The 144,179-nt window shown below is 37.1% G+C and overlaps 3 protein-coding genes across 6 annotated transcripts in view; 1 reads left to right on the forward strand and 2 right to left on the reverse strand.

The window, feature by feature from the left end:
- Positions 1 to 5,816: 5,816 nt before the first annotated feature.
- HS2ST1 (heparan sulfate 2-O-sulfotransferase 1) lies at positions 5,817 to 83,207 on the reverse strand. The gene is made up of 7 exons (XM_058842776.1): positions 82,871 to 83,207; positions 23,112 to 23,350; positions 16,940 to 17,025; positions 13,231 to 13,369; positions 9,669 to 9,766; positions 8,462 to 8,619; positions 5,817 to 6,623 (listed from the first exon to the last, which is right to left on the reverse strand). Exons 1-7 carry the CDS (start codon positions 82,992 to 82,994, stop codon positions 6,397 to 6,399), a joined length of 1,071 nt encoding a protein of 356 aa, XP_058698759.1. The 5' UTR covers positions 82,995 to 83,207; the 3' UTR covers positions 5,817 to 6,396.
- Positions 83,208 to 83,674: 467 nt separating this feature from the next.
- SELENOF (selenoprotein F) lies at positions 83,675 to 107,684 on the forward strand. The gene is made up of 5 exons (XM_058843002.1): positions 83,675 to 83,935; positions 86,885 to 87,052; positions 97,948 to 98,011; positions 105,014 to 105,063; positions 106,688 to 107,684. The coding sequence occupies exons 1-5, from the start codon at positions 83,867 to 83,869 to the stop codon at positions 106,817 to 106,819; spliced, it is 483 nt and encodes a 160-aa protein (XP_058698985.1). The 5' UTR covers positions 83,675 to 83,866; the 3' UTR covers positions 106,820 to 107,684.
- A 16,746-nt stretch (positions 107,685 to 124,430) lies between these two features.
- SH3GLB1 (SH3 domain containing GRB2 like, endophilin B1) overlaps positions 124,431 to 144,179 on the reverse strand; it is a 22,860-nt gene continuing 3,111 nt past the window's right edge. For 3 of the 4 annotated variants that reach the window (XM_058842773.1, XM_058842769.1, XM_058842771.1), the window contains 9 exons: positions 144,023 to 144,164; positions 141,345 to 141,473; positions 139,553 to 139,686; positions 139,071 to 139,163; positions 135,562 to 135,585; positions 131,605 to 131,694; positions 131,033 to 131,133; positions 125,880 to 126,111; positions 124,431 to 124,903 (listed from right to left, as the gene is read on the reverse strand). In XM_058842773.1, coding sequence (XP_058698756.1) covers positions 124,796 to 124,903; positions 125,880 to 126,111; positions 131,033 to 131,133; positions 131,605 to 131,694; positions 135,562 to 135,585; positions 139,071 to 139,163; positions 139,553 to 139,686; positions 141,345 to 141,473; positions 144,023 to 144,059 — 948 coding nt within the window. In that variant the 5' untranslated portion in view covers positions 144,060 to 144,164 and the 3' untranslated portion in view covers positions 124,431 to 124,795. The remainder of the gene's footprint in view (positions 124,904 to 125,879; positions 126,112 to 131,032; positions 131,134 to 131,604; positions 131,695 to 135,561; positions 135,586 to 139,070; positions 139,164 to 139,552; positions 139,687 to 141,344; positions 141,474 to 144,022; positions 144,165 to 144,179) is intronic. The other variant, XM_058842770.1, reaches the window with a different exon arrangement.

The following is a 144,179-nucleotide window of genomic DNA, read 5'->3' on the forward strand; positions in this document are numbered from 1 at the left end:
AATTCTAAATAAAGGAGATTAAGGATTCCAAATTCTATTCTGTGCTAAAAACAGCCATCAATAATTGTCAAGACTATAATAGTGCCTTTAGGCTCTCTAGGCCATTATTCTCTTCAGTAGCTTTTCTCTTTTTTTGGTAAAGAGACAGTTTATAATATTTTCCAGTAACTGCTGCATCAGAGTTTTGGTACAGTTAGTACATTCAAATTATCATACCAAATTAGGTATGTTTCTCTTTCAAAACAGAACAAGTTTTTTTGTTATTAATACTGAAACTCTTTGAAGTAACACATGCATGTATACAGGACAGTACTGAATAATTTCTTAAAACATCAGAGGAATGCAATACCTGTATACTTGAATTATAACCACAATTCCCATGAATTTTAACCTATTTTTTTCCCGTATTTTAATTTTTTTGAATAGGAAGATTATCCTCTGTGCAATCATTTTGACAGTCATTTATTACGAAAGTTTAATGTCTGTTTGTAGCAAATGTGAGAATGGATTCAGGATCGACCTTGTAAGTGTGTAGAAAATGGGCAGGGAATGTTTATCACAGTATTTTCCACTTTTATGAGGATGCAGTTGGTTATTATGACAAGGTGAAAGGTCTCAATGCCTTCATTTTTAGGCCACAGGTGTTCTTTGTAGAGGTTTTTTTTTTAATAAAGAGTATTATTAGTCCTTTAAATTAGCTCTTATTGAAAGTTACCACATCTGTGTTATGTGGTAATGAAGCTGGGGGAGGAGGTCATAGCAGGGGACTTGTGCTTGAAGAAAACATCTGGGTATTGCTTTGACATTCACTAGCAACTTCTTTTATTTTATTAAAAAAGTAAGGAAATTATACTGAAATCAACTGCAAGATGCAAACAATAAATGAAATGAAAATACAGGATCTAAAAAATAAAAGGTTGGAACAAGAAACACCTTTCCCTTCTCTTGCTCCCCTCCCATGAATTCCAACTGCTGAGATTAATTACATGGGCAAATGGCAGCATCGGTTAAAAAACAGCTCTACCAATACCTACCACATACACTACAGTCTTTCTATCTTTCAGAGGAGGAGCTACTGTTTTAAATAAAGCTTTTTGCTGTATTGCACCCTTTTTTGGCTGTCATTCTATTTACTACATCATTTCAGAGACAGGTATAGTGACCTTAGGAAGTCCTCTAGATAGGCATTTTTTTCCTCCACTTCCCCCAGCTGATAAAAGCAGAGACTTTGCTTCCTGTGCACAATTACACCTATCTGTCACAGGAACAAGGAAAACAAAATTTTATTTTCAACAAAAGGAGGATTTAAAAGCCATCAAAATCCTCAAGTGGAAGTTGCTGACTAATTGCATGATGATTCTTAATTGTCAAGGCTGACAACTACATGTTTAGGAACTACTGCATTAAGAAAGTCGGCAGGGTCAGATGACGTTCAGCTCCATGGCACACACAGCCAAGGATGTTTATAGGGCAGTGGTTATAGTATGCCTCAGAAACCTTAAAGAGCAGCATACCCATGCTCACTGTATTTTCTTGTTCTAAGTCCTCGCTTACAAATGCAAATGACATTTCCAGTCTACTTAAGTTCTTACACCACTCTCAGCCCTGCAGTAACTGAGGGTGTTCCTGTACCACAGCAAGTGGTCATTTGTTTCCTCAAGGAGGGAAGCACAGAGGTATCAATCCACTGTTTTAATGCCAGTTTTCTGTTCTTACAAATCTTGGCTTTAATATTAAGAACTTTTCATTGACACCTTCGGAACAGTGTATAACCCCTGCAAACTTTTATCTGGTCACAAAGCCCATCCAAGTTCTAAGGGCCTCTAAATATATTTGGTTATAGCTGAAATTATTACAGACGAGCTACAGTCCAGCTTGTCTCTCCCCTCTAAAATCACAATCGCTGCCAACAAAGTTCACAATACTGTATAACAATATGCTCCAGAAAAAAAACTTTCAATGTGAATGTGACATGCAAATATTAAGACAGGACACCAGACTTCTTTTTTTTTCCCCTTCCCAATGGGTGTTTTATTTTATAGCATTTGCATTAGGTAATCAACTGAAACACTTAAACAACAGAAAGCTGGCAGCACAGTGAGGAAGAATGGAGATCATTTCTCAAACAGCCGTGACAAAATTGTTTCAAGTTGGAATAGTATTGCACAAATGAATCAATTTACTGAGGGTGAGTGGGAGCAAGCATCTTCAACATGGATTGTGAGGAAAAAAGGCACTATTTAGCTGTGTGTGTGTTTAAAAAGAAAAAGGTCATGAAGCACAATCCATGTTTTTCAAAATTACATTCAGTACTGCTTTAGAAATGCTCACAAACCTGTCTCTTTTGCAGAAGCTATGGAAAGCTGCTGATGTAAGTATCAGACAGTACAAGTGTACAAACATTTATAATTATGCTCCAGAAAAGTCTCAGGAAGAGAGGCTCTTTCTATAAATACTGCTGCAAAGGTTACACAGTTGCATAGGCTTACAGTAAAGGAAGCATCCATCCAACTAAGCAGCCTTAAACTTTAAGTTTAATCTCTAGTAGTCATAAAATACGCTCTAATTTTGAAGAGCTAGATTGGCAGTGCATTTGAATCAGGCTTTTTTTCCATTGTCTGCTTAAGCAGCACAGTTCAGACAGTATCATCCACACGCCTTTTTCTCACATATGCCTTTAGCAACGCTAGGTAAACTTAATGGAAACTTTTAACAGAAGTGTGAAAGAAAATAACTGAATTTTTCCCAATGTAAGATAGAATTACTCTGAGAACATCAAAAAGCAAAAGTTTATTCCTGTAATGTAAAAATAGCTAGGTATCTTCAGAAAAACTAAATACCCAAAAAAGGCATTTCAAATGACCAGGATTGGCTGGTTCTCCATCTCCTACATTGTATAGCTATAAATTTTAATGTGTGTTTGAAAATGAAGCTATGATCAGCATAACAATAAAAAAAAGACTGCTAGAAAATCCACCCAGAACAAGCAGGAATGTGCACAGAGGACATTCTGCACCCTAGCCTTGGGTCTGCTTATAGATGCACTAACAAAATAGAAGTGAAATTCTTGTTGCATGGCTGCAGAATTATTAAGGGAAGGAGCGAAAACCGCTGTTGCTCTCCCACCAGCACTGCCCAGAGTATCACAAGGGCCCCAGGCATGCTGTGGGTACTGCTGTGTACTCACCAGCACAGCAGGACCTCATGCCTCATGCTGACATCAAGAGTTTCAACAGGGCTAGAGGTTTGCACCAAATCTGGGAGGTACTTTTGTACAGAAAGTACAGAACAGTGTAACAAATCTACTCTCAACTATATGTAGATATATGAGCATTTCAGCACCTTTCAAATGAACTTAGCCCTGCAAAAAGCCAATCTCATTCCTCTAGGAGAGTACAGTGACTTCAGTTAAAAGATCTGTGTTCAGGAGGCTGCATAGTAGTTTACTGATCATACAACCTGCAAAAACAAAAATTCACATATTGCTGCTTTCCTCTCTAAGTTATTAAGGGAAAATACATTAGATAAATCATTTTTATATACCGTAAAATATTTTTAATGGCAATAACTCGGATTGTTTCTATTTCCAAACAGAAGATGAATAGAACAGATTATTAGAAATCTGTAAAGCTCTTTTCCTAAACTGTCTTTTAGGAAATCCAGATCGTTCTAAATTCAAATTATTCCAAGTTCACAGTCGTCTTTAATGGTTGCACTAGATATAAAAGTAGACGGTCTTGGTTCTTCCTGTGTTCTACAGATGATCACATTTTGTGAGTACATCTGGAATGAGTACCGCTCCAATTGTTACTAACATTTCTAAAAAATATTCCTAAAATTCTTGTCTCAACCTTGACAGTTCACAGCAAAGAACAGGAAGTGATATCTGATTAAATAAAATGTTTTATCTTACATGAACTATGAAAAATATATTGCTCTTTTAAAAGTAAAAAAAAATTGCATTGTTCTATTGGTTTTGTTATTGGAGACTCGTAATTAAGAAATTTTAAATCCTGGAAAAAAAGAATCATAGCTTTCAAAACTGCTTACAGAATAAAGAAGCTTCTGTAGACCCTACTGAAATCAGTAGAAGTTTTGTCTATTGTTTTCTTGTCAATAGAGAAGCATTTGTCTACATACCTATATCATTACATAGATGAATATTTTCCTTTTCACTTAGCAAGCTCTTCAGCTCTCTTAGAGGTGCTCTGCTGAAAATTCTGAAGGAGATTCAAGAAGGTAAACTAATCTGAATTATTCTGAAAGAGAACCACATTGTAAAAAAAATCTACTATAAAACTATCACTGAGTGGAAATCTTTCCTGTGATTATAAATATTTAATTTTTTTTTAAAAAGTGACTGCTTTTCAATGAAAACTTTTAGATCTCCATTTACTACTTTTTGTGTTTGACTCCTCAGTTCCTTTCATGAGCTAGGAAACATGTCTTCATGTGTGACCTAACACATCCTATATCCAAACATGTTGGCATTATTATTGATGGCAACAGACAAGAACTAGAACAGGAAGGCTTATGCATGGTTCATGCTATATAAATGGTAACTTATGAGAAGGAACTTCCCTGATTATTTGGGAAGAACAAAGAGAGATCTATTTTAAAGTCAGAACGGAAAAATCTAAGAAAACAAAGAAACTGCAAGATGTACTTGATAGTCTCCCGTTATCCTCTCTGTAATTGGGCTGTTGCTTTTGGCTGCAGACATCCAGTTCACAGACCATTTTTCATTTCCTTTGTTTTCATTACAAGAACAAGCTGGTTAAAGAAACTCCACTCAGTAATTTTAAACTAAACCTTCAGCATCATACTGTAGGAACTTAAACCTTTCCCACCATTCCTTTCTTTATCTCCTCAGTGCCTTCCCAATCAAATCCTGTGAAAAGCACTTTTAGGAAAAGGCAGGTGGAAGTTGTGTAAATTTTCATATCTTTAAGAAAATTCAATACGAAAACTTCTCGCAGTGCTCCATGGCCATTTGCTATAATGCAGTGGCCTCAAACATCTGTTCTCAAATTTCAATTTACTTAATCTGCCAGGTGTTTCACATTGTTAATAATGGTAACTCACAAATTTACAACAGTCACGTAAGGCAGTTACATAAATACAATTATGTCAATCAAGTTCACTGCATCTTTCCCAACCAGACCGCATATGATATTTTTCTTCTTGCTCTCTTATCCTAATAAATGGATGAAGACTACATTTCTGTAAAGAGAATCCCTGGAAAATATTCTGGTATTGAAGTCAGAGAGGTCACTGAAGTGCGTTTCAGCAATGTCCAACAGTTAACTCAACCAGGAAGTAGATGTGATGTTTTTCACTTCACACATAACAGAATCGGTGCAAAAAACCCCACTTTAAACTAGTTACTTTTGGTCCAAATACATAAAATAAGCAGTATTTACAGCATTTTACTCCTTTTGTAAATGCAATGCTTTAAAACACGTTATAAAGCACCTCAGTAAAAATATTCTACAGATAAAAGTATTGAAGTAGTAGGAAAACCCTAGCCATACCACAGCTCACTAATAGAGTCATAATATGGATTCACCAATACCTCAGTTTACAATTATTACAAAGAATCCATGGAGAAACTTACTGAATTTACAATTTTTATACCACTGTGTAAGGATCAACTAGAACTGCAGACAATACCAAATTTCTTTGTAGTTTTCCCAACCTCAGTCAGTGGTGGTGGTGATTAAACAAAACAAAACAAAACAACCCCAAACCCCACTGTTCTGATTCTTTAGCTTTTTACAATCTTAATATGAAAATGACATTTTAACACTAATGAGTAGTTGTAATTTTTTAATAAAACCACATATATAAATATGGGCAATTCCAGCAGCAGCAGCATTTCTCAGCAGAACATGATTAACCATCCCAATTAATATCACGTGACATGATTCTCAAAAACAAAGCACAGATGTCAACCAGTTATCAGGACTACTCATACTGTATACAACCAAAATTTCCATGTCGAAAGCTGGGGAAAATGATTTCGTCTTCACAGAAGTATAAATGAAAATAAATTGCTCTGAAAATTAAAAAGAGCATCAACAAAAGTGTTTTTTTGATTGTTTATATTTTCAAATAGAACTGCCATGTATTAATTGCTCCAAATTACCGTGTAGATTTCTTCAGGTTAAGGATATTGATTCCCACTGAAAGTATTAGTTAGATAAAAGAAATGAAGCCTTTGCTTCTGGATTACCAACACAGCTATATCCAAAGCCCTGGAGGTGATCCACAACCCACTTTTCTCGTGTAAAGAAATGTCTTGGAGGTCTACAAGCAATCTAGTTTCCATGGCTGAAGACTAAGATGATGATGTGACCAAAGATTTAGGTCCATAAATCTAACAGTATAGCATTCTTAGTTTGATTTAGGGTAAATCTTTTCATAGAAAAAGTTTTGAGCCAGAATATACAATTCTCCATCTTTTTCCCGAACTGCATGTGCTCTGACAAACTGAAATTGCTCCAGTGCAAATTCATAGAACTCATTCTCCATTTTCCAGATTTCAGACTGCTGTAGCTTGGCAATAGTTTCTTTTGTGGGAAGTTTTTTCTCAGTTGTTTTCCTAAGATGCGACTTCTTTCCTAAATGCAAAATAAAGCAATAACTTCACTTTCAAGTTCACCCGCTCAAAAAATGTTTACAGTCCTTTGTTATTTACAGAGTTTTTAGATTCTCAGTGTGTTGATAAACTGCATCAGAAGGAGCAGGCTTTAATCCAAAATTTATTAACATAACATGTAGAGTTGGAAAACTGCAGCCCATCTCACTAAATGTTTATGAATCTTGCATCCATTCTTTCAATTCCTCCTGTTTGCTCTAATAAACTCAGGAAATGAACATTCACTTAAGGAATAAGATTACTCCATATAACCTACATGGAGCAAAACTAGTGTTTCAATTATTTAGATGTTAATCTGGTATCAACTGTTAAGAATTTTAGGGACTGCAGGAGAGACTTCTTTCATAGAACCAAAGAAACATTTAGGTTGGAAAAAACATTTAGGGTCATTGAGTCCAACCACAAACCTAACACTGTCCCAGTCAGCCATGTCCCTGAATGCCACACCTACACATCTTTTAAATATCTCCACCACTTCTTTACATCTTTTAAATACCTCCAGAGAAGGTTATATTCATCTCAGACTATGAAAACCCCACTGTTCTGGTGTAGCTCTCTGTAGCTCTCCATAAAAGAGAAAAAAAGTCTTGTTTTCATGTGATTTCAATTGTCTATTTCTTATCAAAATATAATCTCTACTAATAGCATGTAAACAATTATTCTCCCATCTAAATAGGATACTATAGTCTTATCATAAATGATACATATGCCAGATCCCTGCTGCACAGTTTCTAAGACAAAGATGACCAAAATGATGACCAGATTTTCCCCAAGGAGTGCTGCTGCTTTGTAATTAACTTGTTAATACTACATATCTAGGCTCAGTACACCAGATCCCTTTCTCGCTCTATTTGCAGAAAGAAGTCCTGCTAAGATAGATCTTTTCTTCATCATAAATCGCATGGCCAGCTCCTAGAAACTGAGCTACTTGTTGTAGCTAGGAGTGCAGGAAGATAAACATCTACTTGGGTCTCTGCATCCCTCAGGCTTTATTGCCCAGCCAACCAGGCTGCACTGAGCACAGTTAATTCCAGCAGGGCTTCTGAGGAAATGGAAATCTGCCACATCAGCCACTTTATGAAACTGAAGCCACTGCAAAAACCTTAAAAAAATATTCTGTTACAAACACATCACAATGTAACATGCTGTATACCTACACATTTGCATTTACCCCAGACTTAAATATTTACAGTTAGTTTAAGGTGGCAAGATACTTGGACTAGCACCTCCCTGGAGAGAGAGAAGGAGAGAGAGGAGAGAGAGAAGGAGAGAGAGAAGGAGAGAGAGAAGGAGAGAGAGAAGGAGAGAGAGAAGGAGAGAGAGAAGGAGAGAGAGAAGGAGAGAGAGAAGGAGAGAGAGAAGGAGAGAGAGAAGGAGAGAGAGAAGGAGAGAGAGAAGGAGAGAGAGAAGGAGAGAGAGAAGGAGAGAGAGAAGGAGAGAGAGAAGGAGAGAGAGAAGGAGAGAGAGAAGGAGAGAGAGAAGGAGAGAAGGAGAGAAGGAGAGAAGGAGAGAAGGAGAGAAGGAGAGAAGGAGAGAAAGAGAGAAAGAGAGAAAGAGAGAAAGAGAGAAAGAGAGAAAGAGAGAGAGAAAGAATGAACAAAAGAATGAAAGAAAGAACGAAAGAACGAACGAAAACTGAGAATCTTCAAAAAAAGAGTTTTTCCTTTATGTAGGAGCATGATCCAGCTGAGAGACAAATCTGGCAGAGACTCAAAGCTATTCATCTAGATCTAAAGAATTCACACTTAAAAAAGGTAGTAAGTAGATGAAAAGATCCGTGGAAATCAACTATTTAAATACCTGTCCTGTATAGTTCTGTGGCACCCCTGAAGAACCGGGGCAAAGCTGCCTCCAATAACATGATAAAGTCTTCAAGCTCTTCAGTAACTCCCACAAGGAAGTATTCATTAATCAGATTGTATTTGGCTTGTTCCAAAGCCCATCTGCTTCCCACATTCCTAAAATGACAGAGAACAATTATAGCAAATTCTGATGTCAGCCAACAATCCTTGGTCCCTAGATAGAGATTACTTCACAACAGGACATTTGTATAGGAAAGGCAAGACTTAGTCCAAGTTATAACCATCCTAACTTCATTTCCCTTTCCAGTTTCTCTCATCTGTGTTCTTACCTAAAAATGTGAGTCCTCTACTTATAAAAGAGTCTCAACAAAAATATGCGGCATATGTGTGTGTGTGTGTGTGTATGCTTAATGCCTCTATTCAAGAAAATTTTTCAAGGATTTACACTGTCTCTATATTAATACCGTCTCCACTTTCACACTAGATACCAGAAATCTGGCAAGAACACACCTTCCCTTTTGCACCTTTCTCTGCTTCTCCGCATGGCCAGAGAGTAGATAGGTCTGAGCAACAGGCACTGACAGAGAAGCTCCCAAGTGGCCATTTACTTTGCTTGTGTTTGAATGAACAGTACCTTTGACAAATAATTGCCCTTGATACCACTCAGAATCGTTCAAATAATCTATGGGGGTTTTTTTGCTGAAGAGCTTTTTAAAGTCTTTGTCATTATTATACAATATGTTGTATCGATAGATGGACACCATTTGATTTTGTTTCTGCTAAGTAGCATTGACTACTGGATATCTGGTAAAGGTTTAAAAAGATAAATTTATCCTTATCACAATTATTGTGTACTCCCCAGGAACTTTAGGAGCTTGAACTAAAATATCTCCATTCCAAAAGGATACTGTAGTCTGACATAAGAGAAAAATGTCATGACTCTAAATCTGCAAAAATTATTTTTAAAACTGAAAACATATGTTTTCCCTCATAGCACTAGTGATACAGTATTTTAACATACTGCTAGTTTAAAGAACTTTAAAACTGTTTCAGCAAATCCATTTTCAACAGAAAACACATTACTCAAGTATCCACTGCTTCACGCTGCCTCACATTTTTATCAACTGGACTACATATTGAAATTTGTTAAAGTTTAGATTTCAGCACTGATGTACTTGACAAACAAGCTACATTTATTTCCCTACCAGCATTCTGAGCTGTGGCCACAGAAGAATGGAATTTGAAGCCAAAGTTTCTCTGGAGCACAGTCGGAACCTCCAGCTGCCACACACTCATCAAAGGTCTGCAACAAAGACGAAAATGAGCTGAGCTTTAAAATCTCATACATGTATCAAACATCTCAAACTGGTTAGTTGCTAAATGTGGTGGGGACAGAAAAACACATATATGATGCTCTAGAAAAAAAGTAAATTCAAGCCTTGCTTTCACAGTGTTATTAGGATGATCTATTGTCTCAACTAAACAGGACTTGGACAGTCTTTTATGGTTACAACTAATGAACAATTGATCTTACCTGATACACTGATATACCTTTGATATAACTTTAGCAAAGGCTATTTGTCAAAACTAGCAAAAACAGTCAATAAGTGTTAGCATAATTGTTTTCCCCTATAAAAGAAGTCACTAAAGATACAGCATCAAATGCCATCTGGAATTGTGTGATCTGCAACAGCTGGATGTTTATAACACAGAACATTGTGCATGTTTTAGATTAAACAAGGTTCTATTACATTTTAATTATGACAAATAACTTCCATTTCAGAGACTAATTTTGTTTTGGCAATCAGAAGAACTGAAGTTTTTCAGGGCATAACAGAATATCCCATACAATATTGCTCTCTACATGGATATACAGCTGTAGTAACAGAGTTTCAACTGCAGTAACATAGGAATGACAAGGAACATAGGAATTACAACAGGAACTCCATTAGTACTGTAAGGAATTTGTAAGTGCTTTACTGTGTCACCATAAAGGAAGTATTTATGATATTTCTAATCAAGATATAAGGTTTGTATCTAGGATATATTAAAAAAAAAAAACCAACAGATAACAGACAACTTTTGAGACTGCTTCTTCAGTATAATTACAAGTTTCTGTTCAAAGCAACTATGTAAAAACACATTTGTTTAATTACTTGTAGTGAAAAACAAGAACAACATAATTTGCTTCTATTTTGAGGTGAAGTTTATGAGATAATTTAAAAAAATTACTGATCCTATGCCAAAGTAGGGAGTAAACTGTGGTGCCCTGGTTCACATTGAACTCTGAGTTTAGAATAGCTTGTACATGTTGCACATCATAGATAAAAACACAGCTTAAGCAGGAAAACAAGACATTGGTATGCATTCCCTAGCATAGTTCTCTAGAGAAATTCTGCACTGATCTATTGTTAAATGTACCTCCTAAATTATGAATGCTTATACTAAAAATGAACTGGCATCTGTGTAAAGAAAGATTTCTGTGCTTATACCTGCAGGTTATTTTACAGTTAATAAGCAAAAGGAAGCAAGCCATTTTCTAAGTAGGCTGAAATAGGACAGACTTCCTTCCACACTTCCTCTTATGCACCTACCTTGGCTGCTCCATCCAGAGATTTTATTATAAAATAACCTTGCCTCTACAGACTGTGCATTTAGAGCCAAGCTATCTATGACTGGAAGCACAGGGATACAGAAATCAACCTAGTTAAAAATTCTTCTGTATAAATGCTGTGCTATGGACTAGGAGGGGACAAGAGTATAAAGTGCATTGAGATTCGTTTCCACTGATAAAACAACTGACTTCCAATAGAAGTATTTTCTGACCTTCCCTACTTTTCATTTGAAGAGCTTTTCATGAATCTACTGTAACACATACTAGAATAAAGACAATGCAATTGGCTCAATCCATTTCTGAGCTTACTGAATTTTAGAACTAATGTATACAAAACTTACATAGTCTATATATGGACAGCTCCCCAGGGACACTTTGGAAAAATAGTACTACCTGATTTAAATGAAAGAAGCTAGAAGTTTGATATAGTAAATCAATTTCACTTCAAATGAACTTGAAATGCTTAAATCAGAAGATGATTTAACAGAATTTAACAGAACATGTTAAATCTGTATAACAACTAAGTCTCTCAGACCTAAATAAAGTGGTATCATAGCAACAAAATGAAAAAAGCATCTTCAATAGAAAAACATAAAATAAATAATGCAATGCATTGCAAGCATTATAAACAGGAATGCATTTGACCTTTTTCCCAGCAAATCAAAGCTTAGAGTGCAGTCTATCAAGCAGCAACACTAAGAATTTCTGGCACGTTTTCCAGTGACTACCTAAACCACGTTATTTGGATTATAATTCAAAATTAAAATAAACACTGTTAAATTTCACTCATTTTAGTAAGTTTTATGTCCTCGAACAGCTCAGACTTGGCAGCATGCTCAGGTTTCCAAGTGACTGACCTCCAGCTGGAAAGAGAAAGACAGGCTACAAAAGATGAGATCCTATCTCTCTTTTCAAAATTGCCTTTATGATATCATATTGTATCACCTGTTCATCTGTTTAGCTAGTTCTAAAAAGACAAATTTTAAGCTTAATTTCAATTTATTCTTGAAGCTTTCCTCTTCCTATGCTGCTGTGCTGCAGGATGCCTGGGCAAACTGAAATGCAGTAGCTGAAGATGGCGCTAAATCCTAAATAACAGAGGAGCAGTTAGTTCCCAACTGGAAAGAAAAGAGGAGTGGTCTGTTCCCAATATTTAAAAAGCACTATTTAGATGGGAGCAGCACACAAAATGATTACTCCCATTTATTAGTTGTTATGGCGTTTATAGACTAAGCTGTATTTAGTGTGATTTTTGGTTATTTTTTCAATGTCTCTTGGTACCCAAGCAGCACTTATCAACAAATTAAATTATCAACATAACAGAAAAACAGCATCAGCTTAAGAAAATATTGTCACTGAAACTGTATAAAGTGCTCGGCCCTGTAAAGTACAAAAACTCATTACATTTTGTAGGATTCCACAAAGCTACAGCTTTGTAAGCCGTACATTTAATACCCTGCTTTTCTTCCAAATACTAGAAAAATTCAAACCAACATGGACAAAAAACATCATACTGCAAAGCATGACAGTGGATGTATAGATTCTTTCTGGAACAAATCCATTATGAAACCTGAATGATGTTGCCATCCTGAAACTGTATTAGTAGTCGATGTTTGAATGTGCTAACCTGAACTTATCTTCAGCCACCTAAGACACAAGGAGGAAGTACAGAAATTTATGTATCATGCTTCACAGTTTCCAAAAAGACACTGAAATGTTTCCATTTAAAAAAAAAATAGAATAAACTGGGTTGCTAATTATATGAAAATAAACAACAAAGCCAAAGCATCAGCAGTTCTACAGCTTTTGGTGAAAAAATGTGTCTCAGTCTTCAACAAGAAGAGATGTAGCCTTCTTACATAGGAGGATAAGCCAAATTTGATAATTATAATTCTGGACCTAATAACAATTAAAAAATATTTCATTTAATTTTTTTAATAAATTGCAACATATGGTGAATTTATAAGGGTACAAAGAACCTACTAATGTCATGTTCTGCTCCAGTATGGACAGGAAATGTAGAATATAACTTACAAAGCCACCATTACCACCAAGGCTGATAAAAGAACAAGTTGGCTTTTATCAGGGCATTTAAAAAATTGTTTTCACATTAATTTTATTAAGTTAAGCATATATTGTTGGGTGTACTTTACCTTTTTATCCCCCTGTTTTCGCCTCCGTAGCCCTGGTCTGTAATCATCTCCAAAGCGCAGAAAGTAATAATAAGAAACTAGGCGTTCTATAGGATCTCTTATGACATTTATGTAAATTGGTTTCTTTTTAACACCAAATCTAAAGTAAAAGAGGAAAAAAACATCTTTCAATGGACAAATCAAAGCTTCTCATCTAATATATAAAAGCCTGTCTTTATTGCTACAACTGAAATCTATACACAGAATATATGATAGTGAGAGGAAGTTTAATGATCGCTTCTTTTCATCCTCATATCCAGTGCGTTACATGGATGGGAAAGTAAGTTCAATTTCAGTCTGCCTAGGATTATGATTTTAAGGATTTATTATTAAAGAAACAAACAAAACAGATATATTGTCACACAAATAGGTACTAAACATGTTTACACAACCATCCTGACTCTAGACATGCCTTAACCAGTTTAGCAGCCATGTACATGTTTATAATTAGTACAAGAAGTTTGATGTTGAGTTCCTGCCTTGCGAACTGGGCTTTGCAATGCTATGAGTGGTTTTCCTGGCAGGTCTCCAGTTGTCAGAGATATTAACAGCAGGAAGGCAGAGCTCAGAGCCCATCCATTGCCTGGGTTGAATGCATACAGCTATGCTTATTAAATATAAGTCTAAGATGGTATCTATAACCATATTAAGTTCTCTATTGAAAGATATTAAATTTTCCCTTAGACATTTACCCTTCGCAAATTCTGATGTACTCCAGTACAAACAGAAGCCTCATGAAATGAGGTGGTTAGCTCATGTGACAGAGGAGAAAAATTTAAACCACCAAACTGTTTTGTGCAAATGCTACATTTCAAAACCATCTATGTTTAAGTCAGCTTTTACAATACATTTCTCAGTTTTATTTTCTTTTCCATTTGAGAAGTGCTGTGGCAAATAATTATGGTATCCAAATATTAAAGAGTTTATATCACAATGGAAATTGCAAGTGTGTCAAGTGCCCTAAAGTAAAGCTAGAAGCTGGGAAAAAAAGATCTCTTCTGTTCCTATGCAAACCGGGAAAGCGTTCTACATCGAAAGAGGGCCATTCATGCCTCCTAGCTTGGCTAAAACAGAGTACTCATAGTTTTAAGATGCAGTACTATGATTTTTAAAGGGGTACATTTTACTACCAGATACTATGCATATGAGAAACATTAAGTTGAAAAGCTGAAGAACAGAAATTTAGCAAAAGCAGCAGAAAGGAGGAAGTTAGGAAAAAACCCAATTAACAGGCATTGCTTTTGCCAAAAACCAGCACTACAGACAGAGAAATTGTTAAAGGCAACAGAAAGAGCAATTGATTCTCCAGTGCTGCCAGTAGAGTACCAATGAGTCAGACTGAAGCACTCAAAGGCCGAATTGCTGACATCTGTCTGCATGCCAGCTCTGACTTCCCAGAGCCTGCAGTGTAGAGGGTGTGAATGTTTCAACCATTCTGATGTGAAGTCCATGCCTCGACTACACCCTCTTTAAGGTCCACTGAAATGCATGAGACATGCACCTGTCCCCTTCCACAGATGACTGCAAATGCTGAGGAAGCCGTAACAAACCATTTTGTAACAAACTATTTCCATACAGCAGCAGACTCAACCAATGAACAGCACATATCCGCGAGTTAAATGAAAATTACATTTTCATTTACAAGAAATGCTTGTGCTGGATTGTACAATCACCTGCATTTGCACACCAGCTTGCAGAACTAGTTTCAGTTACAGTAACATAAACCTACTAGTAACATAAGTTATTACTGTAACTTTACTAATAATGATAATGAATTGGCAATTGCATTGTCAAAGAACTTTTTTCCCAACTATTTACCAGAGAAAATGGGGAAAAAGAATGGATAAGAAATTTTAAAAGACAAAAAGAAAAGGGAAAAAATTTAAAATTTTATTACTGTAATTTCTACATGGATGGATTACAATAACCTGTCCTCAATACTCTGAGTTATCAATGGAATATGGTACTTTAATTTTCAGCATATTTTAAGAGGTACTTCTGATATTTGACAGTGGACCTAAGTCTGATGTCTATGTATATGGAAGCATTGACTCTTCTGAAATATTTTACACTTAACTACAAGAATGTTCATTATAAGAACATACCTCACAGCCTTAAAGGTGTGGGCCTTGCCAAGCACAACCAGCGTACTCAAGATATTATTTTAATAATGAAAACCCAAAGTATGAGAAAGCAAGCTGTTGTAGGGAAAAAAAAAAAATCACTCAGGTGAAAGGATAACAAACAACAAAGACAAGGATAACACAGTCCCGGAAGGAAGATGCAGATGAAAGAAATCTGTGAAATTGCTTAGATGCTTTCTAGATGTAAAATATTTTAATTCTGGGAGTTCCAGTATCTGAAAATGTTTTCAGCTTTATGAACTAATGTATAAAATAACATTCAGCTTTGCTGCACCAGAAAGCTGTTACTCAGTTCAAGCATTTATTCATGTTGAAGCATTTTAATTTTAAAAAGGCAGAGAAAAAAAACCTAATGGACTTTGATATATTTTATTTGATTGACTGATCTGTAAGTAACTTCTTTTGCCTGTTACTTTTTGTAAACTTGGTGCCACTGGTCGTTTTCAGCTACTACTGTAGCTTTTAGCCTTTTCTGATAACATACTGTATTGGGAATCTGCACAAGCCTTGCCTCCCCATCTCATTCTTTGTAATAAAAAGTTCAAATTAAAAATCAGTGTACATGACAGAATGAGAAATTAAGCAGAATGACTAAACAAAAGGAATTATTACATACAAAAAAGAATTTATATAAATACTTCAATGCACAGAAACAAAAATGCAGAGTGAGTCAGCAAGTAGCAGTAACTATCATTTGTACAGTCAAATGCACTGAGATCTGAAAATTCCACTTCCAATTTTATATCATTTTCCACATGCTCCAAGTGCAAGATGAAGCACTGCCTAGTAAGCATCTTAAGCAAAACTGACTTGTCAGTTCAAGGGGAGGTTTCCTAAGACTGAGCTACTGAGGATCACAGCTTTAGATCCAGAAGCAAAAATAAGACAAGAAAAGAAACATATGAAGGTGGGAATAAAGATATGATCCTGAACCTTTGAAGTCAATGGGAGGATTTTTATGATATTTTATTTAATTTTAGAAGTAGCAGCATTTAACTCCACAAGAATTACTTCAATGCTTTTTTCTAGCAAGTCAAACTATTATAGACCAGAAAACTACTTCAAAATATAACTTTTCATATTTTTGATAAAGTACAAAGGGATACTAAGGTAGAGAAGAATTACATAACTTAAGAGGCAGGTGGTGTTACTCTTTATATGAAGCATTTTTGAGAACAAGTATGTTAAACTTCCCCAAATGGGAAGCCAATCCTAAAACAGAACTGCCAATGTTTCAGAGGAAAGCCATGATTTTCAGAAAAACAAGCTTGGAATTTAGACAAGGAATACCAATCCCAGTATATAAACTTTTTTTTTTTCTTTTTTTTTTTTTTTTTAAATGAGACTCGGCTACATTTTATCATGCAAGAGGACAAGAGAAATGGGTGACGATCAAGCCCAAACGCCGGCCGTCTGGGAAGGCCGGCGGGAGGCTCTGAGCAAGCTGCAGGTGCCGGGCTCCGGGCGCTAGAGGGCGCCGGCAGCCCGGCCGGAGCCCCGCCGCAGGTACCGCCGCGGGAACGTACTTGGCGAAGTCCAGGTACGATATATGGCCATGGTAAAATCCTGGCTTCATCTCCTTCCAGGAAGTCACATTCTTCACAAATCGGACCTGTGAAAGTGGGCAACAAAAAGTGTTTCTGTACGGCTCATCACATTTCTCCATACACGGGGTTTCCTGGCTTTTAGTTGTATAATGAGTTAGATAAAAAAAGTCTATTTTGAATATTATCAAAAAATTTGTGCCACCTAAAATAGACTTTCCTGAAGCATACAGATGACCGATTTTAGATCATCAAATTTAATGATCAGAAACTAAACAAAAGCAGAATACAGCAATCAGAAGGACAGTTCAAGGAAAGCTACCACAAAAACATCAAGACAAACATTTATATTTTTGTCAGTCCATTTTATTTGTAATTGTAAAGGAACGTAGAATTCTTTCAGTAAAAATGCAAGTACATATTTGATGGCATTGTCAATGCTCCGTATTCAGTCCCTCAAATAAAAGTGTACCAGATTTACAGCATGTTCTTAGACCTTTTTTACTGGGATGTATGAAATTAATCTGATGGTTCATTTGCTCCTCCATCCCAAAATGCACAAGTAATCCAGAAATGTTATAAATGCATGTAATGGAAATCAGATCTATAGTTTGCTATTTTGAATAGTCACCTTAAGCCTAACATTTCAGTGAAACTTTCATGCTAAAGCATGAAGTAGCCCTTGAATGAGAGCTGATAGAGCAGTTATTGGCAAACTTCACAAAAATAGGAATAGCTTTACATTTCAAAGAACAAAATAAGACACATGCCCCAAACCAGAGTGTGATCAAATTAAGTGGGACATGCAAATCCTGATAGAGCTTGGCTTTACTAGATGAACAGAATATTTTAACATCAAAGCATGTAACTGAAAGTTATTTCAAAACTAGTGAATTGGATAATAACGAGAAGATGATAAATTTGCACTGCCTGAGCTGTCTGACAAAGATACGCCATTTCTGAGGCTGTGAATTAAAAGATAGTGTTCTCTATACATCTGCAATATCTTTTCTGTTATACAGAGAAACAGATAACCACAAAGATTCTGAGGTGAGACAAGAGAGACAAAAAAGTTTGAGAGCTCAAGACAACACAAACTAATATTCTGTAAGTTCAAGTGGATCGAGAGTGTCCTGAAGCATAATATTTACCAGTTGAAGATTTTAAGAGGTAAGACTGGCCTGCTGATTCTTCAATTGTGCAAAACTCATGGTCTACAATTTAAGAGGCTGGTAACCTGTACTTATTTCTTTAAACACTGACTCTTGGACTCTCAGATAACAGAAATTTAAATTACCTTTTAGTAACAGGCAACATTAATTTTTTTCAGTGTACAAGTTTCACAGTCTGTGGCATTACAAAATTTAAAGCATAAATTGCACATGAAAATGGTGGCAAATCAAGCTGAAAAGCACTGCACAATGTTACACAACGGTGTTTCATAAACTGCATTGGCCTTCTGTCTGGTTTTGTCCATAGCACAAACTGATAATATGGGACTTTGAATCTAGTTGAACTACCTTAACTGCTACTGAAATAAACCACACTTCCATTAACTGTATCTTTTCAAGGTTAATGACCAGATATTTTCAGTGTAGAGCCTCAGCTATAAATATTTCTTTACCTGGCAAAGTTATTTCCTAAATACAAAATATAAATCACCTTTCATTCCTTCACCCACAAACCCCAAATTGTCATGGTTGGTTGATACAACTCTGCAAGTAAACCAGTTATGCTATTTAGGCTGTGCAGTGCAGCCAACATATTAAAGTGTGAGCTTTTTGGAATCTCACATTATCTAGATTTCAATTTCTAACAGACTAGGACTAGACATAAGGTAATGTTAAGTACAAAATCCCAAGGTTTTTGTTTTAGATGCCCATGCCAGCATCTGGCATCAAATCATAGATTTTTCAGTAAGTTAGAAAAATCCTTTATTGCCTTTGTCTTACTGTGTTGTTGTCTGCCATGGAAATAATTTTTATGAACATAGGTTGGATAGTCTAGCCTCTAACACCAGACAAGGTAAGAGAAGGCTAGGAAGGTTTTATAACACACCTGTGACATTTACATCTGTCTTAAGATGGACCTGCAACATGCTAAACCCCTGAGAACTATAGTTTTTAACACCTATAACTAGCCTGCAGGTAAGAGATTTTTTTTTCTCCCACAGTTTGCAGTGTTCCGAAAGCCAGAGTTGTTCCAGGTCACAGGCAACCTAATGAGTCTGGATTCACACATTTTAGGTTAGAGATGAATATTGCTCCCTGCTTCATACTGTTAAATATGATCAATTTCACCTTTCTTTTCAGGGCTTAGCAGATACTGGAGCTTTCAAGAGACAGAGAAAGCTTCTCCATCTGTGCCCAATCGAATAAAATTTGAGGTGACTTTAGAAGTTCAGATAGACGTGAATGGAATTCCTGTGAAGTTGTTTCATGGTGCTTTTATATAATCAGCTACAAAGTTGCTTCACAGCCTTTAGTAAGTGGGAAATCAGCTGAGGTTCACTGAATTAAAAAGCCAGATCAAACGCACTCTAGGGGCATAAGATGTCCTGAAAGGTAAGTTAAACACATTCAGTTTCTAGGACAGTAGGAATTTAAAACAAGTCCCAGTGAGCCAAAACGAGGAAAAACCCAACCAGCATACCTGGTCTGAAAAAAAGCCATGTGTGCAAACTAAGTGATGCTCTAAGTTCTTATCTCTGTCCATTAACTGCAACCATTGGTCCCTCTTCTCTACAGTTTCACCACACACACTCACATGAGCTCATGCACACTCACACACTCAGAGTCACACACACCCTCACACATGCGTGTGTGCAAGAGCCTGGGTGAGTGTGATTGTGTGTCTGAGTGTATCTGATGGCATGAGTGTGCACATGACTGTACTTCTCAGTGTGAGCGTGTCAGAGTGTGTGTATGTGTTAGTGTGCAAGAATTTGAGTGTGCATGAGTGTGTCTGAGTTAGATCTGAATCAGACGGTCAGGAATGCTGGAAACAGGCAAGCAGCATGCCTTTGGCTGCATGCCATGAACAACCACAAACAAGCTCAAGGCAAGAACAGTTGAGAAAAAATTTTGTGTGATGGTGAAAAGATTGAATTCACCAGTTCAGCCACAGAACAGCCAGGATACCTGCCTTGCACTAACAGTCCTTTCTCAGAAGGAAAAATTCAATTGGCATACATGCAGCACTCATACTCAGTAGACCATCTAACTCCAAAAGAAAAATTCTTAAATGTTCACAAGCACATGACAGTACTTCTATTCATAACAGAGTCGGTGCAGCCTTTTCACTTGCTCCACTTCTGACATACACGGAAACCTGCAGTAGCAGAAGAAGTAAGTACCACTAAAGCCACTATGACTGTACCGTCCTCTGAGAAACCGTTTCAGAATGTACTTGAAAGCAAGATAATGTATTTTCATGCTGCTCTTTTGAGAAAAATTGAGAGAGAAACTGAAGGAGAAAAAAACCCAAGAATCAGAAAACAGCAAGCTGAGGGATTGTAACACTGGATAATTGTAGCATTCATAACAGTACAGAGAATGTTCCTCACACCCACTTTTAAAATAACATATCTAGAATACATGCTGCAGTGCAGAACAGTACTTTAATTTTAAATGTTTTAGATGAAAACTTCACCATGTTACAAAACCAATGAAGTTTGTGTGGTTGGTATGCCATCCTGATAGCCACAGGCATTCTTGGATGGACGAAGTGTCACTGGTGAAACATGCAAGCAACAAATAAAACTCAACCAAACAACTACTCTGACTTGATTACGAAAAGCAAGTGTTTCTACTACAGACCACACAGGTCAGAATACAATATAGGCAAACATGGCACTCAGTTTGCTGCAAAGAAAAGGCCACACCTGGGGAAAGAGGGGCAGCTCCCAGGATCCTGCTGCCAGAGATGCTGCAAAGGAAAGGAGGGCTGCTGGGAGAAGTTAAACCTGAAACTAAAATGCATGTTAGGAATTCTTATCAGATTATCTCAAATCAGATACATACTATATTTAGAGTGGATTTAAATATCATTTTTTTCATACTGCATTCAAGAAGTAAAGGTTTCACATATGGACAGAGAACTTAAAATCTGTTACAGAACTACAGTAGTTTGTAAAAAGTACAGCAGAAAAACTGCACAAAAGAACACTCACTGATTTACAAACTTCTGTCAGGCCCGAGGCAATCGTCACCTTGGTTAGGGAGATTTGCTTTAACTAACAGTATCACTAACAGAACAATTTTGTCTCTATGATATGTTTATGTATTTTACTACTGGCACATATACACCTAATGCACCCAAATAAGCTATACTGGTGAAGGTGGCATATGAATGTGTCATGCTAATCCAAGCCCACACAGAGTAAACATCACCAGCTACCACTCAGCACCCCTGCCATCTCTAGAATTATGCACAGTGACTTACAGTGGCAAGTTGTTATCTCCATGTATTAAAGACGAATAATTATTTGTGCATCTTTGAACAACTGTGCAATATATGAAGTTCTTCATTGTCAACATGTCCCAGTTAACGGCCACCAAGGAAGAACAGTATCAAGTGTCTATTTAAACTATATAATTTACCACCTTGGACAAGACCATGGTACCAAATGAAGGTAGGACTGACAGTATTGTCTACATGCTCAGCACAGACAGATTTTCATTTTTCAATACATTATTATTAGAGAGAAGATTAAGAGTTTCTCTCCTATAAAACAAAGCCAGCAAAGAACGAATTTTATTTAAGTTCAAACAGAAGTAGAAATTTAAGATAGCCTGTGTTTAATTTATACCTATTCAATGACTACTCCTCTTATCCTTTAGGACAGACCTCCATTTCAAGACACAACTTGACAGAAGCAGAATTTGTTTCTGAAGTGCAGCCTAGGTATGACTGACTTGAGCATGATTTTTAATCAACAGACATAGGCTTATTAAATCTTTTGAAAAATCACTCTGCTCTCAGTGCACTGGTCTTTAGTACTTGTTCTACACAGTGACAGTCTACCAGACTTGATAACCACAGTAATCATGTATGACAGTATCACCTTCATACGTAGGAAGCAATTTTACAGGAGGAAATACTCCACAGTAACACAACCCCACTATCACAAAACAGATTCCAGTATCGCCCAAGTCCATTATTTCCTCTGCACAGAGATCCCTACCTCAACCTTTCTCCCACATACAGAACTGGAAGTGGAGGGCCTTCAGCATCTGCTTCCCCCTGCCCCAGTCCAGCTGTGCTGAGCTGCTTTGGCCTGCAGACATGCACTTAGAGGAGCTGGAATGCTCAATGCTGACATGCTGCAATGCAGAGCAGCTCCTGCCTCTGCTGCATATCAACTTAAGTGATCAGCATACAACCAGCAGTACAGAGTTCGGAAACATTTGTTTTACAGGCAGGGATGAGGACAGTGATGTTTCAGATCTCTAACCTGGATTCTCTGCAAGAGCACTCATGACAGATAAGGAAATATTAATGAAAATAAACCAATAAACATGCTTCCTCAGCCCAGCCTAACAAAAACACAGCACTGAACCTTCATCATCTTCTTAAAATACTCTTTTTAAATACAGTAGCCATGATAATTTCTAGTCTGGTACTACAGTGATTTTAGTGAGAACTTTTAATGGATGCAAAGTGACTTGTCCTTCACAGTGCAAACTATTTACAAGCACTTTTCTGTATGTTTTTTATCACCTGTGAGACCTGACCAGCCCCAGTACCAAAGACAGAAGTCTAGACCTGACAGCATGGCACAGTGCCTGCACTACTCAGAGAGCAAATTGCGTAAGACTGCATTCACTGCAGATGGAGATGACAGGCAAGCTGTATTACACAGCAAAACGAGCTATAACAACAAAGGTCATTTCTACCCCAGACATGCCCCTTATTAGCTTTGTTTTTGTCCAATAAACAGACACACACCACCTGCAGTAGCCAAGCAAAAACCTAAACCTATTAAGAAGTAATATTAATTCTCTATGAAGATAATATGAAAACATTAGATTTCATTTATATTGGAAAATGTGACAAAAAAGCCAAATACATCAGATCACCCAAGTTTACAATAGCAAAATTTTTCTGTGCTCTTCCCTCATTTCATAATGACATCCCAAATTCAACAGCTTACCTGATCTTGCAGAGACATAACAGGATTATTTTTGGTTGTATTGATATGTAGAACATGGTATTTGTTCTTCGCACAGAGATCATAGGCAATATTTGTGAAGGATGTGCTGGCAGTCTTGGGTACTCTGTTATAAATAATTACCACATCATCTTCTTCATCCAGTGTCACGTCTTGTCGGGGACCATCTACTGTATGACGTTGCTCTATTTCTCTGACTTCATGTCTTGCAATAGCCCTTTCTGTTAAGGAAGAAAAATATAAAATTTCAATGTAACTGTGAACAATTCTAAAGTTCAAACCTTAGAACACAATCTGGTGAAAAGCAGTAACTCCTCAGCAATAAAGGAAACACTTGCTGTACTATGCGTTTCTGACATATCTGAACAAAACTTCATCAATAAAAATGAATGGAAGACAGTCCAACACAGAACACAAAGCCCAGAAAACAATGTGCTTAGGGAACACAGACCATACTCTGACTCACACTGATGTCACTGTCTTTAGAGTAAATGTCTCTATAGTTAAGTCTCTAATGCACTATGAAAATGGTGACATCCCTGAAATAGCCCACGTAACTTCCACAATATTCCTAGTTAAAAATTATAATAGAAGAAACAATTTTAAAAATATGAATCTTCTGGAAATAGTAGAAATACTAACACCAGAGACCACAGTCAACTGACTGGGCAGAAGCACTGCCATTCCAATGAAACCACTGGGTTTTTATTTCAATTGATACAAGCCCCAAGAGCAAAGCATTACAATAAATGGCTTTGCAAAAATTCAATTACTTTTATTAATTTTAAGTTTGACAAGAACAGAAGCAAGAGGTGCCTACAAAACAGGTAACATTAAGGTGAGTGATCTCTGAGTACTGAAATACATCAAATACATCAAAAAGAAAGAAACATGGGAAGGCAAGCTCTGAACAACACATTTTAGCTGAGTGAGTACTTTGCAAATAACCCATCTTTCCTTTTATACAAAGGGCAAAACTCAGAGTAATTGAACATTGCTTCAAGTGCTAAAAGCTTATTTGGAAAATAAAACTCACAGTATTACAGCTTTTTTTTTTTTATGTTGCAGAATATCAAATACCTTGTGCTGATTGAGGCTCAGGTTTTTTTCTGTTCCTGATAAGTATGTACATTAATACAATTTGTAATACAGATATCAAAGCACTTATTCATTTATGGTGATACTGCTTTTAATAATGTATTCAAATAAATCTGCATTTGTCAACAGTGTAAGCTGAAGTTGGTATCACAAGAGTAACCTGTATTTCTCTGTATTATGTTCTTTTATAGGGTATAGCTCTTTATGTACGACACGCTTGTAACAGCATCAGCAGCTCTTGACCTTTACTTCCCTTGATTCTTTAGACCAGTTCCTTCTATTCTCTTTCACCAAATCTCTTTAATTATAACACAGAATCACTTTTAAAGCAGAATCATCAAACTGTGAATAGCCTACCCTTTAATTCCACGTAAATTGTCTTAAACCACAAACTTCCATCTGTCTGAAATGCTTCAAAGCTTAAACTCACTCACTCTCTCATATGCTCATATCTCACACCCCATAACTAAGTTACATCAGTATGAAAATGTTTGTAGGAAATGCTTATTGAGTATATCTCAATTTTCCACATGACATCTGTTGCTCCCCACTACATCAGTCACAGTTTTTGCTCCTTCCTTTCTCATTTGCTACCTCTCCCATCAATGCTGGCAAACGTCCTATTTTGGAAAGAGATGAGGCAACAGACTCAGGTTTCATCTCTCTGAACATGGCTACAAAAAAATGGGACTGGCAACTCTCCCCTTTCTGCCAGTAATAGATTAGAGGAAGCATTTGGTAGGGAACATAGTTAACCATGTGGCTGCACAAGGCTACATAGATACTGAATACCACCTAGAGAGGCTGAAATTAAACAAATTTAATTGGTATTTTCTACACCAGAGTAGTAGATCTAAGCTAGATTTGAATCATAGCTGCACAGAACCGCAGGGCTGATGAGGCTGGCTGGCACAGAGCTTCCTCTTATACATGGAAGGGGGAAACATTTGTGAGAGAGAGACATGATTTGCAAGAGGATTGATGAGAAGTATTCCTCTAATGAGGTATTTTAAACCTTGATGATTCAAGAATTAGTGTGATAAGGGCACTTTAAAGACCATGCAGAAGATATAAAAGCTGCATGATTGGATGCAATTAGCAGAAAGGCTCTTGCATCCAGCCACCTTCAGCTTCTTCCCACGGCAAGGGGGAAAGCAAGAACTCAGGTATGGAGCAGAACCTTCACAAGCCTGAAGTATACAGACAGTCCTATTATGGGAAAAAAAAAAAAAGGAGGCTTTAAATTTCAAACTAAAACAACAACTAATCTTTAAGATGAAGCACTAAAATCACCTTCTTGAAATAACTGCAGTAGCTGAAAAACAAAAGCTGAAATGAAGTGAAGGATGTAAACTGCTAAAGTGCAAGGGAAGTTAAGTGAGAAGCAGAGGAAGCACCTGGAAGTGTCTAACCTGGTCAGTCATCCTAAAGGCCTATTTCATTCTAGTCTATGAGTAATAGTTATGAAAATCGCTAGTTTTGTAAAAGTACACATTTTTTTCCAAGTCACAAATAGATCGGCAGTTTATCCTGTGAAATCAGGAAGGTCTTCTGATACTTACTGAAAAGTCAATTTAATTCTTAAAATGATGCATTATGAATTTTATTTATTTATAAGGTTAATTTATTATTTGGAGAGAGAGAAAGGTACAGTAATGGTAACATGCTGAGACTAGTCTTTGGGATGGGATACATATATAATCAGAAGTTAGAGAATTTAAGGAGTTAATGGGCATTTTCATCCTTTGCTCTTCTATAAAATTTAAATAATCTTGGAAGTAGAAGCCCTATAATGGCTGAAAAATGAATGATACTCATATGTTTTTAGAAATATGGTAGAAAATGCAATGTATGCTTTAAAGATATTTTACATGTGGCAGACAGGGAGCAGTATTTACTAAATATATTGTGTTTACTACAAATCTCCTTATATGACAGCCCTGCAAACATACCTTTGATTACAAGAACCTGTCTACATAAGGTTGGACTTGTTTCACTGAAAATCATTTCAAAAAACATTAAAAATCAGAATGGGTGATTTCTTTCCTCTCAGAGATCCAGTGGACAAAATGTCCTACAGTCGCATAGGTTTCTCTGCACTCTATTTAATCTTCTTGTTGTAGGAAAAACTTATTAAGAAGCAAATGCTTAGACAGGGTTAAGATCATACCCTCTAAATTCTACATAACTACACCCATTTAAAAAGATATGCAGCATTTAAATAAGTGATACCTTTGAATATAAGACAGGTTTTCATAAAACTGTAATACAGGATAATTTTAAGGCATATGATATTCTGTCTCACATTTTTTATTATTATTTGTTTAATTTCACTGTAATACACAATATTATTGCTATACCCTTGGGCTAAACTTTGTTCAACATCTGCAGTGTCCTGCAAGCAAACTTTCATCAACTGCAAGGACACTTTGCACATAGGCAGTACCAATAACAGTTGCTGAACTGATTATTTACCAGCAGATGAATTACTTGCAGAAAGTCCTTAGTTGGCTGAAGTAGCTGCTTTGCAAACAGTATAACAAGTTTGTTTTCTCACCTATTTGTCTACAGCCTAAATTCTTCTAAATCCTCTTTCTATAACTCAGCCTTTTAGCATAACTTACATTTCTTGAGCCACCCTATTGTAGCAATAAACCACAAAATATCATGGCTAACAACAAATTGGTTTGCCAGTCCCATGCTACCCGAAAATAACATATAAAGGGCAAGTAAGTCTTCTCCTCCAGCAGAAACACTAATAGCAACATCTCATCCTTGCGCCTTCATTTCAAGGTCACTGCCCTTTCAAGTCAGAGCAGCTTCTCAACAAGCTCAAAAGTTACTAACAAGAAACACTTGGAGAGAAATGGACAGGCCAAGGATCTCAACTAATAAAATCACCTGAGCAAATGCAGTGAACCCCATACATCTAGAAATATTTGAAAACCCAGATAAACCATATTTACATAATTACAGAAACAAATCACCCAAATGAACAATATTTAAATAATTACAGAAACAAATGACTGGGATCATAAGTAACAGTCTACATTCCTTGCACATTCAAACACATAAATGTCTTAGGTAAAACAAGCTTATTAGCATTTACTTCAAATCCAAGTGTTAACTGCATATAAAATCTTCCCAAAGAAAACAGTGTGTCATGGGTTTTAACAACTTAAAGATTAACAAAACCAAACATTTCAAATTCCTCACATTTTTCACAGAAGCATAAGAACCCCCTGGGATTTCTGAACAAAGAAATCTATCAAAATCAGAAATCCTTCTTTACCCTCTAACTTAGTACTTACCACTCTTGATGAAAGACACATTTAGAGCCTTGCTGGCTGTCAAAATCAAGTTCAACTAACTGGAAAAATAATTCAGAGCATAGTGCTCTACTCTCCCAAACTATGTTCTTTGTCCTCTACATCTATTTTCCTTCTGTACATATCTACAGATATTATTTAGGCTCTCTCTTCAATGTGTCTTATGTGCCTGCCAGGCTTCACTGTGAAAGCTCCCACTCAGATGAAGAAAGACTCAGTCTTAAAATAAATTTTAGCTCAGCAGCCTTCAAGTGTTGCCCTACAGAAGAAAAAGACATGGATTCAAACTTCAGCCACACTGGCTTGATGTGAAGGAACTGGGCAGCTAGCCTTGATAGCACCACCCCTGAGCAAACTGTTGCTGCATATCTGCACTACTGGATGCCACGTTAAACCAATAAGCAGGTTTCTTTGAGTTGGGAACAACACCAAAGCCAGGTGACTTGGTGTCTCAGCTTTCTTTCCACTGTGCTCCCAGGCCAATTAGGCAAGCAGCTGGTAGCCTGAGGCACTGAGCAGCTCTCAAGCTGCTTCCCTGCCCAAAAGCTGCGTTAAATATGATTGGTCTAAATACTGAACCCGAGCAGGACTGCAAACCTACTCACTATGGACTCCATTCTACACTGATGAAGAATGAAACAGCTTAACAGCTTAAAACCAAATCATAATTCTGTAGCAAAGCTCATGTTCTGAATCATTTTCAACACCCACCATATACACACAGCCTTCATCTGTCACTGAAACGTGGCCTCTCTGGGAGCTGTTTAGCAGCACACAACTCACAAACCAGAGTGCAGCTGTATGTAGGTACTTCAGGGATGGAGAGAAGAAGAAGAATCAATGGTGCTATGACAATTTATGGTCATGGAGGACTTGTGTCACTTTACCCAATTAAATATAAAGGAAAATTTTAGATTGAAGTAATAAAAACTGCCTTAAATTTGTGCAAGGTATCAGTATTAACATACCAACTTTTTCAAAGACCTTTATAACTAACAACTATATTCTGCTATAGTTTTAAGTCCTACTAAGAGCAGAACCACCATGGGTTCTCTAGAAACCTAATGAATTAAAGACCAACATGTATTTGTGGGCAATAATAACAGAGATTTCTAAGAAGCAAAAATGCAGTTTTCTTTAATTTTTTTGAGTCACACAGCAAGAACACTGGTATGCAAGCAGCAGCAGCCCACTGCCCTTAGACAGAGGGTAGACAGTCCTGTGGCATTCCCAGCCCCTCACACACACACTACCACCCATCAATTCACAGCTTCAGAAATTTTGGTTAATAACGATACCATTCAGGGAATGACACTTGTGGAAAGCACTGCTACTGCCTTTTGCAGTAGTCATAACTTATTCCAGTTAAGAGAATAACTCAGACCTTTTACTTTCTTCTTTTCTTAGATATTTATTTGCGTGGTTCAGAACAAATTTCCTAATTAAAAACATCTTAACCCTTAAGGTTTTTTCGTTATTTACATTTTAGACAAAAAAGACTGTTGGTCTCATTTGCAAGTCTAGCTGTCCTAATCAACCCATGAAATACCTGCTAAAACCTTTAACATTTACCTTTACAAAGTCTTCAAATTCAGGACAGCCTTAGCACATATGTGCCCTGAACCCTGTTCTGACTATAGCAAGCGAAGATCACGTGCAAAGCACAAACCAGGATGGAAATAGAGTACAAAGCTTAAAATAATACCAGAGAAGTAATTTAAAGCTTTTCCGGTCTGGTCAAAAACCCCACGTTTTCTTCCCCTTCTAAGAATTAAGTTGCCTTATCAGCAAGAAATTATATTGACTAATTTTAGAAATTTTATCCCAGCTTGTTTCTTTTCCAGTAATGTAAGAAAAGAAATAGGTATTTTGTAATAAACCCCAGTAGTTTAGTGACCAAGTAGAAAGCACGAATATAGCCAAAACATTTTCTTTCACAGTGGTTAATGCACTTTCAGAACAGAAGGAAAAGACTGTTCTGCACTTCAGAACTGCCCAGACAGAAGAGAATGGTTTTCAAACTCCACTTTAAACTCCAACAAATGCTCACTGGAACTAGTTAAAAGAAAAAATAAGAAATCCCAACACAGACGACCAAGTAGGCACTGAGATGGGTAACTGAAATCTAATGCAGCAGCTGCCTGAAAATTAGAAGGAGCAATTCCAAAAAGCCTACTACAGTTGCATTGGCATTTGCTATCTGCCACTTTATTTCAAGACAGCATTTTTGCCAGGACTTTATTTTGAACATGTAAGTAGAAGCATACTGGTTAGTGAGTAATACTGTTAAGGCTTTGATTTTACTCTTTACAATGAAATCACTATCCCACATCTACATCCAACCTGGTTTGAACATCAGAGCCTGCATTTCTCATTTTTCTGCTAATTTTGTTATGGAAGAGAGATTAGGGTCTGACCAAATACTTGCTTGCTTTCTTTTTCTTTTTTTTTTTTCTTAAAACTATAGTTAACATACAGCCTTATATATTTTTCTTCCAGCATTTCATTGACCAAAATATCTTAATTAAAGACTATGGATTTAAGACCAAGAATACCATGCATGTATCATTAAGTCAACCTGTCTCTTAGTAATATGTAGGACAGGTAAGGGTCTACATCTCAAATTGTCCCAGGAATGGCAAAACTAGACAAACTCCCATAGGAAGTTAGATATCAGATGAATTGCATATTTAAATCAAATTTTAGGTACCCCAAGAAGCATGGTTCCCAGAAATAATATGGCTTATATTAAATATTTGGTAAAATAGCATCCAATAGAACAGAAAAAAATAGAAGACATAATTTCACCTAATAAGAAACTTTCAATTTGTAAATGCTTTAAAACAAAAGGTGCATACTTAAGACACATCTTCAGCTATAACTACAGCATCACTGCTATGACTCCTGAATATTGCACATAATGCTAACTATAAAGTTAGGTAAAAATCTACAAAAGCAACATGTTTAGGCACCATGATGTAGTACTATATTTAAAATAAGCACATGTCAAGCAGCTCCATGAGCTTTCCAACTTCAGACTTATCTGTTTTGCTTGACCCAAGTGTTGACTTCAAGTTGATGAATTAGCACGAAAGTAAACACAACAGTCACCATTCATCTTTATTTTCTCCCAGTCACTTGCAATTTCTTGTTTTGTTAGGACAAGTAAACAGCTGTAAAGAGAAGGATGTATCACACAAGGAAAAGATTTGTGGCATTTCAGAACACCGGAACTGTCAGTAAACTGTTACGAAGCACTGTGACTATGATAAGAGCAAAGAAAAATAAGTTGCAAATCAGGGATTTGTTCTCTAAATAATAAACCTCAGCCGAGTATAAAACAGCAGGGTTTGCTCTTATTTAGAGTGCCTTAATATCTTAAAGCAGGTCTGCACTGTTAGCAAGATAAGTTAATGGAACTGTTTTTTACACACATACAGTTGTCACAAGCATTCCACTATACAAATATGCATGTCACTCCTTCAAGAACAGTCTGATTCAAATAGTGAAAAAAAGCAAGATCAATATAGAGTGTCTGATTCTATTTAGTAAGGCAGCCTGGAGACTGGTGCTTATTTATATATATTTGTTACCTATATTACTATGTGAGCTTTCTGCAGCCATACAATCATTTACTTTTTTAAAAGGGTATTGACTAGAAAAAAAGCAAAAAGAATCACTAAACTGTCTGTTAAAATCATTGAAAGACCTAAATGTAAGGACAATGCTGTATTCCAGTAAGTCGTCATCAGTTTAATAAAACTAATTGCTAAGATATACTGTTATTTGCAACATATTGCACTTATACCCCTGCTTGTCTTCACACTTCTTGGCTAAACTAACCTAATCTGGAAAACAAGCTATTGCCATCTGGTCTAACAGCCAAAAAAAGGAAGACAGCAAACAGCACTGCCTTCTGATCAGAACGGCAGCTGACGTGGTTAAGGTAGAAATGCTAAATATTTTGCTAGGAATCTTAGGAAGTTGGAGTACCAAGACTAACCCTACAAGAACTCTGTGTAGCACCAACAGATAAAGTGTGATATTTGCTTAATTGACACTGGCTATGTATAGATTAAGCATTTACAGTGATAAACATGATTTCTACCCTTAATGTTGTTATAGGAGTTTGTGTAAAACAGAAGTTTTGAAAGAAGTTTTAGAAAACCAGAAATGAGCCTGCGTGCTTCATGAGCATGAGGCTGTTAAGTCATTACAGAATTAATTTTAATTACATTTTTAAAATGCTGATTAGATAAGCTCTTGGTTATATTTTTTGTTTTCTTTATGGCAACCATTTATCTTGCTCTTAGCTTAATTTAAGAACTTCAATTTAATTCAATACCGTGTCTGCTTTATACATAAATCAGAAGTAAATTTTATTTTTCTCTCAAAATGTGAATTGTTAATCAAGATATTTGCTATTTCATGTAGCTAAAATATCAACACAGATAAAAAATACTGCTTTATCTTTTTTTTCCAATCTAAGGTTTGCAGCCTAAAGACCTCCTCTGCAATGGAGATCAAAAAGATAAGCATGAATAAAGATAAGCTCTAACAACATATAGACCACTTAAAAATTACATTTCAGGAACATCAAAGCTATTTTAAGTAAATGAAAGTACAAAAGCCCCCCTATTTTTAATTAAATGCTAGAATTACAGCAGACACTAAATTAAAACTTTTTAATTATCTCTGGAAAACTCTTCTTGCTGTGTCCTTCCCCCCTTCATACCTAAGTCCAAGCTATTATCAGGCAGAACTAGGAACAAAAATACAGGCAGCATCAACCTGGTTTGAACCTTTACAAATAAAATAATCACCTGCTTTAAGGGGAGCCCTTCCCCTTTGACTTTCAGAGGATTCAAAGGAGCAGAGGCCCAGTGGACTCCAGGAGTCCATAGACAGAACATCACAAAGAAGTCCTCTCAACACATACCCTGCCTGGCCTGGCCCTACTCTGGAAGTTCAGCTAGACTTTCATGAGAGAAGCCCACATGAAATCCTCAGTACGAGTTTGAAACCATGCATTATAGAACATTTGTGACACAACTAGCAGCTAATGCAATCCTTCTTCTCCATTATAAGAAACAGTCATAATCATATTTCAAATATTTGCATATCAACATCACTACTATAACATCTCTTTGCAGAAGACATTGATTAGCAAAATCAAGATTATACAAGCCAGAGTTTGACCTCATTTCATGTCAGTGTCATATGGAGCTCCTTGTGCCTGGTAAAAACAGAAACAGTCCAGGCTAGTGATGTACAGTAAGGTGGTTTTGTACAAAAAAGTTCCCTCTGGTAGCAGAGCCAGCTGGCTCATTGAAAGCCTCTTGGTGTTAATCCTGATTTAGATTGGATTAAGCTTTTTAATTAAAAATAATTATTTTCCTACATGCATGAGAAATATTCCAGTCTTCTCCCAAATCTTTTTATGAACAAGGATTATTTGATGAGAATTTGTCCAGAACAAAAGGGCAAACAATTCCCTCAATTGTATCTCAGGCAGCTGATACAAAAAGCTGCAAACAGCCCCCTTGCTCAGTACTTTGGTCCTACAGCCGTAAGGGATGCAATACATTTGTATTCATCAATCTCTGCCAATGCTTCCTGACCACAATGCAGCATAATTATTCATTATCAGAAGACATACCATCACTGAACTAACTACAAGTCAGAATTATAGAGTGTTGTGCTGGGTAAGGCAATGCCACTGAAATTAAAGGCAAAAAGAATTCACGCCAGTAAGTTCAGAGAAAAAGAAGAATCAAGATTCTCTTTTAAGATTTGAAATTCATTATAATACTCATTTTAAGCCAAGAAGGATGATTTAGCCTTACATACTGTTTTGTTAGCAGTCAGAATTGCACATTATGCAAAGAGTTGACTGGTCTTGAGAAAAAAAACCAAACCACCCCAAACCAAACACTAGGAACACTCACATACTTGGTCAGATTATCTTTTGCAGACATTAAGACTTTCAGTTGTCAGATTTTATTTTATACAAGCAAAGTAATCTGCTTCCAACAATAGTCAATAGGCTAAAATCTAGCATTAACCCATTTCTAATAAGGCTGAAACCTGCAGAGCTCTCTAAGGCAATAATCCTTTTGGTGCCATTGAGAGCGGAAATGTTTTGAACTCAGTACCATGGCACTGATGGTATTTTAACTTGATTTTAAAGAAATATTACATGGTCAGCACAGCTATGAATATCAATGTTAAAACTCTATTTTGAAGAAAAGGTTTGTGGAAACTTCACAGCCTGAATTCCCAAAGATGCTGTGACACTGTGCCCTCATCAGGGGTGCAGGTATTGGTCTGAACTCAGCTTTCCCCAGAGAAGCTGTACAGCCATAACACTTCCTTTCTATGCCAGTATGAAAACTACTGAATTAATCTAAAGCACTTTCTCCCTGTTCTTCACATCTCCATTCATGAACCTGAATTCTCCTGAGGTGCTTTGGTTTGAGCCTCCAGTGACCATCAATGGTTTCTGTATACACAATTTAAATTTCTCACGCTGCTGCATTAAGTCTACATCCTCAAATTCCATAAGCTTCAATTACTATTTTTGCATATATGAATAGTAAGGTTCAGAAGCTCATTTTTATGTTAACAAGCTGCAGCCATGTAAGGATATATATTTGTTGATAATTCAAATAAAGCATGTATGAAAAAACACACAAGTCTTCCCTTCTGCTATATGAAATGGAAGTTACTACTTCAGAATTTTAAATCAGAAAGATATTTTAATCAAAGCCATTACTAGGGGGAGGGGCTACAAAAGCACTACTATGAACTTCTTGGGAAGATATAGTGATTGATACAGTTTTTTATAAGAAATGCATTATTTATCTAGGATACTTCAAAGGAAAAAATACCACTGGTGAATTCTGATGACACATCACCTTCCAGATACATATTAAATAGTGAAGTTGCTCTTTAGACAGAGTGAGTAGAGGGAAACTTGAAAAATTTCTTTGTCATGATACAGACTCTCTGGCAACACTGTTACATAATGAATAAAATAACATAAAATAAAGTTTAAACTCATGATACTCAGCAAATTTAATTGTCACCCATGTGACAACAGTGCTCAGAAGACAGCATATTATGTTAGGAACAATTAATACTGAAGTTTGGGCAGAAAAGATAGAGGGAAAGTCAGGAGACAACAGTCCTCTATAGTATGACGTGGTGCAAAGGAAGCTCCATGATGAGTAAACACTGAAAATGTGCATACTCTCATCCTTCAGCTCCTCAGTTACTGTTCTATAGCTACTTCATCATTTCTTCTTTTCCAATTCACAGTTTATCCTTAAAAAGGCAGAAGCACTATGGCTGAATGTAAGTAGTAAACACCCTCTCTTGCTCATATTAAAATAATTTCTGAAGTCTTATTACTTCTACAGTCCTTGATTAAAGTAACTTCTCTTAGTTTCCAAACAGCCACCTCAAAATATTTTCACACCTCTTCTGACACCTAGTTCATACCAACTTATCTTCTCAGGAAGGCAAGGATATCTTGGGCTGACATCAATATGCAGGATTAAAACTGACTCAGGGTAAAAATTCTCACTACATTTCATACATCACACTATCAATGACAAAATGGGTAATTTTACACCAAAGGGAAATTATGTATCTTAATTGTGGTCGATCAGGACCTCACATCTCTGTACACTACTAGCCTATGACCAACTGAGAATTCTCAAACAAGATGCACGGCTGTACCACAGTACATCTGCATAGCTGTGTTTCAGCAAAACTATGTCAAATTTAAAGAGTTTATTCTGTCCAAGTGTCCCCCTCTCTGTGCTCCCAAAGGTGAACATATTATCCCAATGGTGATTTGGTTAAAGTACCAGCCACTTATTCCAGAGGCTATGGAAAAGTCAATGTCACAAGACTGCAACTACAACAGGTGGTAGAAATTTCACTTGACTTTACATGTGGCACTTAAAAAGTATCAGGAACTTCAGTAATTTTGTCTGCCCCATTTTAACCAGTTCTTCAGCTGAGGTACAATTTCTGTAATATATTGACTTCTAAAAACTGTATTAAAAATTGTACAGAGTAAGTTTTATTTCAAAATACAACATTTCCTGTTTAACAAAAGTGCAATGAGCTGCCACGGCTCTGCTCTGCTTTTGTGCCTTCCAGCTGCTCAGAGGGGGAAAAGGAGCTGGTTTAGGTATTGTGAGGTTTTGTTTTTAAATCATGCCTCTCAACACCTCAGAAGCAAAGGAGTTTCGTGCTGTTCCTCTCTGAGGAGGAAAAGGAGCCTGTGCATCAGTGCACGGCAGAGGTGAGCGCAGCGCTGCGGCTGCAGGGCGGTCATTGACACGAGCTGAACGGCGCTGTCTGGCCCGGCTGAGCTGTGGGAGTCAGACTGGCTGTCTCTGCACATCTGTTGTGGATATCAGCATTTGAGAACAATCCCTGCTTTCAGCCCAGATACGAGCTCATCCAATATATTCATCAAAAAAGCAGCTGAATCCAATGGCTTTCATTTTCCAAAATGATAGAGACACGCTCCCTCATGACTACAAACGTGACTAGTTCCTACTTCTGAACTTGAGATGGAATACTCCCAGCTCTTCTGTGAAGGGTCACCCTGTGCAAAGAACACAGCCACAGGAGGCAAACCATAGGAAATCAGCTTACTCATTGAGAACAGTTCTGAATTGATAACAACTGAGCTGCAAAAACCCATAGAAATTCACATTCATGACACTAAAACAACTGCAACTGCCTTGGTGAAAGGAAATTCACCATGGATATGAAACACATTTTTTTCAGGAAGTGAGAGCTCTTGATAATAATTATTTAGGCTATTACAAAGCTAAACCTCATGAGGCTGAGAACAGTTCTGCCTCTCAGAGGCACTTTCAGCCCAATTTGGAAGTCACTGACAGCATCCTGGCTCATTTAACACACAATACAGCCGTCCTTAAATTAGTCCTAAACTGATAAATATTAAAATGATTTGTCATGTTAATTTTATTATTCAGATTATCATTGCATGTGAAAGCAGGAAACTCTCAAGGAGTACAGGTATTTTAAGGTAACTTGATTGCAAAGTTTATAAAGAAAAGCAACAGTAATTTACCATTTATCACAGAATAGTTTGGGTTAGAAGGGGCCTTTAAAGGTCATCTAGTCCAACTCCCCTGCAGTGATTTACAGTCAGTTGTACAGAAATCAAGACTGATGTGATGAAGAGCATGAATAACATAGGTAAAGTTTTTTTATTTGCTGTCTTGTTTTCTCACCATACAGGAACACGTGTTTCTCATTACCAAGTCCCTTTCCCCAGCTGGGAAAGGTGAAAATTTTCACTGTAAAACATACACTGACATACATCTTTTCAAAAGCTAGAGTTTTAACAGTTTTATCAATTAGTCTAAACCACCTGAGTTCTCAGAATTAAAATTATATCTGTTACAATAAATGCTCCTTAATCTAGTCTTCAACTAGCTGAGAAATACACTGCAGAGATCACAGAATTTTGCAACTAAGAAACATTTCATCAATTTTCCTGTTTCTGTTGCCTAAGGATGTATTTCTGAGCCTAAGGATGTACTTTATTTTCTTATTTTACCATAGTAGTACAACTATGCAAACCTTTCTTTTAAAAAATACTGCTACTAGAAAGATGAGGCACTATTTTTTCTAATTAGTGGGAATTTTTGCATCAAGGAAGCTGTCTTTCAAATGAGTTCTGTGTCTTCACAATTATATAAAGTACCCATTTAAGAAAATAATTAGTATGTATAACAATCACTTGAAAGCCTATCTCCTGCTATAGGACATTTCCATTGGGCAGCAATCTGGACTGCATTATAAGACACTATTATACATGAACAGATGGAAATCATAAACTGATATTTGGCTACAGACTTCCTGTCAGAAACTTATATAAAAAGAAAAGAAGGAAATATGCTTAACATTTTCCATTAGCCAACATCAAATCACTGAAAAAAAACAGAGGCATCCATGTAATGCCTATAAAACAGCAACCTATTTTAATCCATATCTCTTCATGTCCCTTGCATATCAGATAATCTTATTATGCCTATGTTTTTATCCTGAGGCAGACAATATAGGATCAAAACCAATAAACTGTGCACAAAAGAACACACACATTTCAGTTACAGTTAAAAATTAAGACTTCTCAGATTTGAATCCTTAATTTTGGCTGAAAATCAGTAGAAGGCACTGAAGCACTACAGAGCTTCACAAGTTTGTCAGAACTGATTATTGTATCACAGGCCAAAAATGTATTAAACTTTCCCATTATAAGTTGTAATGAACTGTCTTGGCTAGAAGAGCAAACACATTGTTTATATCATTCAGATATGAAAGAAACTCAAGTTGCAAAGATTAAGGTATATAACACCAAAATTAGTATGAAAATAAACTGCTCCCTTTGTTTAAGGGCAAAGTAATATCAGCTTTGCAATCAATACAGCTATTTTGAAATACAGTATTGTCTTGGATTACACTTAATCAGAACCTTCTGCTTCACTGCCAGGACTTAAAAAGAAAAGTAAATATTAATGCTATTAAAACACAATACAGAGATCGTTCAGTTGCTGAACATGCCATCCAAGAGGAATGGGGAGTATGGGGGGTAAGGTACAGAAGTCATCTGGGTTATGGGAGCTGTATTTCACAACTCATAAAACTGGTAACTTCAGCTACCTGAAAACGAAAAAATCTCCAAAATATTATTTCATAAAACTTCAGAACACATTAAGTACCACATGAATGTTTCCGTTTGTATGTAAGTCAATAGTAGTGCAAATTTTTAGTCTGCACGTAAGACTGAATTTGCTATTTTCTTTATGGATTTACCAATGAAAGCTTGTAATGCTATTCTACACATTCAGCTTTTTTAATTTAATTTTTCTTTCTCCACAAATATAATACAAGCAATGGAACATACAGACTTTCTTCTGTTTCAATGATCTTAAAGACAAATCAACCTTCAAGAACATTGAGGACCTCCAAATATATTTGAATATTGGAGTGCCTTACTATTAATTACTCCAGGCTAACAACCTGGGGGTTCAGGCACAACCAAGACAACATACTTAATTCCCCATTTCATGTGGTGAATTCATGAGGTCAAACTGCATTAAACATGGGGAGGAAGGAAAAGAATTAGAAAGAAAAACTAATGTATAAATTGGCTATCAATTAGAGTATGTTGTGTTATTCTACACTCCACTAAGGAGCCGACACTGAATCCAGAATTTCTTATTTACACGTAAGTTCACATACTGTTGCATAGAAGTTCAAAAAGCCTGTGTTATTATTTACTGAGATCTGGGAATAGTCTACACAAAATAAACCTGGCAGCTCACAGCTATCTCAAAGTTACCCTTGGGAAGGGCATCAGAATTCTGCAATATTTTTCTGGACATGGATAATAAGCCTAGTCATTCATAATTAACAATGTTCTCCTTTTATTTTACATTATGCAGCTGAATAAGAACTTGTCTGTTAACCCAAACTGGAGAGAAAGAGTCTGAAGGTTTACTGAAAGCCACCATTAAAACACAACCACAGTTCTAGCAAGTGAAGTTAAAATAAAAATAGCCATTAAAAAAAAAAAAAAAAAAAAAAAAGGTGGGAAACCATCTTAGGGAGAAGAAAAATATACCCCTGTACACTACAATGAAAGAATGCCAGGCACTCTTAAGGATTAACCAGATGCACTGGAGGTAAATAAGTAGTGCTACTTCCAGCCAAAAACCAAAAAAAATCCAGCAGTTTCAAAAACTTTTAAAAGTTTTTTTTAGGTAGCTTTTAATGGACTTGAATGGGAACACTCTGAGGCCAGAAAGCAATGAGCAGCCTGAGGATCCCATCTTCCAACCATTAGGCTTATGCAATCCACTGCCTCAGCCTTTTTTCTACGGCTGCTTTATCAAAGAATAAATACAAATATTTGTTTATAAGGCTGCAGGAATTTGAGGGGGAATGGACATGTGGCTTTCTTTATCAGAAGAATGACAGTCTTCGTGGATCTTTTTATATGTAAGGCAGTTGAGATAACATTAGGTCTTGTCCTAATGGATTTTGTTTTAGTATCTTCCAGCTCAGAAGTAATATAACGTGACATACAAAAGGCTTGTGAACAGGCTGAGAACACTGGGGACATCACTTCAGCTCCCCTTAAACTCCCTCCAAGCACAAACTTCTGCTCTATAGAACAAACCTATTATTATAAAATTACTCAAGGTATTTCTTCATTCATTTATTAGAGACTGAATAGGAACCAAGAATACAGAGCTGCTGGTCTACTTAGAGGAAGTTTACTAGCATGTAGCAATATATCCAAGTGAGGAACCAGAAGATCTTTCAATACACTTGGTATTTGTGCTGGCAGACACAAATAACAGTAATCAAGTTTTTTGATTGTAGACCTGTAAACTAAAAGGGAAGAATATATCATCCAATTCCTTTCTTCCCAAAGCTCTGCCACTGGGAACAAAGCACTTACTTCTTGTAGGGGAAAAAGCACCTAGTACTTAATAGAAGTACACCCAGAAACAAATCCCAAACTAAAAAACCCCACCCAAGGTAACTCCCTGCCACCAACACCAAAAACTGCTGATCAGTAAGTAATTATGCCAAGTACGTCATAGTGAAGTTCACAGCTGTGAGTTTTCAGCTATGACGGCCCTATTTGTGTTCTGTTCACAGCTATCAGTGTCTTCTCAAACACACCTTGTCAACTCTTACTGGTGTCATTTTAAGCACCAAGCCTGCAGCTGTTTTTTCCAAAGTGAAATCTCCCCAGTACTTCCTAAACCCTCTGAAGCTTCTACTCCTCTGTCTTAAAGACACCCAAATGTTAAGATGCCCACATACAAGTTGCTGTTGCCTAGTTTCCATTAACAACTAAAAATAAAGTAACAGAATAAAGCTAAACACTTAGGGATAAAATCACTATTATTCTGATCTAAGAAAATCCACGTTTATCAATCAATGCAGAAGCAGTCCAGATTAAGACAATGGCAGTTGAAAGACAGCTCCCCCAGGTCAATACACCTAGAGAAAATAAACAAAAACTATGTTTTTATATCAGTTAAGAGTTTTATTCTACTTTACATTCCACAAATTCTATCCCTTAGCCAAAATTTGCCATGTCAACTTTAATTTGGTAAAGTTTATTCTGCTTTAAAACCCAGCAGGAAAATTAAACCCCTTCAAGCTGTCCCATATCCCCTGCCTCCTTCTGATAGTGGAGGAAACATTGCAAAGGTTAAAAAATGAAATCACAATTTACTGAAAAATCGCAATAACCACAACAATATTAATAAAAGTGCACAAAAGAGTGTTTTAGCCCCAAAAGGAGATTCACCACAGAACAACCAAAAACACTTCCTGAAGACAGCCTCCGGTGCGGTTTCCCAAAGGCAAAACGGTGACTGCGCTGGGCCTGCGGTTCATGGGAAAACAAAGGCTTATCTTCCCCAGGCTCAAAACGGGGAAAACAGGGACAAGGCAGAACCTGCTGGGACCTGACAGGGCTCTGAGACAAATCAGCCGACGCTTCTCCTGGGCCTGACTTTGTGGGAGCGGGACTGGAACACTGAGTGCTCCGCTCGGCTCCAGCAGCCGCAGCTTGGGCCTCACACGGCTCCGCTGGGCTCCGTGCCGCTCTCTCCCTTTTCTCTCTTGGGGAGCCGCATCTTGGGCTCCCCGGCGCTGTCTTTCAGCACCAAACCACAAAACCTGCAGCTCGCAGGAACAGAAGGAGCCAGCAGCTGTGGAGAGGGGCTTGGTCCGCCAGGCTGACCCAATGCCTGCACAGCCCGAGCCCGAGCCCGAGCCCGAGCTTTCTGCTTCCAGCTGCCTCCTGCTGACACCGCAGCCGCGCCATGACCTGCGAGGTATTCAATAGCGCTAGAAACTCCAGCCCTCTTCTCTATAATCGTAATGTGAATAATTTCTCTATTTTCAATAATTTTTCATTTTTTCATTATTTTCAACAGTTATTTTCAATAATTTCAATTATTGAATCGAATAAAAAAATGAATAAAAATTCAATTATTTTCAAAGATTTCTCTATAATCAATAATGTGAAACAATAATGTTTCACAAGATATTTACCTCGAGTAATTCATATATACTTCCTGAAAAAAATCCCACTTCCACCCTGAAGAAGCTGTGAACACCAGACAAACAGAAATCACTTGGAAGTATTTATTCTTAAGTTCTCTTATATATGTCAAGGTCCAGATAATCTCTATGCTGTGGCAAATGAAGTTATTTGGGTTTGTTTCAGTTGTGTTTGTTTTCTGCTCCATGCTGTATTTTTAGAGATTTATCTCTCAATCCAAGTTAGTCATATGCATTCTTATACCTATATTTTGCTACAGAAAAAGAAGAAAAAGAGAAGGAAAATTTATTTTACAGAACAAAACATTGATATTACAATATGCAGATGACTAATATACAGATTAGGTGCTTGAAACAGCTTCTACTTCAATCATCATTTCTCTATTTAACTATTCAGTAAAATGAAACCAACCCTTGACTGACAAAAAATACAAAAATGTCAAATTAAAATATTTTTTCAAGTTCCAGACATATAATATTCTGCCGCTCGTACTGGTGGTCTATAATTATGCAACACGGATATAGCATACTTATGTAAATTAAACTTATGCTAAGGGATCAATTTCTCCATCCTTGAAGTGCAGAGACCCAGCAGAATATCTTCTAGCACAAAATGAGAACTTCCTTTGAGTGGAAAAAATTCTCAGTAAAAAAAATTAAATATGTATATTTGAAAGACTGTTCAAGACACTAGAATTCTTATTCCAAAGTGAAAATAATCACTCTTCTGCCTATCACTAGGACAGCCTATTGTCAGTATCTATTTTGGAAGCAACTATTATATATCAGCTTGAATAATATATAGTATCATTATATCAATATATAAATATCTATCTATCTATATATATATCTATATATAAAATAAATATATCCCAGCACTGAATGAATGCAAAGGTTCACAATAGTGAACTGTTAATTTATGTCCTTTCACAAAGAATCTGGACAATTAAAACATTGCTGTTCCTTCTCAAAACAAAGCACACCATCATATTGTCATTATATAACTTCAGCTAGTATGAATACTTTGTACACCAGGCAAACTCTTTGTAAAATCAAACCCGGTAATCATCTTTATGAAGCTGGTCAATAAACTTGTGCTTTACTACCAGAGTGTCTGCTTCCTTCACAGTATTTATAGTAGAGGTGATAACAGATGTCTCCTGCTTTTGTTTAGCTTTCCTAAAATTCCAAATGCCAGTGCAGTCAACTCCTTTGGCCTCTCAATTACTGTGCAGAAGAGCTCAAGCAGACACAGCAGAGCCTGAGAAGTACCATCCCTTAACAGGAATGAGGAACGGGCCATGTGTCTGCTCCTCCCCAGCCCTACCTTCCATCTTAGCCTCTTGTCACAAACCCATTTCCATCAGTGGCTTAAGCCAGTATGGTAAAACATGAACAGGTGACAAGAGTTTTCAATGAAGACACAGCAAAGAGCTGAAGGAAACACAGGACTGATGCACATTTTCAATGGCCATATCAAAATACAACAAAATTCATCTCCCAGGGACAAAGATTGATTCTCAGTTTGATCCTCTTGAAATATTTGCTTCATCTGGAAAGCAGTGCTAGAGACTCTGGGAGAAAGCCATTTTGTCTAAATCCTCTGATGCTATGGAAATGTCAGTCATTTCAACTAAGAAAAGGTTGGGATGGTAAAAGTCAGACCACTATTTGTTTTGCATAGCAATTGAAAGAAAAATTCATATTTTCTCAGTAAATTCATGGGTTTTAATCAAACAATTCACAGGAATAAAGTCACTATATATAGATTAATATTACAAAGAGAAAGCAAGTTATCATTGTGTTGCTATTACTGGTCTCAGTTACTTATTTTTTCCCTGCTGTGGTCCTACAGCTGTACACACAGACATCCTATTTATCCAAAGGAAAATGAATTGTGCGAGGTCAGTGCAGAATAAAGGGTGCAGTCCAATGGTCAGTGTTCTAACACTGATAATGGATGGCTTACCTCAGTGAGCAGCTGACAGACAACTGGTTTCTACTGTATGAACCGAGTTCAGGGACAGAATTACTTCATACAGTCTGCATATGATTTTTATAACAATAGGACACTTGACAGAGTTAAGAGTACTGCATTAACTAAGCCCTGATTCTAAGATCACAAGAATGGCACTGAAACTTCCAAGCAGGCCCAGCAATACTGTTATGGGCATGGATAGTGCTAAGGGATGAAAGACACTGTCATAGAAGCAGGAAAGTGATCCTTTGGGGTTTTGTTTTTACTCTTATTTCTTTTTTCTATAGCCTCATCTTTCTCAGTTTTCCATTCTACTGCCTGTGCTCTGCCACATCGTCGTTTGGCCAGAACATTCCATGGAAGCCAATACAAATTTCTCTCACCAGAAAAATCTCCTGACTCCAGAAAGGTGAATGCTAACTTTTGGCTTGTCAATTAATAAAACAATTAAATACATGACACTCTTGGAATATGAAGAGAAAAAATTCAATCAAAACACAAAAAACTAACCCACCATAAAAAACCCCACCAAAATTACACAGCCAATACAAGATGACTGGCATTTTCTTCTTAATTAAGAGTGTCACAAATTATTTTCTTATGCCTCCTCTCATAATTTCTTATACAAAATACCATTACAAAGAACAGAGGTAGCACACAAATGAGGTCTGGCATCACTTTGTCTAAAAATATCTATTTTTACCTCTCTATATATTTCTCTGTTTCTCTCAGCTTTAAGCTGATTAGGTTTCTACTTTTAACAATGAAGAGAGGAAATAAAGCAAATATAACAAGAACAAAACCACACCAAAACCAACCAACCAAACAAAAAACAAACAAACAAAACCCCCCCCACCACCACAAAAAAAGTTTAAAAAACCAAAAAGCCCAAAAAAACCCAAAAACATCCCAACCCCCCCCCCCAAAACTAACAAACAAAAAAACCTCTGAACCCAAAACAAAACACAAAAAATAACCAAACAAACTAACAAAAAAAAAACCAAAACAAAATCCAAACCTGCTTCCTTTAGTATGCAAGTCAAAAAATTTTCAAAGATCTTTATAAGCACCTGTTACTTTTTGATTCCAAAGAAAAAGTGGTACCAAACCAGCAGAAGAGAATTATGACTCCATGAACAGCTAAAAATGGAAAGTGATCCTCTAAATTAAAAAGGTTGAGAAAGATTAGGGAAAGTTCAGATAAGATTTCTGTCTAGAGAGCTAGCAATAGGAATGAGTTATAAAATATCAATCTATAAAACATCATAAAAGAACATCTAATATAGAACTTGTAGTAGGGATAGTTAACATCAGTTTTCACCACGACAGCAGCTTGTACTTTAAACTAGTTGTTAAATTTGTGTTACAGACATGCACATAGTAAAAGTTAAATTTAAGTCCTGCCCTTTTCCAAATGTTAAGAAAAAGTACTTGATTAACATTATGTAAATGTATTCCTATTTTGATCATGACCAAGCAGAAAGTGTTCATTAAGATGCAAACACAATATGCTGAGAAACTGTCAGTCCACCTCTTTTGCAAATTATTCATTGGGAGTCAGGCACTACATTAACACAAATTTCTATGACAATAAATACACATAGATCTGAAGTTTAATGCGGGATAAAATGATGGGAACACTCATGTTTTGAGTGTTTTTAAATGTGTGACTTTAATACACTGCTACATAAAGTTTCATGACTAGTGATGGTCTGATTTATATTTCATGAAACAGCATATTTGATACAACTTTTTGGCTGTTCCCCACTAACACTATTAGCTTAGTCAAGTTTGTAAGACATTCTGATAAAAACTCCTGTATATTTACATTTTTACACAATAAACAGTAAAACTGCTAATGCTAGAGTTTAGTCCAGTGTTTACTCTGCACTGGAAAACAGAAATCAAAATTAGTGAATATGCTTATAAAGATTAAACAGACAAATGTGCTTTTCCATAGCTTTAAATGAACATTAAAAAGAAGAGAAAGCCAGTATTCAGAATACCAGAACAGGTATTTCAAAGTAACAGAAAAATAAGTACATGTTCTTGTTTGAAGTTTGTTCTTGTAAAAATCTTCATAGATGTGATCCAAGAAGCCATTTACCACACCAAAGGAATCTACACAAACACTTTTTAAAGCAGCTCCACAAGCATGGCACTAAGTTTTCATGTTTGGCCAATATAAAGCAGTGGTTCCTTCCCTGCTCCTTCCTCCAGCCACCCTCCCAGATTCCACAACTGCAGGAATAATCAGAGGGAATGTACTTGGTTAGAACTTTACTCTCTGCAAAACAAATCTTAGTTTCTGATAGCTCACAGGGCTTGATTAGGCCTTTCACCATCTCTGTAGCCTTCCTTTGGCCTCTTCCTAAAAACATCTTTCTTACATTGTGGCACCCAACTGTGTTGCCAAAAACATCTTTCCAACTCTTACAGTGATTCTTTTTTACCCTTTTGGAGTACCACAAAGGGCTGGAAGGTTGCAACAGATGTTTTAAACTCCTTAGAATCTGGTCTTGTTCTTTCTCTTTCACTGCTGTGAATTACACCACACTTTAATTACCAAGCTGAGAAATTAGTGCAACTATTTACTAAATTAATATTATTCTCAGAGCCTGAATTCCTAGCAAGGAGAGTACTGTTGAACAGAGACTTTTTCATAGAACTAGTAAGACAGAGTAACATTGCTGATACCAAGTGTCATTGCATTTACCTACAGCTTCTGGATTCTAAGCTGGCGCACTCCAAAAAGAAGTATTTTCTGTATGAAAGATTTTTAAAAGTAAAGAAAAATAAATATTTCTGAGAAGTACCTAACTAGTATACACTTGTCCTTAATGTAATCATTGCAACCTAGATTTTTTTAGTTCATGGTAGTGCTTTCTACTATCTTTGAAGTTTCTGGAATTACCATAATGACCACATCTACCACGAGACCTGCATGCCTCCAGAATTTATGGATTTAAACCCACAAAACTCCTTTGAGACTGGAAAATGAATCTTTCCATTTTATAAACAAAGAGGCATAGTACAAAGAAGCCATTTGCCTGTGCATGCACACATGCAGCCCCCAGCCAGAATTTAAAGCCAGACGGCATAAATCCTGGGCTCAGATTCAATCGTAGTATCAGTATCACAGCTCTCTGTAGCCCAGACTGACACAAGAGCAGATGATATTTCAAGAAGGGTGTCCTGAAATCTTATTCAAGTTTGTATCTTCAAAGAAAGACTTCAGCTGCACACCAGAACACATTTTATTTTCTTCTTCACCAGAATGTTTTGTCAAATAGCTAGATAGGATTTATTTTGCTGCAGCATCACCTTATGCCCTAGTCTGCTACTAATGCAGTCCTCTAATATGCATTAAATTACCTGTTTGGGCACTTGACACTGAGGTAGCTGTATTGAAAGTACGTTCTGTGTTAGGTTTGAATCTTGCATACTGCAGAGGGTCAAGATAGCAATGAATTATCTACTCAGTGTAGATAACTCAATTACATTACTGCATTAAGTACAATACCTTATAAAATTCTGTTTAGTCACCAGTGTCCTTTGAGGATTACAATAGACACGAAACCATCAGGAAAACAAAAATCAGCTGTTAAAAGTTTACCTTTCCCAACTCAGTTCTCCAGCGTGTATCAAATTACCCAAATTATACACTTGGGGGTAAAGAACCAGGTAAGCAAGTATCCAGTCCCTGCAGTATCAGGTCTGACAAGAAATGACACTTTCAAACTAATTAGAGTTTAAGAGAATTGTGTTTAGTTAAACTTAATTGTACTAATTTGGCCCCTTGAGAAAAAAAGGATAGCTGGCTTTCAGAGTACATCAGCATGGGACCATGCTGCCAGTCCCTGTATAAAGACACACAAAAATTGTTGCATATCTGTTCATGAAGAGTACGCCACCAAGCACAAATTTTATGCAACAAAATCTTAAATTATAATTATCAGACTTACCTACCACCTTGTGGTTTGCCCTAAGAGTAAGGCCCAAGATATCAGTAATACCATTCTACACTGCCATTAGACATTATCCATTTACCTCAATTATGTGAGAATTCATCGTCATATTTTAATTCCACCAACATGGTTTCCATGTGGAAAAATGGAGTAGCAGGCTACATGAAATACACAGCTGTGACTATACACATAACAGATTCATGTACTTTGATGTATTTTTCTGAGTGCCCAGTGAGACTTTGCAAGCTCTGCAAGGTCTGGCACCATGTGCTGTTTGTTGCTCTTCATCAGTTGTGATTTAATAGAGCAGGTGAAAGAAGCTCTGGCAAATCCATTCAAGATACACGTTTCCCCTCCCCTCCAATACAAGTACTAATCATATAATGACTTTTGTAGGTATTTTTAATTAGAAAGTATAAGACTGTTAGAGATGAACATTCTCTTTAAGAGTAAATTTATTTAGCTTTTTAAAAGAAGCAGCTTTATTTCCCAAAAAAAGTCCTTTCTTTCAGGTGAAAGTCATGCCAAAATTGCAAAGGAAAATGTCAGCAGTAGCCTCAAAAGCAGATGCAGTGCTACATAAGAACCTGGCTATATTCCTCAGCCTGTTTTGTGAACAGCAACTAGCTCTGAAGAGGTAGGTTTGCTGGCCTTTATAAGCATCCATTTTGTTAGCCTTAAGCTCATTATTGCTTGGGTTTTCCACTTAGATACTTGATGTTAAAACTGATCTGCAGTCAATTCTTTGTGCTTTTGGAGATGAAAATTCTTTGCATCTTGCAGTTTCCATGACTGATAATATGATCTGTTCTTTCTATCACATATACATTATGACTTTTCTTCTTGGGGGCATTGAAAAAAATAATTTTCTAAACATTAGATACATTTTTTTAAAAAAGACACTCATATACTACTGTACATTCCCTCTTCATAGAATTAAGAACTGAATTAGGAGCTTTAATAAAAATTTTAAAACGTGTTGAATACTGACCACACTTTATCATCAATCAATATGTTTCTCCTGCTGATTAGAATAAGAAACCACCAATCTGTAATCTTATCTATCCAATGAATTATATGATACTAACCAATCAGATTTTCATAAAATGAAGTTTAGATTCTGGAAATACATGATCACTCTCAAACTATATATTTCATCACTCAAGATACTCCAGGGTCTAGTGACAGGAAGATAACTCCCTCCTCTTCCCAGCTTCCACATTCACTACAGTGCTTTAGAAGCCATGTAACCCTCCAGCTTTCCCAAAAAATTACTGCTCTAAGAACTTGATAATCTAAATCACTGTTTTGAAACTACATGCCCCAAAATAGATTTTTATCCTAATATCTTGTATTTAGAGGAATGTACCAGTTTACGACCAGTTTCCACATTTGCAGGTTTTTCTACAATCCTGATAGGAAACATTTACAAGTAGGAATCAACAGGCCCACAGCAGACCCAATCAATGAGATCAAGGAATATAATTTATCTGCCTGAGAATCACCTTCTGTACCTGGCAGTCTCCACATAATTACTCAATTGTTGTTTAAAACAAATACAGCACTACTGGAATGAATGCCATCAATCAGCAGACAGCCTATACAAATCAGCCACACTTCACTTCAAAGCATTATAGGCAAATTATTTACATTAATTTTTTATTAAGATTTTAATGGTTTTATAATGCACCATACCAACAAATCAGCAAAACTAATATAGCTGGAAATACCACTGTAAACTCTACTGAATTTCCCTGGCAGCAATGAGAAGCTGGTAATGTCAATGTAAAAACCAGGCCTTAGTTCACCATTATTCTCATGAGAAAATATTGTTATGACTAGTTTACTGTAGATTTTCAAGTAACAAAAAACACCCCAAGGAAAACAAGCATTTTAGTGCAGTCCTATTGATGCACTGAAGAGCTCGTCAATGTATTCTGGAATTTCATTAAAGTTTACAGTAAAACAAAAGGTCTCTCTTCTCATCTCATTTTCTGCAAGAGCCACCTAATTTAACTTTATAATCCAAAACTCTATTAAGAATTTAAATGTTACTCCACAGCAAATATGATCTGAATGTTTTTATTCATATCTTCTTCCCTCACATCAATAGAAACAAACATATTTCCATTTAGATTTGATAATAAATTTTTAAAACTTTTTTCCACTTTTTCTAGGCAAATCAGTTGTGAACGTGTCAGCAGGAAAAGCTGAGATTCTAGTCACAGAAAACAATGAGAGAAATCTACAATAGGAGTCAGGAGTAAGAGACTACTCATCTATTTGCAGCAAATATCCAGAGTATCTCTTTCACAGATACGTTCAATTCCAATCACTTTGTAGTGGCCAAGCAGCTTCTCTCAGCAGGGATTTCCTGTTCACCATTGCAGTAGAATGATATTTATAGCCATAAACTGGAGTTGCTTCTTTCTTCCTTGTTTTTCCATTATGTTTTAGGGGTTTATTTTTTCCCAGAAAAATGATTTCTTTCAATAGTTGCTCTGTTTCCCATATTGTTTCTTACCAAGAGATGCATCAGAGATGTTTCTGTGTTTCAAAATGGGATGGGGAATTTTTTTCAAAATACTTTCTCTGGAGAATGAGGGAATCAGTTCATGATTTTAGAAACCATAGTCAGTAATGTGATATCTAAAGGATATGCAGAAAATCAATGACAAAAATGTAGCAAGCTACAGACAAGGGAAGGTAAAGGTCAGGGACATTCCCATTATCAACATATTAAAAGTGAAGATTAAACCAAAAGCACTGTCCTACAAATGCAGACCCTATTTGCATCAGGCTATTTTCAGAATTTCTCTATCTTCATTCTCGTAACCAAATGTTAAGGGCCATTCTTTGCTATCATTACCCTAAACAGATTAAAACTGAGTAGCATTTGACTGCAAGCACAGAGGAAAACCTGAGTTAAGTACACATTAAAACATCTTCAGGATAGCTAGGGCCAGTAATGTATAACAAAATACATTTACTATCCTGATGAACATACAGCACTCAGCAGCATCCTTTTACAGGTCAATGGGTTTTCTATAGAGCCGGCGTGGAGAAATATTTCTAAAGTAACTCCTCAAATACGCTTGTCTAAATCTGTATGTCCAAATGCACAAGTAAGCTGTCAGGCCATAAATAAAGCAGACTATTTGGCAAGCTATTTATTTATTTCTTCAGACACTGTTTATACTGTTGCATTTCCTTTTAAAAGTGCTACAGCTGTAAAGGTATTTCAGGTTATGTATGTAAGGAAGTACTACTCGAAGTATCAACAGTTAAATTGGCTGTTTCCTTCTACTGGCAGTATTCCTAGACCTTACAAAATTTTTAAGCCTGAGAAGACTGATACCCGGTTTGAGGGTCTTGTTGGTGGGGTGGGGAGAGTGTGTGTGGTGAAAGCAAGTGTGCATAAAGAATCCATTAATATTATTTTAAGTATTGCAAGCAGCATCAGATACAATCCTTATGCTCTTCTATTTTTATTGCTGTTCAAATGAAGGCTTTTTTATTATTAAGTGCAGAACTTCAAGTATTTTCAGAGGCTTAGAAAACAGCATGATTCTAATCATAAGTAACTGTAAGAGACTACCAGCTGCATGATGCAAAAAAAACAACAACTAAGGAAATTTTGTTCAGGCTATAAAAATAAAAGACAGAAGAGTTCTTTAAGTCCTTTAAGCAAGAAGGCTAAAAAAATTATGAATCCACAGAGACAGTTCAGGTCCATGTATAGACTTAGTAAGATTCAGGCTGCCAAAAACTGAGTAGGCTGCTAGTGTGCCCAGATATATTTCAATATATGTTCCATAAAGTCAGTCTTTGGGTATATGAAATGTCAGAGAATCAAATATGAAGAAATTCCAAAAGAAAGCTTGTAAATAATGCAAAATACAGAGCATGTTACTCTAGCAAGCCAAATTATAAGCAGTTTCGCTTGAAAATGCTGATTAGAGAAAAATGTCAGGCATAAAGTATGTAAAGAAAAAGTGTGCTATAGTAATCAAGTCTAAAGATGACAAAGATGGATTCCTGCAGTTTTGTTCAAATCCTTAAAGAAAAGCTGCAATCACTTGGCCAGCTGGAGACAAATATATTTTCCTGGCTACTCAGGCTATCAAAAGAACAAGCAGTAAATCTCACAACTCAGACTGCAGTGCACCTTCCCAACTGAAGGCCTTAGGCCTCCAATTAAGCAGCCCAACTAAATCCTAAAACCACTGCACCTTTTCCCCAAAACCGTCCCTGTCCTTAGTGAAACTGAAGTGCATGTCAGCCAGCTCCCTATCTTCTTTAGATACTGGGAAGAGAAAGAATGTTCATCCAATAGCTAGACAAGAAAACTTTAGTCGAGCATCTCTACTGAGTTCCCACAGAACACTTACCAGGGAAAATGCAGCTGTGTTAATGCACTGAAATTTATGAAACCATTCCATAGATGAGGAAACAGGGACTATGGAAAAATCCACATCTAATGTTGAAGAAAAAACATTGTGGATCTATTAAGGCTTTTTCCTGAGTCCTGCACTGCAATCTTTCAGCTTTCATGAGGTCTTGAATGCAGTGAGTAACAACATGACAGCTTCAGACAAAGGACAGTTAGAAATAAACATCAATCCTTGGTACTTTTCTATTCCCTCTACCTACCACTCTTTACTCTTCACTAGAATTCCTATACCATATACACCTCCTACCTTGTTCTCCTTACCTCAATTCCACAGGGTGGTGAAGGGGAATCTGATCTTATAGAACATACATGCTTAAAATACTTTCAGGGTATATTTTTTTATCTTCTTTCTGCTACCAATACTAGAAGATCAACTTTGTAATTTCCTGTTCCAATGTCCAGCAGCAATGTTTCAGCAGCCAGCTTCTATGTCCAAGTATCTATTTTCAGAAAAATAAAGGAGTGAAACAGAAAAAAACAACCACCAGTATACAGATATTTATGCAATATCCACATTCTCCATGGCTCTTTCAGTCCTTATACCTCTGAGTACCAGTTTTGGTACATGGTAATACAAGTCTGATTCACTTTACCTCTGTATCCTACAAAGATTATACAGATTTGGAACAAGCACCAAGGGAAGGAGTAGTGGGGTCTGCCTAAGTCAGCATTGCTGCCAGAAATAATGAATGTCAAAGAATGTCCCTAAGACATCTAGAACATTGAGGAATGAATAAATAGATCTGGATTTTAGCCTGCTTTTCAGAAAAGCAAACCTTCTTCTCCCTCACTGTAACATTAAATATAACTTACTGGATACCTGGAAACAGAATATAGTGAAGTTAAGACATCTTAACAAAACTAATTAAGAAGAAGCCAAACCACACCAAACACAACAACTGCCCCCACACCCCCAAAAAAAACCAAACAAAAAAACCTAGGCCATGATGTAAAACAAAATTCTTGTGCATTTCAGTGTAATATGACTCAACTTTCAGGAAAAAACCTTACCAAAAACTGAAAACTATTTCACTACGTAAGTGAAAAACATTCTAATGGAAAAGAAAGCAAACTTCATTTCTATATTTCAAGATATTTGTGGCATTACTTCCTAAAGTTAGAAAACTAAACCAGTAACACATAGTTAAGAGAATTTTGCAAACTACACTTTTAGAAAAAAGCTTCACTCAGTTCTCCAGAAAGTGAGGAGAGCCCAGTTAGACAATACATTCACCATTATGCCTCTGGAGTTTAATTCTTAGACCTCTGTATCTAAATGAGATAAACATCTAATTCTGTACTAGCTGACTGCTAATGGCTCAGTTTCCAATTCAGCAAGATAATTAAGCACGTGAGTATTTCCACTCACTTGTACAAGACTAGTCACATTTTAAATGATTTGTTACTGGAAATCTTAAATTTCTGGGGTTTCTTTTTCACTTTTTTCAGGGGTATGACTTTTGTTAAATCTTTACATATTTATGTAAATGATATTTACACATCCTGTGTATCAAATAATTCTAGTAACACCAAAAAAAGTGTTAAGACCTTTTTAAGAATACACTGTATAAAAGTTAAAGAACTTGCTTGCAAAAGTAGTATCATTTGTCCATCACGAACAAAGCAGACACTAATGTTTGATGTGTTTGCTCAAAACAAAGAAAACTGCCAATTTCTTATCATAAATATTGCTTATGTAAAGAGCAAGGCCAAAATTCGCAAATGAAACACTCAGAAGAGGTATGCCTTTGTCTGTTAAACATGTCAGTCAGCATCTGCTGACTCAGTGAAGAGAAAACTAGACTTGAGAAATAATGTAATTTAACTCCTTTCTAATGAAGAAAATCACCAGATTATATCTGCTTAACCCTAATTTTCAGCCAGTAATTTCTACAGAAATTTCACTGGGTTGTTTTCCTTGGGTCCTAGACTCATATTCACCTAAAAAACTGAACAGTTCTTGACTGCTGACCTCTATCAGCTGTTACTCACTTCTTCTCTGGAAAAATCGTGTTTAAGGTCTACAGGCCTTAAGCAAAGTCAGGCGAGTTAGGTCTTATCAGTCTTTATCAGAGGATTAAACTACAAGCCTAAAACAGATGAGGAAGCACGTACATAATACTTTTCTGTCAAAGCAAAACAGCGAGGGTAGCAACGCCCAGCTGGGCAGCAGCATCTTCTTTAAGCCCAGCTAGATCCAGAGAGGGATGCCTGTCCCAGGCCCTCTCCATTAGCTACATAAGCACCCAAAGACTGTTTAGTTTTACAGCTCAAAAAGTCCTGGCTAGGAGTCTCAGACTGATAAAAAGTCAAAGGGCATGAAGAGAAGCAATGTGTGTCCTTGCTTAAAGAAGTCTGCATCTTTCCAGTATTCATCCACCCCTTCTGAGTATGGCTATTGATCTTGTGTATTTAGTCACTACCTTTCTCAGGGCAGAGCTTGAATTCCCCATTTTCTTAATCAGAGCAGTAGAGCTACGACTGTCTTGTGATTTGCTCCATATTCCGCAGACTTTGTACTCTGCTTTTAACGGTAGAGCTTCTCAGTGACACCCACTGAAATACACAAAGCCCTAGCATCTTAGTCTGTGTGAAAACTGAAAATTTAAAATAGCAATACAGTTCAAAGTAAAGAGCATCTGGTTAATTTATAAGGCACTTGTGATACCTACATATCTATTACTTCCTCTCCTCCTCCTCCACATGATTACACCTCATTGAAATAGCAAAAACACTTTCATGACAGGGTTCTAGCTCTTTTGGCTAGTTGCCCTTGTAAGAACATCTATCCCTGTTACAGTAACTGCAGCTAGAATATATGCCCTATCCTATACAAACACATTGCAAAACCCTAAATACACCAGAGTGTGTAAGAATCAGTATTATAGCCAGTAATACTCCATATTTCTTAACAGAACTATGTCATGCACAACTAAGAAAATTACGCTGAGATTTAAACTACACTTACATTATCTACCTGACAAGTACCTTTTTTTGTCATACTACTACTCCCAAGATTTAAGCTATTTTCTTGTGTTTATTCTGTATTAAAATAGGAAATAATTCTTCCACCACACACCAAAAGTAACTTTCAGATCTCAAACTCCTTTTGTCACCTTTTTTGCTCAAAGCTTTTCTATATCACTTGCTACTGTAAAGGAATGTTAGTAATGTTGAATAATCAAACTAATACCAATGGGAAAAGTTTTACTTTAAGGGATTTTTCCATATTCTTCTGGTTACTCTCATGTGGAGTAACCTCCTACAGCACACAGTACTCCCCACCTGGAGTGCTACATTCAGCTCTGGGATCCCCAGCACAGGAAGGGCATCAATCTGTTGGAGCAAATCCAGGGGAGGCCACCAAAATGATTGGAGGGATGGAACGCTTCTGCTATGAGGAAAGGCTGAGAATGGGGATTGCTCAGCCTGGAGAAGAAAAGGCTTCAGGGTGACCTAACTGCGCCTGAAGGGGGCCTACAGGAAAGGACAGAAACATTTACAAGGGGATGTAGTGACAGGACAGGACAAAGGGGAATGGCTTCAAACTGAGAGTAAGTTTAGATTAGATATTAGGAAGAAATTCTCTCCTGTGAGGGCAGTGAGGCACTAGAAAAGATTGCCCAGAGCAGAGCTGGATGCTCCATCCCTGGAAGTGTTCAAGGCCAGGCTGGATGGGGCTCTGAGCAACTTGGTCTGGGGGAAGGTGCCCCCTGCCCATGACAGGAGGGTTAGAATTGGATGATCTTTGAGGTTCCTTCTGATGCAAACCATTCTGTGATTCTGTGATTCTGTAATTTTATGACATCTAGGACAACAGAGAATCTAGACACTTGAGACATCTGAAACAGATCTAATCTCTGTGAAAATACCTGCACAATCTGAAAAGGTCATTAGGGAAATATGTCCTGAACTGAATTAAGTATAAAAAAATATTTTTTTACAATTTTTGAAGTCAAAAAGCCACCTAAAACTAACTGAACACATCACAGTAAGCAAGAAACTCTGTTTCATATTCACCCAAACTCCCATTTACTAAATTGCATCAAGGGAGAAAATATAATCACAGTGAATTGATTATGCAATTATGATATGATTATGCTGTGTTTTCCCTCTTGGTACAATTTGGTAAATGTATGTTTATGCAAATGTTAAACAATATTCTGCAGGTAATGCAAGTTACACTTAGGTTTTAGTGGGAGTATCACCAAAAAGCAAGTCATGAGTGTACATTAATGCCTTACTATAAAAGATTATTTCAAATATACATGACTGTGAGAGTAGAGACACTGTTTAGATTATTCTATGACATCTTATAAATAAATCAAAATAAGCACAAATTTACTGTGTATGGTAAATATTTTAATAGTCAGAAATGTAATAATTAAGGAAGACCACAAAAGTGGACATGAGAGGATGAATTGGATTGATTTTTTTAGTAGTAACAAATTTACAAAATTTCTTTTGTTAATAAGTTGGCCTGGTGTACATGCAGACTTAAATGCCTGTTTTCCTTATCTCTTTGCTTCTAAATCCACAGATTTGTAAAGTCCTAAACCAGAAATTAAAAAGATATATGACATCAAGTCAGACACCACAGAATAGCATGAAATCTGAAAAGCTCACTTCATATTTTCAATTTCTACTCTGAAAGAAAGGGGAAATAATCTGGCAGAGAATTTTCAGGGTAACTATTTTGTAATATCCTCTTTTCCAACTACTATTAATAGGAATTTGTTTTTTGCTCCCAAGTACTTCTTTACCCTACTAATTCAAACCACATTCTAGACTAGTCAAGGAAGGCTTCAACACTCCCCAGACAAACTGTGTTCATCTTCACCCCTTTCTCCTGTTTCTTCTTTGGACAGTCCTTGTTTAAACTGATACAACATAATACCAGAGCTATGAATTCCTACATTTTTTATGAAGGGAATCCTATGTCACAGCTCAAGGTGTTCTTAAGTGATCCCAACATTACATGTAGAGCAGCTGGTTTCAACGGTTTAACTAGCACCACAGAATCACAGAAAGGTCTGGGCTGGAAAGGACCTTAACAATTCTTTAGGTACGATCCCCAGCCACGGACAAGGACAGCTTCCACTAGACCACACTACTCAAAGCTCCATCCAACATGGTTTCAGAGCAGTGGTAATTCTGAGTCTTTGCCCACAAAGTTGAAAGCTTCATTCAATATTCTCCATCAGGACATAAACTCACATGGCATAAGGTTATGGTCAAGCTAGTTCATTATTTAAATGGTGACCACCACTAGAAAACAACCCACAAAGCATAAAGTTGATCTTGATTGATCCATACCATTGTTAGAAACCTCACAATTTATCACTGCATTAAATATTTCATTATTCAAGCTTTGCTACAGGAGGCCCCAAGCTAATCTTGCCAAGATCAAATTTCTATTTAAAATCAGCATTAGATAAGTATTCTAAGATATTTCAAAGTATCTGTCCCATTCAGACTTCCAAATTCCAAACTGGCAAGTTTATACCAATTATACCAGACAATAATGAAGCAGTTAACCTACATCTGTATAAAGGATTCTTTTTAGCAAAAAGACGAAGATTACAACATTTATTTTTCCAGACAGCTTACATCAACATGTAGCATTCATTATTTAAATCTATTTAAGTGTTTTAGTAATTTATTTTTCAATGGTTCACCTTACCTTGACTTGCTTTAAAACTAATGAATCAGGTTATCACCAGATTTCTGCTCAGGACTGAAGCTTGGTGGACTTTACTGGAAGAGTTCTTGTAAATATGAAGTTCCACATCATAAAAAAAAAAATCTGTTCGTAGTAGTAATGAACCAAGCACCATGACCCCACTGTACAGTGTGGCTGTTGGCAGAACTACATCAACAGCAGCAACTTGATGTGTCGATGTCAGTACCAAATAAGATTCTAAGTTGCAACTACTTAGGTAGCCAATAAATATGTCTGCATTACATTTTAAAACTATGGAAGAGAAAGCTTTTTTCTTATACTTTTAGTTTATTAAGAAGAATATGAGTCTGGAATCCAAACATCCTGCATTTTTACACTTTTAATGAACAAAAATATAGCTTGAACTTAAATATTTTGTCCAGACTTCACAAATGCTGATTAGAAAAAAATAGATTCTAAATTGCAAAATGATTGCAATTAAATAACACCCTGAATGAGGATGTAGAAGGCTTAAGAGCTGTTCTTATTCACATTCTCCCCCAGGAAAAATCACTTTTCAGGATGTCTGAAAGCATTGGTAATTGAACACTGGAGTTGTTAAACAGTTGTATTTCCATAATTATAAAAACCCAACCACCCCCAACCATCCCTTCCCCCCAAAAAAGGCTCCCCAAAAATAACAGAAGGATATGGAAGTTGTAGAATCACAAAGAGCACTAGGATACATAAAGATTTATTTTCCCAAGGGAGACAATCTGATATGCTGGAGTAGCAGTTTCTAGAGGAGCACCTCAGAAAAGGGAAAATGCTGCATATACAGAACTTCAGAGATAGAAGGTTCAACTCAACACAATAACTCAGGTCTATCTATGCTTTCAGTACTTAAATTCAATGCTAACAGTTTTGTCAATGCCAATAACTTCTCTCTTAGCAATCCCTCTCACTTGTGAATTAGGCTGGGTAAGATAGGATTCGTCTCTTACTAATCAATGTTTCACCATTTAACAGAGACCTTTAAATTCTGTGTTTAATGATTACTTTCAATGGATGTTTATCAATTATACATTCTTTGCTAAAACAAAAGATAAGATATTCTCAGAAGACTTCTGATCTCCAAAACAGAGCCTGGGAAACCAGTCATAAAAAGTCCATTTTGAAATCTACAAAAACTGAAAACAAAGAACAGAAAAAAATGATGCTCTTTTATACAAGTATCTGCAGAATTGTGATGGATGATGGAGGTTGCACAATCTAAAACCCTGCACTGCTCAGAAAACTTGCAGTTTTGCTGTGATGTGGTCTTATATAGTTTGTAGGAATTGAGGAATTTCACCTGAACTTTGAGGTAAAGAAAAATTGAAGTGAAAGATCATATTTTCCAGTGTACTGCTTCTGAAAATGGTATTTAAGAATTCTGCTTCAGTGACATTTATGTTCAGCCTGTGATACATTTGCAGCACTTAAGGAACCAGAAGAGAAATGTTTCATTTGGGTGGCACTTTTTCCAACAGTCCCATCTACAAATTCGATTTCCAAACCTGATGCATGAGCCAAGACTTCAATGAAAAAACTTACAGTATATTTGGTTATTTCACATAATAATGAAAAAATTAACCATAAACCCATTTGTCGGGAAATACTTCAGCTCCATTTTTATATATATTCCCCCCAAAAGCAACATCACTTAAAAACCAAACTTAGAACTTCTATGGCAATCTTCACCTCTTAAGTATTAAATGAAGAGGGTGCCCTCATCGCCAACATAAAGCACTGGACTTAAGAACAGGGTTAAGTGTCACTATCCACATTTTTCACGTTGTGGAAAGTAAAAGAAAATCTGTTGCTATGCTTTGCCAGTATTTTAATGCTTACCCTGGTTTTTTCATTAATAGAGCTTTATTTATGAATTCATACTGTATTTGGAAATTCCTGACTAGTGAAATCTAGTCAGACACTTTACACGTCCATGCCCTGACTGTGAAGTCCTTCTTTACCTCCATCACTAATCCCCTCAAATAAGCAGTGATGGAACTGCCTGGATGTATCCGAGTGCCCAGTCCAAAGCACAATGATCATGCACTGTGCTGCTCCTCCAGCTGGGACTTTGCTTCTGCTCCAGCCTAAAGCTCATGTCAAACCTTGACAAGTATCAGTGCAAATGGCTCCATGAGGTGGTGCAAAGTCCCTTCTTATCTGTGCCAAGCAGCTCCACCTTTGGTAGATTGGAAGGTCAGGCCCAAGAGGCAGAGAATCAGTTAAACCAAGATAGCAAAATCCATCTGGGAATATGAATCATGGCTCTTTTATGAAGGAGAGGCACTGGATTTCTAAGCACTTAGCTTCCATCCACTGTGCTAACACTGACTGCCAACCACCACCATCTCAGCTCTCACGTGGATTTATAACAGAACATTTGGAAAGGCTAAGTCATATCACCAGGGGATTAAATTTTCTTGAATTAGTATTCCAGACATATGATGATCAAACTCCATTACTGCCACTGAGATACATCAATATAGAGAAGCCAGAGCAGAAAAAGGGAACAGTTCTATTATTATACAGGCTGTCCCAGTAGAAGAGGTTTGAACTATTTAAACCAAAGTAATGGCAACCAGTTACAGTAATGGGTTTACTGAAAGTTCAATTACATTTTTAAGAGTTTTCATGAATTAAATGTGTTACTTTTTAATTGGGGGCGTGGGGGCCTATGTAGTATCCTATAGCATCATTATTATCTTCCCTTTTTAAGTAATAGGGCTTCTATCTAGTTTTAAATTATAAAACAGGTAATCTAAACATATTTTGATTAAATTGGAAACTAGCCAAAAAAATGACTGGAAATATTTGCTTCAGAAGAGTAAAATAAAGCTTCTCTGCTGGGTAGCTTGGATGAAGGAAAATGACTTGCAGACAGATTTGCTTAATCCACATTTTATTTATCTCTATGTCTGGATACTCAAAATAGGGTAAATAGTAACTAATCTAATAAAATTTCTGTTCCGGTATCAATCCAAAATCTGAATTAAATGGGAGTTAAGCACAATAAATACACCAGTGCAACCCTGTGGTTATACAGAACTTGCTATAGGTAGGATATTGGTTCACTCACTTTCAGTATTTTTACTGTCATCAAGATTCACTTTTCATATTTTGTGACATGAACAATTAGCATCAGAGAGAAGAAAAATTAAATTTCCACCTGACATGACCAAAATATAGTGGCACTAGAGCTGAAAAGCTGAATAGCCATATTTTTCAGTAATCAGCATCAGAGAGTCTTTGCACAGAAAGAGTCTGGGTATGAGTATTCATACAAACAATTCCGGTCTGCAAAAGCCACAGGTCAAAGCACTTATCATCCCTCACCCACAAAATTAAAGACAGAAATCCTTCCATTTTGCATTTAAAACTCCTCTTTGCCAAGGTTGCGTTACTTCTTAGTTTGCTATTCCCATCTGTAACATGTCAGACATCTCAATTAGATACCACAAAAACACTCTACTCCCATCAGTCTGTTTTGTAGGCAGAAGCTGGGAACAAGTGACACTCTTAAGTTCCAAGTGGATACAAACATAAATAGCACCTCCCTGTAGATCTATATGCGGATCCCAAAGCACCCTAGGAGTCAGGCTCCCAGACTCTGAACTTTCACTGTGCATGACTGCTGTCTTTATGAAAAGAACTCTTTGGCTCAGCTACAGTTGTCATGGAGACAGCAACTTTAATTTTTAGATCTTTAGTATATGTGATATTTCAGCCATATGTTGCATGCATTTAAGTTCTCTACCTATTCCTACTCTTTAAAACTGTGAGAAGTAAGAGAAACTGAATGATGTCAACATTAAAGTAAAATGCAAATCATGTACTTTTCATTGTGGAGAAACATGCTTGCGATCCAGAATAACGACAAATTTAAGATACTATGAGCATACTTGGTTGATGTTTTTTCCTCCAAACCAAGCAGTTCCATTTATGACAAGAGTTCACCTGAAAAATTAAGGCTCTGTTCTTCTGATAAAGCCACAGGATAATCTTGCTCATTATCACAGCAAACTGCTTGTTGTGCATTAGTCCCGTATTAACAATATCTGAGAGATGTTCCAATTCCAATCACACCGGGGTACTGCTGGGCAGACATCAGACTCTCCAATATCCCAACTGCTTTGCCTGCGTCTCTCTGAAGTCAGACCAGCAGGGTCCTTTACCGCACCTTAGGAGGCACACTAAATGCAGTCTCAGCCTCACAGAGTGGTGATTGCTACAGTAAACATCAGATACACGTGCTCTTGTTAAAAACACCCTCAGTACCCAGTGACAAATGATCGAGCTATGGTCTGGACTCCAGAAAAACAAAAAATATTAAGATTGCAAAATACTGCTTAACTTTAACAAAACAGTTAAATAAACAAAGCAGTGCAACTGCTCTCACTTTTGGTATTACAACCGTGATTGTCTGTGTTTCCATATTTTCAACTGAACAGAAAAAAATGAATAGAAGTATAAACTGCTCTACTTCTCTGTCATTCAACAAATTTACATAGGCAACCAGAGGGACAAAGCACATCCACTCATTTATCTCTCAGGGCGCCCAATACAGAGTCACAACTTCAGTCCAAGCAAAGAACACTCCAACAATATTTCTTCATAAAAAAGAGAGCACTCTACAACAAATTGGTAATTATTTTATCAGCTGCATTCAAGCTCTTGTCTTCAAAGCTAGGAACATGGATAACTCACCAATAATTCTAAAAGTTTACATCTAAAAGCAACAATAGAAAGCAACTTGCTTTGCCATGGGAGCAATTCTTAAAATTTAAAAGAGCTCACTTCTCAGATGTAACTATAACCATAAATACAAGTGTAAAGCAGCTGCTACAATCCATAACTTGTTTTCGATGTAGAGATACTTACCACAAAGGTTTCCAATCTCTAATGTGAGACAATACCAGCTATGGAACAGAAATACAAGCTACAAATGACTCCATCCCCAGCTTAAGCACATCACAAAGAGAAATCAAAACACTGAGACAGGAAAGTAACTTGCTCTCCTCTCAAGAAGAAATTACATTTCAAACATTTAATGTAGTCAAACATCAGAAGTATGACTGGTCAATTATAAAACCTAATAAGCCTGAGTACTTTCTCAAGGAAAAATAAGGGTAAAAGTTTTACTTATGGAAATATGAAAAAAAAAAGCAAAACCTGAGACATAAAAGTGTGAGCTGCTTTCTCTTCCACTGTACAAATACAAGAAATAAAGAAACATGTTATCTTCATATGTTATTTATTCCACCAGGACACTAAGAATGTAATTCATCACTCATCCTAAAATGTGTTCTATCATGTTTCATACTGTTGTAACACTGGGAATTATGCAGTGTTTCAAATAAATACCACATTCACACACATTTAAACACACTCTGAATGCTACTTAGACCTTTAAAATTAAGATCTGGGTTTTTTTCTTGATCTGCCTTCTACAAAGAAATCCTGAACCCCTGAGTATCACGTGGACAAATCTGAAAACAACTCCAAAAATAAAAGCAGCAGTAGAACAAATATGACTCCATGCCAGTTAAACTATAGATTGGACTGGAACTAGAAACTCCACATTAAATATATCCACAGTATTTGATGGATGGTGGATGCTAGATTTTCCTACCAGTAAAATAAATCATTAAAACCTGCAAGTATCAGCTCTTGAAATTTTGAGTTTGGGGGTTTTAGCTATACTATCATCTCCATACTATAAAAGCTCTGTATCTTGATTACAAATTAAGTTGTTCCTATCTAGCAAATAAATTGAAGGCAAATATTTGTTGGCATTTTTAGTTTGAAGATAATATGATAAATTCCCTGCTTTCAATTTAATATAATGCTGCTGTTGTCAGAGTTCTACCTGCTATTCAATTTCAGGAAAAATTGGGAAATGTCAGAACACCGCATCTTGCTAACATAACCAGCCACTTCAGCCATACCTGCAGCTGCATAAGCAATCACAAATAGCATCCACTCATGGGTCAGGAGGGCAAAACAGAGGAGAAACAACGAAGTGCAAGGCAGGGAGGAGCCTGCTACTGAAACACTCCATACTATTTTTGTCCACATTTTAAAGTGGTTGGTGGAAAACTATGAGGGTGCAGAAGTCCCATAAAAATGATTCAAGAATCAGAAAGGTACCTTACAATGAGAGGCTTAGGGAATTCAACGTGTTTAGTTTTTCAGAGAGGTTGAGAAGTGAGATGATTACAGGATGTAAGTACCTTCACAAGGGAAAAATACTGCAGGGTGGTGAGGAGGGAGTATAGAGAACATAGTGAGATCCAGCAAGTGAGATCCACAAGACCATAAGAAACTGTGGCTTTATTTCAAAATACTAAAAGGCTCCAAATTAACAAAGAAAATGCTCCCTTTCTTGATGACATTTTCAAAGCAAGACTACATGCCTTCCTGGAAGAAATGGATTGACAAAACTTTTCCTAGGTCTGGCTTGAAATTTAAGTGACTAATGATAAACAAAAATCTTTAATTGCCATCTGAAGAGGTAAAAGCTAAAAATCTACACAATGCTGAAGAGTTGTCAGGCATACCCTGAAAAGGATTAATGAGGATGCATTAAGGGACATGTGGTATTTAAGGGAAGTGTGCTGGGGCATACATTACCTAAAGGGCTTTACTGGTTCAGACCAAGGTTCTAATATCCTGTTTCTGATAAAGGCCTACTGACATCTGGAGAAAACAAAAACAGGTCAAGCACAAGGTTATATGCTCCTGATGTACTTAACACCCCCCACCTATTTGCAACTTAGTAGATTATTGAATTTTCAGATGAATGATTTTTCTACCCCTAGTTCTTCTAAGCACTTTAATGATCATTTCATGCTTTGGCATTGTGTTCTACAGTTCACCAGTTTGCTTCAGCATTTCTGAGGCTATCAAGAAATAGTTAATTTTTGATTGTTTCTTACTACTTGTATAATAGGGATTCCTTGTTCACTTTATCCATACTTCCAGGCTCCTACCATTCCTTTCCTGACATGTTTTCCCCAGTCTGGTAAGCCTTGGTCTACTTAATCATTCCCCATATAGGGAGATGCTTCGTTTTTTTAATTATTCTCAGCAGTCACAGATCTTCTCCAGTTCTGTTATAACCTTTTCCATGATGAAGGGCAAGAAAGGCCAGCACAGCAGAACTGCTGTATCCAATAGAAAACAAAATATTCTCATGTGGTTCATCATTTGTTTTTAACATGCATTTTTGACCCTTGTTGAGGATTGATCAGCAGTTTCCACAGAGATAACTTCTGTAATCTCAAGAACTCCTGCCTCAGTGAGAACAGCCAACTCAGAATTTAAGATACGTAAACTTGGGATTGTTTTTCGCTTAATACATTTAGATATGACAAGTTTCACCTGCCATTACCCAATCACCTGGTATTGTAAGATTCTTCCCCTGAAAAGCTAATTATCATCAAACAATGCACAATAATCTCTAAACAAGAAAGTGCATACCACAAGTTTCAAACTATGAATTAATGTTCAGTAAAATATGCGAGTAACAATTCTAATCACACTCTCCAAGGTTCAGATTTTTTTCTAGCTAGTTAACAGCCTAGAAAGACTTTTAAAAATGCTACACATCTCATTCAGCTACCATTCAGCCCTCTCTTTACAGCATTAGAGGGAGCAGAAATCAGACATAAATGAGGAGATACCTGCAGAGGTCACACTATGTGCTATTTTTCAAAAGCCCACACAGCCCTAAACTGCTATTCAAAATACATTAAAACTGTTCCCGAACAATAGCACTTTTGTTTGTTTGTCTTTTTAAAGAGACTTCTTTAGAATTTAGGTTTAAATGTGCATATACACTTGAATAAAATGCAAAAGCATTCCCTGAGTGCCACTATATCCAGTATGACTATATTAGAAATTTTAGAAATCTAACTGCAGAAGGATACTCCAGATAAACAGTTTCACTATTAACAACTGTCTACTCCTCAAAAGATACCAAATCCCCCAGATTTAAACCAACCCTACCATGTGGTTTTACTGAAGACTGGTCAAGAAATTGGTTTTTTTTACAGTTGAAACTATGGATAGAAAAACTTTTACTATGTGATGTTACAATGTTGAGACCATACAGTTTCAGCCAGCATGGCAGCAACACTGTCCTTCCTCAGAGAAAGTGCTGTGAAACCATACAAGAACATTTATTTTGGGATGAACACAGCAATAGCATAAAGGCAATGGGAAAGGGGAGGAATATCAAATTCACTGTCCAGTCCCTATCTCATTTCAGTAAATCTGTTCCTAACTTGCCTTTACAATTTGTATGCAACAATACATCTGTTTAGTGTTTTATGTTCTCCTGATAACACCGCTTTCTGCAAGAATTTATGATACACAGGAGTGCATCATCCTGAACTCATTTTGTTCCCAACCATTTGTGAAATTATTAACCAACTGGTTTTCGTGTGCACTGGATAAGAACAACCATTTTGCACATTTAAAGTTTTCAAAACTTGAAACAGAGTTTTTTATAATGAGTTTTCTGCTTGTTTGTTTGATTGGAGGCCCATTTTCCTGGCATAAATTTCACTACAGTAGAATTTAAAATCATGGTTCATGCAGACACGACTACAATTATATTATTTGTTGATTTGATGTTCAATTTATATTGTGTAGTTTCCAAAACAGAAAAATCTGTTCAGAGACTGTAAATTTAACAGGCTCCAAATTACTTGGACCTAGAGAGTTCCTACTCTTCCCTAAAGCCAAGCTTGCACAGACTCTAGGCATCTTTCAGTTGTCTATCCTCACCCTGCAGGTTATGTCTAAAAATAGAGTAATTGTATTATTGCATATACAGTGCTATAGTTAGAGTTCCCAGGCCAAATTAACTTAAGATGGTATTTGTAACTGAAACTCTTTTCCTCTGAGGGATTACAAACACTTTGCCATGTTCTGAAGCAACAGGTTTGTGACAGTAGAGTTAAAAGGGCAAGTGAGACTGGAAAACATCAAAAGTTCTACACTGTTATTCTGACCTTCTGTACTTCCTCTGTTTTCAGAACCAGACTTCGAAAAAAATCACCCCAAGCCTTGTGTATGTTTTCTTATGAAATTTTTCACCCCCTATTTTCACAGAGGTAAAAGTTCTCTCATTAATTTTAAGTCCCGACTTTATTAAACTTACAACGTTTTTAGAGTAGCAGCAAGGCTTTGCAACAACCTCAACATAGGCAACATGGGGAATAATTAATACACAGCAGCTTTTCATTTCATCATCTGGCAAAGGAAGCAGGAGAGAAGGAGAAATTGTCCCTTGTTCTGAGATGATAAGTTTCTTATTTTATCATTATTGAGAAACCTGAAGTTGCACTAACAAAAAGTGTGTTAGTTGGCCTGTGATAAATGGAACACCAGACGAAAAAGAAACCACAAAAATTTGTATTCATACAGGATTATTCAGCACCTCTCCTCTCCCATCACTTTATTCTGAAGCAAGTTGGCAGGATGCTTCCATGAATCACATCTACAAAGATCTGCTATCCATTCATACAGATGTCAGTGAAGTATTCCATTTCCAGTATCTCATAAGGAGTTTTTAGTGAAGTCCCTCTCTGACTGGTCCACAAATTCCAGTAACAGAAATACTGCAGCAACTTTTCCACTTAAACATAAGGCCATATATTGTCATTAGAAAAGGAACACTGTTAAAATACAATCAATTTCAGTTCTCTGGTTTCAGATCAATATAGCAAGTCTTCAATGAAGAAATAAGACTCCTGGAAAGACTACATTTCATATTTCTAGACATGGGGGGGGATAAAAAAATATGGGAAAAAAAATCAATATATGAGAGGTTGTTTTCAAGAATGTTATGAAATGTTATCATCTTACAAGCAATTTTACATGCCTTTTCTCTTACCAGCATCATTTGCAGTATGCTGCTCTCCTAAGCTGATTTTATTTTACTTACTGCTGAGTAAGTGGCATTCAAGCTGCTCACAGCAAAAAGCCATAGAAGTGTCAAAAGCAGGTTAAATTCTTGAAATTGCCAATGAGCTCATAAGACTGAGACTACTTCTGATTTAAGGAGTAGAATAATAAGCACAACATATTTATCCATATAAACATTAAACACTTGAAAGTCTTTAACAGCATGACTTTATTATGAGGTACTGTGCAGAAATTATACACTGTCCCCAAAATAGTCATCAGTCTTCTCAACACACGCTCTCCTCTGAAATGTTAGTTTAATAAGCTTACTTCCAATTAATATAAAAAGTGTCTAACTCTATAAAGGTTTCATTTCTATGCATACATAATTTATAATATTATTATTTATTAAATAATTAACAATCCATATGGACAAATAACTAAAAATATGTCATTAAATCATTTAAGTCCCATTGTAAAGCGTCTCTCAGCACAAGGATAGCTGCAGGACTTCAAGAGAAGAAATTTCTCCTTAATTCATGTGAAGTACAATGGAACAAATGACACAGAAAGACGACCTGTAAATCTGTATTTGTAGTCACCTCAGGACAACAGACATTGTGAACAGACTCGTGCTTAAACCTACATTATAAATGCAGCACTTCAGAAACATAAGTGAGCTGTGGATCAAATAGCTGGTCAGGAACAGGCTTAGAGAAGCCAAGTTCATGGCCCCAGAGAGGCTGCAGTGGCCTGAGTAAGCATCCTGGCTCATTCAAACCTAACTCATGTAGCTTTAACATGGTAAGGGAGACGAAGCAGTTCTGTCAGGTGGCACAAGGATACCAATATAGTTTATTCTCCATAGCAACATTTATCAACTTTTGTGACGAAAAACCAAGTTTAAACTCAAATATAAATACAAACAGTGGCTTTTTGTACACATATAAATTTGTAATGTCACATACCTGCAGTACACTTGTGAAGGACATGGATCAAACACATAGACTGTATTGTTTCTGTACTAGGATGGTTCTTTTGGGTATTTTATCAATACGGAGGCTTTTACACACACACACATAAGCTGATCAGCTACATCCTTGTGATTGCACAGAGAGGGGAGTAGAGGCAGAAGAGCTACTGAGGGCTTCCAAGCTTGAGGGCCTATAGTGACCCACACCATTACTAGTAACTTCCTGCCATCACATCATCACTTGTACTGCTATGAATCATCCCAAGGCCCTACAGCCCCAGCCTTCCTTCTGCGTCACAGACTATTTAAAATGTGGGAAAATTACTCTGCCCAACAGACTCTGTTTTATTTGATTGTTACTCCATGTTAAAGGCTGCCCTTTATAGTCTGTAAAAGTTGTTCTGTTCAGTCAGAGGTTCACAAACTAACCTGTAAACCAGCAAAAAGCTCAATAAAATTGTTCGTCATTCTAGCATTGCAGCCCAGGCTTGCAAAGCATAAAAAGGAAAATTTCCACAAAACACACAGACAAGGATAGTCATGTGCACTTTGTTGATCCAGTGGTCATTAGACCACTCAAGGCAGAGACCTTAAATTTTCATTAGAAAATGTCACTTCAGCAGTTGGCATTAGTATGTGCTCTTCTTGGACGTCCATGTTAAACCCAGAAATAATGCACCCCCCCACCCCAAAAACATACATCAAACGCAACAGTCATTTCTACACCAGCACAAAGTTTAGCTCTTTATCAACCAATCACAAAAAGACAGTGTCACAGCATAGTTTTAATTCAACTATTATAAAATAAAACCTACTAGTCACAAGACTGCCACCAGAATCAGCAACATGTGCATTTACCACATAACATTCTCAAATACAAATTACACTGACATTTTCTTTAAAAAACCAAAAAACAAAAACCAAAGGATTCTAAATTCACCTGAAATAAGCCTGCAGATCAAACAAGCAAACAAGCCCACCTCAAAATGAAATTCAGAATGCTAAGAACCCAGTTAATGCTTTAACTAGTACCCTATAGAAGATGAGTCTGATTCTAGTTTGGAAACAGCACTGTGTGATGAGCACTGGAGGTTACAGTGACAGAATGCTTAGTGAGTACTGAAGTGTAATTTAAGATGATTGTTTTAGATCAGGCTACTTTTTATTTAAAAAAAAATCAAAGCCTAACCAACTTTTACATTTATAAGATCACTACTGCTGTCAAGAAGCAGTGTACAATAAAATAATAGCACTAAGATGTGTAATGATTGCAATAAATTTAGTCATAGTTTGTAAAAGAGCAAACTTAGTTGTTTTCTAAATAAATTGTTAGAGAAAAACAGCTACACTTACCAAGGATGCTTTTAGCAACTAATTCATATGCTCTTTGACGCTCACGAACAATTCTTGGATATTGTGCTGTCTGGGATGATAGACCTCCTAAAAATTTTGCATTTGATAATAATTTAAGTGCCACAGGAACACTGTGATACTTTTAGTTAGCTTCGACCATTTTAGATCAAAAATGAAGCAGTGATAAACTTAAGAAAATAATTATCCTCAAATTATTAAGTTCTTTCTACGTACAGATTGCCCAAACCCAAGATCTTTTATTCTGGAAACAAATCAATCACTCAAAACTTCTATGAGGATCTCCTAGGACAAAGAGACACAGACAATTCATTAGCATACACCACGTTCCCACATCCCATCTTGGACAGCATGCAGTTGCTTAAAATCAAATCACAAAATATGTTACGTACCACAGGAAAATTATGAAGGATGCAACTGAAATTACACAATAGAACAAGATTAGCCAAGTTTGCAATTAATGCATTTTGATCCTTAAACATCACAGGCTCTTCAGCTCCTCAAATTCACTGAAACAAGGTTTTGACCAAATGAAAAAGAACAATGTCTTTTCATGGTTTTATGTCTCTGCTTAGTTAACCATTACCCATTGGTAAAACTTTAAACTACTCTGTGGTTCTGCCTGATCCGTATTTGTAAGGACTACGCATTTTTCCACAGAAAAACTAATTTAGGTCCCTATTTGATTGTGCAACCTGCTACAGCAAAGGTTGAAGGATTTCAACAGAACTTTCAGAGTTTGTACACAAGCAATTCCATCAGGGCCAGAAAACTCATCCAAATCAATTCCTGGCTATCTGAGAGGATGTTCATATATGTTTCACTTGCATAATAATTATCTTTAGAGTACCATCTCATGTTTGTATTTACATGCAAATACTTAATATATATTAAGAGATGTAGGAACAATCACTTTATTTCATATTCCTGCTGCTATATGAATACTTGACAGATTTTTTTGTTTAAGTGTCATGTTGTCAGACATTTAGCAGGTTTCCTCATACTTAAAAAGCACATTACGTGTTATTTTTATTTCCACATTGTTTTAAGACATATAATGAGAAGAAGATAGTCTAAAAAAAGTTTACCATTTTCCTAGATTCATTTTTGAAAACCAAAATTTCAATCTCACGTAACATTTAAAATTTTTTCTCATAATTTCCACCAAAACAACTATCTTGTATGAATATTTTATAGCACCATTTAAGAAATTTATTACATATCATTACTTATTGCAAAACAATATGTGCTTTCAACTACAACCTTGATACAAGCTTTCATCCCCAAAGCGTGCACATATTTAAAACCTCCATATAATCACCACTAATGTTCCTAATACACTAATTCAGTTTCCAAGGGCTTTTTATTATGGATTAAAACAAGGAAAAAAACCTCAGACATCCTTCAATATCTTCATTCTTTCTTCACACATTTTTTTTTCTTTACACTTGATATGTGAATGGTTTATCATCTATTTCTCTTTCTTAATTCTCATATTAAGACTGCCTTGCCATCTGCACTATACAATCACACTTAAGTAGGCACATAAAAATCAGTAGAAACAATGTTTTGGGTTGCTCCAGCAACCACAAATGTTTAGAAAAATGCCCCCAGAAGCATGTCAGTGAGACCATATTTTTCAGAGTATGGTTTGGAAAGCACAGACAGGAAAACCAGAAGAGGATACATTTAAATGTTTTGCTGTTTGATTTATCATTTCTTTGTGCTAAACCAACACCTCAGTTTTATGCTGGTTTTTCATATCAGAAAGGAGAGAAGGGTTTAATGGCATTGTAGAGGATAAATGACACAGCAATAGAAATCAGAAGCAAGTACATTTTCAGAGTGTTAAACCAGTGAAGCCAGCCTTGAAAATAAGTATATTCCCCAATACTCACTGGCTTTTTGTTTGGATCAGAAAGACGGCGGGTAGCTCACAAATGCAAAAGTTGCCACTGATCCTCACGTACATGTCCTTTCTTCTTCTCTTACCCTCTCTAGAAGGTAATTTTTAGTATTCTCCTCTATGTCTGACCACGTGATTACAAGATCAATTTGCCCTTAGGCCAAATTCAGTTAACACACCTCAGGAATAACCAAGAAGCCTGACTAATACCCTGTACCATTTTTTTTTTTTCAGGGTTGGACAAAAGGATGGCTCTCCCTTCCTGTCCAGAAGCAAACATTTATTATTTGGGCCTTGAGCTGCAAGACATCTCTGCAGCTCAAGGCCCAAAGCATTAAACTCAACTGAAATCAAGAGTGCTTTAACTTCATGCTCCAAGCTCTGATTCCTGCTGGTGGAGGAGCTGGGTACAGCTCCGGTTGCTACCCTGGCTATCACTGCGGTGCTACTCTCCCACCAGAGTGCCAGGCACACTGCTGGGAAAACACTTCATGCATCCTCTGCCAACTTCAATAGCGCTTCTGTGACTTCTCCAGCCCTCTTATGCTCCTCTATGACCGGTAGAAATTTTACATCAACCATTCCAAAATTTTTCCTCAAAATGAAAACTTTTTAAATAAAAGCATCTCCAACTGAATTCTGTGTAAGTTTTACATAACCTTAAATACTTTGGCCATTGAATAGTTTCAAAGATAAAATTCAAGACTGTACCAGACATGACAGTCATAAACACTGCTGTGTTTAAGTGTAAGCCTAGATAGGTATTTCTGATTATTTTGCCTGTGCTTTTGGCTCAAGAATGTATATTTGTGGGGCAGTTCAAGGACTAGAATAAATATTACTAGCCCACTAGAAAGTAAGGCATCTTGGGACTTTTAGCCAAAACCACCTAGACTGCTGCATACACATTCAACAGACAATAAGCCCTTGTTTACAGATACAAATCAAGCAGTATGCCAGAAGTTTCATAGGGTGTTTTTTATAGCTTGATTAATCAAAAATATTAAATATACTCCTGTTGAAGTTAACTTTAAACCTAAAGAGGCTCTGAGAAAACAGCATTGCAAGTTTTGCCCCCACTCAAACCAACAGCAGCAGTGCAATTAGCACATTGGATAACAATGTGGACAGCCAAGGGAGAGACACGCAGAAGTATTTTTTTAAAATATTTGTTTTGATAAAAATAGACAGTAAATTTACAAAACATTCCAATTCCTACTAAATGCTTATACACCAGAAGGTCATTTTTGTGACAGGAAGTCTTCGAGTAGCAAATATTCATCTACTCTTGAAGTGCTAAATTTCTAAGGGAAATGGAGTTCAAAAACATATTCAGTCCAATCCCACTACACACAGTTTGAAGTCATCAAATTGGACAGCAAGATCTAATCACTTAATCATAAAACAGCAAACTATTTATTAGGTACTTATCTTCAAAAGCTTGCCTTGTTAGTAGAATCAACAAACTTTATACAAAATAGCTACTCTGACTAAAAATCTATTAAAACAGACAAAATTATTCTCAGATAAGGAGGAGGGCTTTGTAAGGGTCCTTTGTTTGGTTTCAATTAAAAAAAAAAAAGGAGGGTGGCATTTGGAAAGAGGGGCAAGCTCTAAGACATTCAAAATTCCCAAAGGCACTGATTTGATTACAGGAAAGCATTTTAGTACTATGGTCACCTCAGTTCATATGATAATGTATCAAGAATATTACTATATTGTAGGTATTTTGCCAGGAAAATATCTTTTAAAGCACACTGCTGAAGGTTTACTGACAAATGAGATGCTGAAAAACCTTGGCTCTGAAGTTCTCACTGGGAGTGCAGCTGAAGTAGGATTCTACCAATGAAACACTTCACTCAACACCAGCATAGAAAAAAACCTGATATTATGGCTTTGTTTTAAAAAATACAGATCTTCATACAAGCTATTTTGTGTGCCATGTACAAAACCGCATCTTCAGAAAGTGATCATACACTTGTGCTCAAGAGTGTTTTGGTCAGGTGGCAGGGTGTGGTGTTTTTGTCCTTCAGCTTGGGAATAAAATGCTATGAAATTAGTTTTACTGCATACAATGGAAGGACATGGCTGGTCTCAGCTTTTGTAAGTATTAATCCTCTTTTCTTGAAAGAATAAAAACTTTTAAATTACATTGTCCAAAAAAAAAAAATCTTCTCCCCAATTTACATGTCACTCAAATGCTGAAAGAGCCAAAATCTTAATGCTTTGTTATTATGAAGGCAATTTTTTGTCTATTAAATGTTTCAGAATAAGATTCTATTATTTTCACATCCTATCTTTTCACTTCTCTAAATTTCTAAATCCTTCTTAGAATTAGTGAAATACTTTGCTTAGAAGGAATGATCAATATCAACTCTAATATAATCAATTGTTGATTAAGATTTTGTATATTAAAATCCATTGCAAATTCTGTATTTTGCAAAAGGAGACTTCTTATTCCTCACAAGCCCTCCATAGAATTACTGTAAAGAAATGGAAATATTTCAATGAAAATACAGATATGCTATTCATGCAATTGTCCTGAATATGTTCAACCACACTATATGCAGGAAAAAAAGATAACAGAAATATTGAAAGAGGAAAGATACGCAAGGAAAATATTCATGGGGAAAAAAATAATTTAACTGGATTTCCCCCTTCACTTTGCAGAAAGTGAGACGCCTAAGCATAATCTCTGTCCAATTGCTCTCATACCTCCAAGTTCCTTGATATTCTCAACTCATTTTGCACCTTTTTCAAACTGAAATGAAATGCCACTGCCTTTCAATCTGCTGTCCAAGAAAGATCAATCCTATACTACAACATCAGAAAATATAGACAATTAGGGTGAGGAATATCTACACAGATCATATTTATATATCATAGGATTATATATATGATAAATTTATATCCTCCATAGTCTCTCTCTCACCTATGTACTTTTTTTATATATTAGAAAAAAAAGAAAAAGAAAATAAGATTGTCTGAGAGAAAACCCATTACAGAAGTCAATGGAGAATATATGCATTTTAATTTAAAGAACCTAAGAACCCATCCCCACACTCTTTACAGTTTTACAGTAATTATGCACAAGGTTTGCATAAACACTTCAAAATCATCAAAAGCTGTTTTATCAAAACAGCACTTAAGTTTTACATATGTTTCAACACAAATTAGTATTCAGAATTAAACAGCAAGCTGATGGAAAAAAAATTATGTCAGCTGTCTTTTTAAACTCTAACCAGATACAGAAAGTGGACATGAAAAAGGAAGACAAAGACTGGGCCAAAGTGATAGTAAAGTTCTTTCCAAATACTTCTTGTAATTTAATTATCTTATTAAGTCTTTCACTGCCCTAGACTTCTAGCTGCTCACAATGAATTTTATCAGCACCAGAAAGCTTGAATAGTAATTATTAAAGCAGTAATGTTATTGAAACCATGATGACACAAGGATATTGCAAAGTAAGGACAGCAATAATATGCTGAATACTAGAGACAATAAAAAGACACATGAACGTAGTTCGTTTCTCTGCAGACACATCTGCAAACAACACCTGTATGGTAAAAGTATGCTCTTAACTTATAGCCATAAAAAATTGAACTATAGCAATGAAATAATCCCTTGGTAACAAACAGACACCCAATATGAAACCAGTTCCTGATACAGGCACATCTTACAGTAACACTGATATCCTGATTGCTAGCATATTCCTGACACAGAGGCATACAAATCTGCGCAACAGGAATGCCTCCATGAGCATCAACACTTGGAATCTTTAGGGAAGTGCCTGGGCATACCAACTATAATCAGCATTAGCAGTTATTTTGATACAGACAATTACTGACAGGAATGCCAAACGGAGGTACTTGAGCTCTCCAGAACTTAAAAGGTCAGGTGGCAAGGAGCTGGATGGTGAGTAAAAAAATAGCTGGGCCAATTCCAGCAGGAAAGAGGTTTGCTTGTCTCTCCTAAGTGGTTAAGACTTCTCTGAATGCCACCATTCTCAAGATGCTGGGCTTTGAACACAACGACTTCACAGAGCCACAGGTTTTTGGAGGAGTGGGTGATTCCAACACAACTGATGGGCTTGAGCACCACATGAAGCTGAGGGTTTGGAAAAGACACTGCCTGTCCCCCAGATTGCAGCTAAGAGTCTGTACATATTTATTAAAGGCTGCAGCCAGCTGGCCGAATTCAGATGCCTCTCAACACTGGAGTCCTTTCACTCAGTCTTTTATCTTTTATTTCCAGTTGAAAAAATAATGCAAATACATGCACTAGTTCAGCTATTTTTCTACAGCATGGAACTCTCATTACGCTTGCCAGGCTAGTATTTCAGATACATAAACAGATTTCAAGCAAAGCTCTTACCACTATTTTAATACTGCTTTGACAAGGTTTAAATACACTTTAGATAAGTGACAAAAACTACAGATTGCACACAGTTACACAAAAAGACTGTCTTTTGATCCATTGAAGTGATAATACATGGAGGATTCCATATGCAAAACCATCTATTTCCTACAGAAAAGCAAGAATTTGAGGGAAGGCACTCATTATTAGAAGACAAGACCAGTCTGGCCAGAGTAAGTCTAGTAGTGAGTGACTCATGGTTGTCAGTCAGTAGGTATGGAAATTACTTCTTCAGGAACTGCTCAAATGTCCCTAACTGCCACAGCCAGGGGCAATACAAAGCTATGCAAAGAAAAACAAAATCCAGCATCAAATACAGCAGTTTTCTGGAATACAGAAGTAAAAAAAAAAAATTCTACAATTTATTTCACTTCACATATATACAGAACCATAGAATGGCTTGGGTTGGAAGGGACTTTGAAGATCATTTAGTTCCAATATCCCCACCATGGGCAGGAACACCTTTCACTAGAGCACGTTGCTCAGAGAGGTGTTGAACCTCTCCTTAAACACTCCAAGGGATGGGGCATCCTCAGCTTCCCTTGGCAACCATGAAAAACTGGAAAGCAATGGTTTCATCTGTTACATTAAATTCAAGGTTTACATAGTTTAACAAGGCCTGTTTAGGACAGGCAGTATGCATATCCATATCACATGGATATGCAGTGAGAGCTAAGGGGAAAAAAAAGACATAGGAACTTCCAATCATTGGATTTCAGAGGTATAATTGCAGACACGACATTTTTACTTATTTTTGCCATGCTCAGAAGTAGAAAACAGGAAAGAGAAACAAAGTGAGCACCTGGCATGCCATTATGCCATAATGCTGTTGTTTTAGTTGCCTTAGCACAGAGTAAATAAAGGCATCAAATGTATTTTTTTCTGATTTCCAGTAGTGTTACCACTTTTCCTCTTAAAGTGCTAAGGACAGTACGAAAACCTGCCAGGTATTTCATTACTGAAATAACCCAATCTATCTTCCAAAGTAAAAAAACAATAATATGGAAGAACAGGATGTAGAACTCCTTTGAACACTTTCTCCTGAAGTTTACAGCCTTGAACTCACAGCTATCACTACCCATTTTTAATACTGCATTAATTCACAATGAAGAACACAGTACTCACATTCCTTTGACTGTGCCACAAGCCTTTTCTGTCCTAAAGAGGTGACTGCCTCTTTTCCAGGAGCTCCAAGAATGGTATTGTAGTTTTATGTGCTCTTCAACTTAAATTTGTACCTTACTAAGTAACATAGACAGGTATGTACTGGCCTAAATATGGCCTTTTTCAATGGAGAATCTAGAAAGACAGAGTGCCTTACCTGATGATTACTTCATCCATTCTCCATGGCTGAAGGGACTGGGAAGGACTGAAGGTGCTTTATCTGTTTTCTCTAGTCCACTCAATCTCTCAGAAATGCCCTCAAAATTTCTCTAACAAAAATATCCTCCTGCCAGATAACTCTTCAGCACAGCATCTGCTATTAGAAGCAAAGGCACAGCGCTCAGAACATCACCAATTTTCCAAGTTATTTCACTAAAAGCATGATGTCTCAAAGTAGGTCCAATATTACTGCAGCTTCTCACATGCAGCCTTCCAGAAGGGGAAAGGTATTTTAGAATATCTTATCGTATTTAGAGTATCTGTTATATGTTAATCAGCTGTTAGAACCAGCTGTTGGGGTACCAGCAAAAGGGGGTGAGATCAAGTCACAGACCCCATCAGCATGTCTGAGCTGCCTTGATGTGTGCTTGGGAATGTGCACAGTTCTATACTAGTCAAAGTTTAGACATTACCAATTTCACAGAAAACAGAATACCAACAGCTGCAACATTTATTCCCCAGAAAGTTATAAAGAATATAAAAACACAACAACAACATAAATAAAAAGTAGAACAAAATTCATACAATTGCTCAACACCACAGTTTTCAATGGGAAGTACAATCATAGTATGGGAGTAGTTTAAAATTTATTCTGAAACCGTCTGGGACAAGCGGAGGCACAGTGAAAGGGAATGGTAAGAGGGAACCAAGTGAAAAAGTATGATAAAAACAGCAAGATAAAGTGGAAGAAAGTTCCACTGGATGGAGACATAGTAGGGAAGCAGCATTACAATTCTTATTTCAGAAAACCCAGTATACAATAAAACACCTTCTGAAGGAATGCCTTGGGCTACTCAGCAGCAAATAATAACTATTGTGTAACAGGGCAATATTTAGAAAAAATCTAGGAAATTATTTGCATAGCTGTGTGTGGCCAGACCTGATAACAATCATAAACTCCTCTTTATAAATGTTCTATGTCCCCCTTTATAAAATGCTCAATTACAAAAATAACAATATGCTAAGGAACCATGCGTACTATATTAGAACAGGCAACTTAATAAGTTTTCTGATGGATTTTCCAACAAGATGCAACAGGCAGGCTTATCAACAGGAGATTTTTAACTTCTAAATACAAGAAACATGAAATGCCTATAATTTCATTATCCAAAAAAAGCAGATAATCTTATATGTCCATAAAGCATAAGACTTAATCGTTGCGAAGTTAAATCCTTTAACTTCAAGGGAACAGTGGTTTATTAGGCATGCAGTGCTTAGAAAGATACTACCCCAACAAGGGTCATGTACGCTAGGAAACTACCTTAATTTTTTTTTTTTTTTTAATCTGGCAAAAAATCATCAATTAACTTTTCTTTTCTGGGCTAACAAAAAGAGCCTTAGCCTTTCACGTTATTTAAGTATTTTTAAACAAAAAAAAAAAAATTAGGAAGCAAAATATTAAGGATTTCTTTTAAATGACAGACTTCTACATGCTGAATTCAAGGCGCTGAATTAACAGATATGAGCCATTATTTGTTCATCACTTAGCAGAAGAAACCCTTGGACATCACAGCTAAGAACTTTTTCAACGTGATTTCCCTGTTATGGTATATTGTGTTCCTCAGACAAAGATTTTTTCTAAATGCAATATGTAAACATCACTAAAGTGCTAGAAAGTAGCATTATTATTTAATTTCCCCCCACCAAACAGCAATCCTTCTCCAACTCCTATCCTCACCTTCTTTCATCAATCTTACAGATTTCAGTCCTCGAATGAGATACCGTCTTCTCACACTTCCCTGGCCAAACCTGAAGTGCTTTTAGTGCTTGGTGTTGTAAAACACTGTTAGTTTAAGAGAAGAACTAGAACACATATGAACTTCCCTCTTCCTTCTCCCCACCAATAAATTACAAAATCTTGGGGAGGGAAGAGAAGATAGGGATGGATTACATCCAACTGGATCACTTTTTTGATCCAACTCATCACAAATGCTGGCAAATAATGGCAATAAGGGGATGGCATGGTACACATCAAACATGTTAAATGCTAGGTCAATTTACACCAAAGGCAGAGCTGTACTCTGTAGGTTTCCAAAATTCAAAAGGGGCAGTCAGACATTACTTCTGTTCTGTTCCAGGAACAACAGTGAAACCTCAACATTTGCCTTTCATGTGCAATATTCTCTGTTAGAGCTGTGCATGGGCACATACCTACACCAGGCTTAAATAAAAATATTAAAGTTCTCACAGGCAATTAGGGACAGCTTAGTCAGGAGAACATGCTAATTTATCATGTAAACCTGAAAATAATATGAAAGATTAATAGCTGTAGGTAGAAATCTCACCAAAAAAAAGTATTTCAAATTCTTCACATTCTGCTTGTGATCTCGCCGCTACAAACTACTTGTAAAGAGCTGCAAAGAAGTTAAAATTAATATTTTGATTTACTTTTTTTTTTAATCAGGAAGTTGTTTTTTATATGAAAAAGCCCACAGATTTACAAATACCCTTTTATAGGATCATAGCACTTTTGTTACAAAAATCAGCAGTAGCAGCATTTGTGACGGTCATTTGCTTATATGTCCTATACTTCTGAACTAAGAAGTCTTCCAGGGTGACCAAGTTTACCCATATAAAGTCTTACAGAAAAACAGTTCACGTTCTTTTTTTTCACCCAGAAAGATGCTCCAATTTCACCTTATAGACAAGATATTTTAAGTTATTAAACTGAAATTAAGGTCCCCAACTGTTCACTACAGAATCTGGAGTTGCTTATATGTGTAAGATTTGGATAAAGCCCTTTCTGTCTGAAAGTATAATTGAACATTTTTAGAACTGCTGATAAGACTGCTCAATTATTTTGCTATCAAATCTGAAGTAATTTGGTTTCCCTAGCCAAAGCCTAACTCTTTCAAGAACTTTCCAAGATGACAGTTTATCATACGATATCAATGCAAACACATGGCATAGCTCAAAACCCAGTCCCCAAATGCTGTACAATGAGACTTCTGACACAAAGCACCCACTGAAACTCTCAAAATACAAAAGAGCATCTTTGTCCTTACCCTCAAATCATAGTATCACTTCACACACACCCACACCATTCTTTTAGGGGGCAGGGAGAAAAATTGGCATTCAAAGTGCATTAGGCCAATTAATTACTTTGATCTGGAGAAATGCATTTTCCATAATGCAGCTCGGTAGAAATCTAACCAATCATGATGTTAAAAAAAAACAGCCGTAATGAAATCTTAATCTTTGCTAGTCATAAAATACACACCAAACATGTGATAAGGGAGACATTCAGACAGCTAGAAGCTTTTTAACAAAGCATAGTCTCACACTGAGAACTGGAATCCGAGTTCAAAGCTGCTGCAGAAAGTCCTTTTCCCCTTCCTTCCACAGGTTTTGGAGAGCCACCAGTAAGTTGCACAGAAAGCAAATCTTTCCATCTTACTTTTAACAAACTTCACAATAGTTTTCCCTTCTCCTTAAGAAATAAAATCAGCAGAAGATAGTAATTAGATTCTTGTTCCAAAGCAATATGACTATTTTAATCCTCTAAATAGGTAAGTTAAACATGCCCATTGCATATATATTAAGGAGGAAGAAGTTTTACCAGCAAAATCTTTATTTTCACACGCATTATGTTATTCTTTTCATGCCAGGAGGTAGATTTCCCTAAAGTAACATACACTGTCAGCAACAGCAGCATTGAAGCCATGGCTATAAACCACTTCAAAGCAGATGCATACAAAAATACCACTGAACCTTCAGCACTATGGCAAGATTGGCTTTCTTTATCTTCCAATTTCATTCATTTTCTTCTTCAAATGTTTGTTTACAGTTATTGAGACCCTGCAAAAAAAATGCCTCGATTATAATTGGTAAGAACTTTCACTTGAAAAGTATGCAGAGTAAGGACCTCCCTCAACATAAGCAGTCAACCACTGCAATTTCCAGGGTCCTAATCGCTAATATGCAGTTCAGAGAGAGTGAAGTGGAAAAGAAATGCTGTGGAGTAAAATCCCAGTAGCATTCATACAGCTCAACATTTAGTTATGTAGACTCTGTTAAAAACTCATTGTTAAACTTCCCACATCACTCGAATCAGCTTCTACTGTTAACACCAGAACGAACGCGATGCGCACTTACAAACTTAAATTTACACTATTAACTATTGTTCATAATCTAAATATCTTAGTATAGTCAAATAATAGGAGAAAGCAAATCCACAATGTTTGCAAACCAGTTCCTTATCTTGTATACACCAGAAGTCTCAGTGCTCTGTTTTCACAACTCCTAGGCACCACAAACTACGTTGAGAATGGTGTTTTTTCACATCCTGGAGACCCTTAATTAAGCAATGTAAAATCTTTACAAGTTCTGCAGCCCTATGTACAACAGACAAAGTAGTAAGACGTTACCCGCCAGGCAGATATTACTCTAAAAATATCCTTTTAAGGTAGGAAAAGTAGAGGAAATTTTACACATGAGATTTCTAGTTCATTGCTGTTCACTTAAGTACAGCTCAGTAACAGTCTAGGAAATCACTAACTACACTCTGTAAATACAATAAATAACATACTACATTAAATGAGAGTTAAATTACCTATTTGTCATTAGGAGCAATATGTTTAGCTATCTTTCCTTTACACCGTGCTTTCCATTACAGTGCCAAGCGTTAGTAAAACGTCTGAATTAGAAATCAGACGCGAAGATGGTAATTCGCTGCAGCAGCAGCAGCAGAACCAGCCTCAGTTTGGGCACCAGGGCTGCTGCTCTCCTCCCTCGCCAGGTGCCTGAGGAGGCACAGGCAGGCCGGCCGCTGCTGCCCACGGCCGTGAGCACCGCGATCTTCTGACAAAACCCCTTCAGACACTACAGACACATCTGCGTTCCCAGCGCTGACCTCTCACAAGTCTCCCGGTCTCACGGAACAAACAAATTAACTCAGAGGCCAAGGCTGCCGCGGACAGCCCCTTCAGCAGAGCGGCCGGCCCGCACCGATCCCGCGGCGCTGGGGCACGGCAGCGCACGGAGCCGGCGGGAGCGGCGCCCGCCGGGGCTCCCCCAGCCCGGCCGCGCTCCCTCAGCCCCCGGCGCTGCCGCCCCCCGCGCCGCGCCCGGCCGCGCCCGCCGCCGCTCACCCAGCTTGCCGCGGGACTCCTCCAGCTTCTGGATCTGGTTCTCCAGGAACAGCACGGCCACCCCGAAGACCAGCACCGCCAGCAGCTGCAACTTGGGCGGCAGCATAATCCTGAGCAGCCCCATGAGCAGCAGCAGCAGCGCCGCCCGCCCGGGATCACGACATAACGCGGGGCCCGGCCCGCGAGGGCCGGCGGGAGCCGCGGGGACGGCGCGGGCGAGGAGGGACGGAGGGAGCGCGGCCGGGGGCGCGGACAGGGCCCGGCGCCGCCGCTCTCACATCGCCGCGCGCACGGCCCGCAGCGCCCGCCCCGCCCGCGCGGCCCGGCCCCCGCCGCGCCCCGCCCGCCCTGCGCGCGCTGCTCGGCAACCGAACGCCCGGCCGCGCTCCCGCCCCCGCCCCCACCGCCGCCGGGCCCCGCGGCGGGCCCCGCCCCGCGGCCCCGCCATTGGGCGGTGCTGCCGTGGCCCCGCCGCTCCCTCAGTCCGATTGGCCCGGCGCGGGAATCGCTCCGCCTCCCCCGCCGCTCTGAGCCGCCGGGGCGGGGCGATGTCCCGCCTACATGCGTCCCTTCCGGATTGGAAAGCGCTGATTGAAGTCCCGCCCATCCGCCCAATCTCGTTGGGTACAGGCACCACTGCCCGTGGAGAAACTACAATACTATTGGTCGGAGCGGCTGTCGGTCATCGGGCTGGGGCCGATGCGCCGGTTGGCAGCAGTTCCCGAGAAAGGGGAAAGGGCTTTATTCGGGGTTGTTTTCGCAATGCCCGATCAGCGTTGGGGAACAGCAGTTCCTCCGGCCTCGCTGCAAAGCGCTGCTCACAACAGACAGAAATATCTTTGCTCTACAATTCCAGAAGATATTCTGGGTTAGCTCGTGGTGCCGGGGCTGGGAGCAAGGCTACCTCTCCCGCATCAGGCGGTGTGTCGGTCACCCGCGGTGGGAGAGGTCCTTGCGCGGCCCCCGCGGCGCTGGCAGGGGCGTTCCGGCACCAAGATGGCGGTGGCGGCCGAGCTGGGGGCGCTGGGGCGGCGCTGGCTCTGCTGGCTCCTGGGGCTGCAGGCGGTGAGAGCCGGATCCGGCGCGTTCGCGGCTGAGCGCGGCCGCAGTTCCTCAGAGAAAGAGCGGCTGTGAGGGCGGGGGAGGCGGCGTGAGACGTGTCCCGGGGCGGGAGGCGCGGGCGCCTCCTCCCGCTCCTGCGGCCGTGTCCGCCTCTTGCTTTCCATGTCGGAGACTGGTCTCTGCTTCTGTCTTGTTTCTAAAACAGTTTGTATTGGTGCTGCTTTTTTTTTTTTTTTAATTCAGTATTTTTTTGTGTGTGAAAACAAAGCAACAGTGCAACGCGTACTTGGAGCCAAAGCTTTGAAGGAGAAAATGCTGATGAATTGTGCTGCATCACTTGCTAAGTGTCTAAAATCATCTTGTTCTGATGGAAATTTACTTTTCTGAAGTGTGAAGGGTTTTTCCAGTCCCAGTCAGAGACATTTACGACGTTTAGAATATTTATTGTTTCAGGAAAATAATAATAACTAAAAATAGAGTAAAAATATTAGGGAGAGAGACTTCTATTTCTTTTTTTCTTCACCTCTGTGTAGTTTTACTCTCAAGTTTTTTTGAGCTTGCTATGTAACCAAAACCACTTGAGTGAGGAATTGTCATGTGATGGAGCCTTTACTTGCTTTCATACACTGTTAGTGTTTTGGCTGGTTCTTTCTCACATAGACACAACCCAAAAAACATTCTCAGGAGAGTATTGGCCTTACTTTCGCAGATGATTTAGGGGTCTGTTGGGCAAAGGTGTGAGGAGAGAGGCTGCTGGAAGCAAAGTGCCAATGCCAGTAGCCCTGTTATTGCTCCAAGGGGAGCAGATTTAAAAGCTGACAGTAAAGCATCAAAGGGGTGGATGGCAAACAGCAAGATGCAAGAAAATTGTTCTAGTTACTACCATCATTAATTTAATAAGTGAGCAGTAATTAAGATGTAGCTTCAGCTGTGTTTGGAATGCTCCTTAGGGGCTTTTTATACTACTGTGTCATTGTTGTATTTTTTATTGCCAGTATCACTCAGAAAAGATAAATACTTGAGAAGGATAGATACTAAATACTTTGAAAACTAAATACCTTAGTAAAATCCTTAAAAAAAAAAAATATTCCAGTAGAACAGGGTTTCATTTTTGCTTACCTGTTATACAGTGTCCTGGAGGAAGAAGGAAAATAGCTTTCTGGCAGACAGAATAGTGATTTCAGAATAGCTTTTTTTGTGTATTATACTTCTCTGTTTTTGTGTATTATTTTTTTAGCAGATACAGAGAAATAGAATAATGAGGTACCTAATATATTTTCTACTAATTCTCAATCCATAATATTTTTAACTGTCACATAAGGGGCATGTCTTTCCTTCAGCAGTAGGTTGGCCACTTCAGCAGAGGAAATGGGGTTTGCCTCTATCTTACTTGGCTGTGCTGCATGGATTAGATGGCATGTGAATGTGAGGAGAAGTCTGTTCTGCTGAATGACAAACTTACTTTTTCTTCTGTACTTTTCTGTTTGGCCCAGTATAATTCTTCTGATTCTTGGCTGTTATCATCCAGCTGAGTTTGCTGGTGCCCTGTCACTCGCCTCAGCACTCAGTGGTGCTGATTGTAGTGTTGGTGCTTTGGATGTAGTAAGTTTTGCCTGGGGTCTTTTACCCAGACTGAAAAACATTTGGGAAAGCTGCCTTCTTTCTCTCCATTCTTAATTCCCTCTCTCACTTCTTCCCCTCCAAATCAAGCAGCTAGGAGGGAAAGTTTAAAGCTAAGGTGTGAGAAATCCATATGTAGAAAAGTGGGAATGTGGATTTGCTACAAGAAAGACATTGAGCCCAGAGAAGGACAGTGGAGCTGGGGAAGGGTCTGGAGCACAGGTTCTGTGAGGAGCAGCTGGGGGAGCTCATCCAGGAGAAAAGGAGGTTCAGGGGGAATTTACCAGTCTCTACAACTGCCTGGAAAGGAGGGTATAGACTGGTGAGGGTTGGCCTCTTGTCCTAGGTAGCAAGTGATGGGATGAGAAAAGCGTGCCTCAGGTTGCACAAGGGAAGGTTTAGGTAGGATATTAGGAATAATTCACTGAAAAGGTGGTCAGGGACTGGAATGGGCTGCCCAGGGAAATGGTGGAATCACTGGAAGTGTTCAAAAGACATGTGGATGTGGCACTTGGGTTTGTGGTTTGGATGTGGGTTTGTGGCTGAACACTGTGGTGCTGGGTTAATGATTGGACTCAGTAATGATCTTAGAGGTCTTTCCCAACCTTAGAGATTCTATGAGAATAAAACCCAAATATCATTTAAGTATTGTCATTGGTTGTGTTACTTTTGCTGCCCATAAAAAGCAGAACTGGCGTTTTACATAGAAGCCATATAATTGAATTGCCTGTTATAAAGTATTGCTGATAAATCAGAATTGCAGGTTTTTGTCTGCACTTCCACTTACAGTATATGCAATTTTCCTCTAACATTAATGCTAACATGAAATTAAAATCCTACCTGTATGTCTTGTTGAGCAGTTTGGTTAATTTCATCACTTTCTGGTCCTGTTTTTCCTGAGCTTAGCTGTTACATTACTTTCCATGAGTGTTTTTAGTGATCTGAAACTTACTGAAATTCTTTACAAAGAAGAGGCTTTGAAAAGGTTGTAAACACGTGTTTACACGTTCAGTTGAGTCATTACCTTTGGGTTTTCTTCTTAACTTGAAGTTAGCAATAGGAAAGCAGTAGGGTATCAGAAATGTATCTAAATTAATTTTGGCAGATCTGATACCTTGAAATGTACATATTATGAGTGTCTCCAATTCTCTGTTAGTTTAAGATCCTTCTTCTCAACAGGGTGGTGTTTTGAACCCCTGGGCTGACTATTTAGGCATTACTGTAAAACAATCACAAGAGACTTACTTGTTCTTTCTAATCTTTATAGCATTTAAACTTATCTTTAAAAAAAATAAAAAAGATACTAAAGTGTAACATTGTATTGACTTCCAGGTAAGTGTTTATGGAGCACAGCTGTCATCCGAAGCTTGCAGGGAGCTGGGCTTCTCCAGTAACTTGCTGTGCAGTTCCTGCAACCTTCTTGGGCAGTTCAGTCTGAATCAGTTGGATCCATTCTGCAGGGAGTGCTGCCAAGAAGAAGCTCAGCTGGAAACTAGAAAGGTGAGTTTTAGACCAGATTCCTTGTGGAATAATTTAACATGTCATGTTTATGAAACTTTTCATTAAAAAAATATATGAGAATCTGGATTATCATTTCAAGAGGAACATGCAGCATTTATTCATAGCCCAATATACATCTACAGGGTCTAGATTTGCAGTGTTGCCATACTGCTGTAAAACAATGTCCCTGTACCAACAAGGAATCTTTGGTTCTTTGGCAGCCCTTCTCTGGTATGACGTGACCATAGGTGGGAACTATATCCAGCTTCTTTTAAAAGGAAGATACATGGGATTGGAAGAGGGCAGAAGAAGAGGATGAGGAGAGTGGTGCTTGATGACAGCACTTGCTTGTTCACTGACCCATAGCATAGTGGCCAGGATAGCTCAGTTCAGTCCTGGGCAACAAAAGGCTGGTGCAGCCTCCAGGTCAGTTCCTGGTGTGGCACAAACCTGATAGGAGCAGGACTGCTCAACTCCATCCTGCAGCAGTGACAGCAGCTGGATATTTTGGGAATTATCTCTCTCAGAGCTCATACTGTGCTTCGATTAGTTTAAGGCAAAACCTTTCCTTTATCTGTAGTAAATAAATATCTGTGTTCCTTAAGGTATGTTATCAATGAAGAATTTTTAGAGTTCTTGAAAAGAATACATGTTTTCTAATATGCGGGAATTTAAAAGTTCAAGAATATAGTGAAGACAAATCAATCACCAAAATAGTAGAGGTTTCAAGGATGAGAGGTGCTGAAATTATTTTTAATGGCTAGGAGATAATGAAATAACTGACATAATGAAATTAATGAGGAAATCTAGCAGGTTTTTCCTGTCAGTTAAATTCAGCCTAATATTTAAAAAGGAAAGTCTGCCTTTCAATTTTAATAAAACCAGTAATTATAGTGCTAGGTACAATATATTAAGTATCAAGACGCATATGTTTGAGATTGGCAGAGAATTAATAATTAGTAGTTTCGTAATACTGACAAACTTTAAGTTGTAAATTTTATGTATTAATGAAGTAGTATTTCAATACAATCCTCATTGGACTTGAAATGTAAGGCTTTTTCTTTGCTAGATACAGAAACCTTATAAAGGAGAGTTTGTCTTGGGGAAAGCTCCAGTTATTTTTAATGTGTATACATATATATAAAAATATGCACATATCTATACATACGCATACACAAAACCTGAAGTTTCAGAATAAAGTCTTAATGAAATGTACTGTCAGGGAGTGGCAGAATAGAAAGCGTCTCCAACATGCTCAGTAACAGTTGTGCTGGAAGCAGCAGCAAAGCTTCCTGTCCTTGTGTAAGGAGAGGATGCTTTAATTTGCTCAGGTAATATTCTTAGAGTTTTGCCTCTGTGCACAAGATGTAGCACAAGAACTTATGGAGCAGGACAATTTCTGTTGTCATTTGATGAGAAAATAAGCTAGAGGAGTTACAGTGCATTTCTGTCAATGTAACCTCTGAGAGAAACGTCTTAACAATTTATCAGTAACGTACTTAAGGATGTAACTTAGTTTGTACTGTAAACATTGCATTAATAAAAGTTAGCTCAAATAACAGAAATTAAATTAATAGATACTCTTCTGAATTTCCTGAATCAGACATAGATTTCATTGTGTGGATAATTACACTTTCTGTGTAAGGATAAGGAAATGCCATTTTGTGGTCAGGACTTCACACTGTAAATATTACTAATCTGAAAACGTCTCTATTTTATGATCAATGTAGTAAAATAAGTAGCACAGAGCTGGATAGGGTCTTAAAGTTTTTTGACAAATTCCTTCATAGTAGACCAGATTTCCTTTCCTTCAGGAAGCAAGAAATTGTATGATATAAGTTGTTAGGTTTTTTAATCTATTTGTGTTGGTTTACCCAGTTTAATTTTTTGCTTGGGCTTTGTGGTAAATGTGAACAATGTAGATTTTGATTATTAATTTATCTTTTCTTATTTCTGTGACATTTCTGAAGAAATGTAATACAAATGTCACTTGAGATTTGGAGCTAATACGGTGAGCATCAGCTTAAATTATAGGAGCGATTATGATGGTATTTTAATATGTTTTCATATCTGAGTTTGAATGCAGGCTTTCCATATTGTGTACATTAATATAAATACTGGATTGTTCTAACATTATGATTATATGATTTATTATAGCATCCTTTCTAATTTTCTTATGAGTGCTGTATCAGAAAGTGAAAAATTTTTATACTGTTACTACTGCTTAGAAATATATATTTCAGATTTTGTGATTGATTGGAGGTTTTACTTTTTTTTTTTTTTTTTAAACTCATACCCAGTGACTTCTCTTGAAGACTAGCCAGTGGAAAATTAGTATTTAGAGACAGTCAATATTATCTTAAAAGATTATATTCGGAATCATCAAATATGAATTGACTTATGTATTAATATAGTGCTGATTGTAACACGTATCTGTATTTGAGCTTAAGATTTTACTATAACATAAAAAATTACAATAACATTTTTAGTAGCTTCTTGCTAAACAAGAATTTTCATGCTAGGTATGCAGACTATGGAAACTGAATGCTGCCTTTTGCTACAATTTTTCCTTTTCCTTGTTGGTTTGTTTTTTCCCCTGTAACCATAGAAATCTTCTTTCAAATGAAAATTTGATATTAAAGAGTGAATGAATGTTGAAAGTTCTTAAAGGTTACTTTTTTTCCTACCTTCTTGCTTGTAGAATTTTTCATCTTACTCTGAAAACCTGCATCTCAATGTAAGATGTTTCACTTTCTGATTAGCAGCCTGGCATGTTGCTGAGCTCCAGAGCTGTGGTGCTCCGGATTTTGCTAAAGCTGTGACTCCGTACTTGAACATCCTCCAAGTACAGGAATCATTCTTCTCTGAACCACAGTCCCAGTACATGAGATAGCTCACTCGTTGCCTGAGCAGGTATTGCTTCCCAGGAGGTGGCACAGCATGTTGGTTGTCTGTGCTACAAACAGACTTGCCAGCTACTGGAGTTCCAGGACATGCTTCAGGATTTTAATTTTACTCTCTTCACAGTTACGTGGCAAATACTAGAAATGGGGAAAGCAAGAGTTAGTTTATTGCATGACTTGCACCTGAGTTCTAAACGAGAATTTAAAATTAAAGGTAATAGCACATCTATCTGAGAATTTTTACATAATTGCTGCTTTTCACAAATGATCTGAGAAATACCCTCAGGCCGAAAAATATTTCATGCTGCATAGTATTAGTGCAGCCTCAAATGAGATGTTTACAGATTTGAACTGTTTCATAGCCTTGAAAGAAGTGTATTTATTAATCCTACTCTTGTTATTGGTCCAGTAGTTTGTGAATTGACATTGTGGAAAATAGCTGTGAGATATTCATGTTACACAAAATTTGTCTTGCTCTGAACTTCTGCTGACACCTGTTCAGTGAAATATTTTAATTACTTCATAATTGGACTGTGGGTTAAATGAAAAAATGTTTTGGTTATTTTCTCTTCCTCTAGAGATTTTGTATGCAGTCTCACACTAATTCAGAAGCTAGCTTAAACAGTATTGCTTTAGACAGCTGCAAGTTTTAAGCCTCAGTCTGTCAGATGCAGAGTACTGCTGGTGTGTAAAACATAGAAGGATGAAATGGAGGTGAAGCTAACTGTGCGTGAAATTGTAGTAGCAGGAGAGATTGTCCATATTTTGCAGTAGCTGAAAATAGCTGCACTCCATCTGCAGCTTCACTTAGGCTGTGTGACCATTTCAGACATAGCTATAAGCATATTCCATTAATTGTATATCATAATCTTAGATTTATCTCAACAATATATGCGTGTCAAAATCCAAATTGATTTTAAAAATCAACTCTGTGATAAAATTTGCAATACATTAAATTTCACAGTTGCACTGTGCAGGGTTGCTACAACCCAGAACAGTTATCAATATAGCTAAATGGAGCTTTGAAAAATGCATTTTTCTCGCTAATATGTGTTGAACTTTAGCATTTTAAATTTCTACTGTCAAGTATTTGTCATATTGTAAGGTAAAGTGCTTTGTGACTTAGAAAACATGACACCAGATATAATGACTAGGTGCTTCTTCTATTAAAAACCAACAAATCAAATTTAAAGCTTTCTTAAAACTCCACCCTTTTACATGTGTAGAATTCTTAAATGTGCTCTTATAAATTACAAGGCGGAATGAGGTGACATTCATGTTCAGACTTACTTTTTAAACTGAAAAAAGAATTTACAAAAGTCACAATTATTGCTGGAAGTAGAATAACTTGAAGTGCTTTTAATGCTTCAGGCTACTCCTGTGTGACCCAATTTACATTCATTTTTCAGGTTTGTTTTTTTCTTTTCATTACACTAATTAAAGTACTACAGTCAAATTGCTGTTGACTGCTTTCTTGTTCTGCCAGAGGCTCTTAACATGAATAGTTCCACTCTCATTGGAACTTCCGCTTTTCAACTCAATGGTTAAAAACAGAGAACTACTTAGAATTCATTGACATCTCAGAAATGTAAAGTAAGTCATCAATGCTTACAGAAATTAATTAGAATTTTAGTTTACTTCTTCTAGCTGTTTCTCAAAGCCCACATCTTTTTCTGTCTTTTGATGTGTCCTGTAAAGTCTCTTGGATACTTGTAGAAAATCAAATTATGTTTTTACCTATCTGTATTCCTTATTTCTAACGTGTTACACAAAAATGGTATAAACTCATTGGTTTTCTAGCAAGTGTGACTTCAAAAATGGTGTGATTCAATGACAGCATATTTTATTTAACATTCAGGTAAATAATCAGGACTTTCTAATTAAGACTAATATGTCATATGATGTCCTTTCAAAGTTTGCTTTTAACTAAATGTCCCATACAGTTCATACAGGAATGATTTAATGGGCTATATTAATAGGGAAGTTAGGGGAACTGAGGTGATGCTGTTCTCTCTAATTGAGAAAGTCTCTTACCAGTACTATTCCTTCAAAATATTATTCACAGCCATTCCTTGTACTAAAAGTGTGCTGCAGTGGATGTCCTTCTCAAGAACTTTACCATGTACACTCTTTCTCTTCCCTCTGTACATGATGTTATTGGCAATGAAAATTAATGTTGACAAGAAGTAGTCCTAGATAAGGAAGGTGCAGCAAACTAGTCAGTGCCTAAGACAGAAATTTACTGCCTTTTGTTTGGCTCAGATTCACCAAGTGTTCGTCTCTGTCAGATAAACTAAGATAAAATATATTATCTGTCTGTAATAGGGTAAGCCTTACCCATGGAAGAACTCTATCTGATCTTATCAGTGAAGGAAAAAAAAAAAAAATTAGGAAAACTATAAATGTGAATTTCCTAAATGTGAGTTTCAGTTGTTGATGTGCATCTGTGCTGGTCAATGGAATAGCTTTAGCTAATTAATGCTGACCATCTAGATAAAGTACTGGCATTTGACTCTACAAGTGAAACTTCAAAAAGTAAAAGTCTCAAAATTTAAGAAGCACGCAAGGTCAAATAAATATCTCATAAGATCTGTTCTCACTGTTTTCTTTCCAAAGCATCTTTCCAAGATGCTTTATTTTTTAACAAAAGCATGGACTGGAGAATAAAACAAATGTTCAGTGATTCTACTTCTAGAGGTAAGTAGGTGCTTATATAGAATCAGATGGTATAGACCAGAATTGAAACTTGACCTGTTGACTTCCTATGTGTACTCTTTCACTTGCATAATTCTGACTATGTCCAAGTGAGAGCCTGTACATAGGAACCCCTTCTCTGCCACCCTTCTCTATTCTACTCTGCTCCCCACCTCCACTCAAACTGGATATTCATACCACCTAATACAAGCGACAGCTCCAGAGGGCTGAAGCTGGTGGTTGCTCAGCTTCTCCATTTTCTTTCTCACCCTTGGGCCAGAACTCTTGCTTACATGAACTCACACCAAACATTGCAGAGACCAAAGTTAATAAAAATAGGCTGCCAGGTGCAGAAGTTGGTTTGGAACTTTTTGGTGATACTGGATTTAAACAGCAGGAATGTTTATAGAAGCCTGCAAGGAGGGTATCGTTCACCAACAAAAACAGTGATGGATGATACATTTCCTGAAGAATGTAATAGTAATGCACAATTATATTTTGTATGTACAGAATAAAAAGTCTCCTTTGAGTCTCCTACTCAAAGCAGACCTCAAATGAGGATCTCCAAGAATGCAGATTATACAGTCTTCCTTAATAAATTATTTCAGTGCTTAAAGACCATGATTGTGACTTTTTTTCAGCCTTATACTCAGTTGGAATTTCCTTCCACACTAATAAATGAGAGCTTAGATCCTGCTCAGCTTTGTTCAGAGCAATTTGCTGGTAATACATATCACTAATCACAGGAGTAGTGCTGATTCACATAACTGGCTTTTGACTGTTAGACTCTGTTTCCACACTCTTATTAGAGTTAGGCATCTCCTTTCACAGGATAATGAGCTGTCAGTGGTAGAAGTTGCTTTGTTGCTAAATTTACTGATGACATCAGTTCAGAATGATGTGTGTGTGTAGCAATGACTTTTTTGGCTTTCTGTGTTACAGAGCAGTAATTCATAATGTTCCTGGCAGTGAGGCTTTCTGACTGCTCCCTGTTAAGCCACAGATTCTTACTCATGTTCTGCCTCCAGGAAAAGGAAAGACAAGAGTGATTTTGGAAACCTTGGGCTATCCATATAAGGGCATTCTCTCCCATAGAAAATGTTTCATAGTTTGTATTGCATTGTTTATTACTTTAAAGTTTTCTAGTTTAGAATACGAGTTTTCTGGTAAAAGTCACAAATGAACTGCTAGTTAGAAGAGTTTAGAAAAAAAGCTAAAGAAACTTTCAACAAAATCTCTTGGTTGTAAATTTCTCAGAAGAACAAATATTAGTTAACCTGTTTTTATTTCTCTGTGTGTGGATGGAATACAGTAAAAATTAAGTTGCATGTTTTCATAAAAGAGATAATTCACCCTATTTTTCAGTACCATTTTGCATATACCAAGGAACTTTAGCTATTAAGAATAATTACATCCATGTTTTTCTTGAAATTTTTTGAAGTCGATAAGAGATGAGGAGCTGTCTTCTGCAGACCTGCTTTTATCATAATATGAAATTAAAATGGCAGTGAAATTTATAAAAACACTGTTTACCTTAGAAAGAGAGTTGTTACTAAATGTTTAATGGAAGGTAATCTTGTACCTGAGGCAAGTAAAAATTCTAGATGTTTAGCTGTTGTCGTTAGTTTGCTTTTGTGCTTGTTCGCAGACCTTGGCTATTTTTTTTTAAATGTTTGGTATTAGGAGAGGACAGTACACATGTACTGGAGAGAATCCAGGTACCATGAAGTAGCTTTTGACCCTTTTGTGGCTCTGCCTTAACAGCCTGTTTAATTTCACGTTTTAAGACATGCTGGTACTGTCAGCTGATTACAAACAGCTGTACAAATCCAGCCTGAATGACACTTTGTAACCTGTGTCAGGCAGGGTCACCCTGAGTCAACAGTTAGAAGAAAGCAGCATGCAAAGCTTAAGTGTCATAGAAGTAAAATTAGGTATAACTTGCTGTATGTTATTAAACTTTTTTGTCACCTTTGATCTAACATAATTTTATTACGATCAAGGAGCAATCTTTGTTCTTTTTGTTCACTTTGCAGTTCAGTTTGGTCTGAATTCCTGTTTGGTTGTAAACATTTATGGTTATGTAGCAGGAATGTCAGTTTTCTTCTGGAGTTTTCACCATGAGTAACTCTGGTAACAATACCATATCAATGTATAAATGAAGTACTGCTAGAATTGTGTTGCAGAAATTGTGTCAATTCTATTTCTAGTAGCAGGTGAAATGTTTTCGTTCATGTAAGTTAAAGTTCCTTATTTTTACAATGCATATTTTTAATTAACACAATTCTTATGCAAAAAGGTGTTATTCTGCTATAATTAGCATTCTCATTCATAATTAAAGCAGACATGACCAATAATATGGTTTGTCTCTTCTCACTTGTGAGTAGGCTGTCCTGATTGCATCAATGTGAACTGTCACAAGAGTTTCAGGTGCTTTCCAAAAACTTTTGAATAAAACTGAACTCAAGTTGATGCTTTGGAAAGGAAGAGGCAAAAGTTCAGATATTGTCAATGTAACCTTAGAAAATATGCTCTCAGAATGTTGTAAAAAAAGCTAAGTTCTTTTTTTAGATGCTTTCATGAATTGGCACTTGTTTTGGATGTTAACTTGGACACCAGAAATACTTTAGAAAGTCTTTATTTCATTGCTTCTAGTACTAAACTCACTTTCTGAGCACTAAAACAAGTGAAGCATTACTTTAAAATGAACTGACTCATGAGTTAAGCATTGTGTAATGAACTGACTCGAAATGTTTGTGTGCCTCCATGCTGAGTGATACGTGTCATTCTTATTAATACTTGAACACAGTGACTGCCTTCGCAAGGAAATTTGGAGAACATCTGCTCTGCACACAATGACATGGTAGATATTAACAGCTAGGCTTTTGTGGTAGGCTAAGTGATGCAAATAAACCTGGGATTTTTGCAAAAGACACCTCTGTTTAGAGTTATAAATGAAGCCAGTTGATTCTTCTTTTTTTCTGGTCTAGCCATCAAGAAAGCAGCTGTTTGTCCCAGCATGAATCTAAACCTTTTTGTACCAGAACAGTTGGGTTTCAATTATGGCATAATTATAAGCTCAAAATTTAGACATCAATGATTGAGCTGTTTGCTTTGTTAAATTTCTATCAGATATTGGCCAGGAGTTACAAAGTGGGAGTAGTGAGTTGTTACAAAATGTCTTACATATTTTAGATTCCTACAGTGATTTTGTTCCATAAAAATTCATGTTTGAAAGGAAAAGACTAAGAATAATTTGCAGTAATATGTATTGAAAAATGCTTCATTTTACTGTTTTCCTAAATTCGAGTGTGCTTATCTTATGATAGACATACATAAAATAGCTAATTTACTAGATAGAAGACTATTTATTCCTTTGTCTACTTCTTTATACTGCCATGATAGAAAAATGCAGATAAATAACTGTCTGTATCAGAGAAATCAATATAAATGTTCAGTGGATTAGTGAGTGTGCAGAGGAATATCTAAATCTAGAATTGCTGATAGAACTGTTAAATAATTTTTTTTTAACCACAAAGAGAAAAGGTAAGTGAAGTTTATGAACCCCTCCATGTTTCCATGTGTCCTGTTTCTTCCATCTTTGTAATTACTTCATGTTTTAATTCCAGAAGAATTTTAATTATTCAAGCTAGTATCTGAGTTGTTTATCACTGCCTTTTTAAATTAAAACCTTGATTTGGGTGGTGAAAAAGCTTTTCAGAAGTCTGGTGTTTATGATCTCCTGAGTATTGTTTCATAGTATTTCTGGGTTTTAACAGTCCAATCTTAGGTTTTTATCTTAAATACAATGTTTAGTTGAAAATGTATCTGTAGTTAGGCAAATTTCTGAGATGCTGTTCTGAACAGATAATGCAGTGTAACATTCTCTTTTCAGTTTCCCATGAAGGTAATGATTACTGATTAGTTCATGCCAAGAGAGAAGTTGAAATTTCCCTGCAAATGATTATAGAGTATTTCTTATGTTCTAATTCATAGCATTTAAGCAAATACTGAGTTGGCCCTGAATCAGAATTTGAATATTCAGAAATGAACATGTATTTCTGGCTGTCCATAATGCCTCCATACAATAGGTGACGGAATGTTAATAAAATTGTCTTTGAGATTTCTGTCATAGCATGTGTGGTTCGCTTTTTTCAGTGTGGTTCATGAAGGTTAGTTTTAATTAATTTATGGTTCATATTTTAAGTGAAACATGAATTTATGTAATTTCAGTAAGGTTATATTTTTCTATACTTAGACTTGCACATTTGTTATGAGAACACTGTCTAAAAGAAAATGAATGCAGAGGTTTAAATTGTCTGTGAAAGGTAATGAATTAAATTAAAAATTTTTAAATTAAGCTAATTCTGTCTGCTTATCTATAAGCAGCAGGGTTTAAGGCTTAGAAGAGTGTGATTCGGTATGCAGTATTATATATATATAGTATATATGCTATGTGTAATATTAAAATGCCTAGCTTTGGAGTATGAAGTTCTATTTTCGTAGCTGGAAAATCTGTTGTTAATTTAAGATTCACCAAACTATAGAATCATTTGCATCTTGCAGAAAGAATCACAAAATAACATAAAAATATGACAGTATTCAAGATAATTAGGTGAATCGTTTTTAAATTTAGATAATTTATAAAATTGAAATTAACTTGTATCTTAAGACTGAATCTGAGTATTTTGCATAGCTGACAGAAGTGATTGGTATCAAAGTTAGCCCAGCCTGTACATATTACTTCACCTAAGGCCTGTTAATGTGATCTGACTTCTTTCTGTAAACACAATGAACTGAAGTCAACCAATAGCCCAAATAGGAAATTTAAAGTCCCTGTCTTATTATATTATAAGTATTTCACTCTCCATGTTAAGTTTAAAGTGGAAACTAAAATTAATGAGATTAAATGATTAATGATTAATATCTTTGGGAAGGAAGAAATAGTTTTCCCTGTTACTAACCTGTAATTTCCATTGTAACATGTCCAGTTGCATTTTTTTAAATGAAATTTTGCTTACACCAACAGTATATCTCAAATGATCTTTTTTTTTGTTTGTTTTTACATTTTTAGTATAATGAATGAAAATTATCATGTATTTTAAGTGAACAGTCAGTTGTTTCATAATCAGAGACAGGTCTGGAACTGTGATTCTGTCTAGGATCTTACTTGTAATTAGCATCAACAGTGTAGCATATTGTCTCCTCAGAGAAAAATAGTTCAACAGATAACACATTATAAATAAACTAGTAATTTAGTAATTACTTTTGCCATTAAGCTTCTGTTTATTATTACAGCTTTATGCAGGAGCTGTCCTAGAAGTATGTGGATGAAAATTGGGAAGGTTCCCTCAAGTCCAGGGTAAGTAAAGCCACTAGTATTCCTTCAAATATGAAATACTGTCACAGCTGAACAAAAGGTACTTTTAAGTACATTACAAGTAGCCATAAATTCAGTATATTATATCAGTAAAGTTACATTGATCTGAGACTCATAGAACTGGTCTCTAGTAATTGATAGATGAAATTATATTGTGCACTTATGGAACAATTTTATTTTCACAGATCCTGCCATGTAATTGTTTTATCAGTGGATAATGACAGTCAGGTAACAGGAATGGAATATAGTAGTGTACCACAGTACCATCAGTGTCTGGTGGTAGGAAGTTGCAAGAAAAGAATCTGTGAGAAATTTCAAACTGGACTTTTCTTATAAATTAGGGAAGAGCTTAGGATAGCAGTACTATGGTTATTTTGGGGTTTTTCCAATGAAAATTGTGACTAGGTTTTTTTTTTTCTTTCAATTCTTGGTTATCTAAACCTCCTCAAATATTTACATTCCATTAATCATATATCTTACTTTTTGAAGTGGCTGGATACATTTCATTGTTTTTTAAGAAGGATCTCTGTTTTGACACAGTTTTGATTTTGACATTATTTTGTACATTAAGAATTGAAAAAGGACTGAGTAGTGCACTTAAATTTCTCTTTTGTGTTTTCATCACCAATTTGTGCAGCTACTCATTCTAAACTTATCTTAAACAAATTTACAGCTAGGGTATTAGAAGAGGTTGGAAAATGGGATATGTATTAGAAGCATACTTAGAATTTTTTAAAAGCAGTAGAATATATTCTTTCAGCTGGTATTTGTCTTCACACTAGTATTAATCTCAGAATACTCAGATTTTTTCTTTTATTTTAACTTCTAACAGAAACAGTATTTAATGTCTCCATCTTAAGACATTTACTTTCAAGAAGTGTTTTTATTTCAGCTTTTCACTTGGACATTTGCTATGGACGTAAGGTTGCCTCAAGGTCATTCCGCTGGTTTTGAAGCATTGTCTTTGTAGGCTTCACTGAACTGTGTAGTCTGTCACTGACAATGTCTCATCACAAATAACTCAATCCTTTTCCATAGCTTCTGTGAGGATTTTGCTAAGAGTTTGTTTAGATGTGTTTGGTTTTTCTCCCCAGAATATACACAGAATGGCATTGTTAATTGCATATTGTGTGTATATTAGAATTACATGGATTAGTGTAACGTATGTAACTGTGAAGTCTTGACCTTTAAGTACCTGTGTAAATTGTTTTGTCACTTGGCTTAGTCCCACAGACTTTGATGTTTCTCAGGCTATGTCTGGATTGTTTTATTTGGCTAAGGGATGAACAGTGTTGTTCTGTTGGTTTTTTTGTTGCGATTGGATTTTTTTTCTTGCGAGATTCACATATTTAAATAGTTAAAGATTGAAATCAGTTCAATTAATAAAGGTTTGTAAAAGTTACACAGTTAGAAGAAGCTGTGGGTTGCTCAGTCCTTCACTATTGAAGTTTCTTTCAAAATTACTGGTTATATAAGCTTCAGCTATAAACAGTTGCTTAATACACCTGTGTGCCTGAGATGTGAGAATCGTTACATATGGAATATATCTGTATATACTAGGAAGGCAGAGGAGTGAGAAGTGGTGACAAAAATCTAGTCCTCAGCAAGAGGATGGAAAAGTCTGGTCTTCAGTAAGATTATCTCAGTCTTGAACTGGATGTTATTGTTTGTAGTGTCACACCAAAGTACTAAATTTGGCTTTTGTGAATATGGCCAAGCATGTCTATTAGGTATTTCAGATACAGTTTCTTGTGGTAAGTCTGGTAACAGACCATATTTCTGTATGTCTCTTAAATTCAGTACTGAAACAGTCTTATTGATAAGTTTCCCTTAAAAATAAATAGCCCTATTATAAATGCTGTACTCTAAAATTAATCCCTGTATTACATATATTTTGAAACTGTTCTGTATAAAACTGTTCTTAAATATTTGTCATTTAAAAGCACTCCATCAAAGTACAATATTAAAACCTAAGTGAGAAGATTCATAGATAAAGCATTATCTTAATATACCAGGTAACACAGTGACAGTTTTTGGCAGACATCCATAAAACTAAGGCTCTGGAATAGAATAATGAGTTGGTTGGGTCAGTGATTAATATAGCATATTTGTTTTATGTTGACTTTTCAGTGGCAGCTTTGTTCTTTTCAGCATGAGATAGGAGATCAGTGTTTAGACTCCTACATTCTTTCCAGTTTGTTTTAAAAAAACAAATTAGACTTTTTTCAATGAACATTCCTTTCATATTTCTCTCCATTCTTTTTTTTTTTGCAATCAAATAATTCTCACCTTTCCTTGTGTGACTCTTTTAGTTAAGAAATGGTTGTGTTCCCAGCAAATCTGTTCCAGAAACAAAGTCCTTAATCCTCAGACTCATGCAGTGTGCAGCTACATTAAATCCTCTGACTTCAGAGTCAATCAGCCCTTTTATATCACCCAAGTTCTCCAAGTGTTAAGGGGATTCATTTAGCTACTAAAATGTAATTTCTTATGAAATTGTATTGTATTAGGTAAGATCACTCATTTCCTAGTTACTTTAATCTGTAATTCATAAATACTGACAAAAGAAAGTTAGAAAATTATATTAACCTTAAATCTTGCACGGATAAAAGCATTACTAAAACTCTTGCTAAGAAATATGTATATTACAGTGAGAGACATTCATTGCTTTATCATAATCTTTTGTGAGCAGATGACACACTAATTAAAACAATACTTCCCTGCAGATTCAAAAATGTCTCTTGCCCAACTGCTTGTACAAAAGTACCCTGTCTTTTGGATTTTTTGAAGTTTTTTCTTCAGGCTTGATTTGAGCTCTGGCTTGGATTCATTTCTGAAAGCATGTGGTGCTTTTTATAAAATCACGAACAGCTGCATTGTAACTTGATTAAGAGACTACAAATAGTAGTTATTGATGTGCCATATGAATTCTTAAATTTAAATTTTTATCCCAAACTGAGGTCCCCAAAAGATACAGAGTTATAGCCATTAAAATGTAAATAAGTGCTTGCTGTGTGCTGTAGTTCAGTCTTTTTGCTCAGCTTTCATGGTAACTTTTGAAGCAGACTCATACCATCTTCAGAACTGCAGAGCATGTATTTGTCCCCAAAACAAATGTATGAAGGAAGACATTAATGCTCTTGTCTTGCCCAGTGATTTACATATTCACATTTCTAGCAAGTATTGCCAATTGTCTTAGCAATGCTCTGCTATTGGTGGCATTATTCAATGTTGGAATTTCCTGTCTTCCTAAAATGTCCCTCTCTTAGTCTACCTTTTGGTTTGGTTTTTCTTTTTCACGGCTTTAATACTTGATAATTGGCAATGCCTCAGTAAAATGTCTTTTAATTCAAGTTCATTTCAGGTACAAAATGGTCAAGTCTGTATAGTCGATTCCTTTGTGCCTTTATTATATAAAATTGTGCAATGTTATGCACAAACTTGGGTCTCCAGTAGAATTTCTTACTTTCAAATAGCTTGTGTCTAATAATTCAGCTAAAGGGTAGCAAAGTAAGCAGGCTACCCTTTAGCTTATCTGAAGTAATATTACACTTGCTTTCTGTTTATTCAAGTTAACTCAGAGCAACTGTTTGTTCTGCTTGGGGAGATGTTTCATGTCCATATTGGATCAGGAAGTTCTCTTATGCTGTGTCCTGCTGCACCTCAGAGAATAGTGCAGGTGTGTGTGTGGATATACACAGACGTGCCCTTTTGGCCACAGTCATTCTTAGATTCCTACAGTCTCCACTTAGGGCTCAGGGATTTAATTCCCACAAACTAGTTTTCACACACTTTCTTATTACACTTCTGTGTTTGGTATCAAAACAAATGTACATTATAACAATAGCAGTGAGTTCTCCATTCTTCTGTGTTCATAGGTAAAGGCTGCTTTTAGATCTTTAAAAGCACTATTCAATGGAGGCCAGGCTTTAAAATGCTTTTACACACTTGATACTTCTCTGGCCTTGTAGCCATAGTTGATTGTGGTGCAATCCTTTCTGCTCTTCAGGAACACCTCAGGAGCACTTCCAACAGAAGTGCTTTGGTACTGTTCATGGTTTGTCAGAGCTTAAGGTGAAGTGATTTTGCAAAGCTGTCTGGAGAACAGCTCTGACTTCTGGTCCGGTGTTTAATTCAGCAGAACATGGTGTCATGGCACCGAGCTCAGAGTTCATCTTACACAAGTCACAGTGGAAAATGCCTCTCCTGCTCACCCATGGATAGGTTAGAGAAAGCTTTGTTTCTCTGTGGTGTGTAATTTCTAAAGTTGCTACAGAGAAAAGAAAATGGGGAGATAGCCTGGGTAAGATTTAGTATTAAACACCAAACTACTAAATAATGGTGTATAGATGTGCAAGTACCATTTAGACATAGAACCATAAGAAGCAATATTGATGTCAGGGTATAGAGGGGAAACTGTTGGAGCAATGTGAAGGTGGAGCATTTGCACCAAATCCCATGATAAGCAGGCAGTCATGTGTCCCTAAATGTGCACTGTAGCTGCATCTGACTTCCTAACCTCATCATTTCAAAGGCTGCTAATTCAACTCAAGGACTGATTTTGTGGAAAGAAAAAAAAAAAGTGTTTGATGGGATAATCTGTGTTTTTAATGCATGTCAGTATTTGAGTTTCTCATTATAGCTTCCAAAATTCAGAATATACAAATTATTTGTACATTGAGTGTTTTTCTTTGTTGCATTGCAAACTCAAGTGAGTGATGCAGAAAGTCACTGTGATCAGCATTAGAAATAAATATGCCATAACAGAAACTAATTTTGTTCAGGAAATTTCAGGAAAAATGTTCTGTAGTGCTTCAGCTTTCAGAAGATTTAGACATTTGACATTGATACAAGTGTGTAATAGCTACTTTTAGTGTAGCAGGGTGTACTGCTGCCTATAGAATACTTTCCTCTTCCACCTAATGCTGTTTCCACTTTATGTGAGTTTGCTCAGTCCAACACTGCAGCCAGAGAACAGCCTCTCGTGTCCAAATAAGCTTTTATCTGCCACTCAAGTAACAAATCCTCACACCTGTTACAAGCTTAAAGTGCTGTAACCTGAGGTCCCTCCCAAAGGCAATTTTTTATTAGTCAAGTTCCAAAGTTTGGATTTGCTTCAGAAACTTTATCCATTTTACTATGCTCTCTTAGCATTTTGCAATTAGTTACCCACTGTACTGACTACTTCTTACAACCTTCTTTTCATATAAAGCCCTAGAGACTGATTTCAGCTTTAGATTTAAGGTGAAGAAAAATGTGGAAAAATTCCTCCAGAAACACTTCAATAGTCTGTGGACTTAAAGAGTAAGAAATGTCTTTGCTGCTTTTTTATACATTACTTTTGATGACAGCCAAAACAACATATCACAAGGGCGTGGGAAACACCAAAGTTGAAAATACATCTTTGACTTTAAATCAGAATCGAACTGCAGTATGTGAGCAAGTACTGGTTATTTTGTGCTATTTGAAATTGTTATACATGGCTTACAATATAATATTAGTGCATAGTCCTGTAGAAGGAATAAAGACAATTCTCATTTTCTTCAGGGGCCTGGTACATCTGGCAACTCCATGAGCCCTTGGTATTTTTTTACTTTGTTTATATTGTGTAGTAGTTGGTGCAGCAAGCAGAGTATATGATTTTTACCTGTACTGGGAGCTCGGTTGAAGAGAGAAGAAAATAAATGCCTCTCTGTATAACCATGCTGAGAGAGTGTTAAGGTAACTGTCTGCAGTAATGTAAAGATAGGTATAAAGATGCCAGGGGATATCTCTGCAATTACTAGGAAAGCACTACACTTTGTCAAGCAGTATGAAACATTAGTCCTGAGGTTGCACTCATCTCCATGCACCAGCTGGATGCACTGCAATTTGTGAGAGATTCATTGTTGTCTAACCTTGAAAAAGCAGCTTTAACGTGCAGCTGGCACTCTTGTAGGAGCCAGTCTGTACTGACAGGGTTCATCCTTGGGGACATGCTACTGAGATACTACAGGAGCATCCTGAATCCACTTAATGTCAATATAGATACTAAATTCAGCTTTTAGCACAACCTGACTTTGAAAAGGAAGAATGAGGACTGTTACTTTCTAAATAAATTTTAACTATTTCTAGAACTCAGTCATTCATTAGGGTGAAGTGCTTGGAAGTAGGGGATTATGCTCACACTTTGTCCTGAAACACTTCATACTGTCTTTTCAGAGTTAAGGGTAATGCAAGGTCTGAGTTGTGCTGTAGGGACACAGGGCCTGTGCTGCTGTTAGCACCTGCTGACACGTGCTGCAAGTGAGGAGTGGTGCAGCAGCCCACCTCACACCTGGCCTTCTCTGCACGTAGCTGCCTGACAGCCCATAGAGCTTCAGGAGTGTCAAGAGAAGAGGAAATATGAGCTTCATTTTCTGTTCCCTGGCTTTGTTTTCTTACTGGTATTCAACACTTAATGTCAGAGATCTCTGCAAGACAAGATTGTCCGTCTTGTTCACCAGAATAACACCTCTGCCCACAGGTTCCTGTGCGCCCTGTCCCCCGCAGAGCTGCAGCGTGTGTGGAGTGTGCTGATGAGATGGGTGTCACATTCAGCCTCCCTCACAAAGCTGATCCTCAGCCAGACTTTGATCGCTCCAACGCTTTTCCTCACATTTGCGTAGCAGCAGCATATGGGCCAGTCTGCTGAAGGCTGTCAGCTGTGCGTGCAGATAAACTGCCTTACGCAGTTGCACTAGTGTTCAAGGAAAATCCAACAGATAGAATTTTTGTTTGGATTGCTAACAAAAATAGGTGTTCCTTTGGCGTAATAAGTTTAGTATTATTAATTTTGTGAAGGTACTAAGATTGTAACATTTAAATATATCCTAAAGCATAATTAAAAAAATAATTTGGGGAATACTTATTTGAAAGCAAATCTACTTAAAGTAAATTTTAAAGTAGATCTACTTTATGTAAGTAGAGAAGAATTTGATTTTTTCTCTTTTCTCCAAACTGTAGCTTTTGTCAGGAGTGATAAGCCAAAACTCTTCAGGGGACTGCAAATCAAGGTAAGTAGTAGCCTAACCTTTTTGTTTGTGATGTTAAGAAGAACTGGGTTTGGTAGAGACAGTCCTTTGGATTGTTCCCTATTTGCTGATCGAGTAATCCTTTAGTAGAGGACAGATATTTGCATTGCCAGTGTGAATCATTGTAAGTTCCTGCTAGTAATGTTGATTTGTTTACTGCTCAGTAACTGTTTGGTACTGATTCTTTGGTGGTGGTGGGGTTTTGGTTTATTTTATTCTTGTTTGGTTGGTTTTAATCCCAGAAAAAATTTAATTCTAGCAGATGGGAAAAGAATCTGAGGAATGTTTATATTCTGTTCTTACTTTATAGACATCTTGGATTTACTCAAGCTTTATGTCATAGTTTCTTTTTCTCCTGTTTTGTTCTCCCCTAGCTTTCTTATGGAGCTGCCATTTCCATACATTCAGTGATTCTTGGCTTTTTCTTTTTCTCTGTTCTATTATGCTGGTTTTTCTCTGTATACTTCAGACATCCAGATTTATACAAATGCATATACTGAATGGTGTTTCTTATAACTTGCATATATGCAAAGTTGCATAAGCTGCACTGCCTTAAGCTCCAACAATTCTTTGGTTTCAAGATCTAATCTAAGACTTCACCTTCCTCTTAAAGTCCTATGTGAACTTCAAGTGTACTTCAGAGATACACATCTTGATTCTCACATCTTGTGCTCCCATCTCTATTCCCCAAATGGCACCATCTGGAATCACTTCATAGCTATGCATGGCTGCAATAACTGATTTTTCTTCTCAGCAGCAGATTCTATGTAAAACAGATTTCCTCTGTCTGTCTCACACATTCATGTCTCCGTGTCCTCCAGTTTCTTTCAAAAGCTTTCTCTCCTTCTGTATGTCTGTTTCTTTTTACTTTGTAGGTTTATTGAACATCAGAGCAGTCTAGACTACAATTGGTATCAAGTACTACCAGAAAAAAAAAAAAAAAGTGCAAATGAATCTTTTTATTTCACAAGACTTGGAAAACTCAATAGAGGTGCCACTGGCTTCATTAAGTAAAACTGACTAGGTTAGCTCAGTTGAGCAGTGGAATATTCCTGGGGAAATCTTGCCATATTTAAATGGTCAGAGCTTTCTGATACTGTTAAAAGCTTTTATTTGCATTACTTATTTTGGGACTTAGTGAGTTGGAGAAGCACTGAAGAATTATGTTACTAGGAAAGCATGGTAGGCACAGATACAACACAGCAAGAAAGAATGTGATTGCATTAGAAATTGATAGTCAAACTTTGACCTGTTAAAGTGTCCCAGAATTTCTAAAATGGTACAAAGGTTGTTGATTGTATAAGAAAAATCATTCATCTAGCTTTAGTAACTTAAAACAGTTGGAGTAAATACCCTCCTTCAAAGCCAGGCCAATGGCATTGCCCCTCTGCACATGCATTAACTGCTGTGGCGCACCAAGGAGAACAAAGAAATGTTTCTGACACCCACCCACTTCATTTGACTTCTTCCTCCACTTTCCTCCCTCTGACATGAAATCTAAGTCAGAAGTCTGAAGTGATTTAAATCACTTGAAAGCAGGGGCAGTGTTAGCATGGAGAATGCATTTCCCAACCAAGGTAACTGACTTTTCTTCTTTCCCCCCCAGTATGTGCGTGGTTCTGACCCTGTACTAAAGCTGCTGGATGACAGTGGGAACATTGCAGAAGAACTGAGCATCCTCAAATGGAATACAGATAGTGTGGAAGAATTTCTAAGTGAAAAACTAGAACGTGTATAAGTCATTGCTTTCTGTCCTTTCCTTTTCATATTTTGGCATGGTAATCTTCTCAGATGAAGTGCACCACAATTGAAGAAACATTCCAACATCTATATTAGTTTTAAAATACCTGTTGTGCTGTACTAAACATCTTGTAATTAGAAAGGAAGCTTCAGCACACATATCTGACAAGTTGACAAACAGTAGCTTGTCTTAACATTATTATTTCACCTCTTAATGCATTTATCACCAAGAATGCTTTGTTTCAAAGTTAGTTATCCAAATCTCAGTTTGTTATAATCAGGTTTTTTTTCACAAATGCTCTTAAAACTGAAGAGCTTCAAATAATAGAAATGATTACCATGCTTTTTGTATGCTGCTCTTTCTTAAGGAAGTTAGAACCAAATGCAATTTATCTCCCAAAGAAACTTGGCTACTAATGCTCTCTTTCATTTGTATTTGAACTGTCTTTTTAAAGAAGCCTTGTTTACAGTGAGTACCTAATTCACAGGTTTGAAAGCTGATGGAGGAACTCATGCTCTGATACTGTGAAACATTTAGTAAGTACACTTTAGTGAAGACTACATAGAAAACCTCTGAGGTGTATGAAGTCAGATGTCAGGTGTGCTTTACATCAAATGTTTTGCTTCAGAAAACATGAGCTATAACTCGTGAAAAAGCTTTCCTTCCAACTTCCAGAAGTTTATTGTAAGTTTGTTTATGAAATTAATTCGGAAACTGTTCTTTTAAAATGTGTATTTCTCTTTCTTAGTTGAAATTTATGTGAATAGGGAATATAGACAGTATGTATGGTAATGAGTCAAATCCATTAAGACTTGTTGGGTTTTTTCCACTTAGAGTCAATAAATATGGTAATCAAGAATAATGTGGGGGTTTTTTTTGAAGTCTAATTAGCAAATAAGTGTTCCCCGTAATTACTTCATGCTCACCAGATTTGGGTTGGATGGGTGTTATGCAATGACCTGAAGTGGTACACAGTTTTTGTCTTCATATGTAATTTTATATCTCTAAAAATTTCTCTATGATTGACAGACTTTATTCCCAACTTTTGAGAAGAAATCATCAGCTTCATAGCAGAACAATAAACCTGAGACTGAGACCATACTGAACTATCAGAAGTAATTCACTAAGATGATTCTTCAGTTTGAGTTTTTATTCCCAAAATATTCTTATAAACTCATAGAGAGAGTGTGTGCAGCTGACTCCTGTTCTTGTGAATATGCTCCTGATCTTCCAGATGACTCAGTGTGAGACAGCTACAATAGTGGTCACCAGTGTCTTGGAGAAACAAGACCTGTACATAAAGAGCACAAAAGAGCAGCTTGTGCTGACTTACCAGTGAAACATGGATTTGTTCCTGGGACATATGATGTGTTAGTCACCAGATGAGCTACAACCAAAACATGTGGCATGACAACCCTGTATTCTGGTAGTAAAAATATGCTGCCATCCACTGGTCTTTTAATATGCTAACTATAACCAATACTCGCCATTCCTGTGTTTGCCAACAAAGGATTTCAGTGTCTGTGTTGACTTACACATTTGTTTCAGCAGAATATTTTAACCTTGTTCTTCTCTCCAGCTTTACCATTCATCAGTGAGATTGCTTTATTTGATATCTATCAAATACTTCTCTTTGCTTTCCTCATTTTTTTCCTCTTCCTCCTGAACATGATAGCCAGTGGTTTTCTGAACTTCAGCCTCCCTTTTATTTCCATGTCTTCCTACTGCCAACCCACTATTTCACTACACAGATGTCTTCCTACAGTAGATCCTTCATGGCTGCTCTTACTTGTCTTTCAGAGAATCAAGGAACTCTTCAATGTATAGGCTGGAGCTTATCTGGCTCTATCACTTCAGCCCTCGACAGGAGTGGGTCACACCCCAGGAGCAGGATGACCCAAGGTGTGACTAGAGCACTTGCTCTACGGCTTTTTAGCTGTCAGTCTGCACTCTGAGGAGACAAGGGTGAGAGGGAGACTTTTTGCATGGGATAACAGAGGATTTATTGCTCTGGGGAATCTTGGGGGCAAAAGACTGAAAAGGTGAGCGTGCAACAGCTGAAATAGGGAAGCGGTTCAAAGGGAGGGTACAAAGCATCAGCTAATCAGAGATATCCTGGGGAGGGTAAAAGGCAGGGTTCACAAAATCATCGTCCAATGAGGGAGGTAGGGGGAGAAACTGGGTCACATGGACTAATCAAATGTTAAATTTTAGGGGATTTCCAAAGTGGAATTCCAAGCATGTGGTGGGCCTAAGGTAGGATTGACAGGAGACTCAGGGTAGATTGACAGCATGGGGTGGGAGGGTCTCATTTGGACCAAATCATCAACTTGAGCAATAACAGAACATACCATTACTAAGAAACACCCTGCAACAGCTCTTGTACCAGAAGATGACCTTCCCAGACTGGAGAAGGATGATAGGCCAAAGAATTTCTCCTCCAGCATAACCGAGTTTTACAACAGTCCCAGTGCTGTTTCTGCAATTTCTGACCTTTTCCAGTACTGGTTCTCAAGTATTTTTATTAATTCCTATTCCACATACTAATCTGGCCGTGGATTCATATTTCCGTTTAAAAGCATGCACAAGGTACATTCCTATAATTCCCTGTATATAGGGACATATTGAGAGTTCTCACCGATTCTGTTACTGGGCTGCTGAGCCCTGATCCTACTCAATCTGCAGCTTTTAGCAAAAGCTAATTACCTACACTGCCTGACCTGTTGGCTGTGCTCCATGCTGTTCTAAAGTGTGGAATTCATACTGTTCTGCCTTTATTCTTTCTCATTCTGTCCTTTAGATGATACTCAGGTTCTTGGCTCTACAGATGTGTTAGGAACATTTAACATTCTGGCATAAAAGAGCTAGGCTTTGTGCTAAAAGAGGCAATTAGAGTGGGGAATAATTTCTTTTGGAAATTCTTAAGTTTCTATTTATTGGTGAGAGGGTTTTTTTTTCTCCAGTCTGCAGCTGTGAAAATTCATAGAGCTCAAAAGGTTATTTTGGTTTGTGGCAATTAACCACACAGAATACAAGGTTGAAAGCTCCTGTTTAAAAAGGAAGTGATTCATTTTTACTTATAGCCATGATAAGCACCCAGTACTTCATGAAAGGCATTCACTCAGACTTATGTAAGAATTATTTAATCTTATATAATGCTCTTGTTGTGCCAAATCTTGAGAATTAATGAAAGGACAAATAAAAGCAGCAAGCATGCATGACTGAGTTGGAACATGAACTGTCCATCTACTACTTCTATCTTTAAGAAGGGAAAAAAGCAATCCTTTTGCAGGAGAGAATATCTGTGCTTCTAAGAAAAAAGTGTGTTGTACACTCCATTTTACACATATATATAATGTGTAGAGGAATTTGAAGCACACTGTGTAAGTCACTTGGAAGGATTTCCTGGGTACTTGCTTAGTCATAGATTCCTGTAATGTGAACCTGAATAACATGATTGTAGCAAGCAAAAATCTGTTTCAGAGCTAAGGGAAACCTTCCAGCAGATATTAAAATCATGGGAATAAAGCAAGTATTCCACTCTGTATTTGTTTTATTGTTTCAGCATAGAGACAGAACAAGAACAGATAGTCAACTTAATGAAAAGCACACAAAAAAACTGTGTTCAGAAACCTGAGCACCTGTTGAGAATGGTTCTGGTTTTGAACTTGAGCTTTCAGAAGCAGAATATATCTTCTGGTGTTCAGCCAGGGAGATTAGACACCACACCTCATGGAAAAAAAAAGAAAAAACCAAACAACTGTTTTAGGTGTCATTCTACTTCATTAGCATAGATGCTGGATTGTAAGAGCTGCAGTAGAATTTCTCTACATTCGACACATAAGGGCAAGCAAGCTCAAACCTAACAAGATGGTTTCCAAGAGTGCCTTGCAAGGAACTCCGACATTTGCTGGTTCTTGGATTCTGTAAGAGTGGACAGACAAAGCATTAAATTTTCTTTGCTAGCAATGCTTTGGGCACTTAAAGTAAATGGACTTGGAAATTTGTCAAGTGTGCCTGAGAAGGGTCCATTCCATGAAATGCTAAAACACAAGAGTATTTATATAAAAAACAGCTAAAGAAAACTTCCTGAACTTGTGTGATTTTCTGAAGTTGTTAACCGCTAATGCCCAGCACAATTACTTTGAAACAAATTTGCTGTAATGTCTAAGAGGAAGAGCCCAAGGGAGAAGATAGCCAAGGAGACACAGAAGAGCCAGCCTGCTGGTATGTTACTGAACACTGTGGTTCAGAGCACCAGCTTCACTCCTAAATGCATTGCTCCAAAAAGTCTAAGCAGAAGGTAGTGAAGAATATTCTCAGTATTTTTTTCCTTATCACTGGTCATGAAGGATGGATAGAAGGCAGTGCATTATGAAATTACTCCCTAGTGAGCTCAGACAGAAGATAGACTACAGAAGTGATCAGAGAATTCTAGTATTGATTTAAACTGGAACCATAGCTCCAGGTGAACACAGACTTTCTCAAAGAGTACCTGATTATGTTATGTTCGGAAATAGACCACCTTCATCTTCAGGAATGCCCATCAGTTTTGTTGCTGTCCAAGATAAGGTCTCTTAACATGTTTCAGTTGCCCCTCATAGAGTGAAAGCCTGACATCAGCACATGTCCACCAATGTGCAAGTTAAAGTGTCTAAACTCTGAGACATGGAACAGTTCTCTCAGCACTTCCCGCTGCTAAGGCAACTGTGATCAAAAGAGTTGACCATTATGCATCAAGCCAGCACTGCTTTTGAGTCATAGTCCATTTTGTCTGCTCTCTGGCTGTGTTTTCAAGCTGTCATGGTTTAATCCCAGCTGGCAGCTAAAGTGCCACATGGCCTCCCACTCACTCCCTTTCCACAGTGGGATGGGAAGGAGAATCAGGAAAGATATTCAGGGATGTTCTCTTGACAATGATCTTTTGAGGTTGGATTTAACTAGGTTAGTTAGGCACCTTTCTGTATCTCCCCTTAAAAATTAAAGTGAGACTTGTAGAACAGACTAAAGCATTCCTCATCTTAAATATGGGCACAGTAAAAATTCCACATTTTTCTGCTGCAGGACGTATGTAATTTCAAGGCAGGATGTCTGTCAAACCTATCTCCTGGCTATTGTTTCTGACTAGGAAGTTCCATGGGCAAACACAGATGTTTGGTGCAGGAGCATAAGCAGAGAGAGGATCATTAGATAATATTTTTGCTCTGCCTTTTCCCCCTGCATTCTCAGGGTTTCTCAGTGTTACTCTAGATTTTAGACCATCTTACCCAGATTTTGGAAAGCACTAATCTTTGATAAGGAAAGGACTTGAGGACAGACACATCTTCAAGCAACAGGGTTTGGTGGCTTATGGTGAAACACCTCAGAGCCTCTGTACTCAGTGCAGGTAGGCTCCAGCCTGTGGAGTTTCCAGTCATACTGTGATTTCTAATAATGCCAGTCGGTTTTTTCCCCTCCTGGGTCTGACAGCAGAGCTGTAATAAGATGACAAACCACAGCTTCCCTCCACTGTCAGCAGTAAGGAAATGGCCGCATCCATGCTGCAACAACCATGCTCAGCTAGGCATGCCCCAGCTGAAGCAGCTGTGTCTCCAGAGTGGAGTCTTGCTAATGCTTTATAAGATTATCTGTATCAGTCACACAGTATCAAGTTTTATGACCTGTCACTTCCGAACTCCAGGGCCCCTGTGGCACACGCCTTCCTGGGAGCCTGGCCAGGCTTTCTTCACACAGGACACTTGGCCTCCCTGTGGAGGGGCACCACATGCAGCAAAGACCCCAGGGCATTGGCCAAGAGCCACCTTTGACCTTTCCAAAAGGTTGCTGAAGGGACTGTGACAAAAAAGATCCACAGCCTGATTTTCCTGGTTGCATGTCCCCACTGGCCATGGGACAGTCTCCCCATGACCCCCCAGCTCAGCCTGGACCTCTGACCCTAGAGCAGCAGCTCCCTCTGGTACTGGTTCCCCATTCCTGTCACACCGGAGGTGACAGCCCACCAGCAAATGCAGAGAAACTCAACCAAAACAGAGCTTTTACTTCCTAATCCTGGTGGCAAAAATTCAGGTTTCCTGAAGAAAAGCATGGCAGCTGTCACCAGCCTTCATAACAGCTAGGCCAAGAAATTAGCCTTAGAGATCATTTCTGCATCACTGGAACAAAAGGCAGATCCTGCCATGAGGCAATGCACTTACTGCTGTCAAACTGGGGGACATGTGACCCACCCGAGGAGGGGAGTGTAGGTGTGAAGGGAGAGCACAGCAGTTCTCCACGCTCTGCAGTCCAGTGACATCCTGGCTGCCCCTGCTACTGCCTCAGCACTGGCCACTGCAAAGAGGGACTGGTCTCCACTGCAGCAGAGGGTGGGAACCAGTGTCAGGACTGCACTGAAGTGCTTTCCTAAGGGGATCTGAGAGACACAATATCATGTCAGGAAGCGGGTGTAAGAGTGGGCTTTTCTTGCTTTATATCTTTTAAATAAAATTACTTTCCTTGTCCTGTGTTCACACCTGTGCACAGGTCCAGCTCCATCCAGCTGTAGCCTCCCTGGCTCACCCTCTTCCTAGTTTGCTGACAGATTCTTCACCATGAAACTATTTTATTGTCACTTATCATTGTAATAGCTAGGGATTGCCATAAATTATTTTTGTGTAAGTGAAACACAGGCCTAACATGAGCAATGCTGCTGTTCACCATTCATGCAGGTACAAGCACTGGAAGATCACAGAATTTAGAAGCATTTGTTACCCTATTTCTCACCTTTTCTGGGACTGTGCCTCAGCCATGTCCTGCTAAGGATGGGAATGTGGTGACCAGCCCCACCCTCAGCAGAATGCAGGCTGCCAGCTGCTGCTTGTCTCACACAGGCACTGCAGGGGCTCTGCTCTCACACATTCTCTGAGCCTGAGTGTGGTTCATTTTAAGTTAAGATACACGTCGCCACAGCTCCCTTTTTAACATAATTAGTCATTTAAAATGTAGAGAATTCAACGAAGAATACCACTTACACATTGTAAATCTGTATTCAGTGAGAAATTTTACCCCAGTTTTATTTTGCATCTTTGGTTACAAAATCAGAGGGACAGCATCCCTTCATCAACTCACCCCGTGTTAAGCACTAAGTCAAAACCTGGACTAGATAATAGAGTCATGTAAGCTATGAAGATCACACATGTGTGACAGATACCATGTCTGCCCCACAGTAGCACCATTACAGACATCTTCCATGGGTTATTGTAAAGGCAGTGGTATATAAACTGCATTGAAACAGCCCCCAAAAGACTCTGGATGAACTTCTGTGGCAGAGTAAAGGGTTTCCACGTTATCTAAATTTCATCATCCAGGTACGAATTCCTGTCATTAGCAGATAGATTCTACGTCTAAAAAGGCCCTGCAGTGAAGTGTCTGATTAGAAACCTCCTTTTGTTCAGGCACTAAGCAATACCCAGAAGTCCCACCCCAATGGACAAGGCTCCATGTGGTATGGGAGCATAGTGTGAAGGTGCTGGCATTTTAAGTGGGTTTCTAGTGCATTAGTTGTGCTAATCATCTTTGAGGAGAAGGGAGGCTTCTTCGCCTATGTGCAGAAAGACAAGGCTTGTGAGACAAGCAGATTTTTCTTAAAACAGCATCATTACAAGAATGACTTAAAAACTCAGATAAAAACTTTCAGCTAAGTCGAAGTGCTGTGAGACTTTCTGAAGAGTTTACATTGCTTTGGTGTCTCTGACCTGCAGTCTACACAAGTGTGGCACAGAGGGAAAAGTGTACCGAGTGAAAGAGCTGGTGCTGAAAATCCAGCATTATAGGGTAGCACATTCCAGGTGTTTTCCTAGGAAACATCTCCCACTTTAATTTCACAATAAAGGAATCTGGACCACCTACTAAGAACACAGCGACACAAACCAATGCACACTAAGCAAGGACAAGTGTGAGGGTCACATCAAAAGCACACAAAACACTAATGCAGGCAAACCCCCTTCCCAACTTCACAGTCCAAGACTCCCCTGAACACAGCCATTTGACAAAGAATCTTGCCTGATCCCTTCAGATATACATTTAAAGAAGGACACAATTGTTCAGGATCCTACTGTAAGGCTTTAAAAGTATATTTAGCATATTTGTTACTGACATTTGCTGCAGGGTTGATTGGATGACAAACAAGTACAGTAATCACCACTGAGATTCAGCAGTTGGCAGCAGGGCCAGAGTGGCTAAAATAACACTGTTCTCCACAGAACATTATTTTTTCCCCAGATGCAAGGCATTTACTGCTGCAAGGCAGCTAGCATTTAATTCCACCTTAGAAATATACATAATCTGGAGGTACAACCATCCGACTCACAAAGACACATTTAAGAGGTCTGCTGGACTCAGGTAGTGCTGTCCCTTGCAAATGCAAAGAACAGAGATGTCAGCATTCTTTTAAACTAGAGCAAATAAAGGTTAGCTTCAAAATGTACAGGATTTTGCATAAACTGAAAGCAACTCAGTGGAGTACAGACACTAATGCCACTGCTCCAGTCCTCTGCATCCAGAGAAGCAGCAGGGCTAGAAAAGGGGCTGTTGGGCCAGAAAGTGTCTGGCAGCATGCAGTCTAGGGAGAGCTGCTGTCTATGCAAGTCTCATACACAGTGATCAAAGTCGCTGTGAGAATTAAATGAAGTTTCCTGCACACCTGCTCAAGTCATTTGGCACCAAACTTTAAATAGCTCTCCAGCCAACTGTAAAATGCTTTAAAGGCAGTAAACTTCCAATCTAGCCCATCACACCTATCCAAGAACTGGATAACTGTGAACACAGCCAGCCTCCCCTCATCTCTAAACAGGTTCCTTATTTATGCCAAATTTAGCTGAACACTACTTATCTGTAGGCATGTCTTTGAATTATATAATAATAATATAAATAATAATATATTATAGATATTATTTATCTTTTTATATAGATGTATAGATATACAATTTTTATATATAGATTAACATATAATTTATATATATATATTTATATAATTTAAAATCTAGAATTAAAAAAAGGAGAGAAAAAATATATATTATCTACACTTTTTTACAGGATTTAACATAATCATTGAAAAGCTTTAGGTCCTTCCCTTGTTACCAGTGATTTCTCCACACCTCTCAGCATATTAGTGAACACATGCTACCTAATGGCCTCAGCTGGGATTGCAACTGGAACCACAGGGTTTCTGCTGCACAATGACAGCTGGAGTAATTCAGCTATAATAATCAGTAATTTCCCACCATCCATAGCCCTACAACCTCTTAGCTTCTTGCTCATGAATATTGGCAGGGTTTGAGCCTGTCTGGGAAGCTGGAGGAAAGAAGAATCTGCTCATCTCAGAAAAGGTCGCCTGTGGCACCTGTGGGGCAGGGAAACTTCAGGCTGTGGTGGTGAGCAGTGCAGCAGCTCTGGGGGAGGCAGGATCGGCCTGAGGGCAGCCAAATGTGACTGGCAAAAGCCTTAGGGTAGCCATGGTAACCTCACTTGATGCACTACAGTCACTGTATCCTGCTTTGGAGTGAAATACTCTTGCCTCCCTAAGTATGTTAATAGTAAAATCTAAAGATCTAAAAAAGCTAGAAAGCTTTGAATTGACAAGGCAAAAAATCCTTACAAAGTTGACACCAACAGTGAATCTATTAGCACAGGATAAAAATATGTCTGATCTGATCCAGGTTGATTCTGTCTACTTCTGTATTAAGTGTCTGCCAGACCTTCTCCCAGCTGTTGCTAAACAAAACAACACAGCAAAATAAAAGTTTGGGAAAATTATAAAGTAGTATCAGGGTCTCTTTTCATTCCATTAGGTGAGAAAGAAATCTATCTAAAATAATTTTTTCTTCTTACTATTAATACAAAATGTGAGCAGAGCCCTTGAGAGGTCATGTTCGAGCCAGCCTTTACAGGAGGATGATTAAGGCACAAGACATCAGGAAACAGCAGCCACAATCACCAGATCACTAAGATGATGTGGATGAATTGTCCCCCATTTCTGTGCTGCACATTCTCCCAGGTAAACAGAGATAATGACACTCACCTTTGTAAGTTTATGATCAGCAATATGGAGACATTAAACTGAAAATAATGAACAGTTTTTCTGCACAGGGAACAGGATTAGAAAATTAGAATTAGAAATTCTCCTAGATGCTCAGTATTCTCAGAAGAGAATGCTTTTCTCATCAATGCTTTTCTCATTGGAAGATGTATTAAGGCAGATTTGGAGAAATAACGAAATTAAGCCTCACTGACATGTGCCCTTCCCTTTTCCAAAGATATATAAAACATAACTCCCCATAATCTCCAAAAAGGGGATTTGAACATTTTCAAGACTTCTAACATACAAAACCTTCCTGTTTTTGTGAGACTCCCAATGTATACAAATATCACTGCTGAGCATCTAAAATTAAAAGCAATTTAATTCAGATGTAAAACTGCAAGATTTCTTGTTTCAAATGTTTCTCATGTACTTCAAATGTATGAAGAAACAATTTTCTTCCCCATTACTCCATTTCCAGTACTTTTGCTTCTGTCTATAATTGTGTAAAGATTTTAAAACTTAAATTAATTTTGCAATTCCAAATAACTTTCCTCAATTGCTCATGTCAAACATCTATTTCATATTTTTAAAAAAATTATAAAACAATTCTGTGCTGTCAAGAGGACAAAGTTCGGATTATTAACTGCATGTAAGATCCCCATGCTAATGTATTTCCTGTCATTCATTTCTGGTAGGAAACTCTTTATTAAAGGCATAACATTCATACAGTAGTTCAGTGTTTGCCTTCATGGTACATTTCTTGCCGTACAGCTGCTAAGGTACAGAATTCATCAAGTTACCCAGCTTGGAGGGGCTTCTCACCCCCAGATGTCACCCTGAATGCTCCATGTCACAGCTCAATGGTAAGGGTAGCAGCACAGAAGACAAGTGAGGCTGTCAGCTTGACTGATGTTCTTTGCATCTTCACCAAACACAAATTTGCATGGCCAAATTAACAAGCTTGCAGTGTACTGCCTTGTACTTCCATTAATAGCTGTGTGATTAATTGGTTACAGCCCATTATATTAGAACAAACACAGCTAGGAATTCTGCTTAAAGAAAATGAATCAGGATTGGACTGCAGGCTGAGTTTAGCAAGGATTTTCAGCAGTTCATAAATTCTTAAGGTGAATGAAATGGAAGAAAAAAAAGAAAACAGTTTCAAGGAGGTCTAAGATACAGGGATTCAACACCAGCCTCATAGGACTCAGTACTATGAGCCTAAATAAATACATATCTTTGGCAGTCCAGGAAAATAAGACAGCCTAATTCTGCAGTCCTTGTTCAAACAGCACTTGCAGCCATAGTGCCAGAGAGGCAGTGACAAATTTCTCATCACTTTTTATAGGGTACAAACTCTCACAAGAGTTGTTACACAGGATTCCAGAAATTTATTTACAGCTCATAGGGCTTGATAGCCCTATTCCCTTTCCCAGAAGTATTTCTTTCAGACCAGGTGACTACCTGACCCTCTGAAAGACCAGCTTTGAATTGGGATAGGGGAAGTCACGAACATAAGTACTGATAAGGCATTTAAACACTAAATCCTTCTGCTCTAAGTCTCATGTGGAGTTGCATGGTTAGATGGAGAAACTCCACAAATTCTGAAAGAGGGATTAAAAAGTAGCATATTGCACTGCAGAATTTGACACAGCTTCACTACCTTCCATTGACAATTTCAGTCTACATTTTTGGGGAACTGAAAATCTGTTTCCTTTTATGCTCAAGTAATTTGTACTGCATACAAATGGGAATATTTATGCCTGTTCATTCTAGGTGAAAGCATAAAAAATACTTACGGGACTCCTGCCATAAATCTGAGTCAGAGAAGTAATGTCTTCTGAAAAAGTCTTTTGAATAAAGAACATTCGCTTCATAAGCCTTTCATCTTTGTGGATTGTCACAAGTGCCTTTGTGTCTACAACACTGAAATGGTGAATTCTTGGGCCTTCTAAAATGCAAGCAGGAAGAAGTAGCCTATTGCTGTTCCCCTACAACTTCACAGGGCTGCCGTATCTGGCTAAAGCCCAGACCAAAGATCCATTTCACAATGTCAGTTTTTAAGCCCTCCCAGCTTTCAAGGTAGGATGAGGCACAGCTCAGCTATTCCTATCAATACTGATGGTATTATGTGGACTCCAGTACCAACATTTTTTACAGTGAGTAACACCTTTGATTCTGGAATCCCAGACAAGGTGTGTACAAACTACAGACATAGCCAGCACAAGTCCTGACAAGTTTTGTATTTGTTCTTCTGTTTTCTGAGTTGCAATATATTCTTGGTATGTTGTAATAATCAGAAAGCCCATGTCAGCTTCTTGTAAAATTTGAAGCACTCACATTTTTACCATACAAAATACAAGATGAGGCCAATCCTACCCAATTTGCTTTTTAAAGTCATCATGTATAAATCCTTGGCTATGATGATACATGCAGAGATTATCAGTAGACTACCAAACCCTCTACTACTACTACCCTCAACAAAGCTGACAGAAGTCCCTTAATCTACAGCAAAGAAAGCCTGAAATAAACTCTTCCTCTATGTTTGACTTACAGACCTGTATACATATAGGAGACTATATCCTGCACCAGTGGAGCATTTTGTACACACTGCAAGAAGAAATGTATCAGTCCCATATCTTTGATTGGTGTATGTGCCCTCTGTAAAAAATCTCTAACAGATTATATTCAGGCTTTCTTCCAATACTGGACTCTTTAGGAATTAGCAATTTCTGCCTTCTAGAGCTACTTATTTACTCCTAAATACTTGAGTTCATTTTTGGGGGGAAATATTCTGAAAGCCTTGATGGCCAGTTTCATAGCAAGAGTCAGTCTTGGGAATGAGCTAAAAAAGGAAGACAAAATATAAATTCAAAGCATCTCTATATTTAGTACCACCAGAAATAAAAAAAAAAAAAAATCAGGAGAATTATTTTAAGACAAATTATATGGTATGGTCAGACTAATTCCTAGTAACCAAGATGCTGGCCACCACTGATCTAAAAGCATGCCCCTAATTTAGTTCTGTTCAGTTTATTATATCTTAAATGTATCTTTCAGTGACTAATGGCATTATGCTGTAAGGCGAGCTTTTGTCATATTAAACTTCAAAGTTTAGCGTGGCATCTTAACACTGGAAGATATAATGACTCCTGAAGAAAACTAAACCCTCACAAAGCAACCCATATCCCCAGTGGGATCTGCTGGGGTACCTTCATAGTGCCTTGTATTTAATAGCACCGATACTTGGAGTCAGCACAAATTCTCAAATGCCTGTGCTTGAAAAGGAACATCATTATGACTTTGTGGTATTGTCAAGTCAAAAAGCCAGACAGAGAGACTGCTGACAGCAGAAACTTGTTACACAAACCAAGCAATAAAGATCATAATTTTCTGACTAAAGTAGCTACATATGTTGTACCTTCTACGTTTATTTTGTTGCATGACTGATTGAGACAATAGTAAAAAGCATTGTCATGGAATATTAAAATGATAACTGATCTTAAAAGAGGCTCTGTGGATGCACTGGTGCAAGTATTAAGGATGAGCAAAAACCATTTGTCAAATGCCCAGACTGAACTCTGACGAAGCTGCTTGGTAGAAAGCATTCTTTTAGGAGATCAGAAAGCCCAGATATAATATATGACACAGATGCACTCAAGTTGACTGTAGTATACTGAGTTTCTATATTGCTAGTTATTTTGAATGGCTATAGAGGCAAATTAACTCATTTTATATATATAATCACAACTAGGCTACTAGAATATACCTCAGGTCACTCTTGCACATTTTTCAAGGACTGAGTTTGAATCCAAGAGGCCATTATTCAGTGCTGATAATCAAATTAATTGATTTCTATTTAATCTCATTTAATCTAATGATTTACAATTAACTCTCAGATTAAACTCTAAATGTGTTATTGATATCAGAGCCAAAACAGTTTTAATGTTTCCTTTTTCCCTGGGCTAGATTTAAAAGTGAAGCTTTTGTATGTTCTGTATGTTTTTTATGTTCCTTCTACTGAGAAAAATACAGTGAAATGCAATTATGAAGATGCCTTTTGTAGCCAGACTTAGGGCTCAATTGTACAGCTACCTGCATGAAAAGAAAAAAAAAAAAAATCAAGCTACAACTACCATACATAAATATTTAATCTAGATTATTATTTTATCATTTACTCTGCCAATGTTTAGTTCCAGAATACACCTATACATTTTCATTGCTTCTGTACTTTCATTGCTTATGTATGTAAGCCCCATGCTAAGCATATACATCAACTCCAATTATTTGCATGGTTTTGTCAAAGTATCTTTAGGTTTCACATTTGGCCATTTCCCACTTTGCCTCTCCTCCCAATACATCACAACCATCTTTTGGTAGCTTCTGTTGGACACGGGCTTGCTGGTCATTGCCTAAATAGCTTGTAAGCAATTCTCTCAAGTTCCTTTTTGCAGAGCACCTGCAGTTATTATATTTCATATTCTTCAATCCTCATACGCCTGCTTTAGTCTACAGCTACAGCATCTGCATTGTAACAAGATGTTACTTGAAGATACGGGATATCCTCACAACTAGAACATATGGATTTAACTGTATCCTTTCCTACAACTTCCATCAGTTGTAGTCAGTAAATTGCACTGGTGACACTGTGGCAGCACAGTAATTCCTGAACTGTGTATGATATCCAGAGATGCCAGCTCAAATCTCAGCAGCAACAGAACTGTACTAACACACTGCTGTTTGTGGGCTAATTATGCTTGCATTTCAGAAGACTAATCAGTTTGGGCAGAGCCCTATGCTAAGTTCAGTATCTTTGCACAGTCACACACTCCATGGATATTTCTTTCCATCCTCCACCTACCCACACACATTTGTCTCAATTAGACATTACATACTGATGGGTTTACCTGTGGCCAAAATTCCCATATGGTAGAGAATTTTGCTGCAAGATACACTACTACTCTAGAAAGAAATGGAAGCAACAAAAATTGTAAAAATCTCACCATTTGCAAGAGGTCCAAATCAGAATTTCTGTTCAGAATCATTAACTTAATTTTCAAGCTTGGCCTGGCTAAGAAAAAGCATTAAAACCAGCAGTTATGGCAGAAACTTTATAAAATTAGTATGTAGTTTTCTAAAAGTATTAATTTACTGGCACTAATGATGTTATATATTATCCATCTGCCACAAAACCTGATAAGCTGTGATGAAGATTCACTCAGGTTTGTTACAGAATATAAATGTGATGACTATTCTACTTGAAATTGTTCAAAATCTTACCATTATTTATAATGAAGTAAAATGCCAGTGAATATAGGGAAAAAAAGCATACACTGAGCAGCCGTGGAATTATTTATCCCCTGCCTGTGCATATCCTTAGGTATCAATTCTGAATGCACTTATCTTGCCAAACCAGTTATTAAATGTAAAGTAATGCATATGCTGTATATTTTTCTGTATTTGAAATCCGACAACTACAACTTTCACATAGGATTATTTTGGCCTGGTTTACCTTTTCTCCTTTCTTTCAACCAATAAAGCTTGTTCTAAGAAAACAGAAATTAACCAAAGAAATAAGAGACTCAAAGCCAAAATCACTTATTTTCATATTTGTTGCAAAAATCTTTGAGTCAGCAAACAAAACCAAAAATTTCCAGTAAATTTCTGCTTGAAAGTTGTCACCAAAGTGACATGGAAAGAGACTGAGCTTTGGGACTACCTGCAGTAAAGTTCTACTCAGTGTAACACAAGTACAAACAAGCACGGTTCTACCAGCTCCCCTTCCCAGGGGTACAACAGGGAATCTCAATATAGGCGAGTTTAAGAAAACAGTAACGAGTTTCTCTACTTAAATCACTTTTGGGCTGAAATGAAACAAAACCAGGAAGAACTGAGAATATGGATTTTCAGCATTTTTAGACAGAGGGTCAAACTTCCATTTCTCTCACACACAGCTTAAGCTGTTGACATATAACAAAAATTTTGACTGCTACCAAATGTTGCCTTCACAGAGCTGTACTACTCAGATTTCACTGAATGGCCATCATCATTAAAAATGCTGCTCTGTTATGTTTTATTGCACTTAAATATGGAGTAAATAGTCCAGTATAGCAAAGAGTCATTCTTAAAAATTATCTTGAATATTCTACAAATTAAGTCAAATGAACAATATTGACTGGAATTTAAACACATTTCATAGCAATTCACACTAGAGAGGACTGCAGAAGATCATCACGGTGGTGTTCAGTCTTTTTGCTTCTCAACTGTTGGGTTTTATCTTCCTATTACTGTCATTCAATGCATCATGAATGATTCATGGTTATTTCTACTTCATCAGTAACTATTATTATTGCTCTCTCTAATATTTTCACTTAATAGACAAAATAAACTTAGGATTTTCTTGACAGTTACCTCAGGAAGGTTGCAATTGAACCAATGCAATATATTTGTTTTAATTTAACTTCTGTACTCTAAAAATGGAAGAGTCTATTTTTGGAAGTGAAATTCAAAACAAAAACCATCACTTTTAAATTAAATAGACATGACACCTAAATTAATATAGTTTTATCCATCCTACCGAAGTAATACCTGTTGCTAAATGTTTCATCACTACATGCTTGCAATGGCAATGTTAAAAATTTGTTAAGGAAATGTCATTGCAAACAAAGTTACTGATCAGAAGCAGTTAGTTAAGCATTGGTACCAGTGTTCCCTGAGAGCTAGAGTGGACTTCTGGTAATGTTGTATCATGTGCAAGGAGAATAATTTCCTTCTCGATGGACAGAGTTTCCTTCTACAAGTCCAACCCAATTAACTAAATATACTGAAACTAAGAGTAAAAGAAAGAAAGGAAGATTCCCCTCAACTACACTTCTAAAATCTTTTTACAGCTTTAAAAATCTGCTGCTTATGAAACACTAAAGGTGCAGTGCTTAGGAAAATATTCTTTCATTTACAAATAATACTACCTTCGATAAAGCCATTTTTAGAATTAAAATATTTTTTCCTTCCTGCATTAAAAGGAGATTCTCTTGCAAAGCAAAATGCCTAAAACTAATTGAATCCAATTAGAACATGACAATAAACTGTTGCATAAGAACTGGGGATTCAGAATTTCATTACAACCTATAATCTGAACAATTGTATGCTCATCTATACAGCTACTTAAATGTAGGGAGACAGTGCATATTTGGTTAGCAAAATGCAGTGCTTAATTTAACATAAAGGTTGATTTGCAGTTGAAAGAATTTTTATAATTACTAATCAAGCTGAATTAGACTCTTTTCTGGAAAGCAATTAAAGGAAAAAATACAAGGCAAGGTTAAAAACAAGTCAGAATGCATGTCCCTACTTTGTGTCAATCCACCTAGGTGCTTAAAATCTCAGCATACTGAGAACTTGCCTTAAGTTTTCAGAGGTGACAAATGCACGACACTCAGCAGAAGCCACGTGTGCCTCAGCACATCTGAGCTCCACACGTGATGGGAACAGACCCCCATGGTTTATGTTTCATGTTTGGTTTTGGTTATTCAAATAATATGCATTACACATGCATCAGTTCACAATAAGTTTATTTTATGTGAAGAAAAGCTTTGCCATTAATGAAAAATTTCAGTAGAAAACAGTACCTCCTGCTTTCAATCTAGATTACTCAAAAGTAGAAGCTTGTATTAGTGAAAACTTCAGTAGAAACAAATCTGTAGGAAACGTTCTTGGCACATGAAGTAAAAGCTTTAAACACATTAAGTTTGAATAGAGTATTGACCGTGCAACCATGCTGGCAGAAAAGCCAGTTTTTAATGGCTGGTATTTGTCCCTCAAGACAATAACATGGAAGACACATAAACCTGCTTACGTAACGTTAATTGTATATAAATATGGTGTTGCCATAATTGACAGTCTCTATTCAGGCCAACCATTTAGTTCAGCAGTTCTAAATAAGTAATAGGCACTTTGCCTTTCTGATTTCCCCTTTCACCCATCAGCCAGTCTGAATCCATGCCAGGGATACTGTACACTGTTATCACCTACAAAAAGAGAAACACGTTATTATAAACTTCGTTTGCAAGGAAGAGAGTTCCAGCCTATCATCTGATTCCCAGTGTCTTGGAATTGAGATTAACCAGGTTAAACAGACCATTTAATATGACCATCCATGGAACATAATCTAATGCTCATAAAAATTATTTCACTGGTCCATGGAAAAGAATAGACACAGTATCATATTTTGAACTCCCTTTTTTCTGTTGAAATTCTATTAATTACTGTTTTTTTTCTATTATGTTTTATTTTTAAATCTTGTGTATCCACCCTCAGCCTTAACAGGCAACCTAAAAGAAACTTCTGTGGAGTGCATGATAGAAAGACAGATGGTGTTGATCTGCTACATCTCCACAGAAAATCTAAGCTCATGTTTTCTATCTAAGTCACTATCTAGATAAGTAAAAAGTCAAATAAAAATATTGAAGTAATGCACATTTAAAAACAAAAAAATCCTAAATTATTTTTTTAATTTCTTCTTCAGCATTATTACAAGGTGGAACTCTGTTCCAGCACTGTGCTACATCATCTCTCTCCATCTACTTTGTACACTCTCTGACTTACGACTACAACTGAACTGGAACACGAATAAACACAGCACAACCTTCATCATCAAAGCAAGAAGTAGTTGTATTTTCATATTCTTCCCAAATTGCAATATTCAGTATTTGAAAGACTAATGATATTGATAACAGTGCTAAAGGTGTGGCAAAAAGAAGACTGCGGAACTGCATCTTGACTGTCTAGCAAATGCTCTCGCAAGCTAAGATGGTGTCACAGATATTGACTCTCACTCCAGGATATTAGGATGTATAGGTAGAAGACAATGCTTCAAGGGTATTATTGAAATTTAATTTTAAAAAATCAGCTAGACAGACTTTTTGATATAGCACATCTTAACTGACTACTCACAAGCATTCCCATTTTATTTTCAAATTATCGAGGTACATAGAAAACTCTTACCTCATCTGCAAGTAGAGATAATTCACTGCTGTTTGCAGCATCATAATCATAGAGAACTCTTGCTTTTCTGCTGCCACTTGATGACCTCAGTTCACTGAGGCCTGAAGCAACAATTGAATTGCTTACTGAAGGCAATGAAGCAGAGGCTGAGGCCAAGACTGGGGGAGTAGAAACACTCTGCACAGGAGTTGTGGAAGACTGATTGTTGTTAGAGAGGAAAGTAGATGGAAAGCTGTGAGAGAAAAAAAAAATACTTCTGAGTGAATCTGTTTTGCACAGGACATTACATATGCCATTACATGGCATACGTGCTCCCATGCCTAAATTAGCATTCTTATTCTTATCAGCAATAAACACCAGCAGATAGCAGTATGAGAACAGCACTAAGAGTTGTATAACATAAATAAAGATATTTGGTCCTGATAAGTAGCATAAATCAAATCAACATAATTTTGAAGAAATACTGCCACCTTAAAAAACCCTGGGTATTTGTCTCTTAAAAAAAGGCAAAACCAAGAAAGCCCTGTTGGTCAAACTTAATTCAGACTGTACTTTGATAAACATTTCTTTTGACAGCTCTGCCAGGAAAAGTAGCCTCCACCTCCTCCTGCTCATTCCTCAATTATGTGGTTACACAAAAGATTGTGCTGACGAACCAGATCAGGGAAATATAATACAACTTAAAACCACAGCCTCTCTCTGAAAGCAAGAAAAACCACACAACTATTTTTGTAATCTAAATAAGTTCATTGATTCAGCTAACTTCATGCTGTGAAACAAAATGTATTTTTTACACTAAAAATGAATATATCAACTTAAGATCCTCATTTCTAGGTCAGGCTGCTACTTGCTCAGTGCCAGCTGTAGTGCTTGCCAGACCCTCCCATGAAGTCAATTAAACTCATTAACCTGACTGAAAAAGAGGGGGAAAAAGTGTATAATCTCCTACTTAGCTAATGAGCTCAGTCACAAAAAACTGTTATGAGTGACAGAGCAGATAGAAGGGAAAGCACAGAATAACATGACTGAAAAATGGAAGGAGCAAAAAGGAGAGCAAAGCAGCAAGAGATTTTGGGGCAGTGGAGTAGGAAGAATGGACCAGCAATGACGAGCTCTGAGAATGCCTCATGGCACTCTGCCCTACATGCTGGGATGCAGTTCTGTGGCAGGCTAAACTCATTTATTTAGCAGCTGATATAACAATTTCTTGTCCCTTTGCTGCCTTACTTGGTTCTAACATCCATCTGGATACTACTTTAAGAGTAGGTCAACAGAGGTTTCAAAAAGTGGCAGAGCTGATGCAGTAAGAAAGGGCCAGCATCTAGGAGGTAGAGTGAGTCACGATGACCTGTAACTGTAGTTGCATTTCCTTCCACTCTTTTGACCAGTGAATTCCCACATGTAACTTTCCTCATCAGTCCTTCTACATGGATACCTTTTCATGAACATCTGGGATACAAGCATATTACCTCCCCCTCCTTTTGTTTGCCCACTCTTTTAACATAAGGAAGATCTATCCATACCACACATATAAACCCACCAGAAAATAACCTCATCTCATCCCTTCCCACCTCTGCTCCCCAGTCAAATTCTTTCTGAAGGTGCAGTTCAGTAGCAACTCTGCCCACATAAATCCAGATCAGTATATTTCCATCACCATGTCTGCAGCATTACTAGTGCTCATATGATTGTACGAGGAGCTGTTTTAGGGAGCTGATGCAGGTAAAAACTAAACCTATCAATGCAGCAACTAACTTTTTTGTTCATGTGACAAAGAGTGGAACTAATGCAACCCATATCTGTAACAGCTGCAGCAGTCACCAAACAGGGTGGACCCACTCCTGTACCCCTTTTTTTTGCACAAAAGCTCATACTCTATAATTTGAGTCAGATCTAAAAATCTGCTGCTTTTGATTCAACAGTCTGAACTAACAAAAAAATCAGGAAGATTGCTAACTTTCCATAGTTAACATGTTTAAACATGTTCACCTTGCAGTCACAATTGTATGTCACTGAAAGGAAAGAGCAGCAGTGCAATGTGAAGGACAGCACTAGCCCATTGACAGAACAAATTGCATGTAAAAATTGGGAAGACTTTCAGGAAATTGTTCTGAATTTAGGTAGCAGCTTACTACTGTGCAAAGGAGGAAGTCCCACTTCCTTCTCTTAGCATACCTTGACTCCATTTGATCATAAAGAGCTGGTTCAACTTACCAAGAACAGACTGCAACTCCACCATTTATTTTTCCATTTGTTAGATTAGTTTTTTAAACTAGTTCATCATGTTGCCTGAACAAATCAAACAAGCGGAATAAAGAGAGCCAAAACCAGACCCCAGGTTTCTGTAGGTATAGCTAAGCTGTGCCTCATGATGTATTTATTACTTGATTAACTGGCATTCAACCAGAGGGATTTAATTTTAAATGACAATCAGCTGTTTCTCAATATTGCTAAATGACTGTTTAATATACTGCTAAACCTGTTCTCAGTTAACACAGTAATTACCTGCAAGTCATTCTGCACAGTTCAAAGGGTCACTTGTTTGTATAGTCAGTGGAACAGAAAGCCAAAACTTTATAACCACTCTGTCAATCAGTGGGACATTAAGTCTCATTCCTTTTGCAAAGCCATATGTAAGGCATTTTACTGGAAGGCTTTAGCTATACAGAGGTTGTCTGGTTCAGGGTTTTTTTATTCTGAATGCTTGAGCAACAGGAATTTCACAGCTTGCAGAGTAAGATATTAGTAAGAGAATCTGAAAAAAAATGATGCCACAGCTTATATTTGTCTGTCAGGGAAGCTGAGAAACTTCAGCGCAAAAGCAGTTACCAGTTATCAGGAAGAAAAAAAAAGCAGCCAGAGCACCAGAATATTTGAAGCAGATTTGTTTAGTTCATTCTAAGGTACTAAAAGTAAGAATAAAGGGAGATTTGATTTAAAGAATCAATCTAGCCTCACAGGAGGCGAAGCTGTACAGAGATAAGCAGCTGGTGCTGCCTTGAAGAGAAACATCCATAAAAACATGTCTATGTTCTCTAAAGAGAGCTGAGTACAAGTTTTCCCCCCACCTTCTTTCCAGCTGCCTCTGGAGGGTACATCAGGAAGAACAGTGCTCAGCTTAGGAACAGGGAAGGGGTTTACGCCCTAGATTCTGACCCAGGTAAAGCATAATATGCATCTCCTCAGAGAAGCAGGTTTCTGTTTCAAGTAACAAACTGATGTCACTTAGAGGCTGAATGCCTCTGGTCCATCAACAACCTCAAAACAAAACTCAGTCCTTCACAGTTCTTGGCTCTTACACGAGAATATTGCGCAATACTGTTCTCAGATGTGTGAAAAGCTGTGTAACTCAGCACTATGTGTTAACCAACACAGCACTGGCAGACACAACCCAAATCTAGCTGAGCTCCCCAAGTCGTTTATTTGGTCTGCATGTGCCCACATTACCTCGGGCACAGAACACAAAACCTACTCATCTGCTTATTTAACTCAAGTGCTACACACCACATCCCTATAAATGGAGACACTTCCAAAGCCAGGAGCACAACCTGAGACCCTGTCCTTCTCTGTTATACTTCAGTGGGATTTCCTTGCACCAGGAAGGAAAGACACACCCAAGATTTAATACCACAACTATTTTAATCCACATAGGCAGAGAAACTTCATTTGACTGTTAGAGGCATTTAGAATTTTGCAAAGCTTCCATGCTTTTGGTCTTGTACCAGTCATAGTAATTTTATTAAAAATACTAATCAGATCACAGCCACATAAAGGAACATCCTTCTGATTTCCTAAAGGCACTATTTTCTTCAAATCCACTTCTTTTTATACCTAGTAGCAATTTCCACAAATTTTAGACAAAAACAGCAGTTCTGGGACAAGCTATACATCCTAAAGCAGAATTTAAAGAGGAACATGTTCTTCCTTAGAATAAGGGTATTATGTTTAAGGCCTTCTGTTATATTAAAAATATCCTCCCAAAATAGTTGTGTAAATATATTTAACTTAATTTCTAATTTAAAAGTTGCTTTCTCTTAGTACCATAAATATTTGTTTTCAAGCTTTCAAGTCCACAACTTGTATTTATTTGTATACATTTGTAGATACTTTATAGTTGAATATGTGGAATGTATTAAATTGGGACGTAACTTCAAAGACGTAGCTTTTTTTTAGATTGAGGTTTTAAATACTTTAAACTACAGTTTAATAGTTTAAAGTCTTTAAACTACACATTTAAACAAACTGAGGAAATCAAATGCCACAGGAAGTTGCAAGTCAGGAAAAGGATAAGACTCAAGAACACTTTTGTTTTTACTTCCTCATCAGGGAAAACATAAACAGAGATACCTCAGAGACAGTTACCTACAATAGGCACTACAGTAAACTTCTAAGCACGGACAATTCCTCAGTGCATGCACTCATGTAAATAACATGATCTGTGTAACACTAAGAAAGGGTGACTTCTGAAGAATTAGAATAGACAAGCTTTATGAAGTGTAAGTATGTACATCTCTCTGCATTCCCACCAATCACACATAAAGGATAAAGACCACAAACTAATGTCAGTTTCTTCTCTTACTTTAAAAATGCTAAACCCATGAAACAGTAAAACAGGACAAACTTGTTCATTCTACTGTGTGTGCTCTGGGTAATAGATAGGATGAAGTAGATTTCTCCCTATATGATATCTATGCTGGCAACTCAGTTAAGAGTGGAGAACAGGGTTTCATAAGAAAATCAGATAATGACCTTTAGTGAATAAAGAAGCAACAGAATTTATAGGAAGTATAAAAACTTATCCCACATTGCACAGTAGTTTAGTAGCATGAAGCATAGGACAACTAAAGGATTATAAATAAATCTCTAGAAATTCCTTTTTGTCACATTGATGTTACCAAGAGCTCACATTTCTCAATTACACAATATATAAAATCTCAGTAGATCAACTCTCAAAAAGCATTAGTGTTGTGTGTAGGCTTAGGGTAGGAGTTGCACTGGGTAATTACATATTAATTACCTGAGAACAGATACATTTCCTTTCAGTCCAGCATGCCTGTGTGTCCACCACTGTTATATCAGTGTAAGTTTTCATACTATTCATAAGCATTTATTAAAAACTGAGCTTTTTCTTGCAGTTTATGCAGTATTACTACCTTCCAAGTTGTTTCTGGAGATCCAGCATATATTGGTAACATTGTGCATAATAGGTCATCTGAGCTTCGACAAAGTCATTCAGGCAGCGGAGATGATGTGCCTGTAATACAGCAAAGAATTCAAGTGTTTAGTCTGTAAGTTAATCTTTCTACACTAGAAAGAAAGAGTAGGCACCTTGTCAGGTGCTAATGCCAATACTGGCACTTAGGGATAAACACCAGATAGGCAGAGTGCCTGGATTTACCAGGTAAACAGGATAAAATGTCACAAAAATTCACATACTTGAGTAAACATTTTTGTGGTTTCAACACTCAATTGATCTGCTGAAATGGAAGCTGGGTATAAAGAATGAAAATTAAAGCTTCTACATTCTGCAGGTTAATGGGAAAGCAAAGTTAAATTCAGTTAATATTAAATTAGAATTAAAAAAAAAACAAACAGCCCTTGTAGTTTGATGCTTTAATGCACGAAGTGAAACCTCATAGACCAGAGCTCTCAAATAGTTTACTGCAACTATTTTCAGAAGGTGCCCTGATATTGACTTTCCCCTCAACACCTTTTGGGTACTCACATGTGTGCTGCTGATTCCTTCCAGCAGCAGTCTGGTAATCTCTGCTTGACGGTCAAATTCACTCTGAGTAATTCGCACTTCCTGTTCAGACTAGAAATAAGAATGCAGGTCAGGTACTGGTACAGTGCTCTGTGCTACACCTGCCCACGGCAACAGTCCCACTTGATGCAGAACTCCTCATACAAATGCACGAATCACAAGCTTAGTATTTGAAATGGGATTTTTCTTTGCAGATATTCACTAGGCAAGAACAGTAATTGCATTCTGGGTTCAGAAATGTTGAGGCCCTGTGTACACAGCAAGCAGCTTTATTATCAGACACCTACTACACGTGCAAAAGAAAGGCCAGCAGCATTACCCCACCTCTCCCAATAAGAAACAAAGTGCTCACTGGCCCAACCACATCTGCACCAGGGGTTTGGTCAGCATACCCAGTGGGAGCCAAGAATAATGTAATTTTTTTCTATAAATCAACTTAATAGGTCTCTGATGAAACAATTCAGGGTAAATCTCATATTACTTTTGCCAGGTAACTGCACAGAAATCAACTGTACATAAATCTTGGATGTGAAATTTTACCAGGATGTCTCATAATTTAAGGCCTTATATTGGCCACCAAACCACAACAAGTATTTCTGGAGCTTGTCATCAAGAAGTCTTTGAAAATAAATAAATCTGAACTATAGAAAATGTTCTAACACTTGGTGTTACAATTAAAGTAAAATTTCATTAAAATGATGTCATACAAATTTCGTATTTCAATAATTCAAATTTATTCCCTGTTACATATAGTTCTCAAAAATTTTTAACTAAGTTATCAGTGTTACACTAGTTTCACAATACTTCAATCTAGCCAAAATTACAGTACTTTGGAGGGGGGGAATAAAAGAGGACACTAAACACATATATAGAGAATATGTGCTCTAAGATTCATTGTTCCAAGACAGAATGTCCTCAGCCTAGAATCTGGATTACTTCGCCTCAATGCTTATACTTATTCAGTGCCTTGTTTCTAAAAACAAACCCAAGGGCAAAAATCTACATTAAGTCCAAGATGCAGCAATTATTATTCTCAACAAAGGAGGAAATATATTTTCAGGAAAATTAATGAGGTGATACCAGTAAAACTTAGGTTTCAAAAGCAATTTATGTGCTTGCAAATATTCTGTTCTTGCATGCAGCTAATGTTAATCAGTATGAAAAGTCACATGGAACCACAGAAAAGAGCACAGAAGAATGATAGTCACCTAAGAAATGGTTTTCCATCTGAAGTTGCTGCAGCTGTAAGGGCTTACACAGTAATTAAACAGTGAAGAAGTATCTAAAGAGAACTGTGCTTCTTACTCAAAACTGAGATAAAGTGTTTGTATCAAGTTCCAAACTAATTAAGTCTTCAAAGTTTGTTGAGGAAAGAATCTTTGCTTGGAATTTTCTGATTAAATTTGAATTACTATCACTGAAATCCATCTGTCAGTCTTTGAGAGAAAACATAAGAACAAACAGACAAGAAAGCTAATCTGATAGCCAAGAGGGGAAGAAAAGCAACATCTTAATTTTCTTTTAAAAACCCATCAAAGCAATAAGTAAATCATTTATCTGGAGAGAAATAGTTTTGTCTCTTGCTTCTGTGAAGTCAGCAGTTGCTAATGAGTTTCTGTCTCCCTGTCAGGTAAGTAAACAGAGGAGAATAGGAACTTACAAGAAAGGGACATAGCCATCAGAATAATTACGTTTGTTTCAACAATGTTCTAGGAAAACAACTATTTTCTGTAAGAAAAGGAAAAGAAGGTAATGTCGTAACATGTATTAACTTACTCAGTACACAGTGCCTCAAAATATATTTACAAAAGCCCAATGTACTGGTTTTATAGAGATTTACATGAACTGAATTATGTGATGTCTTTAATTAGTTTTGCCCATCCCTATTTTCAGTACTGCTAGGTGAACAGTAGCAGGACAGCATATCTATTCTACACCTGGGGGTAAAGGTGAAAACCTGCTGACTTTGGGAAGTCTGCTGGCTTTGGCCTGATCACCTTTGTTTCTGAACAGTGAAGAGATCAAGAAGACAAGACTAGATTTCCCAGCTGCAGTTGTATTGTGGTTTTAGAACCATTAAAAAGCCTCACTAGGTACATCTCATGAAGACTCCTCAAAATGGTACTTGCTCTGAAACTACTGAATATGACCCCAAGTTTTGAATCTGAGTATTCATATGTAAATAATCTCCCCAGATTTCACACAGGAGTACAGTACCTCTTAGAAATACTGTGCAATCCTGCAGTGAAGGGACAACACACATATAAGCACATGAAATCAAATCACCTCCCTAATGTTTTACTAGACATGCTTTTAGTAAAACACTGGTAGTGGATATATAGCTGTGCCTCGTATTTAATATTCCTTCTGAAATGCAGAGTTAGAAGAAGCAAAAGTTTGTCATTGCCACCATAAACATATTTTATTCTAACTCAAAAAAAAACCCACTGTAATTGAGCCAGAGATGACAGGATGGTCTGAAATTTTAGCTGGGAAGCTTATATTTAAATTGAAAACATTTATGAATTTCCTCCTCCAACTCTCAAACTCCGAAGGACAGACTGCCTTTAGGAATGTGAATGGATTACTGCTCCATTGGTTGTACATAATGTTGTCGTTTCTTCTCAATAGTCTCTGCTATTTATATACTAAATAAAAAAGGGGACTTTGAATTACATAATTTATTACAAGAGCTAAAGTTTTTTGTCTTCTTTATGCTACAGTTAAGCACTTTGTAGTCCTTCTTCTTTCCAAGACACAATCTGTTAAATTTCACTATCCTTAAAATTGCTTCTCCTTGTGTCTGAAATGCAAATAGCTTCAAGATTAGTTTTCATTATAGCAGTATTCTTTCCCTGCCATTTTTTCCCTCAATATAGGACCAGCAGACAGGTTTCCTGCTTCCAAATGTTACTTTACTTAATTAAATAAATAATTCTCAAACTTTGGGATCAAAGTTGACTTCACCTTCCTTTTACTTTAAATGCCTGCCTCCTTCCCTCTGAACTCAGTCATCCTCACCTGTGCGCACCATAACTCACAGAAAGTTGGAAGAGCAACTCCCACAACTCCCAAGATCTCACTTGAAGCTGCATATCCCAGCTTCTCCCTACACCTCCCACATCTGCCTAGCTAGTTGCCCATTAGAAACCATACTCCAAAGCCCCTGCTCTCCTTCTATTGACATAATTTTAATTATCCCTCCTTTACAGAAATCAATAAGAAATCCCTCCCTCCCTGTCAGCAACCCCCTCACAGCCAGTTGCCAATACTGGTTTGTCAGAGCCAGTGAGCCTGACAAACAGCCCTTCTCAAGGCACTGCAGCAGCCCTGCCTAACATTCCATTAGCTCCTCTGAGTTTGTCCCTGGGCAAGGGATGGCATGACAGAGAAGGCTGCAACACCCCTCCCAAGCCTAATGCTAAGCTTACAAACTAGCTCTCAGGACAGGTGCAGTTTTCAGATGTGCCTACCCCCTAACTTAAGCTGCTGAACGTCTAGTGACACTGGGGAGAAAGGCGAGGTGTTCCATGTTCTGGGCAAAACTTGAAGATCTGTGTTTTCAGGAAAGTTTAGACTACTAGACCCAAATGTTTCTGAAAATTTTCAAATAAGCTCATTCTTAACAGGATACCATACCAGTAAATTTTGAGAGAAGTCCTGTAGATGTCTATTGTTTCTTGTCCCATGAGAATCATATGGTACTGGTATTAAGTGACAGCCAGAAACAGCTTACTATAAACAAGCCCCAGGCATTGTTTTGCTGCTGAAATCTGAAAGGCCCTGGAGGGGCCCAGTGCATTCTGATGTAATGCATCAGGCTGCCAGCATCAGACTGAAATCAACAACGTGTAATATCCTTTATTACAGTACAAGTTACAATTTCAGAATTCCACAATTTTTAAATGGTTTACTTACTTTTGTCACTTCCTCAGCCCATATCTAGTCAGCATTAAGAGTGGGGGAGGAAAAAATAAAAACATACAAACTTAGACATTGGTGGTACCCTATTACAGTATGTAATCACACTGGCTTTTAAGTACTTTCCTATCCTCAGAACTTCACAGGGATTTAAGGAGTGCTACAAGTCAGTTGCCCAAAGCCCTTGATGTACAATGAATCTATTATGAATATGGATAGCATTACATCTATGAAACAAGTTAGATACTGAAGAGAGTGTGACTGGTAGAATTCATATATTACAATAGTCTACTTAAAACAAGCTATTACAATGCAAGACATAACTACTTAAAAAAACAATATGAATCAGACAAACTAAATTACCTTAGGAGGAATTTAAGTTACCTAAATGTGTGATAATAATGGAAAAGTATGGAAAACTATTCTCATTTTTACATTGAAACAGATGAATGCTTTCTCTTGCTAATTTCATTACTAGTTTTCTATTTCACAAGCACTTTGACTGAGAGCTAAATTTAATTAAAAATGGTACAGAGGTATCTCAAATTGAGTATTAGAGTAGTAGCAAGCAGCACAGCAAAATCACAGAACAGCAAGGGATTCAGTCTAAAAGTTAATTACTTCAGCTTGCTCTTTCAATTCCCTCTCGCAATGCGGTTCTTTTTTAACCTTCATCTTCTGCCATTGTAAGATGACACAACCAGGAGTAGGAAGAAATGTGTATAAAGGTTGCAGGAGCAAACTGTAACAAACAAGTTTATTTGCTCCTTTTTTATCTGATGACAGCTGAGAAATCTGGAAAACTAAATTGAGATGAGACCCAAAAAGCTGTGCAGATCCAAACCCCAATCAGAATGGGCTGGACATACAGTCTATGCTGCACAAAACTAATGAATCCCTTTCTCAGGTGCTTTCACAACTATGATGCTAGAACCAGCTGCAATAGGGAGTCCTTGCAACAAGTTTAGGATACATTGTACTCTAAGTTAATGGCTAAACTTCTGTGACATTATTCAGCAGCAGTTCTTTGTAACACATTGCTTGAAGGGAATAATTTCTACATACTCCTGGCTGTTTCACATAATTCACTCGTACACATACTAAAAAGATAAAAAACAAATTCATTCCTTTCCTCCAATAGCTAAAAATAATTTCAGAAGTGAAAAAATAACTCATTTGTATCCTAAGTTTACATTCCTAAAACCCACAGAAATTAGAATATAATACTGTGTATTTCAAATTATCAGAAATAATCTGATTAAAATAACATCCAATGCTGTACTGACATAAGTGTATTTAGTGCATTACACCAATCCAAAAATGAGCTGGATAGCAAGAGGAAACATTTGACAGGAAAATGAATGAACACAGGAGGCCAACAAACCTTTAGCCATTTTACATGCAGCAAGTTGAGCATGTAAGAGACATTTACCATAATGTTATTCTCTTCAGGCTGAGAGGTGTTTAGTTGCTTAAGTGTACAGATAAAAAACAAAAGCAAGTTACAACACTGTGAATATAGCAGGTAAATAGATTATCAGCTAACCAAGACTGTGAAGTGAATACAGATAAACAGAACAGTTTAGATTTGGATTTCAAACACTGAACTAAGCTGTTTCAGTTGTACAATAAGCATGGAACAAGTAATTTTCAAATTATTTTTCCCAGTTATAAAAATATGTAATCACATGTAGATAAAATTTAGCACTTTAACCTGTCACAGAAAATGGTAAAGCATAAAAATTTGCATCATAGCTCAATACAGTTCACTAACCTAGCAGTCCAGCCCTGTTTGTTAGGTTTCTTCCTCTATAAATAAGACAGCCAGCAGAATATGACCTATTTGCATCACACCTACATCCAGGTTAGTTCTCACTTCTATGTTGCAGAGGATGAAGAACTGCAATTTTGTTATTTCTGCTGCCATTCTACAATCTGATACTTCTTAAACATGCACATTGTTGTCAAAATATAATTAAACTTAAAGTATAGGCAAAATAGTGAAAAGGTTTAGAGTTTCATGCTCTTCCAGCACTAAGTTACTTGTGCATAAAACAGCATACTTCCTGTATGAATACTTAGGATCAAGCAATAGCAGCAGCAATTGGCACCAAGCTCTGAACGACTGCACTGGTGATGGAATTAAAACTTCAGGTTTATTTATATATATATAGACACACACACAATTAATACTAGGCTCAAGGGGAACAACTCCTTATGGCCTTTTTACTGCTTTATAAAGTAAGGTACATGCCTGCTACCACACCACAAAGGAAGCTAATAATAAAAACCCTTGTTGTTTTTTTTTTTAAACTTAACTCTGAATAAAGTCAAGGAAAGGACTAGTTTACTATCCAATGCTCCTCTATCCATTGCTTCTAAATTGTAGATTTAGGGCTGATCAAAACCCTTCTCTGTTCTCCATTGTTAGTCTTACAAATTAAGAAAGCTTGACAAATAGAGAAGGGACTTGTTTTGCATAGAATTTATGTAAGGGAAAATGCTTGCATAGACTTAAATGTACAGATGGTTTAAATACAGAGGGACAGTGTGCATGACAGGGACTGACACACAAGAGCAGAACTGTCAGGTAGAGATTATGTTAGTTTTCAGATGGACCATGATCCCAAAGATACAACCCACTTCAAAGCTCAAGATGATGTCTCTAAGATCTTTCAGGACAAATGCCCATTTGGAAAAGCTAGCAAAATCTGACAGTCCTTCTCCTGCCTCTCCCTCATGTACACTGTCCCTGTGTATTTAAATTGTATGGATTTCTTTATTTGCATGACCCTTCCTGCATGAACCCTTTTAGGAAAAATCACTTCTCAGTCCATCATTATTAGCTGCCAAACCTTTAGGAATGCAGTCAAAAGATAGCTATGAAAATACTGTAAATATATCTTGATGAAACTACATACTACAAACAGTCCATTCCTTCATTGAGAGCATTTTAAGAGTTTAAGAAGCAGTAACCCTTTTTTCCCCACTTAATCTCCTTGAATAAGCATTTTTTGAGGGAGTCATAATAGTTGTCATGTAAGTTGAAGTGTCTCACCTCTAATGGTGTAAAATAGTAAGCAATACATAAAGAGAAACCAGAAATCTTTTTGAAGTAGAAAAATTAAGTAGATAGGTTCATCAGCTGAAAGCAATTATACACACACTTCAACATTTGCAGGAATTTAAATATTTGTATTTACACTCATACTGGGAAGTTATATCAATTATTTTTTGACAGTATAGGCTCATCTACTATAAAACAAGAAGAGAATAAGTAAGCTCAGCTTGATGGAATATTTAAAAGTAGAAGACTAACACCTTGACCAGTAATTCACTTCTGTTTCCTTGTGTTCCACCAAGGCATTTCTTACAAAAGTATCTAGAAAAACAACCAGGGTAAGAAGCTAGGACTGGAAACATAACCTAGCAGTCAAGCTGATAAATACGTATCAATCAGCCTGATAATTATGGACCAATTAAAAAAAAAAAAAAACTCTACTTACTGCAGCCCGAGCTTCTGCAACTTTTGCCTTCTTCAGTCTGGTTTTTGCAGCATCCAGATCCAACCTTTTATTTTGTAACAGTTTACGTTCTTTCTGAAAGTGAATTAGGTTAGTTTGTGAGAATGGGTACACATACTCACAAGTAAAAGACGGTCTACTTGGAAGTGCTTTTAATGAAGTACCACATAAAAAAAAAGTTCTTCAGTTGAAGAGAGGCAGAATTAGATCCTAATTATTCCCACACAGTTTATACACAGTATGCATACTTCCCATAGAACAATAGGTACCAAACAAATGTTTTCATCATTATTTTGCCTTTACCTCAGCAAAGAAACAGAAAATACTCCAAAGGCACAAATTTTGCTTGAATTTTTCTATGTTAACTTGAGGAAAGTAATAATACACCATTATCTACTACTACATTTTGAAGACTGACAGTTACAGTTGGTGTGAAATTCTGAAAAATGTACAATTCAACTTACAGTAATAGTTTTGTAGTCTCCTTCAATAAAGTTCCTTAGGGGAGTGAGAAAGTTTATAGCAGAAGTTTGAATTAGTTCTCTGTCTGCTGCCCCAATTCGCTTTTGTGTTTCTCCACATTTAATGAGTGCATTTCCTGCAAAGGAAAAAATATGTTAATCATATTGTTCAGGCAGGGGGTTAACAAAACAGATTTCTACAGTCAGGGAAGTTTAGGCCAGCAGTTTGAAAAACAATCCAATGCCATGAAAAGGGCCTTCAAAAGAAAGAAAATAATGTGCAAAAAACTCAAACCCTCCCCAAAAAAACCCACTCCAAACCCAAAACTAAACATCAAAAAACCTCAACATAAAAACAAACAAAAATCCCACACAAAAATAAATTACCACACAAACAACAAGTGAAACCATTTTTATTGCAAACAATCACAGGTCAAGGCAAGATTTCAATGAGACCACATTCTAAAAATGGAACTAACTATGGCAACTCCATAGAGAGCACCTATTTCAGAACTGGATATCATACCTACTTATTTTAATCCAACAACTTCCTCTCCTAGACAACATTCTTAAGACAGGAGTAGTTGGTAGCAAGGAAAAAGCTTATTAAGATATGGAAAAATAATGTGCTTTTCCTCAGCCCCACCTATTCAAACTTCTAAATATGCATTTATACATGAATTGAGCAATACTTTGAAATTTAGTTGCAAGATAAATATTGAAACTGAAATTAGTGTATAAAAAGGAATTTCAACAGCCTGACACTGCTTAGTTAGAAAGGACATAGTGTTCAGAGAATAAGACTTCATGACACCACCTGAAACCCTAACAGTGTATCTATATGCTAACATTTTATCTTATTTGCCTGAATTAAAAAAATTCTGCAACTTAAGGGACAGTGTGCCTCTAAGTACAACTCTGTTAGATGTTAAAAAGCAAGACTTGAGGCTGATGATCAGAAGAAAGGCCACAGATACATAAAATCATGTGGAAGTAAGATGAACAAAGCTTGCCATTATTGATTTTGGCATAAGAATTCCATAAAACATTTACTTTTATTTAATTGGATTTTCCTTTTTTGAAAAGGAGCATCATTATTTACAAGTTTTCCCTCCGACAGTAATTTTGAAGAAAGAATTGAAGAGAGTGAACTATCAGACTTTGCATACCATAATATATACAGACACCTGCATTTTTCAGTTGTTTAAATTAAATTAACAGCTGAATTTGTATCAACAACTTTAAGAGTTGAGGAGAACACTAGAATTAGACATTTAAATTAACAGCAGTGTAAAAATATTAGAGGTAATACCCCCAACCATCCTGTCATAGGTATATAAATTTACTAGAGAAAGAATAAAATTTAGATTTTTTTCCACTATTCTCCTTATCAAAATATTATATATTAAGAAAAGCAGGAATACTGTACAGTTAGAGAGGTTTCTTACTACAGAAGCCAATTTCAGGTAACATTTTCACTCCAAAGAACAAACAAAAATCAATAAATACTGTCAAATGTGCAGATGTGTTCCTCTAACAAGGAAACTAAACTCCAAAAGTAGTTGTTCTGGTAAGATAACTATCCATCCATGAAGATGGATGACCATTCCAACTGCAAGTCCAATTTCTAGATTTGGACAGAAACATCATCACTCATCTCCTAAAGCTCAGTTATACAGCAAGTCAACTCAAACTGATACAAATGTCATTAAACTCTTTTATCTAGAGGAAGAGAAGAAATATAATTTTATATTGTTAAAAAAACCCATTTATCTATGTTTTTTTTACTTCTTACCATAGGCAGTTCCTGGGCCAAATTCATTCCCGGCATCAATCATATACTGGCCTAGTAATTCTGGATTATTCATGCGACTTGGTGCTTTGCGGTCCAGTTTCTCATAGACAAACTCTTCTATTCTGGCATCTAAAAATGTTTATTTGAAATAATTATTGTCATTTAAAGCACAAGTTAGAGAAACAAACAAACAAGAAAAAGGAACACAAAGAAAGAATTTCAAAATCCAGCCATTAAACTCAACATTAAGTGAACAATGCTAAGCTGGAGATCCTGTTCTTAAAAACTGACCATGTTCCATGTTTGCCATGCTATGTTCAAGTGTTTCCTAGAGCCACCTCAGAAAGTGAAAATTTATACTTTTCTTCTCCATTACCACAGTTATACAGCTTTTCAGAATTTTGATCAGAAGTCTTCACAATAAGACCAATAACAGAATACTTCTTAAAAAGCCAAACTGTCTTCTGTTCCCCCTCCAGAAACAAGATCAAAACTGTTCACTACAATTAGCAATTGGAATTAAGTTCAACAACTACTCTAAGCTCCCTATGAAGATATTCTGAAAGTTTGATAGCCTCGGGAATTATTTAATCTTTCCCATGCTCCCTTGAAACACTCTGAAAAAAACCAAAACATTAAAAGGTATTAGAAAATGTTTCATTTCGTGTTCCTGTATTTTCTTAGTCTAAGCAACAAAATTATCAGGAAAACTTGTCAAGCTTACATGATACCCATCTATCATAATACTAAACCACAGGGAGCTTCTTAGGTGGAAAGGCCTCACACACCTAAACAGGGACTCTGTAATTTGAAAAGCTAACTCATCAGATATAATACCCAATTTCTCTGACCAATTGCTTTCATTTCCCACCTAGCTGGCTTTATTTATACAGCCAGTATGAACTAATTTCAGCCCACAATAGTACAGACAACCACAAAAAAGTTTTCCATTGAACAAACCTGACACTTTAATACTACCTGTTAATTAGACAACTTTCAACAGCAGCGGAGTAAATAACTATTCTCTCATGGAAGTCACAAAAATTAATCTAAGACAGACAATTATGGGTACCAGTGCACTCCCTTGGCAAAAAGGGTGAACCAAAAAGAATCAAAAGTGATTTGTTTTCTTTACTCAAGCCATAATATTTATCTTTTACTAAATCACAAAAGAACTGGAAAAAAATCTAAATTATTAGACTATTACATGGGTCTGATCTACAGGTACAATTATAAATGGGACTGAAAGTGATTTTTCCTCCCCCAGACAGGGTCACTCCACTAACAACCACTAAAAGCAGCTCCCTGCAGCATGTGAGCCTTCTCCCAAATAAGCCAACAAACAGCTGAAGTTACATTCACAAAGATCACTGCTCAGTGCTGAGTATTTTTAGCTGTCAGAAAATGGACTGGTGAGCAGAACTGAGACACTACCATATATCATCCTTCTACTGAAACTTCTCTTTACACTTTCACTAGCCTCCAGTCAGTGCTTCAATACTCAAAGCTTACAAGTTTCTGAAAAAGTCCAAGACATATTATAAATACTGAATTGAACAAAAACGACAACTATTTCTTCTGGCTAAACAAAAGTAGAAATTTGAGCTAGAACATTCTGCAAGTTCTACTGCATCCTTCCCACATGATTAGTTGGTTTATTTTTTTTAAATACTGTTTTTATGGAGCTAAAAGATGTAACACACTTCCAAAGTAATACTTCAAACATCTCTGTAATAAAGAATTTATCTACTTGGCATTAGAGAAGTATTAGCAGTTATGATTTACCTTTACTAATAAATCCTAGCTCAGTATGTCACTACAAGGAGAATATTTATGTTTTCAGTGCAGAGGTAGTAGCAGATTTGTAAAATTATCATTTGAGCAAACCTAAAGGAGGTTTAAGTTTTTCAGTGAAGTAGTTCATCTGTGGACTAGACACCAGGTCTTGACTTAAAATCTAGATCTATACATTAAACAAATTCCTATAGCTCCAAACCCTGGTACAACAGTAGGATGAGTCTGAAACTGACCTCCTCAACATCACTACTCATAGCAGCAATTTCAGAAACAAAAAAAAATAGCACACCACAAAACTTCATTTTTTCTGCCCGTGTTTTTTTTCTATTACTGTTACAGTAAGAGACTCAACAATGATGAAATCATATTTGACAGTTTTTGTATTGCTTAAGTAGGGTGCTAATTCTTTAGTAATGGAATTGTTAAAGACAGGTATTTTAGTTCATCTTGCCTGCTTCAAGCTGATTTGTATTGTGAAATAATGAAATAGTAATGAAGTTTCTTGAGCCACTGTATCTACCCCATGAAGAACTTCAGAGTTCTTACAGCTATCCAAGATATCTGGAATTAGAATGGGAAATTAAATTAAACAGTAAACAATTCAAAAACCCAATCAACCTGAGACTAAGCAGAGTATGGAAGCAATACAGCAGTTTAAAAAGCTCTGTATAAAGTTTTCCCCATTTGAAAGGTTCAGAAGTACCAGCAATTGGCAGTGTCTCCAATTCTTACCAGCTCTTCAAAATGTGCTTTGCATAACTGCAGCCTTCAAATTTTAAAACTGCCATATTTAGTCATTACTTATGCAACAGCTATTGCAGTAAATATTTACATATTTATTGCATATCTATTAATTCAAAAGTTGAAAACAAAAACCTTACTTGGATTTGGCTGCAATAAGACTTCTGTTTGCTTCATTATTTTTTCTGTCCACAATTTAGTGCATTCTGCTTTGCTGAGAAGGTTCTCCAGGTGAGCATCCAGTTCAGTCTTCTCTGCCTGACCAAGCTTTTCTTCTGTGAACTGCAAGTTAGGTTA

The sequence above is a fragment of the Poecile atricapillus genome, chromosome 7 (assembly GCF_030490865.1).
Source record: "Poecile atricapillus isolate bPoeAtr1 chromosome 7, bPoeAtr1.hap1, whole genome shotgun sequence".
Lineage (NCBI taxonomy): Eukaryota > Metazoa > Chordata > Aves > Passeriformes > Paridae > Poecile > Poecile atricapillus.

Bases quoted from the DNA above. Each gene is read 5' to 3' on its own strand.
- HS2ST1 (XM_058842776.1), bottom strand. From the start codon at position 82,994: ATGGGGCTGCTCAGGATTATGCTGCCGCCCAAGTTGCAGCTGCTGGCG. The intron at 13,370-16,939 runs GTACGTTCCCGC...CTTTTACTTTAG, and splicing joins TCGTACCTGGACTTCGCCAA to ATTTGGTGTTAAAAAGAAAC. The intron at 8,620-9,668 runs GTAGGGAAATAA...CTGTCATTTTAG, and splicing joins GGCCACAGCTCAGAATGCTG to GAATGTGGGAAGCAGATGGG.